The following is a 144,179-nucleotide window of genomic DNA, read 5'->3' on the forward strand; positions in this document are numbered from 1 at the left end:
GGGCCAAGCACCATATGTTCCTTCCCCAATCATGGTCAAGACCTAGAGTTCCATTCATGGTGCACAATACCTCCTTGGTGTCAAAGTATGACTTAGTGGCCTTAAGATACAATTGTGGTGCAAAAAAAATCCTAATGATCCTGAAGTATAACTCAATGGTCCTAAGACCTAATTATGGTGGTCAAAAACATTGAATGGTGCCCATACCACATTAGGAGGATATATCCCTTAGATAGAATCTTAGTGTGGTTAGAGGCCTTATTTATGGTCATGATGCCTAAAAAAATATGTGTAGTGCATAAGGTTCTTGTTTTCCTCCCTTGACCATGGTAAAGACATTAAGACTCATTCATGTCATGCAAAATGTACCAATTGTGTTCATATTCCTAGTTGATGGTCTTGTTCATGGACATAACTCAAGAAAGCTTTTTTTAATGCATAAGGAACTTATTTTCCTTGCCTAATCATGGTACAATTATCAACTCCCAAATGTGGTGTGAAAATCATTATATCCCACTTGAAGGCCAAAGATCACCTAGAAATGATCTATGGACAATAAATTTCCTATTTCATGCTCTTTAATCCAAATAAGCTTTGTATAGGGATTAATTCCCTTTTTTACCTCCTTAGGTCATAATACATGCCCTAACTTCCATATATGGTGTTGAAAACTTCATAATGGCACATATTGGTCAAAGATTCCTCTAAGAGGATCGATATGGATGCTTACGGCCAAGTTCATGGCCCTTAAGCATAAGAACATTTGCTTTGTGTGGAAGGCCTCTTTTTCCCTCTCCCATCCATTGTGAAACCCTAAGATCCATTATTATTATCCAAAGTATACTAATAACGCCCATATTCCTAGGGAAAGGCCTATTTCATTTCCAATGGTAAAATACTTAAGAGACATTACTAATGCACAAAATGTAGTAATGTTATGCAAAACCTAGTAATAATGAATGTTTGAGAGATATTCCTCCTTTGGCTATGGTAAAATCACTAAGATCCATTCCTAGTGTGTAAAGCCTCATAATGGTGCCCAATTAACCAATTATGGGACAATTATCGTTGATTTTCTTAGTCATCCATGCTAAAGATCTCGAGACCATTCCAAATTTGCAAATTCTATTAATGATGTGCATCTTTGTAATTAAAGGTTGGTAATTTCCCACAAAGTCCTCGTGTGGTGATCTTATATAAGTGTCTGTGGTTAGAGATTAAGGTTTATATGGTTACATATTGATTCTAATTAAAGGTTCCAAATGTTAAGGTGATTTTTTATTATAGAATATAAGGTCTAACCATTTTAAAGGAGTGTGCATTCATTGTGGAACATACCTCCATTAGTAACATGTATGCATTCCATAACACTTACATGTTGTTAGTATATAAGAACAAAAAGGTGGCACAAAGCACAACCTCAATCTCCCTGACAAAGATTGATAAAGGGATTTGTAAATAGTGGGCCTATGCCTTGTCCATTTCATCAACATGGGTCCTTTGCAATATTAAATTTAGTTCTTTGTGTAAATACAAAAATTGTCAATTCAATTGTTAGCTTGCAATCAATGATTCTATTAGAGTTTGACCTCATATTGCTTGCATGCCTTGATTTTTATGTGTTTCCAAATGGTGAGAATACTTAAGGATTTAGAAATGAAAATGTTTTGTTGTTTACATATTCTTCCAACCAAGCATTAATAATTATGCTATTGAGTACTATCAACTAACAAAAAAAATATATCAACAAATGAGTTAGTCCAAAATATAGTTGCTCACTATTATTTTTGTCTGTATAGCATTATCTCATTGCTTGAGGGATGACAATGATTATAGGTTTAGCTTCAAATAGTATATATATATATTTTGGTGTGTGTGTGTCTAAAATGTGGTACCCAAGAACCAAACATGATTTAAACCCAAGGGGAATTTTTATAGTGCACATTCTTCAACTTCTAGTACACATAGAAATGAAATTATATTCACATATCCTCTTACTGGCCTCATGTATGAGAAATAATTTCAATCACATATCCCATCAAATCCATCAAATTTATTTTCTATCCAAGGTAGAATTAATCCTATAAAAAATTATCCAAATCCATTCAATTAAGAAAGACAAACAATTTTTTGTCAATATATTAAAAACTAAGTAAAAAAGATCAATGTATTGAAGCTAAGAATATCACTTTCTTGAGCAATTCCCAAGTCAGATTTTAACTTCAATGGTAATCAATTTCATTGATTATTGGAATTAGTTCCCGTTAGCAATTTTGATTTGGTGTAGTATCCCAATAAACACATTAAAATAACAATTCCCTTACATAGTAATTTCCCTAAAACTATATAATCATATAGATCCATGAAATTGACTCAATTACACCATGATAAAGCTCATAATTAACACATATATTTCAAAATTTAATGGTGATTTTATTAGGCTTGAGATATAAATATAGAGGGGTGAGTTATGGATAAAATTGTGTACAGTTACTCAAAAACAATACAAAATTTTAAATGTACATAACTCAAATACATCTTCACTCATTGTGGATAGGCTCCTTAACTCCTTTTCCCACCATCCTTCAAGCAAGTTTCCCTCTTCAAGCTCTCACTTTTACCACCACCCTCTGATGTTCTCCTTGCATCTCTCTTGTTCCACCCATCATTTATTGTTTGCCTTTAGAAGGCCAACAATCACAATAGTTCATTTCCACATCCAAATTTTCCAAAAGGAATAAAGTAAAATGCTTATTACAAAAATTACGGAAGGTAAAGCAACCCATTTCTTATTACAATGCTTGACAAGGACACAATTTGGATCATACCTCCCCATTTATAGGTTTTTTTATCCCCAAAAGCTTTAACCTCTTCTGGTCTTCAATAAAAATGTAGTAAATATCAAAGAAAGGGTTCCCTTGTTGTAGGATGGAAGATTAGAGTTGAATAGGGGCTTCCTTTGACAAGATCTTGTTGTCCATCTCATGGCTATAAATGACATTTTCTTATTTCAATAGGTCATTGGACAACTACTATTCCTTGGGATGCAAGTACAAGAAACTTCTCTTTCCCCTTTACCTTGACTCTCTAAGATTTATTCTTGGTTTTTTAGTTCTTGGAATGGAGTTTTAGGTGAAGCCTCCAACATTTCGCCTCACAATGTCCAGTCAATTTACAATGCTAGAAATAGTTCTTACATGGGCTTCTTGGTCTTCTAGAGTGATATTAATTTTTGTCCTTATTATCCCTTTTCTTCTAATACAAACAAACAAAATATGTTATTTCATACATTTTTATTTGTAGCAATGGTTGCTAGCTTGGTTTCTTAGCCCCCCATGATTTGGAGAGAATTTAGATGGTAAAAACATCTGTTTGTTTCCCTCCTCGAGCCTATACAAAAAGAATTGAGTGGCTTAATATACAATCATTTTCCATATACCTTTTCCTCCAAGGGAATGACATATTTTCTAGTTAATCTTGCAAAGAAAAAACATGGTTTGAAATGAAATTGTTTTGGCTTGTTCTCCATTAAATCCTTGCCCTTCATGCTTGGGCCTCTATTGAGCTAAAATGGGGATCAAAATCCCTTGATAGCAAAAACGATGTGCTTCACTAGCTTGGAATTGATGCCTTTAGTATGGTTTTAAAAGTCACCAAAATTCTTTTAAGGATCTCAAAAGGTGAGTTTACCATGTGGTCAACATTTTCATAGTGTTGGCTTCCGTAGTGGCAATAGAAGGGGCTTAGCATCTTAAACAACTACTTCTATCCTCTTCAAGACCTATTCCTTTGGTTCCAAATCCAAGAATCTTTGAATAGTCACTTTTGTGAACTCCTCTTCTTGCCAATTATCTAGTTGAGTGAATTTCAACCCCAATTGTAAGAGCTAGAAGATACTTATCTCTAATTATACCCTCATGTTGATGAAGGAGTGTTGTTCCTTTTCAATATATTTTTCTAGCTCACCTTCTCTCTACCTCCAATACCAGCAATACTCGTTGACCTACCTATTGAAGTCTCTTAGATCTTCCAGCTTCTCCCTCTTTAAGGCTTTACTCATGGTAGTTGTTCAAGGTCTATAATGAAATTGCTATTATACCATATGATTCATAAATGGTGAGGCAATGTCCTATTCATTTATTAGCATATATCCTTAGTGGAATTAAATTTAGCTCTCTATGTAAACACAACAATTGATAATTTGGATTCTTAACCTATCGCTAATGATTGTATTTGAGGTTGACCTTATATTGCTTACATTCCTTACTTGTTATAAGTTTCTAAATGTTGAGAATGCTCAAAAAAAAATTAATAATGAAAATACATCATTTATACATACTCTCCCAACCAAACAACAAAAATTGTTTAATTAAAATTATTTATTAATATTTTTAAAAAATTAATAAATAATTTATTTTATTTAAAATTTATTTATTTAAAAAAAAAAAAAAATTTAAATAAATAAATTAATTAAAAATTAAAATTTGTTTTCTTTTATAAATTAAACTCAAATATAATTAAAACGTATTTTTATATTGTATATGATGGAACAATATTTTTTAAATCGATCCTGATGTCGACATTTTAAAAATTTATAAACTCAATAAAACAAAAGCCTCCTAGACATCTTGGTTTCTTGGTGACACATGATTCGTTTAAATAAGGGTTTTTTTTAATGAAACCTCTCAACTGAAAGGGAAGTGTTAGGTTGATGTCATTCTATTTCTATTTGCTGCATATCACTTTCTTCTTTATGGGTTTGTCATAGAACTAACAATTGCAACACAAAACTATAACTTTACATTACCTTCTGTGAGTGGCAATGGAACATGGTATAGATTTGATATACGCAACACATTATTGACTTAGTATAAACAAAATTATAAATTTATCTTTTTTAAATCGATGTTATTGACTAGGTATAAATATTGGTTAGATATAAACAACTCAGACATATTATTGTTATAAATAACTCATTATGCGTGAGATATTAAATGTGTGGTTTAATTTGTTCTCAAATTTTAACTTTATTAATATACACTTCACTTTTAATAGAAATAATATAATTTTTTTAAAAAATTATTAAAAATAACCATTAGTGGACATTCATTTAGCTAAATTGAATTCACTTGAAATCAGAGATCACATCTACATTTCACACCATTTGAGTTAGTGATAGAGCTATATTTTATATACAAATTATATATATATATATATATATATATATATATATATAAAAGTTAATTACTTTATTTTTTTATGGTTTATAATATTATTATGAATAATTTCCATGATGAAAATAGTTTTAAATTATTTAAATATTACTTTAATATGAAACTAATTACATTTAAAATTATTATATGGTTAGAATTAAATCACTAATAAATGATGTGTATTCATTTGCTATAATATTATAAGATCTCAAAAATGCAAACAAAAAAATGACATAGTGAAGAATTAAATATTGTCATATATTTATGATGTTAATAATGGTTTGAAGAGAACCAAAGTAAAGATCATTATTTAAATTTTTGACTTGTTAAATTTTATGTTATGATACTCAAAGAAATCCCAAGAAGTTTGGTTTATGGCATAAGACCCTTGGTATCCTCCCTTGGCCATGGTAGAGGCCCGAAGACCCATTCTTACTATGTAAAACATATGAAAGGCATCCATATTCCTAATCCAAACTCTTGTTTAGCTTAAAGCCCTTGTTTTCCTCCCCTTGCCATGGTACAAGCCCAAGCCCTAGCACTCATATTTGGTTCAAAAAACTTTGAAATGACACTCATATCCCAATGGAAGGTCAAAGATACCATAGGGATGATCTATGTGGTAATTTGAGGTCTTGTTCACTTCCCTTGAATTAGAGAAGCTTCATTTAGGGCCCAAGGTCCTTGTTTTCCTTCCCTAGATATGGTATATGTCCTAAGACCCATTTTTATTCTAAAAAATATTAATGGTGCGAATGATATTCCCACGATATTTCCTAGAGGTACTAAAACACCCCCTATAGAGGTCTTATGTGGTTGCTTGAGGACTACATCATGAAGCCTTATCTCAAGAAGATTAAAATAGGGGCCAAGCACAATATTTTCCTTCCCTAATCATGGTCAAGGCCTAGAATTCCATGCGTGGCGCACAAAATCTCCTAATGATGTCAATGTCTGATTCAATTGCCTTCAGACAAAATTCCAGTGCACAAAAACTTCTAATGATGTCAAACTTTAACTCCATGGTCCTAAGGACCAATTATGGTGGACAAAAACATTGAATGGTGCACATATCACACTTGGATGATAGATATATCTTAAAGAGAATATAGAGTGTAGTTAGAGGCTTTATTTATGGTCATAACACATAATTAATTTTGTTTACTACATAAGGTTCGTGTTTTCCTCCCTTGACCATGGTAAAGGCATTAAGACTCATTCATGTCATGCAAAACATGCTAATTGTGTTCATATTCCTAGTTGAAAGTATTTCCCATGGCCATTAAATTCAAGAAATCTTTCTTTAGTGCATAAGGCACATTCTTTCCTCCCGTAATCATGGTTCAAGTCTTCACTCCAAAATGTGGTGTGAAAAACATTATATCCCACTTGAAGGCCAAATATCACCTAGAGAGGATCTATGGACAATCAATTTCCTATTTCATGGTCCTTAAGCCCAAGAAGCTTTGTATAGGGATTAATGCCCTTTTTTACCTCCTTAGGTCATGGTGCATGCCCTAACCACCATACATGGTGTTTAAAACTTCATAATGGTGCATGTTGGTCAAATATACCTTTAAGAGGATCTATATGGCTGCTTAAGGCCAAGTTCATGGCCTTTGAGCATAACAAGTTGTTTTTTTTCGTGCAAGGCGCTTTATTTCCTCCCCCATCTATCATAAAAGCCCCAAGACCCATTGTTACTATCCAGAGCATACTATTAATGCTCATACTCCTAGGTAAAGTTCTTGTTCATTTCCATTGGTAAAGGACCTAAGAGATATTATTAATGTATAAAATGTAGTAATGTTGTGCAAAACCTAGTAATGGTAAATTTCTGAGAGCCACTCCCCCTTTGGCCATGGTAAAATCCCTGAGATTCATTCCTAGTGTGTAAAGCCTAGTAATGGTGCCCATATTCCTAATTATAAGACAATGATCCTTGCTTTCCTTAGGCATCCATGCTAAATACCGTAAGACCATTTCTAATTTGCAAACCCTATTAATGGTGTGCATCTTTGTAATTAAAGTTTGATCATTTCGCACAAATTCCTTGTGTGGTAATCTTATATAAGTGTTTGTGGCTAGATATTAAGGCTTATATCCTTACAAATTGATTTGGGTGAAAGATTCCAAGTGTTAAGGTGAATTTTTTTATGGAATATATAGTCTAATAATTTTAAAAGGAGTCTATGTGCATTGTGAAACATGTCTTCATTAGTAACATGTATGTATTACATAGTAATTACATGTTGTTAGTATATAGAAATAAAAAAAGTGGCACAAAGAACAACCTCAATTAATCTCACAAATATTGATAAGGGGATTTGTAAATAGTGGGCCTATCCCTTGTCATTTTCATCAACACATAACCTTTGAAATATCAAATTTATTTCTCTATGTAAACACAAAAATTGTTGAATTGGATTGTTAGCTTGCTATAAATTATTATATTTGAGTTTGACCTCATATTGCTTGCATGCCTTGCTTTTTATGGGATTCAAGATGGTGAGAATACTTAAGGAGCTAAGAATTAAAATGAATTGTTGTTTATATAATATCCCAACCAATATTTAATAAATATACTATGAAGTACTATCCACTAACAAAAAAAATATCAGCAAATGAATTAGTATAAAACGTTGTTTTTCACTGCTATTTTCACGTATATAGTATTATCTCATTTCTCGAGGAATGACAACGATCATAGGTTTAGCTTCAAATAATTTTTTTTGTGTGTGTAAAGTGCACTACCTAAGAACCAAACATGATTTCCGTCCATGATTTACTTACCACATATTGAAAGAGGAAGAGGGAAGCTTTAAAAAGTCACCCAATGGAAATTTTGTCTAGTTCACATTCTTCAACTTCTAGTACACATAGAAATGAAATTATATTCACACATACACTGGTTGGCCTCATATCTAAGAATTAATTGCAATCACATATCTCATCAAAGCTACCAAATTTATTTTCTATCCAAGGTAGAATTAATCCTACAAAAAATTACCTAGATCCATACCATCAAGAAAGACAAATAATTTTTTGCCAATTGATTATAAACTAAATAAAAAGTATAAATTTCTTGAAGCCAATGAATATCAATTTCTTGAGCAATGCCCACATCGTGTTTTAGCTTCAATGGTAATCAATTCCATGGATTATTGGAACTAGTTGCCATTAGCAATTTTGATCGGGTATAATATTCCATTAAACACATTAAAATAACAATTCCATTACAAAGTAATTGCACTAGAACTAAAACATCATAGAGAGCCATGAAATTGAAGCAATTACACCATGACAAAGCTCATAATTGACACATATATTTCAAATTTTAATGGTGATTTTATTAGGATTAAGAGATAATTATAGAGGGGTGATTTGTACACAAAATTTATGTATTGTTACTCACAAACAATACAAAATTGTAGATTGAAATGGATCAAAGACATCTTCACCCATTGTGGATAGGTTCTTTAACTCCTTTTTCCACCAGCCTTCAAGTAGGTTCCCTCTTCAAGTTTTCATTTTTGCCACCACACTCCCACATTCTCCTTACATCTCCATTGTTCATCTCATGAATGTAGCCTTCAAATGTTTTTTAAATGGCTTGCCTTTAGAAGGCCAACAATCACAATGATTCATTTCCACATGCAACTTTTCCAAAAGGAATAAAGTAAAATTCTTATTACAAATACTATAGAAGGTAAAGCAACAAAGTTCTTATTACAATGTTTGACAAGGATGCAATTTGTATCATAACCGATTTTCTTCACCATCTTGGAATTGATGCCTCTAGTATAGTTTTCAAATTCATCGAAAGTTTTTAAGGATCTCAAAGGGTGAGTTGATTGTGGTCAACTTTGTCATAGTGTTGGCTTCCATAGTGGTGATATAAGGGGCTTACTTAGTCTTCTGAAAAACTACTCGTATCCTCTTCAAGGCATATTTCTTTGCTTCAAAAGCCTAGTATCTTTGAATAATCGATTTGGTGAACTCCTCTTCTTTCCAATTGTCTAGCTAAGTGAATTTCAACCCAAATTGTAAGGGTTGAAATATGCTTATGTCTAATTTTACCCTCTTGGTGATGAGGGAGTCTTAGCCATTTTCAAGATCTTTTTCGAGCTCACCTTCTCTCTACCTCCAATACCAACAATCTCATTGGACCTACCTATTGAAGTCTCTCAACTCTTCCAACTTCTCCCCATTTAATTCTTTAATAATGGTAGTTTCTCAAGGTCTCTAATCAACTTGTCATTATAGCATATGATTCATAAATGGTTAGCCATTGGCCTATTCATTTATTTAGCATATATCCTTCGTGGAATTAAATTTAGTTATCTATGTAAACACAAAATTGTTAATTTGGTTTCTCAACCTTTTGCCAATGATTATATTTGAGCTTGACCTTATATTTCTTGCATTACTTGCATGTTATGGATTTCCAAATGGTGAGAATGCTCAAGTAACTACCAATGAAAATGCATTTTTCTATACATATTCTCTCAACCAAGAAATAAAATTATGTTGTGGACTACTATTAACTAACACAATAAATAACACAATAAATAATTGAATGCAAATTATATTTTCTCACTAACATTTGTCTCTATATAGTATTGTCTCATTACTTGAGGGATAATAGGGATTATAAGTACAAATTCTAATACTAAAATACCTTTTTGTTGTTTGTGTGTGCATGTAAAATACACTACACAAGAACCAACCATGATTTTCATTATGATTTACTAACCATGTATTCAAATAAGAAGAGATGGGTGGTTTATCAATTTTCCCAAGGAAACTTCTAAATGGTTTACATATTTCAACTTCAAATACACACATAGATGCAATTGGATTCATATATCCTCTTACTAGTGCTGGATCTGAAAACTAAGTGTATTCACTTATCTTTTCAAAGCCAACAAATTTGTTTTCTTTCCAATGTAGAATTAATATCGTACAAGGAAATCCAAATCTATGCTATTAAGCAAGACAAACACATCTTACAACAAATTAAAAAGTATATCAATACCTTGAAGCTAAGGAATATAATTTCTTGAACAATGCCCAAATCCACTTTCAACTTCAATGGAAATCAATTTCATCGACTGATAGGTTGATTTCCCATTAGAAATTTTTTTATTTGGGATAATAACCCATCAAACACACTAAACTAACATTTCCATTGTAGAACAATTACACTAGAACTAAACATTCATATAGAGCCATGAAATTGAAGAAACTACACCATGACAAAACTCACAATTAATTTTCAACAGTTAACGGGGATTTTAATAAGCTTTGGAGATATTTATAGAGGGGTGAGTTATACATATGTTTTGTGTATTTATACTCATTGATTATAAGAAATTATAGATGGACATGGCTCAAAGACACCTCCATCCATCGATCTTCAAAAAAGTTTCCCTCTTCAAGCTCTCATCTATGCTACTACCCTCCCAAACTCTCCTTGCATATCCCTTGTTCTTCTTTTCACTATAGGATTCATTTTTATAATGGGTTTCCTTTAGAAGGTCAACCATCATAATTTTTCATTTCCACTTCCAACTTTTCCAAGAAAGACAAAGTAAAATTCTTATTATAAATTTACAAGAGGTAAAACAACCAAGCACTTATTACAAAGTTTGATAACGATCCAATTTACATTATAAAGTCTAAATGTTAACAAACATGTACAAAAAAAATAGCAATTATAAATACGTTTTTTTTCTTGATATCAAGTTCATTCACATATTTCTTGTTTTCGATCCATATGAAAATGGGAACCATATGCAATTAGTTTATAAAGTATTAATGGAAAGTGCATCCTTGAGAAATGTCATTCAAGGAAGAGAGGAAAAATTGTTAGGTATAAATGATGGCTTTAATAGAGGCCACTCCAATTTCTATCAAAACATATGTTGCCATTATTTCTAGTACATCAGCATAAGAAAAGTTCATGAATTTAGTAGAAGCCAATCTAATTTTGACATTAAGATAAATTCCAATCCTTATTACATGAGGGGATATTTATTTTTGGGGAGGAAAATTGATATTTTTGGTTGGGTTTAATTATACCAGTGATAAAATTAGAGAAGAAATCATTGCACAACCTTCTAATGGAAAATTTCTCATGGAAGAACCTTTTGTTGAATAATTAAAAATTTTGGAAACTAGCCATGAGAATGTCCATTCTATGGCCAATTTTGGTTTTCATGATATTAAAGGGGTATGAATTCTTAGCGTAATCCACAATAGTAGAGAATAATATACATATGTATTGATATTGGATTTGGTTCCATGGGGGTGGTAAGTTGCATCTTTCTTCCCTAAGCCATATAAGGAAACTTGGAAATGGCTTTGAGGGAATAGAGACTAAATATAGCAATATTTTGAGTTCCATAAATTCATTAAAAAAAACTAGGTAAGGCCTACATGAGCATCCTATCCACATAATCCTAGTTCAGGTGTTTCAAAATTGGACCCTTGAATACAAAATTTACATCGTCTCTTACTAAGAGATACCCTACTTTTGGGAATCTTTGAATAAAGTATGTTTTCTTGCATATAATCATTGTAGATGGTCACCACTAGCTATAATCCAAAGGCAAAAGTCTAATGTATTGATCGTTCAATTATCCAAGTATCTTTTCTACTTTTATGGCAAGTTACAACTTAATTCCTAAATCCATTTGTTAGGGTCCAACCCTAACCCCCTTATTTATGTAATAGGGTCGAGTCATAGTTATAGTTAGTTAAAGAGTCAATAAAGCCCATATTAATAATTGTAAGTGGTTGACTCGCATTTAAAGAAAGGGACCACAATTAGTTGCAAACAGTTCATGTTATTAGATAGATGGTATTAAGAGAACCATGGTATTGACCCATGGTATTGCATGTATGAATCCTATATAAAAGATAGAGGCTCCCCATTAAGGAGCATTGTGTCTTATTTTGTAATCAAACCCTGCTCTATCAGAGGTTGCCCCCTCGAAGAGGCAAGTGAACATTGCTTTCATCTCTGAATAATAAAATACATGCTACTATTTCTCAATTTTTTTTTTGTGTTTTGGGTTGTATTTCTTCGTATATTTGGTCTTCTGGCATCTTCTCATAGGTCAAGAGCATAACAAGTGGTATCAGAGCACTTTCCAGGGCTAGTGGTGATCCAGATAGCTCTAGAGACACACACAGGACAAAGAGGGCTTATGAATGCTCAAAAATCAAAGTGTTTGGATTATGCTTAAACTAGGTTCATGTTAAAGATCTCATTGTCGTGATCACAGTGGTGTGGATGGTTCGTCAATCCGAGTCTGGATGAGGAAGATAGAGGCAATGAAAGTTGGGTTGACTTTTTGCTGACTAGGCAGGATTAACAAAGACACAATTTGAACTTTTCCGGCAACGGAATTCGGCCAACTTCGGCCACATTCCGGGTAAAATTGTCTCCTTGTTAAAAAGACTCCTTCGGCCTATGTTCGAGAAATTTCAAAATTACATTATTATATATAAAAAATAATAATAATAATAAATAAAGGAGGTGGTGAGCCAGCACCCCACGCCTCTCCACACCCCATCACATTAACATACGTGAGGCCTGCGGGGATTAAACCCGCCCGGACCACGTGGGCCAGCCCCCACTGGGCGGCCCCATGGAACAACCATACACCAATACCATTAATACAACCCACTTAAACAAACAATGAACCACCGCCTCAAGAAAGTAATGGAGTCAGTGGAGATGAGTTGGGCGGGCCGCCCAAGGTGGGCCCAACTTGACATTGTTTAAAAAAAAAATTGTTATATAAAAAGAGGAGGAGGCAAGGTTTGACCACCCGACCTCCTCCATATTAACCGGATCTGAAACCAACTCACCAAACGGCCTTATTGATTTATCCGCCCAACAAACTTATATAAACATTCATTTCACCAATGCGCCCAGGGAGATGGAGGAACCAGGAGTGGGCAAGGAAAATGAGGCAGAGTTAATTTTTAATTAATTTTTATGTAGGTGGAACCATGACTGAGCAAAATTTCCAAGAGGGTGAAATTTTCGCAGTGTTCAAATTTGACAAAATTTATGTCGATCTTACACCTGTCGGCGACAGAAACCCGATGGCGCAGTAGGTTTCCTGATCTGAGCAACCGATTTGTAGAGGACCCAGAGGAGGGAATCTTTGAGGAATCTAGGGGGAATATAAAAGATTCCTTGAGCCTCAAATTTTCATTTTCTCAGAATTCAGAAATTTGACAGTCAATTTTACACTATTCGACGCCACAAGTCTAATGGTGCATTTATATTTTCCATTTTCTCATTTCATTTTTCGGCCACTTTTCAATGTGGAGTGCAGGTGTCAGCATTCATGTGCGAGCAACCATTTCATGAGATTTGACGCTGTGAGACGATGGTCCAAACAGCTTCAGTGGCTTGATATCCTTTTCTTCAGATGGCCCCTAGATGTGAGGTATATGCAATATGTTCATGTACTTCTCTTTGCTATGCATTGTGCTGCACAGATCCATGTTTGATGTTTGATGTGGGATCTTGTTTCTTACTTGTTTTCATGATTCATGTTTGATGTAATACAGAATCATTTATGGGATGCACTTTTTGTCATGATCCGTCATGTTTTGTTTGAGATCCCTTTGTTGTATGTTGATGGAATACTCATGTTGTTGCCATGTATGATTGCACTGAAATGGCGGGATGTTCATCATGCATGTGTTTTATGTCATATTGATAGGAGTCTTTTGACCGAGAGTTCTCGTACTGGAACATCTCTTGGATCCACTCCTGCGTGAGGGAATTTTCCTTGTATGATAAAGACATCACCTCTTATGTACATCATCACTATTGACAACACTTAATGCAGTGGCTTACACCATCTTGACATCAGGGCCCGGAGACGTAGTTCCTCCTGGACGAATTCCATTATCAACGTCTTATGTTTTCATGTGTTGATGATTGACATCTTCCTCTTCTTGACAACATGCAGATGTATTCATTTATGTTCTTGACAGCATGCAGATGTATTCATTTATGTTCAAGCTTGTGTTTCAAAAATAATTGGGGTACTCGCCAGCAATGGTGGGGGAAAATTTGGAAATATTCTGTTGATTACCTACGGCAGCTTGTCGCTCTTGAACATCGACACTTTTTTGCTTCTCGCCGGGTTTGGGATATCCTCACTTCGTCATTGGCCTTTTGGGATTTGGGTTCTTCATTTTGCCTCATTCCATTCGATCCCTGCTATCTCTGCATGACCTTTGATCCCTTGGTACCAAAATGCTGCCGCATTCTAGAGTCGTGTTGCTGATATGTTCAAGAGCTTAATCCTTTTGCAGTTTGCACCCTTACATCCTCCTCTGATTCTCTATTTCATCCATCTTCATCTTGTTCCTTTGTCTCACGTCGTTGATGTGGGAAATATTATGGCCCTCCTGCAATGGATCACTTCCTGTCAACATCAACTCATTATCCAGGAAGTTGATCTAGAGACTCCTTTCAGGTACCTTGGAGCTTGCATGCCTCAATGGCAAGTTCTTCGCATTCGACAACAGGCTTGCATCATTGGTCTTCAATCAGGTGATTTCACAAGTGTTCAACTCCAGATCATTCTTCACACTTTGTGGATTGTACTAGCAGTACCTTGAGAACCATTGACATTATTGGTGGTCTCTCTCGCGCTTGTTAACGGTTCACATCATTGGCCAGTAATCAAGTGATTTTCTAGTATGCTCGACTTTGACACATTTATTCGCATACTAAAAATTGTACGATGGACAGGTCGGGATTCAAGACCCTAGGCTTAGATTACACAAGTCCAGGTTGCATGGATTATTTATACATGAATCTTTTGATTGGATGGCTGTGGCCATACCTGAGTCTTTCTGGATGGCTACGACCATACCTGTGTTTTCATATGGTCTTTTCGACTGGATGGTTGCGTCCATACCATAGACCAGTTCTATTTTTCTTTTGGATGGCTGTGCCTATACCTCAACTACGTGTACTTCTTTCACTATCAGAGATATCAGTTGTACTTGCGTTTGCAGGTTGTCCACGCTGGTGTTCTAATTCAGTTATGGTTTCGTAAAGTATTCCAACCCTCCCAGTCTCTCAGACTTCATGCTTTAAGGGGCATCTGTTACACAATATTTTGTCACCAACCCTGCGTCCCCTGATCCTGGATAGAGTCGGTCCCTGAATGACATCTTCTCTTTGTCACATACCAAAATATGTTCCAAATCTTCCATATTACTCAAGAAGATGGCCTAATCTCATTAATACTGAAGTTTACCCCTTTTACCCATGTTTCAAAATCGTCGCAGGTCATCAGTATCTTGCCTGCAATGATAGCCCAAAATGAACTAACGCCTTGCGATGTTGTCTCTAAGTCTCAGTGTTTGACCCGCGACGACCCAGATATGGCGAATTAGTTCAAATAGAATACTTCTGGGTGGTTCTGGAGCTATTTGTTAGGTCAAAGAAGTTCGCCTCTCCTCATTTGAGATGGTGGTTCCGCCTTTTGAGTAACCTCCCATGAAGATAAGCTTCCTCTCCCCTCATTTATGGAGGCTCCTCCTCTTATAAAAGCATCCTCCATGGCTATGATGCAGGAGTTAGCTAGTTCTTGGTTTGTTGGATTGATAGCTTACAGTTTGGATTGCTGATAACCTAGTAATATCTTGTGAGGTATGAGAATAGCCTTTCATGTTGTGGATTGATAGTGTGAAATGGTTTTGTAAGAAGGAAGCCTTGTTGTGATTGCCTTAGTTTCATACTTGTGCTTTTGGGTGAGAGAGAGTCATCAGTCTTTCTGGGAGACCTTTGAGAGTGAATGCTTATGGAGACATATTGATTGGACCCTTCAAGGAATCTTGCGACGTCAAGGCATGGTTGTAAGATTTACTATTGTTTATATTAATACAATCAATAGTTATTTCCTATATCATGTATGAAATGTATGTTGATAGCTTATGGTTCCTTGAATCTATAAGTAGATAGTTCGTTGTTGTGCTCTATTATATGTTTTGTCGTTTTCATATGTTGTTTAAGGTGAATCATTCATTAAGGATAAGAAAGCGATAGCTGAAGCAATGTGACGAAGACTTCATCAAACACCAGTATAAGGTAGGCCTCTTTAACGATAACTATTTAAGGAATTAGCTATTGTCTTTGTCTTGCTGTGACTAGACCCACTCTAGGGCTAGAGGGGTTGTCTCTGTCCGCAGAGAGAACATACCTGCATCACAAGGGTTGATATCATAATCCTATGCATTAAATTTAAGCAAAAACATGGAAAAGATTAAATAAATGAAATTCAGAAAACATGGAGTGCATTTTAAGGACATTTTATCTTAGACATCATAGGCACCATTTATCAAAACACGACATTGATGAATCCACAATTTTGAGATTATGTCCAGTAGCTACAATTACACGCATTCCATGAGGAAAGAAACACATGAATAAATAAACAAAAAGAGGATTACATACTACAAATTTCAACGTTTGGAATCACCATAACTTCTTTATTAATGTTCAAAAAAGAGCATACATCACCTAGTTCTTAAAACACTTGTAAAAATTTTAGGTTAGATCTGCCTCTGGAACAAAAAATTTAGAACCTCTTCTAAGGAGTCCCTCACACTCTTTTATAGTCCCAAAAAGGAGGACCTCTTACAAAATATTATTTCTTGAAAATATCATAACAACCTAATCATTTAATAACTCAAGCATGCTACTAGCACGATTGCCCTAATTATCACATAACAACCTTGATTCTATTCTTGAAACAAAATATTTACAAAAAATTAAAAATGACATGGACTGTCATGATTAGCATATCAAAATATCCTCATGGCCAAATGGTTCCATAGGAAGGGACCCCGACTTTATAATTCAGACTTGTGGCAGACTAATGAATTGGTCACATATTTTCCATACTATTGGATTAGGTATAGGAGTGCAAATGAATTTTTAAAAGGCTATCTTAAAATTGGTGAGCTCAGTGTAATTTGGTCTGTCAGAAAACAAAGTTTTTACCTACCAGAGTAGCTAGAAATACTTCTACAAAAACTTGACTATGGTCCTTCCTTTGAGGGTAGAAGTATTTTCATGAGAAGAATAAACCTTACTCTTGACTTCTACTAGAAGTTTTTGATATTGTTCTCATGAAAGTGAGTTCCATTGTAAATCCCAACAGTTGGGTAACCCTTCTCTAATTCTCTTATCAAAACTCAAGTCAAATGCAGCTACAGATTTTAATAAGTCACACAAATTCTCTGCATCTTTGCCTTTGGTTGTCTCTTTTTGAATCATATTAGAGACTTCAATAATAGTCCCTTTCACGTCGACAACGTCCATTGCCCTCAACTCATTGGATGATCTTTCATTGAGGTACATGACAAACTTCTTTATCGTCCTGACATTCTTACCATCTTCTTCTTTGGCTGAGAGGAGAAAGAACTTAGTCTCCTTGATTGCAATTTTTTTCTCTACAACTAGGGTCATATGCTCCCAAATGTTCTTTACTTTAGAAATAATTTCATCCCAAATTATATGCCTGACCTCGGTATGAGACATATTACCTTTCAACTTATTTTTCAGATCTTTGATCTCCTCATTTGCAGTCTCCATGTTTTTGTTAATTTCTCCACTTTTTTCCTAGTTGCCTCAAATTTCTTCTCCTTTTGCGTGAGCGCATGGTTGAATCAATTTGCATATTTTTGAGCTCGCCCTATGAAAATTGCAATTCAGTTAGAGCCTTGGCTAGTTATTTAGTGGGATTCTGTGGGTTTTCTGGAACAACTACTGCACAGATGTGGGATTGTATCCTCCATTGGAGTTCTTCTACTTATTGTTTGAGGATCATCACCTCACTGTTTTTATCTATTAGCTCCTTGGCAAAAATTTATTTTTCACTCTCTACCTGGGCCAACTCTTTGGACTGTACATGTTCAGACGTAAGCATTTTCAGCATGTGCCTCAATTCTTGGATTTTGGGTTGCGAACTATGAATGATGACTTCTACAATAGCTTTATCATTTGGGTTAACTCCTAATTTGATAATTAATTCTTTGAAGCTTTCATTCTTCAAGTGGAGGGCTCTAGAGTTGGCCTTGTATTGCTTTACTCTGGTGGTCATTTTTTCTATTTTTTTATCAACCTTACTGATAGTCAAGGGATTTTTGCTCAAATCAATGTAGAGAATTTCTCTAGCCTTCATGTGCCAATTTATTTTGTCCAAAAAATGAATACTAGCCATATCTAGTGACAGATCCATTGTCTTGAATTGTGATCTTGATGGGAGAGATTGTGCAAAAGGATGATATATGGAGAATTTCATCTGGTTTCTTTCTAGGTCCATATAATTTAGGAGACTGGTCTAATAAGAAATTGAATGTGTTGTTAGCTGCTGCTACGTTTCATCTTTGAATCTTTTAGTTCTCTCCTCTGTTCTTTGCATCTCTTCCCATTTAGGGTTTGTTTTTTATGTACTTCCCAAAGAGCCAAGGATTCCTACATATGTGGAGGTAGAAGTGGCAACTTGCTGAGAATATTCTAGGAGTATCTGGAAGCTTGTCTAGTCCAAATTCCTCTTGAGAAACCTGGTCTCAATTTCCTCATTGGTCTGATCCTGGATCTTATCATTCTTGCTATATGATGCCTCCTACATCTCTATGTCTCCAACTTCATCCATGCTTCTCTTTTAAGTCTTCTCCTTTGAATAAGGTGTTTCAATTTCCATTTCTATATTAATGGGCCAAGAATCCAAATTAGCCTTCCATTCAACTTCAGGTCTATACTCATGCTCATAAGGTGAAGCATTTATATCCCTTCTCCTCTTTGATATGACACCATGGGGATAATAATCACACAACTCTCCCATTTTTAAGCTCTTTCAACAAGTCTTCTACTTGATGAAGGGCTTGTATGGTGCTAACAATGAATGGACCTACCACCCTACCCAACTTAAACATGTAGCCCCTTTTGGCAGGAACAAAATGGATTTGATCAACATTTAGGATTTGTTTGATAAATTCTAAGGAAAATATTCTCATGGACATGAAAATAGGCGAGCAGTACGGGGAAGTTATGACCCATAGACTCTCATTTCAATCTAGTCCTTAAACAAGAACCAATCACCCACCTTGGTATCATCATGAAGTTGGAGGATTTTCTTTTGCTGGGGCAGGATTCTAGGAGGGGAAATGTCATTTATAATTTTGTAAGAAATGGACATATAAGTGGAGATAAATTGATAAAACCCCTCATTGTCAATATTTTTCTTCGGGGCACTATCCCAATCAAAAACATACTTTCTTTCTTTACTTATGAGAATTTGTGATACTAAGGCCCAAATACTGAAATTATTGTACATGAGTATATAGGAAAAGATAGGACAATAAAGAATAGTAAATGAAAATAAATAAACAAATAAATAAATTTAAAAAATTAAAAATAAAATAAAAATAAAATAAAATAAAATAATAATAATAATAAATAGATAAATAAATAAAATAAAAATAAAAATTGACAGGAAAATGGTTGAACTAGAATTTTATGGATTCTACAATAAATGAGGGTATGTCAAAGATGATGTCAAGTTGCATCATTGTGTGTAGGAACCCTATGGCGGATTTAGTAATATTAACATTTTCTTCTTCCCCAAAAAGCAAGGTGATAATGGTAAGAATAGGTTGTACAGTTTAAGAAAACATGGAAACATGGAATCTATCTACGATGGGGAGGGTTTGATTGTTGGGTGCTAAAATCAACTGGAGGAAGGCTTGTTGTTCTCCAGCTAAGAGCCCATTATAAGTGTAGAAGAGGGTAGCTTCTATAAACCTCTCAGGATTAGCAGATTTTGGGTACATGAGAGCCATTTGAATTAATTCTTTCTTGACTTCTAGAATCTTTTCTCCAGTGGGGAGCATGAAACAATTATTCTCTTTAACATATGAAGTTGGAAGCCAAGAAACAAATTCTAGAAAATAGTAGATTGTGGGAGCGATTTGGTGGTACAAACCTAACCCTATGACTCGAAATGGGTCTTCTATTTTTAGGTGACGGTCATACAGTCAAAACGAAGATCAGATAGGTGGTAGGCATAAAATAGGTCATGGATTTCAACCTTTGTGTCCATGAGAAGCTCAGTATGACTAGAGGGTTTCACCTCTCGGGTTTTGGGGGTTTTGGGCTCTGGATTTTTCATTTTAAGCATAACGGAGAATGATTAAGCAACAAAGAATTGTAGGTTACTTGGTGGTTGAAATCAATTGGATGTAGTGACGCTTGAAGAGCTCTGCACTGGTTGAAGGTATCAATGGGTTATGAACAGGGGAAGCAATGAGGAAACGCCATTTGGAATAAATATATTTAAACTCCAACGACTAACGGTTCAAGGTTTTATAGGTGGGAAACATGGTGGAATGATATGTGGGAGAGACAGGGGAGACACATAGGAGGGACACGTGGTTATACCAGGTCAAACAAGAGGTGAGAGGTAGGGGTTCGTAGCCTTGTAAAATCATACTTGATTTATGATGTTGATGTTGCATTGGCATGCTTTGGTGCCAAGTGTGGTCTCCATATTCCGGCGGGGTGACTGAACAAGGCCGGGAGTGGGGCTTGGCCCTCGCAAAGTTGATCCTCGTCGTTGATCAGCAAGGCTTGCCCGAACGACTTTGACCATTCTTGGGGCTAGCGTTGGCTTATATGTCATGCTAGTATCCCTTCTGAAATGATTCCGGGACCGAGTGACTTAAGGACCGATGATGATTTGCCCCATATTTTCTCGTCATTTAGTTGTTACATACATGATGTGGATGGTGCACCCATTGCATTTTTTTTTACCCCTTTCTCTTTTTCCTAGGTTCTTTACACTTGTACATGATCCAGGTGGATCTCCAAACACCAATGGCATGGAAAAGGCACAAAATTCAAAGTGGCAGAAAGACAATTAACTTGACATCAGATCAAAATGCTCATCGCCTTGATTCCAACGGTGCAAACGACACTCCAATCCGAGTCCGGATGAAGGAGATAGAGGCAGTCAAAGTTGGGTTGACTTTTTGTTGACTAGGCACGATTAACAAAGACACAATTTGAAATTTTCTGGCGGGCGGAATCTGGCCAAATCTGGCCAGATTTCGGGCGCAATTGTCGCTTGGTTAAAACAACTCCTTTAGCCAAAAATTTGAGTTTTCAAAAATGGCCCATTGTTTTATTTAATAAAAAAAAATTATAAAAAAAAGGGTGGCGGGCCACCAACCCCACCACCCCAAGAATACAATATATATATATATATATATATATATATATATATATATATCTATATATATGTATATATATATATATAGATATATATCTGTGGAGGGGCAGGCTTTATACCCCCGGCCCCTCCCATGGAACATTGGAAAATGGCGCGGGAAAGGTGGGCCAACCCTTGGGACGCGGACCCAACCTTCCACCCACTAACCTCTTTATTAATTAAAGAATGTTGCCATGTAAAAAAAAGAGGAGGCGAGGTTTGACCACCCGACCTCCTCCATATTAACCGGACCTTCAACCAACATGCCACAATGGAATTATTGTTAATTTTGCCACATTTTTATAATTTAAACACAGTTTATCAGTGTGCCTAGGCAGAGGAGGCAGTGCATGCAGTTCGAGGCAGAATTTTGCAGGAGCGCCAAATTTTCACTTTACCAGATTTTGAGAAATTTTATATGGTTTCAGCATTTCTCAACGCCATGAACGCAATGGCGCTATCTATTTCTCCATCAAAGTTCTGCATTTTTCAGCCATTTTTAGTATGGAGATATAAAACTCCTTTTTTGTAACTGATGCTTGTACTCTTCTTTCTCATGCCACTTAATGAATGAAGGCCTCACCATTGATCGAGCAGGACCTGGAGACGTAGTCCAAGTTGGACGAACTCCATTATCAAGTCTTGTTGTCTTCTTTCATGCTTTATGTGTTTCTCCTCTTCTCTCATGTGCACATTAAGTTTTCTATGTTAAGCTACAATTTATGCATTCAATTCTTTAACAAATCTATAAGCGAAAGATCTTGGATCAAGTGGTATCAAAGCAGGTCTTTTTAGATGTGAATTTCATGTTTGTATGCTAACAAGAAATAGGCTCTGAAGAGGTGAAGGGAAACTAAAGTCTTTCGATCCAAAGCAGGGTGTGCACGTCGAAGGAGAAACATGGCAGATGAAGAGGCTCGTCATGAAGAGGAGTGTAATTTCCTCAAAACCTTCTATACAATGGCAGCAAATGTTAGTCAATTGCTTTCAAGGCCAGCGAAAGCAGAAAGGATAAATCTAGAAGAACAAGGTTCAGTGCATGGACATGGTGGAGAATAACCACCTCCTTTTCCTTCCACGAGTGAAAGTTCTTCTTCCTCTCATCACCATCATCATAGAAATTCAAGGGATGCATCTAAGAAACCTTTCTTTAAATTAGATGTCAAATTTGATCTTCCCATGTTTAACGGTGAAAGTAATGCAAAAAAGCTTAATAACTGGATAAGGCAGATTGAAATCTACTGCAGGATTCAGTAGATCAAAGATGATGAGGCAAAGATTTAGTTGGCCTCCCTTCGGCTGAGTAGCACCACTCTCATCTGGTGGGAGAGAAAATTGCGAAGCAGTAAGAGTGTGGGTACTTTTCTTTCCTCATGGCCTAATTTCATTTATGTATTAAAGGAACAATTCTATCTCTTGGGTTATAAACAAAAAGCCTTAATGGATTGGCAATACTTAAGGCAAGGCAGATGTCAGGATGTTTAAAGCTTTACAGAGGAATTTAGAAAACAGACACTTAATTTGCGCATTGCACTTGACTCACCTGAAGTAGTAACTAAGTATATTGGATCATTACATAGTTACCATAGAGATTCATTATTATTGTTTGAACCAACTACTATTGACTCGGCCAGTGTAAAGGCCATCCATCTTGAGAACAGGGGAAAAAATGAAAGAGATGATCATTTCAAGAAACCACCTTTCAAACCTCCAAATGGCAAACCCAAAGTGAAAGGAAAAGGAAAGGAGAAGAGGACGACATCAACCAAGAAATATGAAGGAGAAAGACCTTATTGCACTCACTACAAAAAGGAAGGTCATGATGACGATCATTGTTGGAAACTGTACCCGGAAAAGAGACCAAAGAAGTATGGAGGAAAAGGCAAGCAGAAGACAGTGGCAATTGTGCAGCAAGACCTTGGATCCGATTTCGGAGATGAAGCATTGATCATAGCAGCAGGAACAAAAAGGTACTCTTACACCTCATGTTAATTCTGAATCACATGAAGGCACTAGTTCAATAGATGAGTCTCTTCCTAATGAATGAAAGATAATTGAACTATTTCATATTACAGTTATCATAAATCATAAAAAAGTGGAAACTCCATTTGATACCGGATCCCAAGCAAACTTAATTTTAGAGTCCTTGGTAAAGAAGCTAGGCTTGGAAACCAAACCACATCCAAAACCTTACCCACTTGGTTGGATACATGATAAAGCAAAACAGAATGTAACTAAGCAGTGTAAGGTTAAATTTGTGATCGCTTCTAAGTTAGTGGATGAGGTAAAACTTGATGTGATACCATTGGATATATGTGGCATGGTGTTAGGGAGTCCATATCTATATGATAGAAAGGCAATCTTCTTCCTTCATGAAAACAAATACCAAATCACAAAAGATGGGGTAGAATATATTGTAAGGGCTCATCAAACTAAAATCAATGCCAGCCTTGTAAGTGCATGACAAATGAAGAGGTTGGTGAATTCTAGCAAGGGTTGCATGCTTATGGTTATAAGGGAGAAAGATGCAGAATTATCGATGCTTCACAGGGTTGTGATCATGTGCATAGAAAGGAATTATGTGAATTAATTTCTAACTATGATGAGATGTTTCAGGAACCAAGGGGATTACCTCCAAAGAGGGAAATCCAACATGAGATCCATTTGCAGCATGACACTCCTTTACTAAATATTGGCATGTATAGGATGTCAACCATTGAGATGGAGGAGATAAAAAAGAAGTTGCAGGAACTATTGAACCAAGGGGTCATCAGGCCGAGCACTTATCCATGCAGCTCACCAATTTTCTTAGTGCCGAAGAAAGATGGCACATGGAGGGTGTGCGTGGATTATCAAGCACTAAACAAAATCATGGTGAAAAACTGTTACCCTCTTCCTCGCATTGATGACTTAGTAGATCAATTAAAGAATGTTATCTATTTCACCAAGTTGGATTTCCGTAATGGCTATCACCAAGTCCGAATTGCAGAGAAGGATGTGTGGAAAACCGCCTTCAAGACCAAACAAGGGTTGTTCTAATGGATGGTGATGCCATTCAGACTTTGCAACGCTCCAGCCACTTTCATGAGGGTCATGAATGATCTCTTTAGCCCTTTTATTGATGAATTTGTTCTTGTATATCTAGATGATATTTTATCTTTAGTAAAATTTGCAATGAACATGTATGCCATGTGAAGAAAGTGCTTGATGTATTAAAAGAAAAACTCTATGTAAAATTGTCAAAGTGGGAGTTTGGGGAAACCTCTTTGGTTTACCTAGGTCATATTGTTGGTCATGGTCAGTTAAAAATTGATCCTTCTAAAGTTGAAGCAATTGTAAATTGGCCTAAGCCTACTAGTGTAACCGAGGTTCGCAGATTTTTGGGTGCAGTACAGTATTGGAGGAGATTTATTGCCAATTTCTCTATTATTGTAGCACCTTTACATGCATTGACAAGTGTAAAGCAAGTCTTTCAATGGGGAGGAAAGAAACAGAAGTCCTTCGAAACATTGAAAGAAAATATCAGCACCGCACCGATCTTGGCCTTACCAAATCTCCAACAACCATTCTAGATCGAGATAGACACTAGTGGATATGCCATTGGATATGTACTGATGCAGCAAAAGAAGTCAATATGTTACCATTCAGAGAAGTTCTCTTAGGCTGTGATAAACTATCCCACTTATGACAAGGAGTTATATGCCTTGGTCCAGAGTGTGAAAAAGTGGAAACATTACCTGATCAGCAAGGAGACCATCATCCATACAGATCATTATCCCTTGCAGTATTTCCAGTCACAAACCAAGTTGCAGCAATCTCGTCATTTCATATGGATGGGTTTTATTCAACAGTTTCATCTGGTAATAAAGTATAAGAAGGGAACTAGCAACAAAGTGGCCGACATGCAATCTCGCCCTCCTATTTCTGCTTTTGTTATTTTGCATAATGCTTTGTTATCTTTTGAAAGTTATGTTGAAAAATATGCTAATGATGATGACTTTAAGGAGATTTATGCAAAACTAACCCATGGTTCACAGGTGGACATTATCACTTGCAAGGAAAACTATTGTATCACCTTGGAAAGTTATGCATACCCACAGGAGATGTAATCTGGGAGGCCCACACCTCCCTCGTGTCTGGTCATTTTGGTATTGAAAAAACTTTGTGTCATGTACAAAGATTTTGTTTTTGGCCTCATATGAAGAACCTTGTGACTCACTATGTAAAGGGATGTGTGGTGTGTTCTGTTTCAAAGCCCTCTAATAGAAAACTAGAGCTCTACATGCCACTCCCTATTCCGAGTCGTCCATGGGAAAGTGTGTCGATGGATTTTGTAGGAGGTTTGCCTTTGTCTAGAAAATGTCACAACTATTTGTATGTTGTCATTGACCGTTTTAGTAAGATGTGTACTTTAATGCCTTTTGAAAAGCAGATCACTATAGAGCAGACTGCTTATCTTTTCTTTCAGGATGTTTGGGTCCATTTTGGGTTGCCCACATCAATTGTGTTAGATAGGGACTCTCAATTTCTCAGAGAGTTTTGGACCAGCTTGTGGAAGATGATGGACACCAAGTTGAAAAGAAGCACGACATTTCATCCACAGACTGACGGACAGACAGAGGTTGTCAACCACACCATGGTACACTTGTTGTGAGGCTATTGTGGGAAACATCCTAAGTTGTGGGATGAGCATCTTCCATATGTGCAACATTCCTACAATCAAGCAGTACACTCATCTACGCATCGTTCACCATTTGAGACATGTTTTGGCTACCTGCCAAAAGACCCTTTTGATATGGTCTTTGGAAGGGAAGATGACTCCAGTGGACGTGATGATAGGGACAAAGCACAGTGATTCATTCAACGGATCTAGTTGATTCACCAAGTAGTACAGAAGCAGTTGGAGAAAAGTCAAGCTTGGTACAAGGCTCACATGACAAACGCCGAGTCGACCATCAATTTCAAGTGGGTGAAAAAGTGTGGTTCCATATCAAAAAGGAGAGAATGAAGGGAGAAGGGAAGAAGTTGCGACCAATCCGGTATGGTCCATTTACCATCTTGGACAAGATTGGAAACAATGCCTTCCGTCTCGATTTGTCGATATATATGCAAATGTACTCCGTAGTGGATGTGGAAAACTTAAAGCTGTATGAGCCACCATTGATTATGGACACCAAAGAGGTGGGAACAGTTCCTACAATTGATGACTTTTCACTAGAGTATCTCGATGAGTTACCTGAAGACATCATCCTTGACAGAAGAACCAGGACTTCATGACGGGGAGATGTGGAATACCTTCGCGTTGGTTTCAAGGGGATGTACTCTATCAGGGAAAAATGGTTGGAAAAAGAAAGAGTGAGGGAACAATTCCCTCACTTGCCAATTGAATAATAAAAATTTTGGCGGTCCAAAAGCTCCTCAATGGGGAGGATTGATCTAGGTGGATCCCCAAACACTAGTGGCATAGAAAAGGATCAAAATTCAAAGTGGCAGAAAGATGATTAACTTGACATCAGATCGAAGTGCTCATCACCCTAATTCCAATGGTGTAAACGACACTCCAATCCGAGTCCGGATGAAGGAGATAGAGGCAGTCAAAGTTGGGTTGACTTTTTGCTGACTAGGCAGGATTAACATAGACACAATTTGAAATTTTCCAGCGGACAGAATCCGGCCAACTCCAGCCGGATTCCAGTTGAAATTTTCACCTGGTTAAAATGACTCCTTTGGCCAAAAATCCGAGTTTTAAAAAATGGCCCATCATTTTATTTAATAAAAAAAATTATAAAAAAAAGGTGGCAGGCCACCAACCCCGCCACCCCAAAACTACAATATATGTGTGTGTGTGTGTGTGTGGAGGGGTGGGCCACTACCCCCATCCCCTCCCATAGAACATTGGAAAATGGTGCGGGAAAGGTGGGCCGACCCTTGGGGCGCAGACCCAACCTTCCACCCACTAACCTCTTTGTTAATTAAAGAATTTCGCCATGTAAAAAAAGGAGGAGGTGGGGTTTGACTACCCGACCTCCTCCATATTAATCAGACCTTCAACCAATGCACCACAATGGAATTCTTGTTAAGTCTGCCACATTTTTATTCTTTAAATGTAGTTTATCAGTGCGCCCAGGCAGAGGAGGCAGTGCATGTAGTTCGAGGCAGAATTTTGCAGGAGGGATGAATTTTCACTATGTCAGATTTTGACAAATTTTATATGGTTTCAGCATTTCTTGACACCACGAACGCAATGGCGATGTCCGTTTCTCCATCAGAGTTCTGCCTTTTTTGAGTATGGAGGTATAAAACTCCTTTTTTGTAACTAATGCTTGTACTCTTCTTTTTCATGCCACTTAATGAATGAAGGCTTCCCCATTGATCGAGCAAGGCCCGGAGACGTAGTCCAAGTCGGAAAAACTCCATTATCAAGTCTTGTTGTCTTCTTTCATGCTTTATGTGTTTCTCCTCTTCTCTCATGTGCACATTAAGTTTTCTATGTTAAGCTACAATTTATGCATGTAATTCTTTAACATATCTATAAGCGAAAGATCTTGGATCAGTACAAGGTTTCTCCATCACATTTTCTTTTGTCCGTTAAACTTGTAGACCAAAATCCTCTGCAAATCAACCATTCTAGGAGAACATATAGGTCACAACATAACCCATGAAAATATGAGAGCATAAACGAAAGACCCCACTAGTGAAGCTAACTAGTCCTATGCAAACCAGTTCACACACTGCAATTCAAATTTTCCAGAGTAGTAAAAGGTGCATAGCGAGAGATAGAGTTTTGTAGCCGAAGTCTCACACCCAAAAAACAAATAAATCCAACAACACCGTCAAGTGACAGAATGCAAAGAATATGAGCAGGTATGGCAGTCATGGACAATGGAGGAAAGGAGAACAATAGAGAGTTGAATTTAGCCTGCAGTAGTTAATGTCAGAATAGTAGGAAACATAGTAGAGTAAAGAAGAAGGGAGATGGGGTCTTGTGAGCAAGAGGTTGGGATTCCTATAGAAAGAGGAATAGGTGCACAAAGAGTGAGCACATAGTAAAGTAGAGGATAGGGAGTAACATGTAGTTCAACATTTAGAGGTGGATTGGGATCATGCAGTGGCCGCACAAGTGAGCGTGGGTTTCTGACTCCACATGTCTCGGTACGAGCCAAGTATTTGTGTTTGGGGGCTATTGGGACCAAGTGTAACTTAGGGTATATGTGGGGGAACTTGGGTTTAACTAGAGGTCAAATATTAATAACAATTAAGTGCACATGTAAAGGAAATGAAATTTAAATGCCATGAAATGTAAATTTTTTATAAAGGGAAAAGAAATTAGAATATTTATATTAAAAGATTCCTCTATCATTTTATAATAGTTTTTTTTGGAATTAGGGTTGGGGTGTGTTTGGGATTGGAGTATTCTCTCTTTTGGAGAGCTGCATATGAGCGTTTTGGGGGCAGTGAGAAGAGTTTGGGAGGCAACGCCGCCTCCTTGCCCCTATGGTAAGGAGGGCCTCAATATTATGTGAATTTTTTTCACGTTAATTAAGAATCCATATTTCCGTAGTAGCCTTGTGTTTTTGTAGTGTTTGTGATGAAGTATATTTTTATTTCTAGTTTTGATTTAGATGCAACAACAATTTTTTTTATTTGCAATAGTGGTGTGTTAGTTTGTTTTTCTATTTGTATATTTTCCTAAGTTAAATTTTTGCAATTGTCTCACTTGTATTTGCAACAACTTGTTTCATTTAAACTGTAGTTTAATTTACAATTGGTTGTATAGTTTTCGAGGTATAGATTTATGGAGTTATTTTTTTTTTGTTGGCCCTCCTCGCAAGAGGGTAAATTTTCTCCAACATCTATCAAGTGTCGAGAGGGATTAAATCTCTCGAGGTGCAAACCTTTCCTTAAGTTTTTCACTCAAAAAAGAGGTTTTCACCTCAGAGATTTGATCCTTCTCAATGGTTGATAGATCCAGATTTAAGATGGATGTAGGTTGGTATAAAATTTTGTTATCTACATTAAAATGTCCATCTTAACTCTAGATCTATCAAGTTTTGAGAGGGATCAAATCTCTCGAGGTGCAAATCTTTCCTCAAGTTTTGTCATGAGGCCATGATTCAAGATCATAAGGATAAAATTAGAAAGAAAAAAGAAGAATTAATAATTGATATAGTTAGATGCTCGCTTAATGGATGGATAGATTGGGTCCTTTCATATGACCATATGAAACATTCAAACCAATCTAGATCCATTTTAACTCTAGATTTATCAAGCACTGAGAGGGATCAAATTTCTTAAGGAGCAAACCTTTCTTCAAGTTTTGTACTCATAAAAGAGGTTTGCACCTCAATAGATTTGATCCCTCTTAGTGCTTGATAGATATGGAGTTAGGATGAATCTAAATTGGTATAAAATTGTGTTATTTATATTCAAATATTCTATTTCTGACTTAGACTAAAATAATTTTTAGTTATAAATATATTTTTTTCCAAATCCCATATGTCAATTTTATGTTGAGTGCGGAGCACATCTCCTTTTGTATTAAGTTGTAATATTAATAAAAAGATATTATTTTAAATGTGAATCTATAGTGACTAGTGAAGCAATCATAGATAGCCTTCTTTCTTAAAAACAAATGAAAATTGTTTTTAAAAAGATTAGCAATTTTTTACCCTTTTTGTTAATTTATATTTAGCCTTCTTACTTAAAAACAAATGAAAATTGTTTTAAAAAAGATTAGCAAATTTTTTAATTTTTTTTGTTAATTTATATTTCTGTGTATAAAGTAGAGAAAATTGATGTAAACTTATATTATTTAACATCAATATTAAAATCCTTTATTTAACATCATCATTATTATTATTGAATAGGGTTTGCAAAATTTTATTATTAGGTGGATGGTAGGGATTTAACATTCATAAAACTTTTTAGAATATTCTTAATAGTATACACAAATGAATGGTTGAGATTAAATGCTTTTTTTATGTTTGTTATGGATTATTATCCAATTTGGAGGACATCTCCTTTATATTAAGTTGTAATATTAATAAAAAAATATTATGTTAAATGTGAATCTATAGTGAGTAGTGAAACAATCATAAATGGGTTTCTTACTAAAAACAAATGAAAATTGTTATAAAAAAATTAACAATTTTTATTTTTATTTTTTTTGTGTGTATAAAGTAGAAAAAAATGATGTAAACTTATATTATTTAACATCAATATTAAAATCATTTATTTAACATCATCATTATTGTTGGATCTAAGACTTTTGTGATTCATAATGTAGAAATAAGTCTTTCAGATTAATCACATTGTTAGGATTTGGTGATTTGGTCAACCAATTAATGTGGTTCACCCTCAGGAGAAGGTGAGAAATACATTGATCAGAAGGAATAAATAGGAAGGCTGCAGCATTGCCCAGAGTTAGCCATTAAAAATTTGTTGTTGGTAAATCATTGCCCAAAGTTATCATCATTATTATTATTGAACAAGGTTTCCAAAATTTTAATTTAATTATCATAAATTTTTAGGTGGATGGTAGGGATTTAACATTCATAGAATATTCTAGAATATTCTTAGTAGTATACATAAATCAATGGCTAAAATTTATTTTCAAAGTAGTTAAGCCTTGTTTTCCCTTTTAATTAAATTCATTAATTAAAAATATTGCCATATATAAAAATGCAACATGAAATGAGTTATGATTTTTTTTTACATTTGGTATTGGTAAATCATAGTATTAGCTCATATTATTGTGACAAAGTAGATTTAGGAATTACGACTTTCCATAAAGTGAAGTGAATCTCCATGTCTTATATATAAATAAATTATTTTAAGTCATAATTTAGTTAATTTTTATGATTTTTTTAATTTTAGTCTTTTAAATATATATATTTATTATTATTACTGTAAATTAATACTATTACCCTCTTACACGTGTTTAATTTATATAATTACACCTATTAAAATAAAAATGGCATCTGTTGCTGAACTTTGCTAAAATGTTAAAAAAGCACTTATATCTGTTGCTGAACTTTGCTAAAATGTTAAAAAAGCACTTATATTTTATATTTTAGTATAAATAATCTACTGATCTTTTAGTATATTTTAGTATATAGACTCTATGCTTTTAAAACGAGTTTCTTGAATTTTCTGTATACATGAACCCCTCATTTTTTCATAGAGGAATCCAAACCGTTAAAGACGAGGTTTTTTTAGATGGAGATCATAAAAATGGGCTGCCAATCCAACCTCTCTTATTTATAGTAAACTCGATCGAACAGCTGAACTTTTGTGGAGCTGACATACGATCAGTAGGGAAGCTCAGATTTAATTTTCAGCAGCTGAAAATCGGAGATGAAGTGACTTCTCTCAATATGTTTAGCCAGTAGTCCATACCCTCACCAACCTGGAGATCGGAACTCCAGAGCTGATTGGTATTTATGGCTAAATCATTTGAATCCATGGCACCACTCATGTTAAGAAACCAATCAACTTCTGCGCCATAAAATTGCTGCATGGGAGAATCAACTCGCAGGTTCATTGAGCTATTTAAGCTCCCGCCGCTTATTATTATTTCTCCGTCACTGTCTGGCCTCGTGCCCTGTGAGGAACTCGACACCATTTCTGCTTCATCATCATGGTTAATTGCAGGCGCCCCTGCTGGGTCCTCGAAGTTATTTTGATCATTACCCATAAATATTTGCAGATCTCTTGATAAAGGCTGGCATTCAAGCTCGTCAAGGGTATTAATCAATGGACGACTCTGATCAATTCCCAGTTCTAAAGAATCAATACAGTGAGAACGAAGCACATCTAAAGTTGAATCAGCGCTGCTACTCTGATAATCTATAGCACTAGTGCACATGTTGTGGGAAGATGAGATTACGTCTTCTGAGAATTCTGGCAAAGCATAAACCGAATCACAGATCTCCCATGTCGATGGCGCTCTTCCATCCGAATTACAGAGTGTTTGCGAACGTAGAGGATTGAAACCGTGGTATGACATTTGTACTGTCGATGAATCCGCGGAAGACGAAGGCGCTGGCTTTGCGGTGACTGTAGCGGACTCGGCTTTCACACGTGCGAGACGCTTCTTCAAACGTGTGCTCCACACATTCTTGATTTCATTGTCTGTTCTTCCTGGCAGGTGCGAAGCAATAGTAGACCATCTGCATTATAACATGAGGAAAACATAATCAGCTAAGTGCAGGAATGTATATTTTGAGAAATGTAGATATTCATTGTCAGATTTTTCTTTCCTAATTATCAAAAATCTGCGATAATTTTGAGATATTCTCAAAATCTACATTTACATTAGCAAAATCTAAATAAAAACAAAAAACCAACCAGAATGACGGATGGAATTTTCTAAAATGTGCACTTAATTTAGAATTAGGCAAAAAAATTTAGAACTCACCTGTTACCTATGAGCTCATGCAATTTAATGATTTGATCTTCCTCTTCTGGACTAAAATTCCCTCTTTTGATGTCGGGTCTCAGGTAGTTCGTCCACCGCAGGCGACAACTCTTTCCACATCGCAGAAGCCCTGCAACATAAAACCGCCATAGTTAGATTTACAGGCCAATTTAATTCATTCACAAAATCCTGATCATATTCAACGCGAATAAATCCATGATACTGACCTGCTTCCTTGGGCAGTGCACGCCAGTTGCAGTGGCCATGTTTGTTAATGTAATCGACCAGTAGTTTATCCTCATCTGGAGTCCAGGGGCCTTTCTTTACTGCCATTTTATCACAGCAAGGAGCTCGACCCATGGCGTCCTAGTCTTGTGAAAGTAGAGAGGTATTACTAATAATGCTGGATGTGAAGCTGACTTGGTGCTTGAGTGTATCGTGATAGAGCCGTGGACAGTCCTGTTTTATAGCTGAGAGAAGGAAACCGCGTGGGCGGAATCGTTCAAGAAATTGAAATGTTCAACGAGAGGAAAGTTCCGAGAACCCGAAGGCCGTCATCGGAACTCGTGGCACAGCTTGCAAACAAGTCAATCTTTGACCACCGCTACACAACACGAGGGCTAGTTACGAAAGCGACTGGGGCATTGAAATGCGTTGAAGGGGACTCGGTCGTATCGTGGGAACCAATGAGCACTCCATGGCACTGTACTGAATATTACGTATGATATTTAATGTAGGCTTTTAGATTGATGAGTTTTGAAATATTTATAGCACGTGTTTATGATGTATTGAATCTCTTTTGATAGTAAAAGAGGTTTTGTTTACTTCATATATTTAAGGTTTTTGTTTATTTTATCTATTTGGATGTTTTTTTTTTTCCGAAGGTGGCAAAACCTATCAAACTCAGGTGTCAAACCAACAGTGAGGACAACCATCTCTGGCTGCTATTCGCGAATGTCGATTTGACTCTATTTGGATGTTATTTTATATAACACGATAATAACGTAAATATTTTCAAATATTATATTTATGTTATTAAAATTTTTAATATATTTATAAGATATGGTTTCTTTTTTTAAGATTTATTTTATAAATATTTAGTTAAAAAAAACACTAAAAGACTAGGATTTTATGTTGAATTGTATTGTAATTTTTTTTAATTTATATGGTTATTTTCATTTTTGTTTTGGGTTTATATTAATTAGTATTATTATTATTATTATTTTATTGAAGACTTGGCATACTTACATGTCATTTACATAATGGGTTGTAGAATGCGTGTCTCTTTGTCCAATAACCATTAAGTAGAAAATTTATATATTTATTAGGGGGTTCACACAGTGCATTATATTAGATATCATTTTGGGATTCAATTCACATATGACCATTTCCATGAGAGGTAAGTCATTCACATATGACCATTTCCATGAGAGGTAGTCATAACTGACTAATTTCTCATGATTTTTGAATAGTCCACTTAGCACTCATTGCATCGGGTGATGCTCACAGGGGTGAAGAAGTGGGATTGAAACTAGTGAAATGAATCACATAGTGTCAATCATCACTTCCGGGGCTTACACCCGGTAACCAGGACTTCCTGGGAGGTCACCCATCCCAGATCGCCTCTGGCTCAAGCACGCTTAACTGTGGAGTTTTCCCCACAATCAAGCCCACTTAGCTTGCTACCCCATTTGCAAAACCTTAGCAAGTATTGTGCCTCATGAACCATTCAACAAGAGATCCCTTCACTCTTTTTGAATTTAAGGTTTTGCAAATGGGGTAGCAAGCTAAGTGGGCTTGGTTGTGGGGAAAACTCCACAGTTAAGTGCGCTTGAGCCAGAGGCGATCTGGGATGGGTGACCTCCCGGGAAGTCCTGGTTACCGGGTGGTGATGATTGACGCTATGTGATTCATTTCACTAGTTTCAATCCCACTTCTTCACCCCTGTGAGCATCACCTGATGCAATGAGTGCTAAGTGGACTATTCAAAAATCATGAGAAACTTAACGTAGTTGAATCCCAAAATGATATCTAAGAAAATTTATAATTCAATTCAAATTTATAATTATAATGTAATTTGAATTTTTATATATAAGAATTTTAATAAAGAAGTATATATTTTGTATATATATATATATTTTTTAATTAATTTATTTGTTTAAAAATAAATTTATTTATTTTAAAATAATATAAATTTAAGATTTTAAAGGAAATTTATTTGGTAATTTTGTGAAAATGTAAAGTAAATGTGAATAGAAGGTCTCATGTTCAAATTTTGGGTTGCTTACTTGTGCTTATTTGTTGGAGGTAGCTCGGTTCACCTAGGGATTATATTGGTGGTTGTCCTATGTGAATCAATTAAAAAATTGCCTAGTTGCCAATTTCTCTCTACTATATATATATGATGATGATGATGATGATGATGATGATGATGATGGTGGTGGTGGTTAACGTCCACTGAGACCAAACTTTGGTCTATCGAACCTAAAGAAACGAATTATTTAGTTTGATTTAAGATTTTATTCCTATGCTCAAAAAGCTTGGAGAGAAGCTTCCCGAGCTCACTATAATTTTGACAACGTAAAAGGCTAGGAAGGTCAATATTGTAACAAAGATTTTGAAACTGATATCTAATGTGGTTGTACACGGGGCACTCTAAGAGGAAGTGATTTTCATCCTCGATGTTCGTATTCTCATAGAGATGGCAAAACCTTTCCATCCATGGTGTTTTAGGAACTGCCCAACGACATGTTTCACTATGGAGCTCATGAGAGTTCGTTCTAATATTGGCTATATTAATTTTCTTCTTTGAGATAGTTAAAACAAAGAGATTCTTTTGATCTTCTAGGGTGGGATTGATGACCTCCTTATAATATCTTAATTTTCTTTTAGCTGCTAAATCTTTCTCACACCACATTTTTTCTTTGAACTTAGAAGTAACAATATTATTAATGTTATTAATGTTTTGTAATGCAGCATTCTTGTCGATCTCCCAATGGTTTAACCAGGCCCTGGTGTCTTTATACCAACCTCGTTTGAGCCTTAGGTGGTTTTGGCTAGAATTTAAAGCTATCTTAGGAAGTCTATGGTCTCCTATGTTATTGAGTTTGTGCTTGTACAACAGAAGCCTATTCATAGCTAGGCTCTCAATAGGGGAAAGACCCACTTCTATAAGGAGAATAGGATAGGGTGTGTTGCTTTTAATTTTGAATTTATACATTATAAAACACTTCTGGATTTGCTCAATCTTTTTCCAAGATTCTCTAGAGATGCTACAACCCCAAACCTCACATCCATATAAGATAACCAGAGTGACTAAAGTTTCAAAGAGGAACTTCTTTCTATCCCACATTACGAGGTTTGCCATTTTACAATTATTTTCAAAACCAAAATAAGTTTTCCATCCCCCATTAATCCTTTTCTCAATGCTATAGTTCCAATTGAGCTTGTGATGAATATCGATTCCTAGGTACTTGTAGGAAGACACTTCCTCCAAGTTGCTATTGTCATACATAAAATTAGCGTAAGTGTCCTCCTTATATATATATATATTAAAGAATGAATTAATTAATTGAATTAAATTTTATTCAATATTTTTAAATTTAATATTTTTCTCAACTTTCAGAAGCAAATAGGCGTGTTCATTTTCAAATAGGGCTTCTGAAATTTTAATTTAATTATCAATGATTATTAAGTGGAACCCCTAAGGAATTATTCTTGAATATTTTTAATAATAGTCACATATCAAAGTTGATATTATCTCAGAAGTAGTTAACTTACACTATTTCTACCTTTTCAATTAAATTGACTAATTATTATTATTATTATTTTATGAACAAGTTTCATATTATGAAATGAGTTATACTTTTTTAAATATGTGGTATTGATAAGTTGAAATGAATTATGACTTTTAAGAAAAGTGTTATTCATAAGTTATAATATGGTAACAAAACCTCTTAAAAATATCCATAATAAAGTAGAGGAAATCTTCAAAGTTAAGCCCAAGTGAGGCATCTCAACTAGTGATGGTCGTGTGAGCAAGGATGTAGGTCCCCTGAGGTTTTGGGTTCAAGACCTCCCTAGCTGTACAATGTAACCATATGTAATATAGTATCAGCTTAAAAAAAAAACCTTCATAGTTAAAAATCTTACATATTTTTCAATGTATATATATGCTTAACTCTTCCCGAAGGGAGCTCACCACCCCACCGACTCTCTCAGTGATTAAGGTAGTGTGGCGTGGCACACCTTTGTCATGTGTATACATGTTTGACATAAATTAACTTAAATTCCCAAGATGGTTAAGTATCATAGTTGGATGATGGAGGAGGCACAAAGAAGGTGGGTCCAAATATCACGTTGTGGTTAGGACTCTAGCTTTGCATCCCTACAAATGAAATAGGCTTCTACTATTTTTGTGTCTGGTTGACTTTAACAAAATGGAGGGTGAATCCAGGGGACGAGGTGTGTCCTAGTAGTCAAGTTCATAGTATTCGAGGGCCATATTTAGGATTCTTGAGAGCTTGAGGTGAAGTTAAGACCTTTTAGTTGAAGACCATTTGGGATCTTGGCATAAGGGTTCCTCTACATTCACTACTGCATTTAGGCGCTGAAATTACAGAGTTGGTGTTGTTCTCCTATATAATTAATTACCAACACAACTCACTTATTACCCAACTTGGTTTCATTCCTTAGTTGTTATTGTTTCCGATCAGTGTAATAGGTATTCCTAGCTCTTTTTTGGAGAATTTATGAGTTTCATTATTCTATATCTATTCTTGGAAGTCGGGGTATTTTGGCTCTGTTTGTGGATGGTTTGTGGTCTTAGGGGTACGACCTAAGAGGGAAGCGACAAACCACAACTTGTCCAGGTCACCCTCTGCACTATGGTTGCAGTCTAGAGGATTCTGTGTCATTCTTCATGTGGGTTGAGGGTGTCCATACAATTATAGATACTACACTTAATCTAGTTGGGATTGAATTGAGTTAATTTAATTAGGACCTTTGGCTCTCCTTTCAAAATTCTGGATATTTCATTGCTTTGGGCTTACTCTTGGAACTCAAAGTCTTTCTATTTTACTTGTGGTGTTAGGTTTGTAGCATGAGTAGGAAGCGACAAGCCACTTTCTTGTTGGGCTGAATTCTACAACCAGGTTAATTTCTAGAGAGTTTTTTGTTTTATTGTTGGTGGGTCGCAGGCACCGAGTTACCTAGTTCTTAGGACCTAGCCCTGTGTCATCTTCGTACTTGTCTGAGTGGGTTGTTATTTAGGATTGGTTTAGTGTTTTGGATGACCTGATGAGTTCGACCCCTTCTACGCATCTATAGCCTCTTCGTCTCTAGGCCACATTATTCTTTGTTGCAGATTATAATTCCACACTAACATGGCAGAGTTAGGAGAGGGGCAGTGACCAGGGGCAATATAGAAGACACTAATTGGAGGATTTAGGAAAAGGTGAGGCTATGGATCCCAACCAAACCTATGCCCCTAGCATTCACAGTCTGCCCGTAACCAGGAAAACTTTTGAAGTTAGCTTAAGCACATCACTTTGCTTTTGGACCAACTTAGTAGAGATCGACACGATGACAAGACCACGATAATCTCCTTCATGAACAATATCCAAAGAAACTAGTGACATATGCAAGATAGATTAGCTAGCCTACAAAGGGGGCAATGACATCTATAGGAGAAATTAGACCACTTTGAATGAATATTATCCCACATGGAGAAACATGTGCATTGTGAGTTTAGGCCTCTGCCAACACTTGGTTCTTGACCAGAGAGTCCTACTCCGGTAACTTCTTTAGACTCATAATGGCTCTTGGTTGTATACTAATCATGAAGGTCTTATGGTTTTATATGCCCTATTGTTTCTGGTTAGCCAAGCTCTTTTGATAGTTTGTAATTTTTTTTGGTCATTACCTACTCGTTAATAAATTTGGTAAGAATAAAACTAATAAAATTTTGATAAACTCTAAACATTAATTTATAAATATATATAAAATAAAATTATAACTCGATTCCATGATGTTAAATATTTTAATATGTATCATAAATATAAATTTAATTTATATGAATACACCAACTTTTCATTTTATTATTTATAAATTTGACTCATGAAACCGACAACTGCACAAAAGTATAAATGGACTTTTTCTTTTGACCATGGCAATAGGACGGCGTATAGACTTGATAACACACCTCATCAATAATTATTGAGTAGCAATAAACCAAAAAAAATTACCTTTTCTTTTGAAGGTGGGATCTACACCTCGTATAGACAATTTATCATTGACCTAGTGTAAACAATTCATTATTGACTATGACTATATCTGTGGTTTAACCTATGGATATATTGAAATAGACAATTCATTGTTGACTAAGTTATATATATATATATATGAAATTGACTTGTAATACAATAAGTTATATTATTTTTTATAATAAATATATTAAACATATTTTTTTGACAAATAATTTAAACAAATAACCATTTTAAAGATCGGCCTGGAGTATGCCGTAAAACTGCTTCTGCTTGGCTAAGAGCTCGTCTTCCTCGGACGTAAGGAAACAGGTTAACGGCCCAAGACCCAGAGGCATCTGGCAGGAGTGAAAGCCTGCTCCCTTACAGACCACCAGCGGGTTATTACAGGTGGCGTGGTTTTCCTTGATAACGGTGATGAGTCAAATCGACATTCGCGGATAGCAGCCAGAGATAGTTGTCCTCACTGTTGGTTTGACACCTGAGTTTGATAGGTTTTGCCACCTTCGAAAAAAAATAACCATTTTAAAGATACATACTTGAATCCCTGTGAAATTATACAGTTGATGCATATTGAGCACCATTTGATAGTTATATTTGCACTGTATGATAATTTTATATTTTTGGTAAAGATGGCCGTTCTTCTTAATTTGTCTATCCAATTTCTAAAAGTATTAGTCTTTTGAATATATTGTCTCACGGATTTAAATATATATATGTGAACTTTTAAAAATATCTATGATTTTGTTATATTTACACTTTTACAGATATCGATTGGTTTTTTTTGGTACAAAACAAATGTTATATTAAAAAATATGGTTTAATTTTGAGTTATTTTAAATTATTTAAATTGTTTAAAATTTTGATTTGTTATTTTGTTTGAAGGGATATTTTATAGTTTTTTTTAAAGAGGTTTGTAATAAAGGGCTGTGAATCTTGGATTGGGTTTCCCTTTTGATTTTGTCATGGTTTTGAGAGTTTAATTCTCTTACCATGAAGTTTTTGTTTTTGTTTGGGTTAGGCTCTCAAATTTGTGTTTTTAATGGATTTAGTTAGAGGTTCTAGAGTATATTGAAGACTTTATAAGAAGTTTTATCAAAGTAGACAAGTAAAAGATTTTCAAAAGGTTTCGTATGTTTTTTCCACATATGTGTGGCAGTGGGTATCAATGAAGGTTTACCACAGAAAATCTTCCTAAAGTGGGAGGGTGGGGACTATATCTAGCCATTGGACTGCGAAAACACTTCCTTTAGGTGTAGAACTTTCCAACAACATGGGCACCTCCAAAATGCTTGTCCCTCTTCAAAAGGTGATTTTTGCGACTAAGAACCAAAAGAGAAGTTATCGTGGCTGGAGAGATTCGAAGGCCGCAACAGAGTCCAAGAATTCTATAGGTCAAAAGAAGAACAATTCCCAGAAATAGAAGACATATCCCAATAACTCAGCCTCTAAGGATCGTAGGCAGCCCCCAGTTGCATTAACACAACCCTTAGTAGAGGAAAATCTTTCAGCAAAGGACAATGAGAGAACTTCACTCATAATTGTACTTGTAATTTGTGGGAAAAAACACAACCATGAGTCTCATCATTCTGATAGCGAGAAATATTTTTTGAATTTTCCTGAACCGATTGCCATGGTACTTTCTCATTAAAAAAAAACGTTATCCTTCATTGTAATAGATGGCTCAGTAGGGTGGATGAATGTTGGTAGGAAAAAGGGTAACAAAGAAAAACCTATAAAACTAGGATTGTAGTACATATTCTTTGAAGTATCCAATTTTTTGATGTACACATGCTTCTCCGAAATTATATTTTCATTATGAAATAAAATATTTTTTTTATATAAGGATTTAAATAAAGTAATCTATATATATATATATATATATATATTAATTTAAATAAATTTATCTATTTTAAAATATTATAAGATTAAGTTTTCTCATGAAGTTTGTTTGGTAAGTTTGAGAAAATGTAAAGTAAACGTGAGTACAAGGTTTTATGTTCAAATCTTGAGTTGCTTACCTATGGCTACTTGTTGGAGGCAACTCAGTTCACCTATGGGGTATAGTGGTAGTGGTAGGAGTCCACCCTATATGTCATGCCCCTATCCTGGCGGTAGTTTTTCAACCGCACATAGGCAGGTGCGGCACCACCACCCACTTTCTTTTCACCAATACTTATGAGTACGGAATACGCCTAACTCATCAACACTTAGTTCTTTTCTTATATTTCTACTAAGTATTATAACGCAACTTAAATAAACATTTACACATTCATCACATCATCATATCATCATTCATATCCACAACGAAAATAGATTTTTCTTTAATGGGAGGGGCAGCTCCCCAAATATAGAGTATGCCCAATCAGTAATAACAGTTCAATATTTTTACAAGTATACAATATACAATTTCCCTTTGCTTGGAAACCTCAAATTTCCCTTCAGCAAAGCTTCACAAGTCACCATGCAACTTTCCTTCAAAACGCAGGTCAATTTCCCACCGTGTCAAGTTTCCCACCAGGTCGGGTAGCCCATCGGGTTGGGTCACCCACCTGTCCTGTCTGTGTACCCAACTCGGGTCAGGTTGCCCACTTGTCATGTCTGCATACCCAACTCAGGTCGGGTCGCCCAAGTTCGTTCACCCGTCAGGTCGTGTGCACGCATGTCATGTCCTCGCACCCACTCTACCACAGCGCCTCTGTCGGGTCATGTGCTCGTCTGTCTGGGTTGATGCGCCCACTCTATTGCAACTCGTCATTTGGGTTATGCGCCCGTCAACCTTTCAACGCACCCACCCATAACTCGCATGCCCGCTAGGTCATGTGCGCCCACCTATCTAGTTCATCGCACCCACTTGCACCCAATTCTACATGTCGGGTTGTGTGCACTTGCCGAGGCCATGTCAAAGCGCCCGCCCGCCTATGGTCTTTCAATTTTCCAGAATTTTGGTTGCGGTTGCTTCATCCCTTGGATCTGCCTTCTGTCTGCCTGTGCCTTCGCCCTTGCCTTATCCTTTCCTTGTTTGCTCGCCTTCCTTAGATGGATTGCTTTCTACACTTGGATGCTTGGATATGCCTTCTCTCCAAGTCACCTTCCTCTATATATACATGTGCCATGCGTATTTGAGGGGCTCGACCCTCCTCTGAGTTGACCACAATTCCATTGAATCACATCACTCATTCGGGTCGGTCCAACCGTATGTTGGCTCATCGCACGTCAGGCCAACCGTGTTGGCTCATCCGCACGTCAGCCCAACTACACATCGATCCAACCGTATAAACACTCCACGGTCGCCCATCCGCCCAACACTTAGCCGAATTCTCCTTTTTCGATTTTTCGACCTCTGTGTTGACTCGTCGTCATGTCAACTCATGGCCTTTAACCGATGTTGCTCACCGTCGCATAAAACCGAGCTTGTCTCCACACAACTCATCACATAAAACAGAGTTTGCCTTTGACTCGTCTCATTGCACATAACCGTGTCAACTCGTGGACCTAACACTATGTGAGGCAAGTACAAGATTTCCCAATGGCTAATTCCTTTGAATACAAAATAAAAAAATAAAAAAATAATTAAAAATTGTATACAATAAATCAATTAATCAAAAACTAATTTTTATTCAATATTTTTAAATGCATACTCTAATTAATAGAGAAATTGAGATTTTCCGAGGAATTTTATTATTATTTTTAACCAAAATCCAACACATAGTTTTAAAAACTTAAATTGAGATTTTTAAAATCTCCATAGTTAAATATATTTTACATAAATTTTAAATATGTATATGACTAACTCATATATTAAATCCTTTTATAATGAATAGTTAGTCTAGATCCATCAAGTGCCAAGAGAAATCAAATCTGGTTTCATTTTTAAATTTTGTTTCAAAAAATTTAATCCTCTTAAAATAGATCTAAACCAATTAAATAATAATAATAATAATAATTATTTATTATATTATATTTTTTTATTTTAATATAATTTCACTGAATCAAAATATTAAAAAAACCTTACAACCATTTTATTATTTATATGTTTCACTCTATTTATAGACTTCACTCATGAAACCAACGACTACGCAAAGTTATAAATTTACGTTTTCTTCAACGACTACGCAAAGTTATAAATTTACGTTTTCTTTTGACAGTAGGATTAGACTTGGTTTGCATCACTTATCATTGACCTAGTGTAAACACTTTATTATTGGCTATGACTATATCTCCGGTTTAATCTATGGATAGAAATTTGATATAGGCAAATTCATTATGACTAAGTTTTATATATAGATAACTTATTTTATGTATTGAGATAATATGAAATTGATTTTCAATGAAGTAATAACATTATATTCTTTTTATAATAGATATATCGAATTTACATTTTTTTATAAATAATTATTTTAAAAATATATATTTGAATAATTTAAATAAATAATTATATTAAAGATATATATTTGAATTAGTTTTAGGAGTAGTTTAATTAGTTATGGTTGTAAAAATTAGGTATTATGGGCAATTTAATCAGTTGTGATTGTGAAAATGAAGTGTTATGTGTGAGGAGGTTCAACCTGTTTCTTTTAAAAGGACATATGTAAGCAAAGGCATACCGTAAGCACCTAGATTGACTGTGTGTCATGGAAATTTGAGACTAACCCAATTATCAATTCCTCTATACAAAGAAAAAAAGATATATACTTGAATCTACTTGAAATTATAAATGAGATGCATATAAACCACCATTGAATAGTTGTATTTACACTTTATAATAACGTTATAAAGATTGACTCTTCTTTCTTAATTTGTCTATCCCATTTCAATTCCTAAAGAGTATTATAGTCTTTTGAGTATATTGTCTCCGGATATATATATATATATATATATATATATATATATATATATATATATATTATTACAACACTATTATGGGTATGATTGATTTTTTATTACGATTAATTAGAATAATTTTAAAATATTTTAATATTAGTTGCAATTTTAATCATTTATATTATTAAAGTAAAATAGCCAAAAAAAATTTAAAAATGTTATGGTATCTGTAAGGCCCTATCCTAGGGTCTTCCAACAGATCTATTTTCTTTGGAAATTAAATACAATAAGAGGCAATAATTTACTTTCTTACAAGACATTTAAACAATGAAAATTTACCATTTACATTCTAATCCTTATAACTTATAGTGAACATTTAATTTCAATAATCTACATGAGTAATTTATGCATGGAGGAATACCTGTACCAGTGGCTGGAGATGCCCTTAAGCTGCTGCTCTTGCTGAAACACTCCTCTCGACTACCGATTGGATTTACCTCCTAGCCAACTAGGAAATAATTCCTAGCCCAGGAAACCTCCACAAGTTCTCTAGCCCTCCAAGCCCAAGTCCAACCAGATGTAGTGTGTCCAAAATGAATAATCCAGACCAAGATAAACAATATTTCTTTCCTCTCAACTAACCCAAGAAACCTCCACAGGTTCCTTAGGTCTCCAAAATCACAACAATCCTAAAATCACAGCCAACCCCAAAATCAAAGCAAGACCCCACATGCCCTTTTCTCCCTTCCTCCTTCCCTTTTTATACCCTCCCTTTCTTTTCCACCTCAACCACCTTTCATTAATGTCATTACCTTCTCCTCCATCCTTACAGTTGACTTCTCTTCTCCCAAGTAAATCTAGGAGTATATTTGGAAATGTGATATGAATATAAAATTGGGAAATTAATGGGAGATGACCATGTCTTCTTCTAAGTAAATGTGAGAGTACATTTGAGAATGTAAGATGTAATTAAATGGAGAGGACCATGTCTTCTCCCTAGTAAATGTGAGAGTACATTTGGGGATGTGAGATGTAATTAACTGGAGAGGACCATGTCTTCTCCTAAGTAAATGTGAGAGTACATTTGGGAATGTGAGATGTAATTAAATGGAGAGGACCATGTCTTCTCCTAAGTAAATGTGAGAGTACATTTGGGAATGTGAGATGAATATATATATAATTTGAAATAATGGAAGGAGACCATATCCTACCTAAGATTCAATTTGAGAAGGCAAGTTGGGAATTTGAATAAAATATAAATAATGAATGTTATATTAGTAAATAAACTTATAGTTTTCAAAATGAAGGTATTCACTAATATTTCTCAATATTTTTAGGTAATGTAAACATTAATAAAATTTGCATGATAAGATTTAAGTGGGGCATTACATACACCCCTCCTTCAAAAAACTTCATCCCGAAGTTAGAATGAAAAGATACAAGGAGTTTGAAAGCATAGCAAACCAGAGAGTTATAGCGGTAAAATTTGATAAGTCAAACAATGACATTACTTCCCATCAAGAGTCTTCAACTGATCTAGATCCTCCTATCCATCCTAACCTACTCCCATTCTCACCCTATCCGTCCTTTGCTGCTTTATTAGTGGCAACGGCCATACTAACCACTGATAAAACCGACATGGTGGAAGCGTCGATTATATCGACCTAACTTCCCCAACAGACAACTGGCAATTGTCATCACACATCTAGGGGAGCATGTCCACCATTTCCCTCCCACGATTCCAGGTTTCGGAGGATACACGGTGGGAAATGCCTCCACCCCTCCTTCACAACTAGGGATAACGCCCTAACACGGACCACACTGCAGCGCTGGTTGGACTTGTCATTGAATAATCCAGTCAGGCAGTCTTGCCACCTATCATTTGCATTTTACTCATGTCATATGAGTGCATATCAAGTAGATACCAAATGTAATAGAACAATGTACATTATACCTTCCTCATGAGATGTCTCGACTTTCCCTCAATGGAAGAGTAGATCTCGGCTATCATATAGTTCTTTCCCCCTACGGGTTAGCTCTCATTCATGCATTTATATAACAACAAGATATATAATCCTCATGTTATTAAGTCTAGTATCCATGTGTCAATCTTGCAGTTCATACTGGAAATAAATCATAAATTCACTAAGTCATTCGTTTAAACCAATCATATCCACTTGAGCCATATATGAAACAAAATAATTCTGATAAGTCACGCACTAGATAATTCACCACTAAGTGAGTCATACATTTAGTCCAGACATCAACCATTTCCATCATCAATATCAAATCTATCAATTGATTTATATGAGTAGTTTCACGTGTCCAACCAAATGCATCAATATTACATAATGTTCATAAATAATAACATGGGTTGCAAAATAGAGCCTTAACATGGGTAGCTATCTTAGTCAAAATGGGCATCACAAATGCTCATGTGACAACCTTGTGAAACCCCTCGATAACAATTAGAGTTGAAACAAATTCCACTGTCCACCATGGAAAATAGCATTTGAACTCAGATATGCTATAAGGTGGTACCAAAACTAAAATATTGGCAAACAACTGATTAGTGCACTATCAATTCCACTAGAAGGTGCTAGTATAAGTTTCACGCATATAATTTTTTTAAAACCTTAGTGAATATAAAAGTCCCACTCTTCCAATTTGATGGTTTTTCATCTTCCAAACCAATTAGTAAATCTTGAAAATAAAGGACTCAAAACTTCAGAAACTGTTTCCAGCATGATTTTCATACTTTATTATTATTATTTTTTGTAAATTGAGAGAAATGTCCTCTAAATGTCAAAGGTTCAAATTTATTATATATTTAATCATTGTTTACTAGTACTAAAACAATTTCATGATATATATCGCAGCTCACAATATGACCAAACAAATGAGAAATAATTAAACGAATGGAATAATTGCCTTTTCCCTGCTACTATTAGTATTTCCCTTCTAAATGGCACTGCATCTCTAAAGATGCCTACTCCTTTCACAAGTGGCCAGTGACCACAAAAGTTGCGAAGAAAGTTGAGGGTCCTTTTATCCAAAACTAGAGACACATTATTTTTCACGGCATTTTTATTCAACACTAGAATAAGGGTAAAAGTGTATTCTAATATTTTCACTAGTTTTTTAATGACTAATTAAGTTTTCATTCTAAAATCCCAAATTCTCTACAAATTGATCTTCTCATTTAATTTAAGATCATTAAAAACAACTATCATAATAAGCCTTACACAAATCCATGGTATTCAATCTATGTTTTCACTAGAAAATTCCACCACCCGTAGAATAGTCATTAATGTGACATATAGGATATTTCAACACATCCTAATCTGAATTCCCATGCTTCATAGAGTATGCAATGAGACTAGAAAAGTCATGCAAAGGTTCAATTTACCAGTCATGTATGTTTACCTGACTAGATTGCTCTGGCTTTGGCACAACCTCAAATTATTGTGATAAATACAAGCAATAATATTGACACTTTGGGTTTAGGTAATGTTATCACAATAATGGTGATAATATCACAATAAGTATACCTAGTCTTAAGGCTTGGAAGGGAGAGAAATTTTGGCTATGGATTTGTCTTCATGTTAAAATGAATTTTTAAATATGTGCAAGGTAGTTTTAGTATCATTGTGTTGATGATCTTGATGAATTTGTATAAGCACAATGGAGAAAACCTTTCTCTAGGATGTCACCATGATATTGTGGGCTTTAAAAGTTTCCAAACAAAGTTGTGTTATATTTTCCATCTATCTGTGCAGGGAATCAAAGCACCACTGCTAAGGATCACATCCAATTCACACTCAATCCAATGCAATTGTAGGGGAAATCTCTTACTCTAAGCATTACTGTTATGGACTAACACTAACAATAGAGTTGATGCTTGGAGCTCAGAAAACATCTTAGGATAGAGGATGAGATGTTTCTTCATGTTGGAAAACTTTCATACCATGATGGCCTACATGTGAAGTAAAAGAAAATACATTCGAAATGAAAAGGGGCTTGGAGGAAATTGATTCTCTTACCTGTGTAACTGAAGAAGCAATGCCTCTTGAGTATGGTACTTGTCAATTTATTTTTCTAAATTAGTTGGACATGGTATTTGCTGATCAGATTTCTATGTTAATGGCATAAGATAGTGTAGCAGCTACCAACTTATTTTTGCTAGATTCTAATAGTTGTGATTGTTTTGTTGTGGCAGTAAATAGTAGGGGCAACGAGATTCCTGGGAGAGTGTTTTGTTATTACCAAAAGAGGGGTTCGAACAAAAAAAGGGGCTCGTTGCTATGTTGGTTTTCTTGCTGCCATTTTTTTTCTTTTGTTGTTTAGTACTTGATGGGAGAATAATCAATAGAGGAGAGGGAAGCTTAGAAAAAGGCAAGCCAAGAAGGAGAACTTTTGTGGTGTATGAAGGGAATTGCTAATAGCATCCTTGGTGATCATTACAAGAGTTAAGGGCTCTTCTTGCTAATGCATTAAAAGGATGAGAATCATTAAGTATATGGAGGGTGCTATGGAATTTCTCTGTTATTTTTGCGAGAACAGAGTCATCATGGTAGGCATTCCAATCTGCAACAGAGCCTCTAAATTTTTGGGAGAAATTCTCAAAACTTTTTTAGGCTAGAGACAGATAAAAAAAACTGCAGAAATGTTTGTTGAACATGTCAATATTTGTGACATTATAATCGTACATAAGGAAGAGCCAAATTCGTAGTAGAAGGGAGCATTACCAAAATCTGCATTAAAATTATTTCTAGCCAAGACAATAGCAGATTGTGTTTTTAACCAAAGCTCTAGTATAATGTGTCTTTTTCCCAATAGGTATTAGAAGCATGTTGAGAGCACTGTCAACTATAGCAGACTAATTGATTATTGGCAAATGCTATAGCGAGTTAGATTATTGATGCCAATTGAATCCTAAAATTGTAGCAGAACATGAATATTTCTATGAAGTCAAAATGTCTAGTTGAAGTTGGCAAGCCAACAAGAGCTAGGGTCGTGTCTATTCATTTTATATATTCCTATGCTTTATCAAACAAGATTATAATCCATGGTTCTCTAGTCCATTATCATTATCAACGTCTGTAAGGGAATAATACTTTATGTAAAGCTTAACAACCCTCAAATACTGAAATATGCTCGCTTATTTCCATCTCCATTGGAAACTTACCATAAGCATATATATAATCAAAGGAAACAGCTTCACAACCAAAGTGCTTGCAATATCTTTATAGCCCTAATCAAAAGCATTTTGTCAAGCAAGACAACAGCCATAGGAGAGCATATTCGTATGTCTTGTGTATTTCTAAAATGAATATCAAAGAGTCTACAGGTGAAAGTTTCTGAAAACTTTCCTTGAGACGATAAAATAAGACATTGAACAAATACGACCTCTAATGAATAGTCAAGATGCGACCCACATATTGATGGCATTTTTAGTTTCAGAAATAGCCAAGTGGATTTTGTCTTTTATTCATTATAGCATTCTTGTCTTATTTATTTTACATTCAGCTCCATAAAGGGTATGGTAGTCACCAGGGAAGACATTTTTTTTTTCAACCTCCCAATCTCCATCAATCTGATGAAAAATAACTGTAGTAAAAGGAATAACATAGTTTTAACACCAACAAACACAAATACAAACAAAATTGTGCTACTAAAGGGAAGAATGCTTGTTTGACTAAGACACACAAGATATCCTTTATCTTGTCAAGTGTCAACATATCTAACACAGAGTAACAAAATATTAAACAAATATCAACATTAGACACTAGAATATCTAGAATGCACTCGTGGTAAGAAAAATGTTGCAAAGCACAATGGTTCTCCCAGTTAATGATAGGATGATCAACATGATCGGAAATTTCCTGTAAAGTGGCTCATAAAAGTCCTGAAAATATCAGCCCTAAAGCATTGGTAATTCCATGAAAAAAATATTGAAGGAAACTAGATGGTAGCGACTCTGATAAGAAGAAACCACTTTTCATTGGCACGGAACTGAATGTCAGCCCTATATTGAGATGGAAGTGCGATTTATCGACAACCTGAAAGGTTTCCCCTTATTTTCGTGAATCCAGCCTAATTCACAACTTGAAGCATTGAACACACCCAGTGAAATATGGGGATTGATTTACTGCAATCGAGCACACACAACTAAAATCACAGTTGGAGGCATTAAGCATAGCGAACAAGACATAGGGACAGAAATGAAACATGACCTCAGATTTAAGTGCAACGTATGCACATTAAAATATACAAGGTGAAATTGTGGCTACCCCAATTCATATTCTGGCAAAATAAACATAGGCAACAAAATATAAACATCGAAACAAAGGCTGGAACAATCCACAGGTATATTAAAATACTGAAACTAAGGTCCATTTAGACACGATATCTGGCTTGTATATCATCGTTCCTACCATATATAGCTACCCGTGTATTTTCAATAGAACTTTCCATGTTAAACACTCTTCTAATTATGTGATTATGAACCTGCTTGGGTTGAACCTTCGCCCAGCTTAGATTTTAAGATAGGCAATGCGACACAGAACTTTCAATAAACACACCATGAGTAAATAGCATCACCTTTACAGGCCTGATGGTAACTGTAGTTTGTATGTTTGGTTGACCATCTAGAACCCATGAAATCTATGAAACATGTTATTCCTGCATCTTTTAACCTTATAGACACCTGAGTAATAATGCAGAGGAGCATGAAGACAAGGGATAATATATATTATTTAATGTGGCCAAGCGAATACTCTTATCGTTAAACATGTATCACAACAATGCAATGGCATATAGGGCGGGAGTATTACTTATCTTTTAACGTTGGATCTAGAAACTGAGATGGGGACTCTATTTTTTTCCACACAACTATAGACAAACTGTAGCTGGATTAATTGGAAATTGTCACCCTTGAGCCAGATTCCAGAGCATGAGAGAGGGGCTTACTTGTGGGATTCAGAAGAAAATCTTCTCCACCTTCAACTAAGTCTCTAGACTAAAACTACTCCTGCTCACTTCTAGTGTTATGAGTTTCAAAAACCTTTTACGTACTCTATCTGGAAAGTCTCTTTATGTTCAGATCTAATACGACAATTCTTCAGCTCACCCACATCGTTGGCAGGCGAAATCACTGACCAGAGTTCCCCTCTGAGCATGTTGTTCCCATTTTTCCAATTAAAACATAATATGTAAATAAATTCCTTAGCCACTGGAACTCCTAAATCGAAGGGTAAGGTCTATGCTTCCTTTTTAGACACCATAATTCAGGATTCTACCCTCACAGAAGATAAATCTTGTTTCCCCTTACCTGTCGAGATACTGTTGCCTCCCCAATTTACCATGCCTCCCCTTCCCTCTTGTCAGTTTGGCCCAAATCCTGTGATTTGATCCACATTACTCTATCTGTCTGCCTATCCCTTGATTTTTCTGTAGGTTTTGCCTTGTCATAATTGGTCTGCCTGCTAATCTTGCAAGCTAATCACTAATGTGCCACTTCGTCTCCTATCCTGGCTTGCCACCGGTCAGCCTCCATGGTTGCCATCAAGCTAATCAACTTTAGTTTGCCTAACCCATGAATGACTGTAGGATAGATCTATTGTTCAGTTACCAGTACTTACAGCATATAATTTGTAAGGATTTATCTTCTGAATAGAAAATACAGATCTCAGTCACACTAGATATGACAATCATCTATTTTTGAACAATGAAAGCAAGTTAGATCTGATAGCAAAAAAGGCAACTTGACACTAACCATTACAAATGAATAAAACAGATGCCCGAATAAAACTATAGTAAGGTCCAGAAGGCAGATTAATTAGAACAATCTTGAAGTTGCTTTGGACTGGATGCTGGTGAGATCTGATTAAGGGTCACTACAAACTGGTGGATAGCTTAACTTATACTTGATTAAAGTTTTTTGCGCTAACTCTGTTTAATGATTCTGTCAAAAAAATTAACACTCACTGAATTTCATTATTATACTTTGTCTACCTTCTTTGCTTAAAATACATGGTGACCAACTTCTAAACAAGGAAATTTCCAGGGTTTAGTGGAACTTAAGTTACAACATAATTTTAATCTCCTCACTTAAAATGACAAGGGAATGTGAGATGACCCTAAATTGAAGTTCTTGCAGTATCATCCATCTTCTTAACAACTTAATTTAATATACTTTGGCCAAAGATATTTTACATCTGCGATTCTACAGTCACCAAATATGATAAGTGGACATAAATCTATACAACTTCCTTGATGCAGGTCCCAAGTTTTATAGAAGTTGTGAGACGAATCAAAGTTCGGTTTAGTCAAATTCACTAGTGAATCAGCAAAGTATTAATCCATCCACCAAGGTACTCTGCGGTCTGCTCCACTCAAATGGCATGAGTTTCAAAAGGGTTGAGGCTGGGTGCAAATGCCAGGAAATAATGGCGTACTACTAGACAGTTACTTCTCGGACATGGAAAATAACGTAAAAGAGGTCTGATCTATGCGGAGCATGCCCTGAGGCCCAAGGGTATGTTTCTCAGGCTTTTAAGAAAATTGTATATATCCTTTAACAGAATCTCCTAAAAGAGCGGAGTGCAAATGTATGTTTGAAACAATAAGAAACTGAACTCGGCCCAATCTGTATATGAGGGAATATTGGCCCCAATACAACTAGCAGGAAAAACAGAATAAGAGGATAGGGAATAGCCATGCTACCCATGGTTTCTGATGCCGAAGAGACAATAGTGAAGTCCTCATTTCCTGGCTCTATAAGAGCACCATTTCCTGGAGACACCTTTTGGGCCTCTGAATCCAACCATCCTCTTTCGGTCTTCAAGACAAACCTGTAGCAGGCATTGGGTCTGCAACTGTGATTACACCATGAAAACAGGGACCCATAAACAACAGTCCCAAGCACAACACATTGTAATTCAACTTGGAATAAACTAGTTTCCTGTGTGGGCATTTCTTCATCCACCTGCACTTGAACCCCATTCGTAATTATAAGACCTCCTCTTCCAGCCTTTGCCCAAAATTTTGACTCGCATTATATTTTGTATCTCCAATGTAAACTCCAGCATGTTGTCTTGCTAAAGCCATGAGCCTCGCACCTTCATGGATTTGATGTGCCATTTCCGTTGTATCTGTATCTTTATCTGTTTCACAATCTTCATGGCGATAGATATTACTGACTGCATTGCTGTGGAGAAGTAGTTGATGATTGGTCATTAAATTACTGATGTCGCGATTAACATGAATAGGGTGGGTAGTATAATTAAAGGATCCTGGATGTTTGCATTGGCAATGGAGAGCAAGTAGTCTCAAAGCAACTCGTAAATCACAAGTACCCCCAAGGGCTGGAAAGGTTTTGGGACCTCGCCAGGTATTGGGAACGAAGCCTTCTTGTTTTATAAGGCTGAGAAGGTGGCATTCTCTGCTTTCTATGTGGCTTTTAAAGTCTGTATCCCTGCAATATTGTGTGCAGTAAATTACAGAGCCTATGCATTGGCCTTCGCATGGATGGACATGGTGCAGATACTGAGGATTTGAATTCTGGAGAGAAAATTGTAAAGGATGTTTCTGGTACAGATCCTCCCAGTTCCGTAAGTTCAAAACAACCATTAACTCCACATTTGGCTGAGTTTAATGCTGAATATGAAAGTTCAAAGGAAAACGACTCTGATGAAGACTGGGGTAAAAATGTGAAGGATGTGGATTACACCGACGATAATGAGAGCGAAGAAAATGCGAGCCTTGAAGAAGAATCGTTGGAATGAAAACACAAGAGAAGACCAAGAACTACCCAGAAGGGAGCATCCGACAAAAAAATGCTTCTGAAGAAAATGGGTGGCAACTCTCCTAGTAATCGATTAAAGTTAGAAAGCCCTGGCAACAAAACGAAAGTGGAAGTGGAAAATGCTTCTCACGGCCTGTAAGCCTCTTGGCTCAATGCAGGAGAATGCAAATGGCAGGAAATCTTGGAAGCAGGACGATGACAACAGTATCTGTGAAAAGCTGAAGTCTGTGACAGACTTGGTAAGTGGCAGTGGGATACCAATCACTCTGAGTGGAGAAGTTGCAGAGCGCTTTGGCTGTCGCATGACAAAGAAGCTGAAGTTCCTTTTTAAGTAAGCATTTTGTACAATTTTTTTTTTTTATTGGACTGAGATTCTATGGTCTAAATATTTTTTTAGGTCAACATAATTTTCTCTGCATTTCCTAAAACTTATGAAAGATGATAACCTTGGTTTGATGCTGGAGCGGCAGCTTAGTATTGATTTGTATACTAGATTCTTGTTTTTCTTTGTGTGGCATTTTGGGTGTAAGCTCTTATAATCAAACCAAATTAATCAAAGGGTAATAACTTGCCATGGGCACAAATTTAAAGGTAGGCATAGCTAAATGCTTGTAGTTTATCTGACATCAAGGCATGGTTGAACTGGTATTAGTACATTAATAATTTAATATTTGGTAAATCAGTAATATTTGTAGGCCTAATTTGCTTGTATGCCAAATTTAACTGGCCCACATGAGAAAGTGGTTGAAATTTGATAGCATGTCAACTTCCAGAAATGCCAATATCAGTTACAGAATTGCTTAAGCTAAAATTTTGTATCAAGTTATCAACAATTTCTATGAACATACTTACATGGTGAGAGATTGGTAGTATTAATGTATGACTTATTTAAATGTTATACTAAAGTAGTTGGCCAAGCTCAACATAGACCTCACATAGTTTAATGGATTTTGTGTAAGCATGGGGCTCAAATCTATATGCAAGGTCATCATTAATGGGAAGTATAAATTGTGGGTTTAATGGGCTTCGGTCCAGATTTTGAACCAAATCTCTGATACCATGTGTAAGGCCCTATCCTAGGGTCTTCTAACAGATCTATTTTCTATGGAAATTAAATACAATAAGAGGAAATCATTTAATTTCTTACAAGACATTTAAATAATGAAAATTTACCATTTACATTCTAATCCTTACAACTTATAGTGAACATTTCATTTCAATAATTTACATGAGTAATTTATGCATGGAGGAATACCTGTACCGGTGGCTGGAGATGCCTTTGAGTTGCTGCTCCTGCTGAAACGCTCCTCTCGACTACCGACTGAATTTACCTCCCAGCCAACTAGGAAATAATTCCTAGCCCAATAAACCTCCACAGGTTCCCTAGCCCAAGTCCAACCAGATGTAGTGTGTCCAAAATGAATAATCCAAACCAAGATAAACAATATTTCCCTCCTCTCAACTAACCCAAGAAACCTCCACAGGTTCCTTAGGTCTCCAAAATCACAACAATCCTAAAATCACAGCCAACCCCAAAATCAAAGCAAGACCCCACATGCCCTTTTCTTCCTTCTTCCTTCCCTTTTTATACCCTCCCTCTCTTCTCCACCTCAACCACCTCTCATTAATGTCATTAACTTCTCCTCCATCCTTACAGTTGACTTCTCTTCTCCCAAGTAAATTTGTGAGTACATTTGGAAATGTGATATGAATATAAAATTGAGAAATTAATGGGAGAGGACCATGTCTTCTCCCAAGTAAATCTGAGAGTACATTTGAGAATGTGAGATATATATATATATATATATATATATATATATAGAGAGAGAGAGAGAGAGAGAGAGAGAGAGAGAGAGGACCATGTCTTCTCCCAAGTAAATGTGAGAGTACATTTGGGAATGTGAGATGTAATTAAATGGAGATGAACATGTCTTCTCCCTATTAAATGTGAGAGTACATTTGGGAATGTGAGATGAATATATATATATATATATATATATATAATTTGAAATAATGGAAGGAGACCATATCCTACCTAGGATTCAATTTGAGAAGGCAAGCTGGGAATTTGAATAAAATAGAAATAATGAATGTTATATTAGTAAATAAATTTATAGTTTCCAAAATGAAGGTATTCACTAATATTTCTCAATATTTTCAGGTAATGTAAACATTAATAAAATTTTCATGATAATATTTAAGTGGGGCATTACAGTATCATACAATAATAAGATGATAAGAACCCAAAAAGAATTGGTAATTTCAAGAATTAAAATATTGTTACATTTTGAATTAAAAATGAGGAGAACATGGGCAAAGATCATCATTCAAATCTTTGATTTGTCAAATTTGTGTTTTGATGATGAAATAAATCCTAAATAGCTTTATTGATGGTGTAAGACCCTTAGTGTCCTCCATCCACCATGGTAGAGGCCTTAAGTCTCAACCTTATTATGCAAAGCTTGCGAAAGTTGTCAATATTCCCAATCTAAGGTCTCTTCCATGGCCATTGAGTCTGAGAAAACTTTGTTTAGGGCATAAATCCCTTATTTTCCTCCCTTTGCCATGGTAATCATAAATCTCTTGTTTTCATCCCCTCATCATGGTATAGGCCTTGACTATTACATGTGGTGCAAAAAAACTTATGATGACACCCATATCCTAGTTGAAGCCCCAAGATCCTGTAGGGATGATCTATGTGGTTGTATGAGGTATTATCCATGGCCCTTGAATTAGAGAATCTTTTTATAGGGCCTAAGACCCTTCTTTTCCTCCCCTAACCATGGAAAATGTCCTCAGTCCCATATTTTGTGTGAACATTTTTCTTAATGGTGTGTATAATCAAAACAGATGCCAAATATCACCTAAAGAGGATCTATGGACAATCAATTTCCTAGTCCATGGTCCCTAATACCTAGAATATTTGTATAGGTATTAACACCCATTTTTACCTCCTAACCATGGTATAACCCCTAACTTCCATACATGATCTTGAAAACCTCACAGTGGTACATGTTAATGAAATATCCCATTAGGAGTATCTATGATGAAGGTCAAGTTCATGGTCCTTGAGCATGAAAATCTTTGTTAACATGTGGTGCAAAAACTCTTCTAACAATACATCAATCCCAATTGAAGCCAAAATATTCCATAGGGATGATATAAATGGTTGTTTAAGGTCTTGTTCATCGCCCTTGAATTAGAGAATCTTTGTTGATGGCCTAAGGCCCTTCTTTCCCTCCACCAATGATGGAAAATGCCCTCACTCCCATATGTTGTGTGAAAAATCATGTTAATTGTGCCTATATCCCAATTAGACATTAAAGATCACCTAAAGGGGAATTACAAACAATCAATTTATTAGCCCATGGTCCTTAATCCCAAGAAGCTTTGTATAGGGATTAACACCCCTTTTACTTCCTAACCATGGTGTTAGTCTCCTATACCAATAGGGTTTCATTTTTCATGATTGACAGTGGAAATGCCAAAAATGTTCATCTTTGGTGATACAAAGGTTCCATCTTTTGTGAAAGAAGCAGACAGTTAAAAAATGTAAAGAGGGTATGCCTTAAAAGAATAATCAAAAGGCAAGAAAATGAATTGGTTAGAAAAAATAATTGAAATGAACCCCAAAGAGAGACCAGGAAAGTGGCCAACCAAAATGCCACTGCTATCTTGATGGATGACCCAACAGTTCAAGCTGGGCCATGCCATGTTTTAAATTGCCTGTTCTAGACTAGAGAATGAATACCTGTTCAAACAGTTCAAGCTTGACAGATGATTAGCTGGATAGAGAAAGGGAGGAGCCCAATTGCTTAATCTGGGCCCTTGGAAGACATAAGGGTAGATTTAGATAGGAGGGCAGCAAAAAGAAAAGAGGATTATCAGGGTTTGCAAGGCTAAGTGCACCCATCAAAAAGAAGAAAGAATGTTAGGTCTATTAGGCAGGGTAGGCAGTTGGAGGTTGCAGAAGCAAGATCTAACCACATGATATATGGAAAATCATATCTGATCTCACCAATAAGAGAAAGGCAAGAACAATGGTCTATATGGCAAAACTATCAAAGCATGTCTAACTTCCCTCATTTCCCTTCAAAGGATTTCTTACTAACATCCCCTTGAGGACTTTAGGATCTGCCTAAACAGTCCTCCCTGCACTTCTCCCTTGTGAAAGCCATTGCAAGTTGTGACCTTCTTCTTCAAAAGGAAGCCACATTTCTTGTGTAAAGTCATCACTTCACACTTCATCCATCTCTGGTTTCCCACTTCACCCCACATACCCATATTAACTTCTAACCCTATTATATAGCTCCCTAAGTACATCCCCACCCCTATTTCTTACAAAAACTATAGAAAATTCCCAAAAATATATTAAATATCCCACCCTTTTAGCATTATAGCTAAATAACATGTCATGGGAGACATTAGTCCATCTGGGACTATAGTCAACCCTTCCGAGTCCTTACCCCGGAATTAATCTAACCCCTGGTTAAATTAATAGCCTATACCTAAACCCCCATTCACCTAAACCCTTGCAAAATTGCCCCCTCAAAGTTAAAACCCAATGTTTTTAATGTTAAAGTGTTTAAACACTTTTCATTACACATTATGGCGCCATGGCCTGCGCTATTTCCAACCCCAAAACCTACCAAAACTAAGGTTTTTGAACCCGCGCCGTAAAATATCAATTAAATATTGGGCGGGTCCCGCTCCCAAACCTGCACACCATACAACAGGCCCCGCCAGCCGTTGATCTCCCGCCGCGCCTGATCCAACGGTGGGCGGGTGATATGGGCCACGGATATGCCGAACTTTAACGTCCGGGGGATGGGCGGTTTTGCCGCCGTACCCCCGCCACGTGTCGGCAGCCCGGGGTGTTCGGAGGCCTCCCCCCCGAAACCACCTTTCCCCAAAGGCGGTGCGGGGAAACCAGAAACCACCTCCCGCAAACCGGCCACCCCCATTACGTCAGCGCCCTCGTCACTGTGACGTCACGCCCGGGCCCCCGCCACTATCCCACGTCGCCCGCCACTCTGTCCTGACGCCCCCGCATTCTGCCACCGTGTCCCGCCACGCTGTCATCCCAGTCAGCATCCACGTCACTCGTCCGTACCCGGGGCCCGCTGATGACGTCATGCTGACGTCATCGCGGGAAAGCGCCAAAAGCGCATATGCGCCAAATTTGTTGTTAAAAAGCCCAAAAGTGACCGTTTTTTGTCATTTTCACAATACAAACGCGGCTGCGCTGTTCTGCTGGTCACCTCCAACTACCTCCAGATTCCAAAATTCGCTGCTTCGGACGCCGCCACCCGCCAATTCAACGACAGTCTTCGTCCTCCAAACAATTCGACCACCCTCGGCATTGGCTAATCCAGGTATTTGCCAAATTCAACCCGTTTTCCCGTGTTCTTCCCATTCTCTGCAAATTTTTCCACTGAATTGCCTAAAAACTCCTAAATTAATGGTGATTGTCCTGTAAATGTTGGCCTAAAAACAATCTAAACCACCCCCTGTTTAAGATAGCCACGCACCATACACAATTTCACCGTTGCACAATCGTTTTCGGGCTTAAATTCGACGTACTCTCACACCTGCCCGGCATTGTTCCCTTTTGCCGTGTTACCATTCAAGCTCTCAGTATAACTAATCTGCAGTCTTTTTCTCCTTTGCAATTACCCTCACTGTCTATAAATTCTGAGAGTTCACCAGAAGAAACTAAAGTTCTAATCAAATTCTTCAAGTTGTTCTTTTCAAAGGCAACTTTGGCTCCAGCTACACTCATTCTACCACTTCTCTTCTAAGCCTCATAAGCTATCATATTCGGCCTGTTATACTCAAAAACTGCATTCTAAAGTTCACACCTGAAAGTTCTCCAATGGCTACACCATCAGCTCTCAGTGTCACTCCTATGAATCCACCAAACAAGGAGCTTGAAGCCATGCCTCTTGCTGATAGAGATTACCTTATCCAAGATCTTGTGGGTGACAGGAACCACTTACAGACCTTCTGCCAATTGAGAAACAACTATCTGAGCAACAATGACACATATGGTATATGGGAGTCCAATCTGCCTTATTATTTCCTCCCATCTGTTAATATTTTTCCAGAAATCATCCGCTTATGTGCTGAGAACTATGATCCAACTCAGAGAACTGTTAAGTCTCCATCTGGGAGCATACTTTTCCACATTAATCCTGACTCCATCAACCAAATGCTCAATTTCAAGCAGACTCAGCTGTTGTTTCCCTTCTCCATGAACTATTTGCTGGATGCAGGCGCCAGACTCTCCAGTGCTGACATTGAAAAGGTCACCAAGACATTCATGAGGGCAGACCGCCAGCCTACAGGGCCACCTCCTTTCTTATATGTCCATTTCAATGATGTAGGCAAGCTCCTAGTTGATATGATCTCCTATGTGCTGGGCTTCAAAACCAGTGAGCACATTGATGAGACAGTGCTGGTATTATTAGCTGCATATAGTCCAGGCCAGCCCCCTGCCTACAAGTATAACTTTTCCAAGTTTATAGCCAATAAAATACATGACCAGCTTTTGAAAGTGGATAGGGAGGGAGTGTTTAAATATTCATCATATATCTACCACTTATTCATGTATTATCAATCTAAAGTCTTCCAATGCCCCATCAAGAAATTGGATTCTAGGGGTGAAAAGAGGTCTGTCATCTTTTGGTCATCAGTTTTCCACCAAGTTCAAGACTCTCCATATTCTTACTGTGAGTTTGTTGACCAGTTTGTCTACCCAGTCTCCTGCCTCTTGATGAGATCCCCTCCTCCTAGACTGTCATTTGAAATCCAAAAAACTTTGCAGCTGTCCAAGAGTTATAAAATAGGTGACTGGTACCTATATCAAAACCATACAGTCATCAGAATTTATGGCTGTGAGCTCTGTCCTTACAGGCTCCCAAGGTATGTGCCGATGAGATTGTTCGCCTTGGAATACTATAGGCAACTCATTAGTTCTGACCTCACCCACTTTCATAGTGCCAAAAAGAAAGCCCACCTCAAATTCAAAGACCATCTGGGCCCCTTTATCATGAATAAGAAAGAAGGTTGGCAAGAGGCTGATCAAATTCTCAGGGATAAATATAAATTAAAGAGAAGCTTCTGGTGGGTCCCTTATGACCCAGAAGGCTTCATCAGTGCTAGAAGAGTCAAATACAGGCTGCTAGGGTATGATCACTGTAAATATCCACAAATTGAGCAGTATGCCAACCAAGATGAATGGTTGCAAGGCACATTAGTTGAGGAATTAACTCAAGAAGAAATAATGGAGAAAAATGTCAAGGATTTAGAAAAAACTCTTGACTTAGATTCTGTGCAGCAGGTAACTTTCAAACAGCCACATCAAATTGGGGAAGGTACATCCACTGCTGCAACCGCACCAGCCACCCAGGGGCCATCTACATCAGCAACAGCTACAGAAAAGGGCAAGGGGATAATGGGTGCAGAAAAAGAAGTAGTCACAGAGAAGCCTGCCTCCTCAATTGGGCAGCAGCAAGAACAGACTCCTCCACTGCAAACAGAGGCACCAACAGTGCCTGCCTTACAGACCCCTGCACATGAGGAAAGAGGCAAAAAACGAGACCGAGAGGAGTCCACACCTGCTAGTGGATCCACTCAGGAACCCGAAGCCAAAAGGCAAAGGGTTGATTCTCCAGTTATAGAAGAAATCAGTGAAGAGATCCTTGGAAGCCCAAGGAAAGAAAAAGAAGACAGCCAACAAACAGCCACAAGCTCTTTTCAACAAGAGCAGGAAAGACAGCATGGCATGGAGGTGTCCTCCTCCACTCAGCAAAGCAAGAAGCCATCTAGTACCAAGGCCACCTTCAAAAAAATTAAGGCACAAAATGGGCTGCTAAGAGTGCAGCTATATGACCAATTTCTCAAGGTAACACCGGCCAAACAAGAAAGGCTGATGGTAGCATATGATATCAAAGAGGAAAAGATAATCCTCAGCCATTTTAAACCCAAAATACCGCAGCCTCACTCAGCTGCAGATTTTGTTAGAACAAAGTTGGAGGTCATGGCAAAAGACATTCACCCCATGGATCAGATAGAACTGCATAAGCAAAAAGGGGAAATGGTCTATGCCACATTGGTAGACAGGGCCACAATGGCCCATGAATTAAAAGAGTCTCTAAAGAACATCAACACTCAGCTTGACTTAGAGAGAATGTCCTCCACGGCCAAAGACAACAGAATCAAAACATTGGAGGACATTATTGTGGACATAGGACATGATCCTAAGGATCCTAAGGGTGTGAGGGCCCTCATGAAAAATAAAGATGATGACATTGCTGCATTGAAGAAGAGATTGAAATTGCTTCCTACTGAGCACCCTCAAACAGGATAATTGCAGAAAGAAAAGGAAGCTGAGGATCAATTGGATCTAATGATGAAACTGAACCTAAGAGTAATTGATATGGAAGGGGAGCTGGAGAAAGCACTCCAAGACAAACAGGGAGAATCAACCTCCCAACCTCCTCAAACTTCCCCAACTACTGTAGCAAGTACAGAGGCAGCAACAACCCCTTCAACGGCTACAACAACAATAGATGCTGCAGCAGCAACAACAACAACTCCTGAGGCTAGCATAAGCCTGGATGATTTGACCAAAGCTGTCAAAGAACTGGAACTTCAGGGGACAGAGATCAAACAAGCCAAAGAGAAATTGGCTGAGCTGGAAACTAAGTATGATAAATCCAAAATGATAGTAGCAGAGTAGACCAGAGAGATTAAGGCCCTAAAGGACAAAATAAAGGCCTTGAAAAGGAACTAAATTTAGAGAATACTCTAGCAGAGATAAAGAAGATTTTATGGACCCGGATTGACCACTCCATTACCGAACAATGGAAGTCAATCAAAACAGTGCATGAGCAGATGGAATTAATAGGCCAAGCACAAGTTGAAAGCCAGAAGGCCAAAGAAGCACTAGGGAATAAGCCTGAGCAGGCCAACAGAATGATACATTTCCTCAACAATCACACCAAGGAGGAGTTGGCAGCTGTTGGGTGAAACTATGTTCGTTTAGTTCCGTTGTAGTACTTACCCAACTATTTAATTTATCAATCCGAGGTCCGTAGACTTACGAGACACATGCACTATATATGCAGGACTGAAGTGGAACTAATCTAATCTAATCTAATCTAAATTACTGAAATCAAATTAAAGCATTGAAACACTAACTAGGAAAGCATGAAATTTCATAAAGGAAAATAAATACAACATGTGAAGAAGTGAATGGCAAACAACAGATATGAGCTCATGACAATAAAACTATGTTAAACTATATTACAATAACTAAATTACAAATCAAGAAAGAATCAAAGTTAATCTCCATTCTTTTTTATTCATTATTCACCCCAATGAGGAGAGAGCACTCTCTTATATACATGAAGAAGATAACCTTTCCATAATTACATATCAAATATTCTCTCAAGCACTCTCAACTAGTTTCCCATTATTACAAGATATCATCGCACAAATCTCTCAAACATGATCCCACAAATCTCTCACATATCTTGGATAAGATATGTCTCCATGATTTTCTCCTTAGGATAAGATATGCTTCCATGATTTTCTCGATATACCTCCATGATTTTCTCGATATGCCTCCATGATTTTCTCGATATGCCTCCATGATTTTCTCCGTAGAAAAAGGCTTGCATAATTATCTCCTTGATATGGTGGAGGAGATATTAATTCTTCACATATTTCCTACATCACAAAACTCACATATTCTTGAGATATATAAAAATATGTACATTTTCTAATAATTAATCATAAATTCACTTATAATACAAAAATGAATAAAATGGAAAATAAGAAGGTTAAACCCAAGTGTATGTAGGAAAGTGATATGATAACAGGTTAATGGAATGATGAAATGTAAGGAAAAAGGTGGATGAAAATATGACATTTCTGAGTCCCAACAGCAGCCCTAAACATCAGCAGCAGAACAGATGCTATTCTAACAGCTAAAAAAGTGCTGACCCTCAGAAATTTTGTACAGACTGTGGAAAGAAAATGTCAGGAAATGCAGGCTGAGGTAGATGACTACAAACTTAGAATGGGAGCATTGCAAGACAAATGATTGCCCAGCCTATTGACCGGCACATGAAGACTGCTCACCCGTGAGCAATATGCCACTAGGATGACAAATTTTATTGCAAATCAGATCACAACATCCACTAGCACTTCTGAAGAAGCAGGACCTCCATCAAGGCAGAGCCTCTATAATAAGCTAGAAAATTTATTCTACATTGAGCATGAAATTAATCACTTGTTTGAGGTCCCACCAAATTTTTACAGGTATACAGAGGCAGATGAAACTTTGATAAAAATATGAAGACACCAACTGCCCAAGGAAGATTGGTGGCAGGCAATGCTGCAAATTTTGCCTCAATAATCTCAGTTTAGTCTCTTTTAACTAGCTTCAGGTCAACCAAAGTCAAAAGCAACATGAAGACAGCAGGCAGGGCGGGTGAAAGTAATGACTCAACATAATACGGAAACAGCAAGCCAAAGAAAGGAAACGCGCAAATTTTGGGCAACACGGCTCCAGCCGACTCAATGGGTCACAAAAGTCAAAACTTTCTGACAATTTTGGACAGCTAATGCACTAAGCAGTTATTACATCATTTACTCTCTCAGCTGTAATTCCTCAGGGGTTGGCATAGAATTTATGAGCCATTAACTCATCAGCTAGATATTTTTGTATCTAAATTTTGTATATATACCTCCCCTTACAACATATTTGGGGTTGGTGATTTTCTCTCTGAGACACTATATTGTATATTTTTAGATTATCTAATACAAAGGCTGGAAAAGTTCACTATCTCTTCACTGTTTGATGTCTAAATGATGATCTGCATTCTGCTACAGAATTCCTGTGGTGTCTAATGGAACAATAAGTTATCCTGAACTATGTTTTGTCTTTTTATGTTTACTTAACTCATATACATGTTTCACTAGCCTAGCAATAGAGAAAAAGAATAGTACAGGAAATGTTTGGTTACACCCTGTGCTCAATCTCTGTTGTTAAATATGTTTTCTTCAGAATTAATCATAAACATGAATTCTTAATTGCTCATGTTTGTATTTGTTCTATCAATATGAATGTTATTCAGGAATTCTTAAATGCTCCTAAGTAATGTTTCCACTATTCCCCATATCAGTTTACTGAAAGATCCTTAGTTGCCTTTCACTCCCTGATTTCATCCCATCATATTACAGATTTGAAAAATTGTTCCATAGACACTTGTCTGGCTCTGTAGCATAACTTTTTCCTCAAAAGGACACTTCAAGCAATTAAACATCATGGACTCCATGCCCAATGGCCTAGATCATCATGAAAAAACATACCTGTTCTGACTGAAATCATCATCCCAGCAAATTCAAAACAAAACCTTGTGCAGCATAACTAGCCTAAAACCATATCAAAACAAAGTTAAATCAGAAAGAGAGAGCCCTCTCTGGCAGGTAGGCTAGGACCTGTGGCCAAAAGATTGGTTAGTGATTACCTCGGCCGTATTCCCTTAGGAGTCAAAGGGAACAACCTAAGTGATAACACATGGTATAACCCCTATCTTCTATACATGGTCTTGAAACCTCATAGTGGTAGATGCCAATGAAAGATCACATTAAGAGGATCTATATGTATGAATAAGTTCAAGTTCATGGTCCTTGAGCATCAAAAGATTTATTCACATGTGGTGTAAAAATCCTTCTAACAACACCCATATCCCATAAGGATGATCAATGTCATTGTTTGAGGTCATATTCATAGCCCTTGAATTAGAGAATATTTTTTTAGGGCATAAGGCCCTTAATCTATTCCTCCACTAACCATGGAAAATGTCTTCACACCCATACGTTGCGTGAAAAAGTCTATTAATGGTGCTTATATCCCAATTAGAGGTTAAATATCACCTAAAGAGGAATTACAAACAATCAATTTCCTAGTCCATGGTCCTTAATCCAAGAAACTTTGTATAGGGATTACCACCCCTTTTACCTCCTAACCATGGTATAACCCCTAACTTCCATACATGGTCTTGAAACCTCATAGTGGTAGATGCCAATGAGATATCCCATTAAGAGGATCTATATGTATGAATAATTTCAAGTTCATGGTCCTTGAGCATGAAAATATTTGTTCACATGTGGTGTAAAAATCCTTCTAACGACACCCATATCCCATAAGGATGATCAATGTCATTGTTTAAGGTCTTGTTCATCAACCTTGAAATAGATAATCATTTTTTAGGGCCTAAGGCCCTTCTTCCCCCCCAAACCATGGAAAATGTCCTCACTCCGATATGTTGTGTGAAAAAACCTCTTAACGATGCTTATATACCAATGAGAGGCTAAAGATTTCCTAAAGAGTATCTATCGACAATCAATTTTCTAGTTCACGATCCTTAATCCCAAGAAGCTTTGTATAGGGATAAACACCCTATTTTACCTCCTAACTATGATATAACCCCTAACTTCCATACGTGGTCTTGAAAACCTCATAGTGGTACATGTCAAGGAAATATCCCATTAAGATGATCTATATGTATGAATAAGGCCAAGTTCATGGTCCTTAAGCATGAGAAATTTAAGGTCTTGTTCATGGCCCATGAATTACATAATCTTTTTTTAAGGTCTAAGGCCCTTCTTTTCCTCCCCTAACCATGGAAATTTCCTCACTCCCATATGCTTTGTGAAAAAAGCTCTTAATGGTGCTTATATCCCATTCAAAGGCCAAAGACCACCTAAAGAGGATCTATGGTGTTTTCACCTAAAAAATGAGCACTAGCCATTTTCCACTTGATGATCGAAATACACCATGTAGGAAGGTTTTTACACATTAAAACCCACTTTCATCGTAGGAAATAATTTAGAAAACCACTTTGCCTAAATTATTTATGTTTTCGCACTTGAAAATAACTCAGAATTTCATTTAATTGATTTCATGTTATTTTCATGTTTACCTATTTTGTGAAAATAATTAAAAATATTTTCTCTGATCCATAGGAATAATTATATAAATCATTATTTATTTATTATTTCCTTAATCATCTAAGTTATCTCCCTTGAAATAATTATTAAGTCACTATTTAGTAATTATTTCTCAAGTAGCCTTTAAGTGTGAATTTTTAGAAAGTTTTCTGGGTTATTTTTCATTCTAATTTGTTTACAGTCCAATAGGGATTCATTGAAATCACAAGTTTGACTAGTGATCTCTTCACAATCGAAGTACCCCAGAGGTTTTTTAGGGTGTTGAATCCATATATGCAGTCAAAAAAATAGTTTAAACAATGCAAATCAATATTTGGTCACAATTTGTTTCACCAAATTTTGGTAAAAAATCTGCAAGAAACTCTAAAAAGTCACACTTAAAGACTACTCCATTATTTCTAACACATTTTGACCACATTACCTTGTAATAGTTAACTAAACCATTGTTTATTTATTATTCCTTAATCATTACACTTTTCTTCTACGAAATAATTACTAAACCACTATTTAGTAATTGTTTCTAACTTACCTTGATCATATCTCCTTCAACAAATTAATAAATCATATTTATTTATTAATTACTTTATCCATTTTTCTTAATTGACTCAATTAATCATTACTTTTTAAGTTAGTTTGACACTAAATATAGATTTTTGATCATTTCTTTAATATTTTCCTCTCCTAAATATAACAAGAGCCACGTGGTGGCAATGTCATTGGTTTTGCACATTGCCATGTTGCTTTTGTTTATTGTGCAAGAATGACTAACATTTCAAAAAAATCTAAAAAATATTTATTTAAAAAACACTTAATATAATATTCAATTTAATAAAAAATATTTAATTTTTTTAAAAAGAGGTTTGCATTATTATATAAGTTTAATATTATATGTTATTTACTTAATTGAATATTTATTTACTTTTGTTTATTCCCTAATTTTACACAATATAAATATAAATAGATGTGATTAAGTTGGAAAATGTTTTTATATTACTAATATTTTATAAATATATGCAACCAATATTTTAAGAAAGTTATGCTCTTTATATTTTATATATTATATAAATAAATTAATAATAAAAAATATTATATTTATAAATAATTTGGTTATAATTTGTATTGGTCAATGTTAAATTAATATTAATAGTAGTTATGAGACAACTTGAATCTTATAATCTTGATTTCGTAGGGACTAATAAATCAAGATATTTACACATTTACCTCCATACAATAAATTGATTATTAAAATCTACTAAATATACACACATAGTTGTATAAATAATACCAATTTTTATTTTTTCTTAATTTATAATTTAATCAATTTAATTTACATTTTACAATTTATTTATTTAAAATTCACATATTATATAATTAGTTAAATCATATTAAATGATTTAACATTAATATAATTATAATAGTGTAAAACATTAAAATAACCTCTTTTTTTTTTTTTCAATCTCCCTTATTGAAATTGAAATTGAGTTAAAATTATTATATTACTAAATAAGATGATAAATTTTACATTATCTTTACCATATTACTACACCAATTCAAATAATAAACGAATGGAATATCATACTCTACATTAATCACTGTATTAAGAACAAAATTAACAAAAACACACACATGCCATAATATTTAAATGGTACAAATGAATTATAAAACATATATTCTTTATAAAATATAAGAAAGTAAAATATATACTTTAAATACAATAAATCTAGCCCAACCATCAAGATAAAATATCCTATTTTTTTGAAAAATATGAAAACTATATTAGATATCATTTTTGGGATTCAACTGCGTTAAGTAAGTCATTCACGTATGACCATTTCCATGAGAGGTAGTCGTAACTGACTAATTTCTCATGATTTTTGAATAGTTCACTTAGCACTCATTGCATCGGGTGATGCTCACAGGGGTGAAGAAGTGGGATTGAAACTAGTGAAATGAATCACATAGCATCAAGCATCACTTCCGGGGCTTGCACCCGGTAACCAGGACTTCCCAGGAGGTCACCCATCCCAGAACTCCTCTGGCTCAAGCGCGCTTAACTGTGGAGTTTTCCCCACAATCAAGCCCACTTAGCTTGCTACCCCATTTGCAAAACCTTAGCAAGTATTGTGCCTCATGAACCATTCAAGTAGAGATCCCTTGACTCTTTTTGAATTTAAGTATGGGGGTTTACGCAGTGCATTATATTAGATATCATTTTTGGGATTCAACTGCGTTAAATAAGTCATTCACGTATGACCATTTCCATGAGAGGTAGTCGTAACCGACTAATTTCTCATGATTTTTGAATAGTTCACTTAGCACTCATTGCATCAGGTGATGCTCACAGGGGTGAAGAAGTGGGATTGAAACTAGTGAAATGAATCACATAGCATCAATCATCACTTCCGGGGTTTGCACCCGGTAACCAGGACTTCCCAGGAGGTCACCCATCCCAGAACTCCTCTGGCTCAAGCGCGCTTAACTGTGGAGTTTTCCCCACAATCAAGCCCACTTAGCTTGCTAGCCCATTTGCAAAACCTTAGCAAGTATTGTGCCTCATGAACCATTCAAATAGAGATCCCTTGACTCTTTTTGAATTTAAGTATGGGGGTTTACGCAGTGCATTATATTAGATATCATTTTTGGGATTCAACTGCGTTAAGTAAGTCATTCACGTATGACCATTTCCATGAGAGGTAGTCGTAACTGACTAATTTCTCATGATTTTTGAATAGTTCACTTAGCACTCATTGCATCGGGTGATGCTCACAGGGGTGAAGAAGTGGGATTGAAACTAGTGAAATGAATCACATAGCATCAATCATCACTTCCGGGGCTTGCACCCGGTAACCAGGACTTCCCAGGAGGTCACCCATCCCAGAACTCCTCTGGCTCAAGCACGCTTAACTATGGAGTTTTCCCCACAATCAAGCCTACTTAGCTTGCTACCCCATTTGCAAAACCTTAGCAAGTATTGTGCCTCATGAACCATTCAAGTAGAGATCCCTTGACTCTTTTTGAATTTAAGTATGGAGGTTTACGCAGTGCATTATATTAGATATCATTTTTGGGATTCAACTGCGTTAAATAAGTCATTCACGTATGACCATTTCCATGAGAGGTAGTCGTAACTGACTAATTTCTCATGATTTTTGAATAGTTCACTTAGCACTCATTGCATCGGGTGATGCTCACAGGGGTGAAGAAGTGGGATTGAAACTAGTGAAATGAATCACATAGCATCAATCATCACTTCCAGGGCTTGCACCCGGTAACCGGGACTTCCCAGGAGGTCACCCATCCCAGAACTCCTCTGGCTCAAGCGCGCTTAACTGTGGAGTTTTCCCCACAATCAAGCCCACTTAGCTTGCTACCCCATTTGCAAAACCTTAGCAAGTATTGTGCCTCATGAACCATTCAAGTAGAGATCCCTTGACTCTTTTTGAATTTAAGTATGGGGGTTTACGCAGTGCATTATATTAGATATCATTTTTGGGATTCAACTGCGTTAAGTAAGTCATTCACGTATGACCATTTCCATGAGAGGTAGTCATAACTGACTAATTTCTCATGATTTTTGAATAGTTCACTTAGCACTCATTGCATCGGGTGATGCTCACAGGGGTGAAGAAGTGGGATTGAAACTAGTGAAATGAATCACATAGCATCAATCATCACTTCCGGGGCTTGCACCCGGTAACCAGGACTTCCCAGGAGGTCACCCATCCCAGAACTTCTCTGGCTCAAGCGCGCTTAACTGTGGAGTTTTCCCCACAATCAAGCCCACTTAGCTTGCTACCCCATTTGCAAAACCTTAGCAAGTATTGTGCCTCATGAACCATTCAAGTAGAGATCCCTTGACTCTTTTTGAATTTAAGTATGGGGGTTTACGCAGTGCATTATATTAGATATCATTTTTGGGATTCAACTGCGTTAAGTAAGTCATTCACGTATGACCATTTCCATGAGAGGTAGTCGTAACTGACTAATTTCTCATGATTTTTGAATAGTTCACTTAGCACTCATTGCATCGGGTGATGCTCACAGGGGTGAAGAAGTGGGATTGAAACTAGTGAAATGAATCACATAGCATCAATCATCACTTCCGCGGCTTGCACCCGGTAACCAGGACTTCCCAGGAGGTCACCCATCCTAGAACTCCTTTGGCTCAAGCGCGCTTAACTGTGGAGTTTTCCCCACAATCAAGCCCACTTAGCTTGCTACCCCATTTGCAAAACCTTAGCAAGTATTGTGCCTCATGAACCATTCAAGTAGAGATCCCTTGACTCTTTTTGAATTTAAGTATGGGGGTTTACGCAGTGCATTATATTAGATATCATTTTTGGGATTCAACTGCGTTAAGTAAGTCATTCACGTATGACCATTTCCATGAGAGGTAGTCATAACTGACTAATTTCTCATGATTTTTGAATAGTTCACTTAGCACTCATTGCATCGGGTGATGCTCACAGGGGTGAAGAAGTGGGATTGAAACTAGTGAAATGAATCACATAGCATCAATCATCACTTCCGGGGCTTGCACCCGGTAACCAGGATAAGTATGGGGGTTTACGCAGTGCATTATATTAGATATCATTTTTGCGATTCAACTGCGTTAAGTAAGTCATTCACGTATGACCATTTCCATGAGAGGTAGTCGTAACTGACTAATTTCTCATGATTTTTGAATAGTTCACTTAGCACTCATTGCATCGAGTGATGCTCACAGGGGTGAAGAAGTGGGATTGAAACTAGTGAAATGAATCACATAGCATCAATCATCACTTCCAGGGCTTGCACCCGGTAACCAGGACTTCCCAGGAGGTCACCCATCCCAGAACTCCTCTGGCTCAAGCGCGCTTAACTGTGGAGTTTTCCCCACAATCAAGCCCACTTAGCTTGCTACCCCATTTGCAAAACCTTAGCAAGTATTGTGCCTCATGAACCATTCAAGTAGAGATCCCTTGACTCTTTTTGAATTTAAGTATGGGGGTTTACGCAGTGCATTATATTAGATATCATTTTTGGGATTCAACTGCGTTAAGTAAGTCATTCACGTATGACCATTTCCATGAGAGGTAGTCATAACTGACTAATTTCTCATGATTTTTGAATAGTTCACTTAGCACTCATTGCATCAGGTGATGCTCACAGGGGTGAAGAAGTGGGATTGAAACTAGTGAAATGAATCACATAGCATCAATCATCACTTCCGGGGCTTGCGCTCGGTAACCAGGACTTCCGAGGAGGTCACCCATCCCAGAACTCCTCTGGCTCAAGCGCGCTTAATATGAAAACTGAAATTTTAAATAAAACTTCACATTAAAGCCATAAAACTATTCATATTTGGAAAAATCGGATTTGCATTTTCTCAGGTGCCACATGGTTACATATCAATGCATTTTAAAAAATAGAAAGAAAAATGTTAATAAAATTATGTAACTTATAAAATTGCACAACAAAATGAATTGATGAAAAATTATAAATTTGTAGAACTGAATGAACTGATGAAAAATTATGAATTTGTGCAACAACATGAATTGATGAAAAATTATGAGTATACAAAATGTCATTTTAAACATGAACAAAGGCCGATAGGCATTTGTTATGCCGAAGGATATAAACATGTAATTTTTTATAAGATATTATGCATACCACACTAGCCACATTTTTAGTGGAAATAGAATAGTAAAAGCAAATAAATGTTCTCAAATCATATTGCATACTTGATCTTGGGTAATTTCATTAAATGATTTCACAAAATCGACGAACCACAACGACGTATAATAATACATTTACCTAGAACATGGGTTCAATAAACACTACTGCATCGTAAATAATCCATGGGTTCAATAAACACCACTGACTCATAGATAATTTAGGAATATGAAATGAAAACCACTGCTAGAAGCGCTGATGCAAACAAGACCTAATTCAATTTGAGGAGGAGGAGGAGCGCAGTGGCGTTGGAAAGTGAGGTGTGCTTGCTTTTTTTTTTTTTTTTGTTTATTTTGGTCTACTTGGGCTGCAAATTCAACCAGGGAGAGTGGAATCACAACACCATTGAATATGGATATGAATGTTAGGCGAAAAATGGTTTAAGTGGAGATGTATTTCTCACATTACATATGGTGCATTAATCTAGCTTCTTGACTTGCTTGGTATATTTTTTATAGTTTTACTTGTTATTACCGGTCTTTTTCTCGACTTAGTGGATACAGGGTCTACATTCTCCAGTTTTTTGGGATTGCTAATATGCCAGGCACCTTTCTGGAGCATATTATATCCCTCGTTTTATCTGAATCTTCCCAGATTCTGATGATTTTTCTTATTGCATCCTACATTATTTTCTGCATCATTAAAACCCACTTTCCGGTTGGACATTGGCGGACTGATGCCAAATTGGAATGACCTCTTTTCACTGAACTGGCCTCATATTACACAACAGGAGGGTAATTAATATACTCTCTGGAATAGGTGGACAGACTCTTTCATTATTACTAGACCCTGCAAGGAGTTTGGTTTCTGTGTATGTAACAGGTGGTGGTTTATGTGGGGATGTTGTTGTTGCTGCTGCTATGAGGAATGCATATGACATCAACTTTTTAATGACGAAATGCTGATACAACTGGATGCCCATGCTCGTTTGGTTTTAACAGGATTATAGTTATTGGAAATTGTTTCAGCCATCAATCAAATTCCCCAACTTCAGTTGGACCTCATAACATTGGCTCCCTATTCTCTGAATAGTTTCAATGGTTTTATACGCGGTATTTTTTCATAGAAAACCGACCTCACTAATCCACTGGTTTTTCTTGTTTAAATTTCTATTGGTAGGGGGAAGTTTTAAGTGATTTGATTTGGGTCCGCATCACAATTCTATTTTGCTGACAGAACTGTCTCGGGCATGATTTCAAATTGAATATGTGGTGCAGCTGCAGGTGTTATATACTTTCTTTTAAATAACCTTTTTTATTTGGTTTACTCTATTGGGGTACAATGGGTCGGTGTCATACCTCGATTTTTGTATTGCGGGTATTTTATTTATGATACAGTAGATTTTCTGGACACTGTTGTAATCCCAAAACATTCTCTTTTGGGATCTGTTGTTGGTTTTGCTGGTTTAAGTGTCCTTACTACCTGAAGATCCTTTATTGCTATTTATAACCATACATGCCAGTTCTTAATTGCTATTTATGATAATAGTTGTGTCGGACCTGACATCTTATTGAACACTCATTCTGGATGGACCCTTTCGAATCAGACACGTCGGAACAAGAAGCTTTCATCAAGGCCAGATTGGAGGTTGAGTCTAAGTATCCACATGGCATGGGATCTGAATGGGTGGGTGGGCCAGCACAACCGCACACATGGTGCCCGAAAATGACTCCTCTAGGGAGGCTAGGTGGAGAACATGCAACAACCGGTGTACAAGTGCAAGGTTGGGAGGCTGGTCATTGATGTAGCAAGAACAAACAACATGCCATTGATATTGCCACCCCGACCCCTATGCTATGTTTTGGTTACGATGTGCTTATTGACAGAGTTTCCAGACTGAGGAAAAGGGCGCTGGTGGGTAAATGGTATTTCTCTCTGTGATCCAAGTGAGGGAGAGATGCAGGATTGGATAGCTTCGAAGTGGAAATCGTTGTTGGGGTATATGCCAACGGTGGTGAGACTGATGGGGGGTTGGTACAACTTCCACTTTTTCAGTGAAGAGGATTTGCAAATAATTAAAAAGAATTTGTGGATAAAGGGGCACAGCTTCTTAGCATTGCATGCATGGTACATGGGGTTTAATCCCCTGAAGGAGACGCCCAAAAACAAGTTTATCTGGGTAAAACTACCAGGCTTACCTATTGAATTTTGGACTATGCAAGTTCTGACGGATATTGGTAATGCTATTGGTCAATGTGTATACGTTGATCCATAGTGTTTGGGGGCCAAAGATAAGCGAATTGCTTGGATATTGATCGAGAAAGACTATTGTGGTAGCTTTCTAGATCATATTGAGATTAAGTGGGAGGACACACAATTACAACAACGACTGGACTTTTGGGGCATTCCTTTCCGGTGTCTTATATGCCACCACATGGGCCACCTTATGGCACAATGTTTGTGCAAAAGGAGTGGAAAGCGCATGTACCTCAAAAGAAAGAGAGGTGATGAACTATTCAAAGGTGGCGGTATGCTGGACTCCCAGAAAGTTGGATGTGATAGGGCTCCTATTCCGGAAATGGCTATGCATCTCACAGGTATTTCACATATCACTACTACTACTCTTGTTGGGCATTCTCCTCCATTAATTTGCGCTGAATTTGTCCAATCTTCCTCTTGGACTTTAGAGGACTATGGCTCTTTGGAAATGGGGAAGAGCTCCCTACCTCTATTAGTTAACATTCCCCTTATATCTCACCCTGAGTCTCCCCATACCTCCACTTTTCCAGTTCATAGTCTTTCATGTTACCTTCCACGTCTCACATTACCTATATCCCCTCCCCTAAACGTCACCCTACTACCATCACAGTTCCACCTTGCATTGATCGACCCATCTCTCCCATTTCACCTGTTGCCTCGCCCACCAACTCAGTTGACAGTGACCTGGAGTTTCTTTTGCAGTGGAAGACTTTGGACTTGCACACTCTCACCATTCACAAGCCATCTAGATCCACATCCCCTGTCATTAGCTCGACATCAGCCATAAATATTATGGTTTGATGGAAGAATAACCGAGACACTCGACATTTCCAGGGACGACCCCGGAATATCCCTTTTGAATCTTTCGACTCCCGTTCTTTGACAGATGTCCCCATTGCATCTTCATCCTCTCCACGGGCCCTTAGAGTAAAGCAGCCCATAACCAGTGTCCCATGAACTACATCCTGTCAATGAACATTCAAGGATTGGGGCCGTCCCAAAAGTATTTGGCCTTAAGAGAGCTTTTCTTTTCGACCCATCCTTTCATTATTCTACTGCAAGAGACTATGCATTCAACAAGCCAGGTTATAAAATATTTTAGGAAAATGTTACCTGACTGGTATATGGCAACTTCTGATGCGGACGACCTGTCTGGGGGATTTGTTGCATTATGGGACCCTCGATGGGTCAAGATGAAGGCATATTCATGCTTTGTTGGTATCCTCTTGGCGGGTAATATAAGAGGTTTGCCTGACCGAATTCACATTTTGAACATCTATGCTCCATATAGGGATAGAGGTTTATTCTGGAAGAAGCTGGAGGATTCTTAGATATTTGAATTATCCTCTCTGATCATGGTGGGGGATATGAACTGTACAATTGATGTGGATGAGGTATGGGGAGGTAATGGAAGAACAAACCCAGTATTTTCCCAGATAAAAGATATCATTATCGATTATAATTTCATTGATATTCGTCCTTGTAAGTCCGGGCTGACCTGGGACAATGGGAGATCGGGCAACGACTATGTCGCCAAAAGACTGGATCGATTTTTTCTCCAGGAACAAGTTGTTGAGAGGCTTGGTTTTGTCCTATCGGACATTGTCGACAATTTTATATCTGATAACCATTCTATTACTCTTGGCTGGTGTCGGGGGGATGTACGCATCAGAATGCCTTTCAAATTCAATCGGGTATGGTTGGCATACCCCGAATTTGATAAACTGGTGAAGGAACACTGGAAAAGGAACACATCAACTTCCTCTTCCCATATGATTCGTATGCTGCATAACCTCCGTGCCCTAAAAAATGTGGTTAAAAGCTGGGAGCGCAAACATATCACATTACAAAAAATTGAATTGATTGAGATATCAGAGGCTCTATCATCTCTTCGACCTTAGTTGTTAACACAACATCTATTCGGGGTGGTTCGAGATAAAATACACTTACTGGAATAGAAGAGGAAGCAGATCTTACAACACAGGGAGGCGATATGGCGCCTTAAGAGCAGGGCTATATGGATACGAGAAGGCGAAAAAAACACGAAAATCTTCCATAGATTTGCTAACCATAGAAGGAAAATCAATTCTATATGGGAAATTGTCGATGAAGTGGGAAATAAACATATGACACAACAAGGGATTTGTAGAGAGGCGATCTTGCATTTTTGAGAAGGCCTATAGCCGTAGGGAACATGAGAACGCAGAAGACCAAATTTGGGGGATAGAGGAGTATTCGCATATGTTCAAGGAGGAAGAAAACAACAATTTATGCAAGGAGGTTTCAGAGGTAGAAATTTGGGGGGTTCTAAAAACCATGAAGTGTGATAAGAGTCCTGGCCCGGATGGCTGGACAGTTGAACTATTCTCTCATTTCTTCGACATCTTCAAGGGTGATCTCGTAAATATGGTACAGGAATCGCGAGAGAGTGTCTATATTCATCCACACATCAACTCTACATACATAGCTCTGATTCCAAAGAAGGACAAATCAATTTATTTATCAGATTATCAGCCCATTTCTTTATGTAACCTTATCTATAAGATTATATCAAAAATGATTGCCAACAAGATAAAGGACATACTATCAAAGCACATTTCTCTAGAACAATATGGTTTTTTACAACACTGACAGATTCATGATGCGGTGGCAATCGCACAAGAATGCATACATTCTATACATGGAAAAAAATTAAACGCAACCATCATGAAAGTGGACCTTCAGAAGGCATATGATTTCCTCGACTGGGGGTATTTGAGGATGATCCTCCATAAAATAGGAATACAGATCAAAGGCACAGAGTGGATAATGGAGTGTGTCACAAATGTTTGATATGTTGTTGTGATCAATGGATACCCAACTAGATTCCTTGGTGATGGTAGGGGGCTCAAGTAGGGGTGCTCCCTCTCACCACTGTTGTTCATATTGGTGATGGACAACCTTAGCTTGAAGATTAAAAAGGTGGTTGAGAATGAAGATTTCGGGGCACTGAGTTTGGGTAGGGATATCAAAATCTCACACAACTTCTTTGTGGACGACATATTGATCATGGGTTTGATTAAGCGTGTCGACTGGTATGTACTATCACAAATCTTTAAAAGATTTGAGAGGGCATCGGGGCTCATTATGAATGTACTCAAATCTTCCATTCTATATGGCTCCTGCAACATGGATGACATTGCTGCTATACAAAATATGTTTGGGATTGAGGTTCTCGCTCTGGAAGGTGTTATAAAATATTTGAGTTTTCATATCAAACTTGGTATATATTGAAATCAGGACTGGATGTCGCTGATAGATAAATTCTATAAAAGGATTACAGGCTGGGAATTTAGATGCCTCTCCCTCGGAGGACGAATTACACTCACACATGTTTCTATTACTCAATTGGGAGTATATTGGGCTCATTTATACCATCTACCTAAGGCTATTCTACAGAAACTGAATCGTCTCATGGCACAGTTTATTTGGTCGGGGATGACGTGCTCCCACAAATACCATCTGGCCAGACTGGAGTTGATTACCTTGCCTAAGCGCATGGGTGGTTGGGGTATATTAAACCTGAAGCTATTTGGATGGGATCTTCTGATGAAAACACTGTGGAGGGAAATATTTAGCGCTGGCATATGGGGTTGTATTGTCAGGAAAAAATACTTAAAGAACCAAACTTTTACTGTGTGGATGCGCAGTGGTAATATCGGGGTCTCTGTGGGCTCAGCTATTTGGTGAAGTTTATGTAAAATTAAGAACTTTTTCTTAAGGAGCTTGTGCTGGCGTTTGGGAATGGGACACCATATTATTATGGGACTGGATCATATTATGGGTATCAATACACATCATATGCCTTCCGTGGAGTTGATACAGAAACTAAATAGGAGGGGTATTTTTTTTTTTTTTCTGGAATCAAGTGATACAAGAATGGTATGGTCATATACCAATCTGGAAAAAATGCTAGAGATCTAGGACTGATGGAACAACTGGCACAAGAATGGGAACATGTCAAGAAGATTATGAAATTGACTGGTATTTGTTGGGATGCGAAGGGTGATCAAATTACATGGAATGGGAAGATGAAGGTTGGAGGAGTGATGGTGGCAGATGCATATAATGCCCAATGTAGACAAGAGACACAATCTAATGAGGTATGTTGGTTTTACAATTTTTGGAAAACCAAGATGCCTATCAAAACAACAACTTTTATTTTGCTTGTATGGCATCATAAGAATCTTATATGGGGGAACCTACAAAAGAGGAATTGGCAGGGACCAACATATTGTGTACTTTGTAGAAATTTCGGCGAAGATAATACACATATGTTCCTAACCTGTCCTGTCACCAGTATGATTTGGGAACATATTGTTGCATATGTGGGTTTCCCCTACATATGTTTTGATAATATTGAGAACGGTTTGATTTGGTGGAGCAATAAAAAACCAGCTTGGTGTACGATCCCCCTTTCTATTTTATGGGAGATATGGAACAAACACTACATAATTATTTTTGAAAATGCCCTGGGGGATGTTATACAGATGTTGGACAATATTAAACAATGGTATATGATTGGCAGTTTATAGGATAGTGGTAAAAAGAAAACAGTAGAGAAGAGCTATGGTCCTGCGATTACTTATCCGACTGGTTTTTTTGATAGGACAAAACAAAGATGCATATGTGGATGTGAATTTTAGATCAAAATTTCAGAGGTATTGGAATACTGTGTGGAATGGGGAGCTAGTAGAGGCTCGAACATGAAGGTAAAAGTGATTTCCTTATGGGGATTATTATGGTTCACTACTTTGCTCAACATTCTGAGTATTCATATATATGGAGACTCCAAGACCACTATTGAGCACATTCATGGTAAAATCAAAATTAAACAACCTATGTTGAATGGATGGGCATGCCAAATAGAGCACTTTTGGCATACTTTAAAGGACTCAACTCTACAGACCAAAATGCAGATTGTATGTCAAAGAGGGGCTTACTGGATGAACTAGATGACATGCATGTTGAGATCATGAAGGATGAACACAAAGTGGAGGTTGGTTTGCTTCCTTTTCCCGAATAAATCAACTTCTAATGCAAGGAATCAGTCATACATTTTATGTTGTTTTTTTGTATACTTGTTGTAATTTTGTGAATACTTACAAGATGATATACGACAAGATTTATTGAATGCACAGGATATGTTTACCTTTCTAATGACACGTAGAAGCTGTTTATCTTTTTCTGCCAATGTGGTGCAAATAATCCTGTACAAAGATGCTCTAGGATGGGATACTATATAAAATGACACAACATATGTCTGGTTTACATTTTGCTGTTACCGACAACTATGAATGTAATATGAAGATGACATATACTTGGGTTGCTAATGACTCTAGTTTATTTTACATAAACAGTGATCATGATGGGATGCATCAGATCGAACATATGCACTGTATTTTCGTTCCACTATATTAATACAGTTGCTTTTTTCTTACTGAAAAAAGACCTAATTCAATTTTGGAAAAAATAAATTAGCCAACGTAGGCCAAATAAGAAATTATTATTATTTAAAAAATGGATTAAAATCTATTAATGGATTAATTTAACAAAATTCTAAATTAACCACTTTCGATAATCAATCGACGGAGCATTTCTCCAACAGGAGTAGCTGAAAATCCAAAAATTAATAATGAAAATGCGGTCGCTTGTTTATTCGCAACTTGATTCTAATGTTGTACCACAGTTGTTGGATCTGAACTTTCTGTTTCACTGCTAACTAGTTTGCCATCAACTTACACTGGGTGATGACTTTGGCGGTTTTCAGGCTGTCGATTTTTAGACGAATGTGCTCGTCCATCTCGACTTACAACGACACACTTTCCTTGGTTTCCATGCAAAGAAGCCTCCATAAATTGACACCAAGACACCATGTAGATTGTTTATATGAAAATTAACTCCAACCTCTTGTCACTTTTCATTCGTATAAGCTACCAGGTGTAGTTTAGATAGGTTCCAATCATAAATGGCATACCCTGCACTCTTTGTAGATTTTTCCTAAATTAAAATGTCGAGACCTTGGAAAGTGGCCTAGCCAGGAGTTTTCCATTTTCATGCTTGACAATGGTAGGGATTGGACCACTATGAGACGAAAAACTATTGCCTTATAGTATTCACCTCCATAACCTCCAACAAGGCCTTAGAGGGAATCACTTAACAATGGAACTACGTGGGTCAAGAGTCAATGTAATTTTTACAAAACCTATCCCATGCCTTTAATGATGTATAGAGAGGAATTGGCAAGCCCATATTTTGGCAGATGGGGACATTGGTGTATAGGGAGGAATTGGCAAGCCCATATTTTGGCAGATGGGGACACTGGTTTGGTAGCAGGTTCCTGCTCTAATCTCACTGAATCGAAGAATTTTACCTCACAAGCCTAGTCGTTGGTTGTTGAGAATTTCTTCCAAAATCATCACAGTGTACCCAAAGCCTACGTAGATAATTCCTCTGTGCTCTTAAACATTCTGAGCATATGTCACCAAGCCACAGGAAACCGAAGGTCTAATATCTTGGTAGTGGATTTCTTTTAGGTGAAATTTATCATTTCATTTTTCCAATTTACATAGACTAATCTTCATCTTTGGTGGGTTTTGTGACATACACAAAGAGGTTAAATTTTATTGATCCATGTTAAAATTGGATTGTTGCAGTTACATCTATTTCTATTTCTGATCATTGTTCTATTTTAGTTTTCATAGCTATGGCCCTAAAGTGAAAGTGGATTTGTTTTTTTCAATTTACATAGACCCTAATCTTCAACCTTGGTTTTATGTCATTCAAAGGTTAAATTTTATTAATCCATGTTAAACTCAGATTGTTGTGTTCACATCAATTTATGATAGTTATTCAATTTTTTTTTGTTCTTGGAATAACCATTGTGTGTGTAGCTATGGCCATTACCCACAATAAATAAAATGAGCATGGGATGGAAATGGACTACAGGGTAATGGAGGCCACCGGTGTCATTGAATCAGTGTGTTGCATGATGTGTATCTGGACATCTGCATTTCAACTCTCTTATCACATCCAGAAAGCTTGCTACTATTGTTATGAAGGTGATCTTATACATGCTCAAAAGTCTCTTTGCAAATTTAGGCTTTGAGATCTTTGGCTGACCACCGACTTCTTCAGCTCCCTCCTAGCCGAATGCAATCGAACACAATCATGGGAAAAGATGGGAGGGGAATTATAGGACCATCACTGAAGCAATAAGTTTCACTATCAGTAAAATTACAGGAAGATACACAATATATGCAAAAGAAAGAATCTACGATGAGAGGGTGAAGGTTTCCGAAATTGGTATAATGCTCGTTGGGGACAGGAAGGATGTCGTAATCGTTACAAGAATAATTTATGGAGTTTTTCTTAAATCTATCTCTAATTTCAATATGTTCAGTTATATTTATTTTCATATGCCGCTATTTACATAAATTAAGTAAATTTAACGAACTCTCAGACATTTTTATTTTTTCACGTCTTTGTGGTCAATTTGATCGAGGTGGATATTGTTTTCCATCTGCCTATTCCACCTAGATCTCTAGTCGGTTTCATTAGTTTCCTTGATTATAGCATCATTTACTACTTTTAGTAGTTTTTCAGGTCTTGAACTTCCAGTGTTGTTTTGATTTGAGGTTTACCAACAAGCCCACACACCACAAATCCTATAGTACTTGGAGAGATATTTCTAATGAGGTATCATACGCACCAAATAGAGATCATATGACCAGGTTGCAATCCTGGGAGGTTGGCTGCCCAACTAACCCCAACAAGGCCCACAATCTCTTGGCATTCCATCACCTAGGGTTAGTTTTTTGGTTATTTAGGGTTTTCATTTGTTGTTCAATAATAAAAAGGGCCTTGAGCCTCATTGTAACACAGTTTAGAGGAATGTAGCCGCTACGTCTCTTCTCATAGATAAGTTACCATCGCCCGAGCTAGTTTATTTATATTTTGTATGTAAGCATATTTCAATTCTCTGATGCTAATGAAATGAAGTATTATTTCTGCTGCATCTCTATGTTTATGTTTATAACTGTGTTGTATTACATTCCTCCATAAGTCTGGATCACAATTTTGCATGAGCTTCGTTAAGATTTGTTTGGAATCCGAGTTGTGTAAACTACAGAAATTGAATATTTTGATTTTTTTTAAAATGTTGCATCTATTTTATACATTCAAAATACATTTTTTGAGGAAATTCAAAATACATTTTTTCAAGAATTTCATTCAATATTTTTTGGAATCTTAGTTGTGTAATTTTCAGAAATTGAGTATTTCATAAGTATGGAATCTCTCCATAAGTTTTAGGTGCAAAAATTGCTCTTACCCAATTCGTGCAAGAAGACATCATTGCTACATTGAAAGTCAACCCGAAGTCTATGCAAAAAGTGACCCTAATCCACCACTACCCAGAAAGTCGATCACAAGACTCGCAAACAACCATGCAGGAATGAGCCTCAACTCCAGATACAGAGAGAAACGATGCAACAACAATGCAGGAATGAACCTCAACTCCAGATATAGAGAGAAACGATGCAACAACAGTGTAGGAACGAGCCTCATATCCAACTATACGATGCACTCAAATTCTCTTTCTTTTGAATTAAAGTAGAGACAACACAAATAATTTACCGAGCTTAAAATAATGGCCAAGGGTGGTTCCAGGCAGTTTCTAGGGTGAGACACCTTTCTTTGCAAATTTCACCGAAGTCTTGTAGACCTTTAGAGATCCAAAACAATGTTTGCAAACAAAAATAATGTAACTACAGTTAATATCCACTTTGGTAGTGGTTTTTCAATTTAGCTCAAGTTTTTGGAGAATTTTATTCACATTAACACCAGAAACTACCTCTTCATTAAAGCATGGTATTTTAAACCTAATCATATGCCACGTCAAGCCATTAAACAATGTTGTTTATAAGTTATAGTATCTTGTTTTGGCCACATAATTGCTTATGCAAATGATACAACTCCATATACTTCGCTTCATCTAACCGGCCAAGCATTAAAGAATAAGCTCTATGAAATTTGATGTGATCACTGAGCTACATATTACAACCATAGCAAGGAATTCCCATTAACTAAAATACACATCAAAACAATGAGGGGTGGGACAATGGTGACATCACACCTTGGGCTTTGGATCCTTGGTGGTGGTGGCAAGCCGACATCAACACCATACAAAACCCCAAATTATAATATTCATAATAGAAATCGAAGAAATGTTTTTGTACATTTGCCAAATTAATGGGAAAATCTCATCGCTATATGTCACTTACCAGTGACATAATAAATACTCTAATGGTTAGATATTGATTTGGACTAATAATATTTTATTATTTGACTATATATAGATATATCCTAGAATTTTATTCTAAATAGAGAGGTTTCTCCATCACTACTAACACATGATTGTTATCATCGTTGTCACTTCGATCTCATAACTCTCGATATATACACATTGAGTTCAACCATTCTTCTTGTTTTTCCTTTTGAAATTAGAAGAGAGAGAAAGCACACACCTAAAGCGTAGGGACACAGAAGGACCCTCCCACGAAGGTGGAAATTAGAGACTCAAGTCTATGTAATATTCCACATGTGAGTAATAATAAAGTTAAATTTATTTCCATTGGGTTCTTTCTTACAATTTTTAGCATATGTTTTCAGATTTTATGAACTCTTTTGGAGATTTGTATGATAAAATTTTTGTAGATATGAAAGTTTTGTTAAGATTGTATGGTTTTGCAACATCTTTTCTTTTTCTTTTTTGTTGTTAGGTGGATTTGTCACCAGCCATAAAAAGTATATTTTTCGCACATCTGCTCATAAATTTACTTGTTAGGTCCCTATAATACTAGTATAGCCTCCCTATTGTTATTGTTAGTGTAGCCCCCTTTTTGTTATTGTTGTGCCCATGTAGCCCCCATATTTTTATTGTTGTGCCCCATAGAATCCCACTATTGTTATTGTTGTGCCCTTACATTATTATTGTTATGTAGGCTCTAATTATATTGTGACCCCTTAGACTCCTATATATACCAAGGAGGTCTTGTCATTTGTATCATTCAAGAATTATTCATTTATGTGATGTAAGGAAGTTTCCCCCTCAAAGAGGCTAATTTTCAAGTTGTCGATCTATCTTTTCTTCTGTTTTGTGATTTGGTTGCATAACATTTGGTATCAGAGCTTTGGATTCTATGGTTTCACTGCTTCAAACAAGTCATCTTGTAATTTTTGTTATAACGCATATTTTACGAGGCTTCCACGATGAAATTTCGACCACATGGAGCCAAAATCTTTGTGAACAACATGTAAAAAAGTTAAATCTTGGTTTGCTAAATTTTCTGAGATATGGTCCAAAGACATGCTCCAAAATTCAGTCTAAAACAAGTGACCTAGGGAAAATCATCATAAATTTATTTTAAAGAATCAGAGTTGAATTCCATAAAAAGTAGCTGAAATTATATGGGATTTAGTTTCTCATGTATCAATTTCAGGGCTGAAGGTTAAAATAATGACACATGGAATCTCCTACAGTTCTTTATACTAAACTAGTCCATAATCAGTTCATCCTGGGAGATTTGGCATAACTTTATCTTGAAGAATCCAATCTTGATCTAACTTGTGGCATTGGAAAGAAAACTTAGAAGGCTCATACAGATAGAATTTCAGACCTTTGGAGGCAAAAATTACAGAGATATAATGGCTTTAATATCAAACTCCAAAAATAAAAATAAAAGGTGTGCATTTTTTAAATTTGGATAAGTTTTCTTTGAAATATTAGTTTGAAGTAATTCAAAGGTAATATTAAATCATAGATATCATTATTTGGTTCCAATATGCCTTGAAACAAAAAAATGTATACTCCTAGTAAGCAACTAGAAATCTCTACTATGACACATGAAGAAGAGGAAGAAATGAAACATGATAGATCAAAATTACGAGACCAAGTGAAACAAATTTTGCTCTCACAAAGAGCAACAAAAAATGAATTAGAAGCGATGATGAATTTTAAGATGGATGCTTTATAACAAAAATTAAAAGTACATATGGAAGGTTTTAAGGGTGGTTTAAAATCAAATATGGAAGGTTTGACAATGTTCTTGCAAGAAATACTTCCAAATGGTGACAAGGTATTCAATGAAACTCATGATGGAACAAAAGGAATGTTAATCATGATTTTAGAAACTCTTTGGGTTGAAGACCAACCACATTCCAAAGATCAGTATGTGGAAGTTTGATGGCAAGGATTTGGTAACATGGATACTATAGATGGAGAAATATTTTGATCTACATGATGTGCAACACATACAAAAGGTAAACATTGCATCTTTATATTTAGAACCCAATCAATTTGTATGGTATCAATTGCTTTGTTCTTGTAAACTACTTGTCACTTGGTCAATTTTTATGGAGGAAATGATGACATATTATGAGGATACAAATAACAACACCTTCTTTAGCCAATTGATACATCTCAAAAAAAAATGTTCAATGGCAGAGCACATTGGGGACTTACAAAAAATGAATATCAAGTTAATCGATATTCTATAGGAGCATAGGAATGATGTATTCATAAAGAATTTAAAGGATAACATCCAACATGGGGTTTGTCTTTTGGAACCTAATTCATTGGATATGACATTCAAAGTGGCAAGAAAGATTGAAAGGAAAATTATAGCAACATGGAAGTCTACCACTCACAACTATAAATATGGAAGTGTTTTTTCTCCTAGCCTCCCACAACCTACAAGGTTGACACCACAATAACTAGAGGAAAAAGGAGAAAAATGGCTTTTTTACAGTTATGATAACAAATACACTAAGGGTCATAAGTGTGTTGAGAATAAATTATTTTATATATATTGTGAAGAGGAGGAAGAAAAGGAAAAAGAAGCATCAAAATAAGAGAATATACACCAAGAACCAACCATAGAGAAAGAAGAAATGAATTTGACCATACATTGTAATGCATTGGAAGGAATTACCACTCCTCAAACTGTCAAGGTAGAAGGATATATCAAGAATAAAAACTTAAAGATGTTGATTGATTCGGGTAGTACCCATAATTTTATTCATTGTAAGATAGACAAGGAATTGAATTGCTTTCTATATCCAACACCAGACTGTCAAGTGATGGTTGCAAATGGAGGAACTATAAATTTATCTGGAAAGTGAAATAATATGAAGATAACCATGGGAGGATATGTATTTAGTAGTCCAATGCTTTCCATTCCAATGGGTGCTGATGATGTTGTACAAGGAGTTGAATGGTTACAATCTTTGGGGACAATAGCTTATAATTTTCAAGAATTTTCCTTGAATTTTTTCTGGTAAGTAAAGGAAATTGAATTAAGGGTTATTGTAGGGAAACTAGGGAAGATAATCAACTCTAATGGCATGAAAAATATTTTGAAGAAATAAAAATGGGGTGTAATTTCACAATTATTGTCACTAGAGGTTCAAACATCAAAATCATCTATTTCTCCACATCTCCAAAAAGTATTTGACAATCATTCTAAGGTATTTGATACTCTCAAATTCCTCCCACATATTTTTGATTATGATCCTTCTATTCATTTGATTCCGGGAAGTGTTCCTCCAAACATCAGGCATTATAGATATCCTTATGCCCAAAATAGTGAAATTGAACGTATGGTTGCGAAAATGTTAGAGTCTGGTATAATTCAACCTAGCCAAAGTTCTTTCTCTGCTCCAGTAATATTAGTGCACAAGAAGGTTGGATAATGTTAGGCCCCTATACTACTAGTGTAACCCCTTATTGTTATTAGTACAACCCACTTATTATATTGATGTACCCATGTAGTGCCCATATTGTTACTATTGTGCCCCATAGAAGCCCACTATTGTTATTATTGTGCCCTTAGATTATTATTCTTATGTCGGCTCTGATTATGTTATGACCCCTTAGACTCCTATATAGAGAAAAGAGGTCTTTTCATTTGTATCATCGAAGAATTGTTCATTTATGTAATGTAAAGGAGGTTGCCCCCTCGAAGAGGCTGAATTCTAAGGCGTTGATCTATCTTTTCTATCTTTTCTTGAGCTGGTTTCATAACATTTGGTATCAGAGCTTTGGATTCTAGGGTTTCGCTACTCTAAACAGGTCATCGTGGCATTTTTGCTATAACTTTTTTTTCTGCAACATTTCAGAAGTTGAAAAAAAAAACCATTTGAGAAGAAATCACGCTGAACCTCGGGTCCGAATTTCAGAGCTTTTCGCGCTACATTTGTGGAAATATGATCCGCGGAAGTTAGTCTTTTTGCAGACTCTTGAATTACATTCCAAACAGGTGACCTGGGGAAAATCGTCATAACTTTCTCTCTGAGAATTGGATTGAAATTTCGTAAGAAGGTACAGAAAGAGGACGGACTATAGTTTCTCGTATATCTTTTTTAGATCCAAAGGTTGATACAGTGACTCATGGCACGTCATACAAGTTAGCTCTACTGAACTAGTCCATAATCAGGTCATCTTGGGAGATTGTGCATAACTCTTCCTTGGAGAATCCAAATTGGATCAGACTGGTGGCATTGGAAAGAGGACACAGAGGGCTACTACAGGTCGAAATTTCAGAACTTAAAGATCTGAAAGTACAGAGTTACAATTGTTTCAAGATCAAGCTCCTAAAATCAAGAAAAAGCAAGATGAGGAAGTTTGATGGCAAGGATCTGGTAAATTGGATACTTCAGATGGAGCAATATTTTGATCTACATGGTGTACAACTATTACAAAAGTTATGTATTGCATCTTCATATTTAGAACCAGATCAATTTTTATGGTATGAAGGGCTTTGTTCTCGTAAACAACTTGTTACGTGGTCAATTTTCACGGAGGAAATGATAGCACATTATGAGGATACAAAGAGCAACACCTTCTTTAGAGAAACACCACAACAATTGGAAAGAGTAAAAGCACTTTGTGACATATTGGAAAGCAAAATTATGGAAACTAGGAAGCATACCCCTCACAACTATAAAGATGAAAGTGTTGTTTCTCCTAGCCTTCCACAACCTACAAGGGTTACACCACAACAATTCGAAGAAAAAAAGAGAAAAAGGGCTTTGTTACAATTGTGATAGCAAATGCACTAAAGGTCATAAGTGTACTGAGAAGAAATTATTTTACATAGAATATGAAGAGGAGGAAGAAAAGGATCATGAAACATCAAAGGAAGAAGATATATGGCAGGACCCCACCCCAGAGAAAGAAGAAATGAATCAGATGATATCTTGTAAAGCATTGGCAGGAATTACCACTCCTCAAACTCTCAAGATAAAAGGACATATCAAGAAGAAAAAGGTGCAAGAAGTGAAAGATCACATCGAGAAAGAAGAAATGAATCCAACCATATCTTGTAATTCATTGGTCAAAATTACCACTCCTCAAACTATCAAGATAGAAGGACATATCAAGGAGAAAAATGTTCAAGAAGTGAAAGATCACATCGAGCGTCAAGAAATGAATCCGACCATATCTTGTAAAGGATTGGAAGAAATTACCACTCCTCAAACTCTAGAGATAGAAGGACATATCAAGAAGAAAAAGGTTCAAGCAATGAAAGATCACATCGAGCATCAACAACAAGTTCTCCAACTTTTAAAGGATAACACCACTTCGGTGCAAAATCAAACGAAACAATAGGTAGATCAACATTGTAGTGAAAAATGTTTTGATGTAGGTGATTGGGTATTTTTACTGCTACATCTCAACCAAGCTATTTATGAGAAGGAAATGTTGGCAATACTACATGCACTTAAAAAATGGCGACCTTACCAAATGGGAAGACTCTTCAAGGATGAGGATGTGGAAGCATTGTTTTGTGCTATTTCTATTATCCAACCGGATTGGATAAACAAAGCAAGGGATGAATGGAAGAAGGACGACCACTTATTCAAAAGTTGCAAAAGATCCCAATTCAAACAATATTTCCAGAAATTGAAGAGGAAGGAAAAATCATATTGGAACCTAGAGCAGTCACAGAAACAAGAACCCGACAGCTACAAAATCAATCAATTTCAGAGTATCTCATCAAGTGGAAGAACTTACCCACTGAAGATTCCACATGGGGAGGACAAGAATTTTATACAGAAGCATCAAGAACTACTCAAGCGTTGAGGACAACGCTTTTTGAAGGAGAGGGGCATGTTAGGCCCCTATACTACTAGTGTAACCCCTTATTTTTATTAGTACAACCCACTTATTATATTGATGTACCAATGTAGTGCCTATATTGTTACTATTGTGCCCCATAGAAGCCCACTATTGTTATTATTGTGCCCTTAGATTATTATTCTTATGTCGGCTCTGATTATGTTATGACCCCTTAGACTCCTTTATATAGAAAAGAGGTCTTTTCATTTGTATCATCGAAGAATTGTTCATTTATGTAATGTAAAGGAGGTTGCCCCCTCGAAGAGGCTGAATTCTAAGGCATTGATCTATCTTTTCTATCTTTTCTTGAGCTGGTTTCATAACATTTGGTATCAGAGCTTTGGATTCTAGGGTTTCGCTACTCTAAACAGGTCATCGTGGCATTTTTGCTATAACTTTTTTTTCTGCAACGTTTCAGAAGTTGAAAAAAAAAACCATTTGAGAAGAAATCAGGCTGAACCTCGGGTCCGAATTTCAGAGCTTTTTGCGCTACATTTGTGGAGATATGATCCGCGGAAGTTAGTCTTTTTGCAGACTCTTGAATTACATTGCAAACAGGTGACCTGGGGAAAATCGTCATAACTTTCTCTCTAAGAATTGGATTGAAATTTCGTAAGAAGGTACAGAAAGAGGACGGACTATAGTTTCTCGTATATCTTTTTTAGATCCAAAGGTTGATACAGTGACTCGTGGCACATCATACAAGTTAGCTCTACTGAACTAGTCTATAATCAGGTCATCTTGGGAGATTGTGCATAACTCTTCCTTGGAGAATCCAAATTGGATCAGACTGGTGGCATTGGAAAGAGGACATAGAGGGCTACTACAGGTCGAAATTTCAGAACTTAAAGATCTGAAAGTACAGAGTTACAATTTTTTCAAGATCAAGCTCCTAAAATCAAGAAAAAGCAAGATGAGGAAGTTTGATGGCAAGGATCTGGTAAATTGGATACTTCAGATGGAGCAATATTTTGATCTACATGGTGTACAAATATTACAAAAGTTATGTATTGCATCTTCATATTTAGAACCAGATCAATTTTTATGGTATGAAGGGCTTTGTTCTCGTAAACAACTTGTTACGTGGTCAATTTTCACGGAGGAAATGATAGCACATTATGAGGATACAAAGAGCAACACCTTCTTTAGAGCAACACCACAACAATTGGAAAGAGTAAAAGCACTTTGTGACATATTGGAAAGCAAAATTATGGAAACTAGGAAGCATACCCCTCACAACTATAAAGATGAAAGTGTTGTTTCTCCTAGCCTTCCACAACCTACAAGGGTTACACCACAACAATTCGAAGAAAAAAAGAGAAAAAGGGCTTTGTTACAATTGTGATAGCAAATGCACTAAAGGTCATAAGTGTACTGAGAAGAAATTATTTTACATAGAATATGAAGAGGAGGAAGAAAAGGATCATGAAACATCAAAGGAAGAAGATATACGGCAGGACCCCACCCCAGAGAAAGAAGAAATGAATCAGATGATATCTTGTAAAGCATTGGAAGGAATTACCACTCCTCAAACTCTCAAGATAAAAGGACATATCAAGAAGAAAAAGGTGCAAGAAGTGAAAGATCACATCGAGAAAGAAGAAATGAATCCAACCATATCTTGTAATTCATTGGTCAAAATTACCACTCCTCAAACTATCAAGATAGAAGGACATATCAAGAAGAAAAATGTTCAAGAAGTGAAAGATCACATCGAGCATCAAGAAATGAATCCGACCATATCTTGTAAAGGATTGGAAGAAATTACCACTCCTCAAACTCTAGAGATAGAAGGACATATCAAGAAGAAAAATGTTCAAGCAATGAAAGATCACATCGAGCATCAACAACAAGTTCTCCAAGTTTTAAAGGATAACACCACTTCGGTGCAAAATCAAACGAAACAACAGGTAGATCAACATTGTAGTGAAAAATGTTTTGATGTAGGTGATTGGGTATTTTTACTGCTACATCTCAACCAAGCTATTTATGAGAAGGAAATGTTGGCAATACTACATGCACTTAAAAAATGGCGACCTTACCAAATGGGAAGACTCTTCAAGGATGAGGATGTGGAAGCATTGTTTTGTGCTATTTATATTATCCAACCGGATTGGATAAACAAAGCAAGGGATGAATTGAAGAAGGACGAAGAAGTACGACCACTTATTCAAAAGTTGCAAAAGATCCCAATTCAAACAATATTTCTAGAAATTGAAGAGGAAGGAAAAATCATATTGGAACCTAGAGCAGTCACAGAAACAAGAACCCGACAGCTACAAAATCAATCAATTTCAGAGTATCTCATCAAGTGGAAGAACTTACCCACTGAAGATTCCACATGGGGAGGACAAGAATTTTATACAGAAGCATCAATAACTACTCAAGCGTTGAGGACAACGCTTTTTGAAGGAGAGGGGCATGTTAGGCCCCTATACTACTAGTGTAACCCCTTATTGTTATTAGTACAACCCACTTATTATATTGATGTACCCATGTAGTGCCCATATTGTTACTATTGTGCCCCATAGAAGCCCACTATTGTTATTATTGTGCCCTTAGATTATTATTCTTATGTCGGCTCTGATTATGTTATGACCCCTTAGACTCCTATATATAGAAAAGAGGTCTTTTCATTTGTATCATAGAAGAATTGTTCATTTATGTAATGTAAAGGAGGTTGCCCCCTCGAAGAGGCTGAATTCTAAGGCGTTGATCTATCTTTTCTATCTTTTCTTGAGCTGGTTTCATAACAGATAATGGCGTATGTATATCGATTATAGGGAGCTCAACAAACTCATTATTAAATATAATTTTCTCATTCCTATCATTTATGAATTGTTGGATAAATTACGTGAAGCATTTTACCTAACCAAGTTGGATCTTTGTTCAAGATATCATCAAATTAGAATGAAGAATTAAGACATTCTGAAAACAACATTCAAAACTCATAAAGGTCATTATGAATATTTGGTCATGTCTTTTGGCCTTAATAATGCACCTTCCACATTTCAAGGTTTTATGAATTCCATTTTCAAACCCTTCCTTAGAATTTTTTTGTTAGTATTTTTTGATGATATATAAATCTACAATGAATCTTGGAAGGATCATGTTCAACATTTTGATAGGGTGCTCAAACTATTGGAGGAGAAGCAAATATATGCAAAATCCTCCAAATGTTTTTTCTAGAGTAAATGAGGTGGAGTATTTGGGTCATATTGTATATCATGAGGGTATTAAGGCAGACCCTAACAAAATTAAAGTCACAAAGGAATGGAAAATTCCTACAACCCTAAAGCATCTTCGAGGATTTCTCAGGTTGGCAGGTTATTATCACAAGTTTGTTAAGAATTATGGGAGAATAACAATACCTCTAACAACATTACTAAATAAAGATGAATTTTCTTGGACTCTAGAAGCAACTAAGACCTTTTCACATCTTAAAGAGGAAATGTGCCAAGAACCGGTCATAGCTACTCCAGACGTCACAAAAAACTTTATTGTGGAATGTGATACCTCAGGAAATGGAATTGGTGTTTTTTTAATGCAATAAGGAATATCCATTTCTTTTGAAAGTCATACAATAAAGGGAAGTATTTTCACAAACCTATTTACAAGAAGGAAATGTTGGAAATACTACATGCACTAAACAAATGGAATCTTTACCTAATGGGAAGACACTTCAAGGTAAAAACATATCATGATAGTATTAAATACTTTTTGGAACAAAGATTATCTTTAGAAGAGAAAAAAATGGGTCAAAAAGATGTTGGGTTATGACTTTGAAATCATCTACAATAAAGGGAAGAAAAATGTTGTTGCAAATGCACTCTCAAGAAAGGATAAGGATGTGGAAGCATTACTCTGTGCCATTTATATTATCCAACCTAATTGGAAAATTGTAGCAAGGGATGAATGGAAGAATGAAGAAGAGGTATGGAAACTCATTTAAAAGTTGTAGCAATATTCTAATACATCTAATACAATTATCTAGAAAAATGATTCATTATGGTACAAAGATAACTTACATGTATGTAAGAATTCTCAACTCAAACAAAAGATTCTTTTGGAAATGTGCACCTCCCCCTTAGGAGGGCACTTAGGATTTTTAAAATCTTGCCACAGGGTTAAGAAGGATATTTTTTTGCATGGCCTTAAATATGATATTAAGAATTTTGTGGAATAATGTTTTATTTTCCAACAAAATAAAGTTGAGACAATCAAGACCCCCGGTTTGTTACAACCTTTAGCCATTCCAAGTCAACGTTGGGAGGATGTCTCAATGGATTTTATCACAGGTTTACCCAAGTTCGAAGGGAACAATGTCATCATGGTGGTAGTTGAAATACTTATCAATTATGCACAATTTTGTGCATTATCCCATCCTCTTAAAGCCAGTACAATTGCTATTGCATTTATGGAAACAATGCAAAAGCTACGTGTAAACCCAAAGATTAATGTAAGTGAAAAAGGTCTCATTTTCACTAGAAATTTTTGGACGGAATTACTTTCTTGTCTTTGTACTAAATTGGCTCATAACTCATCTTATCATCCTCAATCTAATGAGAAAACTAAGACAATGAACGAATTTCAGAATTTAGGCTTCTACGATTTGAAATTGGTTGAAGATTATTTTAAGGATTCATCGCATTAGATTTGAGAAATCTCGATGTTTTGAACTAGCTAGTGTGGTTCATCTTCAGGAAGAAAAATGAATGTGAAGAAAAGTGACCATGCTGGGAAGAAATAAATATAAATTTGAAAGGAAAGGAAAAAGAGGCGACAAGAGGAAAAACCATAAAATTTTAAGTAATATTATTTTGATGTCTAAGATGAGCGTTGGATTAATAATAGGGACAAATGTATTGATTAATTTTGGTTAATATTAATTATAATTTAAAATTAAAGTAGTGTTTTATTAAAATAATGAATGTAAATAGAATTAATATAATGAATGAAAAGAATTGATTAGTATAACTAATTTTATATAAATATTAATAACTAAATAAGATATATATATATATATATATATATATATATATATATATATTCAATAATTATTTATACTATTTTTTAGTTAATATAATTATGATAATAATTTAAGAGGAGCATAAATTTTAAAATACTTTTAAGAGAATTGATTTGATAATGAATATATATATATATATATATATATATATATATATATATATATATATATATATATATATATATATATATATATATATATATTGATTGGAGAATAATGATATGAATTTTGAATATATAGTAAGAATTATTAATTAATAGTGTGTGAGAGAGAAGCCCCAAGGGATAACTTAGTTGGTCGAGTTCATGTTGCTAAGTATTTCACCTATCGAGAGGTCATGGGGTCAAATCTCCTCGACACCCTTGGGGTTAGGCCTTTCTAGTTTGGAAGACGGGTAGATCCCTTCGGGTTTATCTACATGGATTTTTTAGTGGATGTAGCGACCACACTACATCCGTGAACCACTTTGAAAAAATATACAAGGGATAGCTCAGTAGGTCGAGTTCCTGTTGCTAAGTACCTCGCTTATCGGGAGGTCACATGGTTAAATCCCCTTGACGCCCTTGGGGTCAGGCCTTGCTATTTTTGTCGAAGGGTAGATCCCTTCGGGTTGAACTACTTGGATTTTTCCGCAGATGTAGCAGTCACCCAGTATCCATGAACCACCCTTTAAAAAAATTGTGTGTGTGTGTGTGTGTGAGAGAGAGAGAGAGAGAGATCCGTAAGGATAATAATTAAAGATGGAAATATTTACAATTTACAAAGAAGGAAGTATTAGGAAGGGATGGTTCTAGCGGTGAGAGTTGGAATCCATTTTTCACTAATTTTCCACCCATTATCTCTATTTAGGTTACTAGGATGCTTACCAATTTCAATAACTTCCCTTTATTTCTTGAGGTGGTAATGGTCAATATTAGCCAAGATACTAGCACTTTCAATGCAAATGTGATGATTTGTATTTAAGGAGTGTCATGTAAGGATATCTTTATTGCTTTGTATCTGATAGACAAATACAATGGGTGAAGTGGTTACCTATGGACGAATGTTGTAATAACACTTCCTTCCATACTACAACTAAAATGACCATACTTATGGTACTTTATGGATATCATCCACCGTCCATCATATCATCTTTAAGAGAAAATTATAAGGTTCAAGCAATGGAATATCAAATCAAGCATAAAAAACAAGCTCTCCAACTCTTAAAGGATAACTTCACTCTGGCACATAATCGAATGAAACAACAAGCAGATCAACATCATAGGGAAAGAATTTTTGACGTAGGTGACTAGGTATTTTTACAACTACAACCATAAAAACAAATGTCCCTCAAGAAATTGAAGAAGGATAATAATTATCACCCAAGTACTATGGTCCTTACAAGGTGTTGCAAAAGATTGGTACTATGGCATACAAATTGGAGCTACTTGCATCTTCCCGAGTACACCCAGTTTTCCATGTTTCATGTTTAAAGAAGGCTATCGATGACAAGCTCCAAGTTCAAACAATATTACCAAAACATGACAAAGAAGGAAAAATCATATTGGAGCATAAAGCATCCATAGAAACAAAACTCGGACAACTACATAATCAATCAATTTCAGGATACCTCATTAAGTGGAAGAACTTACCCACTGAAGGTTCCACATGGGAGGATGAGAATTTTATACAGAAGCATCCAAAACTACTCAAGCGTCAAGGACAACATCGTTTTTGAAGGAGAGGGGCATGTTAGTTCCATATAACACTAGTGTAGCCTCCCTATAGTTATTGTTAGTGTAGTCACCTTATTGTTATTGGTGTGCCCGTGTAGCCCCTATATCGTTATTTTTGTACCCCATAGAAGCCCATTATTGTTATTGTTGTGCCCTTACATTATTATTGTTATGTAGGCTATGATTATATTGCGACCCCTTAGACTCCTGTATATACCAAGTATGTCTTGTCATTTGTATTATCCAAGAATTTTTCATTTATGTGATGTAAAGGAGGTTTCCCCCTCAAAGAGGCTAATTTTCAAGTAATTAAACTATATTTTCTTTTGTTTTATGATCTGGTTGCATAACATTACTCCTAACACATGGAAAATAAATTTCATACTTCATGGTCCTTAATCCAGGGAATCCTTTTATAGTAATTAATGCCCCTTCTTACCTCCTAACCATGGTACAAACACTAAATTCCATAGATGGTATTGAAAACCTCATAGTGGTACATGCCAATAAAATATTCCATTAAGAGGATCTATATGTATGTTTAAGTTCACCTTCATGGCCCTTGAGCCTGAGAATCTTTCTTTTGGTTGCAATTTTTCCTCCCTTATCCATGGTAGTGGTCCCAAAACCCATTATTAGGGTTATTAGAGTGAGAGGATAAGGGTTGACATGGACAAATAGTGATCAAAAGAGAGGATAAGAATTACATGACCATGTCAAAACAAATAAAGAATGTCTAGATTCATCCCCTCTAGCTTGTTTAATTAACTATAAATAAAGTCTCCATTATAATGAATAGAAAGCAGGTACATGCCACTAAATTAAATAAAGATCTTAACCTTGGGATAAATATACCAATAGTGAATACTAACTATGAGTATATGTAAGTGGAGGAGTCTCATATTTGAGGACTTAAATATGCTACAACTTCTATAAGAACCATATTATAATGAAATTCCAACGCTTTCCGACATGCTATTGCATGTTTTTCCATATCTAATTGCATGTATATTTGTGTAGGATAGTGTAGTTTGGGACATTTTTTGGTTTATGTTTATAGGTGTAGGTTTGGAGAGTTGAAGGCAAGATCTTTGGAGAACCCTACCAACCAAGAATAAGCTAGGATTATCCTCTAGAATAAGGTCTATACCTATAGCTCCTTTCCTTCCATTTTCTGCAAGCATATGTGCATAAGTTAATGGGTGTTAAGTAAGTGGATAACCACTATTTTTCATAGGAAAATGGGTAGGCATATGGAATATAATCTTTAGTAAAAAAGATGAAATATAAGAAAACAAACTACAACTTGCTTCCCTGAGTCGTACGAGGACACATGAAATTTTTTCCCTAAAGGCATAGAAACTAAATTGAGAAATGTTTTTGAGTTACACAAATTCATTTGAAAAAATTAGGATAACGCTTACATGAGAATCCTATCCATATACTTCTAGGTGGGGTTATGAAAATTTGAACCTTGAATATGAACTTTGTGTTGTCTTTTACAAATGAAAACTTTGGGAATATTTGAATAATTAATTTTTCTAGAATACTCATAGGAGATGGGAAACCATATCTATGATCCATTTTCACAAGCCCAATGTATTATTGGTTTAGTGATATAGGTGTCACTTTTGTTTTTTTTGCAAGTTGCAACTTGATTGTTAGAGCCATTCAAGGACACATGGTGAATTGGTCCCAAGGCCATAAAAACCAAGGTTGAGTAGAATTTTTTAGTGATATAAGTAATTACAACTATGTTGAGCAAGACCTATGTGTGCACACCATCTAATACATTCCTAGGGTAGAGTTTTCTAATTTTGACCTTGATATGCAAAATTCACTTTCTTCTTTCTAAATTTAAATGAACCAATAAATGCTTACATTTTAAGTTCTTCATGCCTCTTGATTTCATCCTAATTGATAGATATCACATATGATATTGACCACCCTATGTAATTAAAGCTAATTGAAACCCACCAACAATTTTGTAATGTCCCTTTTTCTAGACATTGAAAAAGGAGAGTATCTCATTAGGTTACAAATTAAAGTTAATTATAGGCTATGGGAGAAAAATAAATATTGTAAGTCACTTTAATAAAAGAAGAAAAAGGTTCATGGTATTTGGATGACCCATGGTATTTACCCATGTTATTATAATAGTCCATGGCTATTAAAGAAGATGATAACTCACTCCTTTGGCATGCATTCGAATTATTGTTGTGTTATTGCTGAGTTGAGCTCTTAGAGCTTGTCTAGGTGAGAGGTCACATTATGTAGTGGGCTAGTTTCGGTGATCATTAGTCCACCCTAAATGATCTAATGAAGAGGGGTTTTAGTATTGATATACCTTGGTCACTCAATGTGGAGGGATAAAATCAAGTCTTCTCATTGGGCTTAACATGGAGATTGTGAGGAGAGGTCAATCATATCTCTCATAGGAGCATAACATTGGAGGGGCTATTTTAAAATATTCAGATATTTGCTAGTGTTTTTATCAGGTTATTAGAACCATATTTGGCATGTATTTCTAGATCTAAATTTAATATAAGAAGGTTGATTTTTGTTGCATATGTCTCATGTTTTTTTTGAGTTTTTTCATTTATAGGTTTTCATATTGCCAAAATTTACTTGTTGTGCCAATAATTTAATGATCTAAATTGTGCAATTTGATGGGGTTTAAATAGATAAATTTATGGTGTAATTTTTTGAAGAAAAATTCCAAAAGAAATTGTTAAATTATTTTTACGGATATTACTGTGGTATTAGAGTTGGTTTTCCTACCAACCTGAAGGTTTTTATTTGAGGAATGTTGCAGCAGTATCATGCTAGGGATTAAGTCAGGCACATAAACTAAAATTTGTAGGGTTGAGTTTATTTATAGCAATCAAATTTATTTTGTTGGACCAAATTTATCTTACTGGGTAGAATTTATCTTATTCCTAGAAATTTATTCTGCTAGGTCAAATTCATTCTGTTGAGTTGAATTTATCTTGTTGGACCAAGTTCATTTTACTAGGACAAATATATCTTGTTGGGAGAAATTTATTTTACTGGGTCGAATTTATTCTGTTGGGTCGAATTTATCTTGCTGGGCCAAATTCATTTTGTTGGGATGAATTTATATTACTGGGAAAAAATTGTTTTATAGTGCTACATTTATTTTGTTGGGCTAAACTTCTCTTGCTCGGCCAAATTTATTTTGTTGGTCCGAATTTATCTTGTTGGGCCAAATTAATTATGTTGGACTGAGTTATTTCCAGGGGGCAAGTTTGTTTTCAAGGGTCAAGATAAAAAAAAAAAAAATGTGCGAGATGAATTTTTTATTTGTTGGACCGAGCTAACATTTCGGGAAAGCAATTTTACTATGTTCTATCTTGGAATTTCATGTTAATATTCCTTTAAAAAATTCCTTTAGTAAATAATGTTGGAGTTTTATCATTTTAATTTCTAGGTTGCATATTGTTTTAATTGATGGTGATTTTCGTTGTGAAAATTTTGAATGAATTTTTATACTGTTTTTCAAGAAAAATTTATGTCATAGAATTTCTGAAACAAAACCCTTCAATTTTGGGAGGGATTTTCTAGTGGTCGTTAGCATATTTAGTAGTAATGGAAAGGGGAAACTATAGTATCCCTTGAAATTACTAATGAGGAATTTGAAATTTTGTAAGTTTATTCGCACATGGATTATAGGTGGAAATAGGTATTAGAAGGCTTCACAAATGCCATAAATAACTTGGTGAAAATGACCCAACTCAAAAATACATCTTTGGGAAGTCACATTTTTATGGAGCAAAAAACAAGACGAATCAATAAACCCTTCTCCAAAGGGGTCCATATTACTCTTAAGAAAAAATAAATAAGGGATTTAAAAAAGGAAGTGGAAGTAGCAAAAATGGCTATTTTTACTTGGATCATATTTATAGTTTATGAAGACAGGGGATGTACTCTCTAAATTGGAGGAGTTAGACATGTGCTTGTCCAAAGTAACATAACTTGATTGGAGGATATAAGTTGGGAAATGAAACCATCAATGCTTTCATTGATCTAGCACAGGTTTATGGAACAAATAATTGAGGTTAAATGTTTCTTTTTACAAACTAAATAGAATGAAAACCAACTCAAACACTTAGAGAGTGTCAAAATAATCAATTGTAGTGATGACATAATGCCTTAGAAGACACATAGTAAATAAAAACCACTCAAATAGACCACCTTACTTGAGATATCTAGAAGGTAGACACTCCTATTGATTAATTAAAATAATAAATGATTTTAGTTCCTTTGAGTAATTTCACCTATTATACTCAAAGTAAATAATATAAGGTAACTTGCACTCTTTCTCAGGTTGGCGATAACCTTACCTACTTGAGCTATGCAAATTCCAATTTACCTTTCCATAAATTCACACGCACTGCTCATTGACATAACAAAGGTAACTTATAATTACCTACTAAAGTTATGCAGAGTTGGATTCACCTACCTAAGATATACATGTGAAGGTTATGAAAAGTCAACCTACTAAGGTACTTCTCCAAACGTAGAGTCCTAAAATATCAATATAAAACCTGATTAATCTCCATTGAATGAAGAAAGAAAAAGGCAACCATCTATTTGTTGTATTAATAATGAGATATATATAGCAAGTTGGATTTCACTACTAATGACCTATTTCAACTAACGACCTATCTGATAGGGCCTCCAGCTTGACAACCAGTGGATAATGGTCATGAGTTCTCTATAACTCAAATATTGTGTAATCTTTAGTAGAACTGGAATTTAATCGAACTAGGAACATATTGTATCAAAAATATTTCAAATGTTTCAGTCCAAGGTAAGTTATATTTAATTCTCTTCTTGTCATGTCTTTAAATCAATTATATTAAGCTAAAATAGAATTCAAGTTCAACATAAATCACTAGCCTCAATGCACGAGGGGTCATAAAACAATCATAAATTCTCTCTGGACAAAATAAGCTATGAGATGTATAATTTTAGAGAAAATAACCTCATCCCTAGGTATAACATTGACTCCAATGGCATATCATCGTATGATCCATCAAATTTCTTGTGCCTGGTGTGCCTTAAGCTATATGGTGACTCCCGATTCTAAACATTTCTCAAAACTAGTTTGACCCATTTATTAAATAAATACATAGCAATAGGGATATCATGGTCGTATATTTGGAGCCAAAGAAAAAAAACAAGTAAAATGGAATCAGGAGAAAATTTTCATGGCAACAAGAGAGTTTTCTCTTTACCTTTACTCAGAATTTGATTCCTTAAAGAAGCTTTACAAATGGCTTTATCCATTCGTTGATGTTGTTACTGAAGTGATTCCTTATTGCCCCGCAACTATAACATTAAGTGACTAAGTTGGGGACTACCACTTACCACCCAACCATAGGTTGGGTTGCACAGTAAGATTTCTTACAACCCAATCACCCCCATGCCAAATTCCAAAGACTAGAGGGGAACTTTCTCACTATTTCCTCTAAGTTATCATTCTTAGTTTCTTCTCCTAGATTGTACCTCCAACTACCTCTAGATAATTGACGAGAGGCTTTCTCTTCCACCAAAAACATCCCAATCCTCCCTTCTCTCTTATTCATGTTTGCCTTTCTTTTGTCCCTCCTGAGTCATGCTCTTGGTCGTTATTCTTGTCTAGCTGGAATATCTCTCCAACTAGTAAATTTATGCCACCTACCTAATTATAGTCAGATATTGTTTGTCGTTTGCTATTGTTTTGTTTTAGAATGTGGCCAAATCACCCCAACATGCCTCTAGCAACTCATGGATTTCTCTGTGAATGGCCATGTCAATATATATATATTTGTTATCTTGCATGTTGTAGAAAAGGTGTATGTGTTTCCTTGTCCTTACATCCCCAGGAATCTTAAATAGAATAGTCCCCTGCCTACTACCTATCAAGCTCCATGGCTATGAGAAAACCAAAAAGGAAAACCCAAGCAATTTTCCACCTTAGGTCTGGAATCTGTGTCCCAAATTCAATCCCTTTTATTTAATTATATTTACAATGCTTAAATAAGTGGGAAATGTAACTAGGGTTATTAAATGTGGGTTGATCACTGATGTGCAAGGTTTCTCATTACCCACATTTCTAGTCCCTTGCAATTTTGAACTCAATGTGTTTCAAAACTTTCTTATGTACCTCTAAAGAGGGTTGTTGCACATCTCACCTCCTTCTCTCGTTGAAAGTAATTTTAGAGCATATTTTTGTTGTTTCCCTCTCAGGTGTTTTAACTTCTCCTCAATATTAAAAAACTTAACAACATACCTTGCATTCTTGATCCTCCACTCTTCAAGCTCACTCTCCTTCTTCAATATTTTTCCCCTTAGCCTCTTGAGTTTTTACTTCATTTCTAAGAGGCCTCCTACAAGCTCCTATAAATCTGCAACTTCTTTGTACCTTTTCAGCTCAACCATATGATCTTGTGTGTCACTAATTTTATAATCCTTATGTGTAGATGATGAGGATCTTGCTTCACCAACTCCTCGTTCTACTCATTCCTCATCAACTAACATGTTTTCTTTTTAGGGTATGGAATTGACCTCATGCTCCATGGTTTCACCTATTCTTTTGTCCTTATCATTCTTTGATAACAAGAAATATTTTCCAATTCCTTATCAATGACTAGTTGTCCTCCCTTCCTACTGTGATGGATAATTTTGCTTCCCCTTTGGCTCTTACCGTTGTTGGAATAACATGTGACCTATAACCCCAATGAATTTAGCTCTCTTTTAGTTAGCTTTCTTTTGAACCATTTAAGGTTAAGCTCAATCAATATTCCTGAGAGTTCATGAGCAGCAGGTGAAACAACCTGCTCTTTCTTGTAAATAACCAACACCATTGATTGTATCTGCTTGCAAATGACATCATCAACACTTAAAATAAAAGACAAAATATTTTTCATGTTATATTTTACAATGCCTGGATGATATTCTTTGATGTTGGTGAAGAAATAATGGAATATTTGGAAAATTAAATTACTACAATCTATATTGATCATAATGGCACACATTCTTGTTTTGGCCACCATATCCAAGATCTTGAGTTTCTTACCAAAGGTAAGGTCCTCCTTGGAAGCTCTCCACAATTAGTTGTAACACCCTTCTTAGAATGTCATCGTCATAGGGGGAAGAAGAGAAGTTATCCTTATGATCTCATAGAAGGAAGAAGCAATTGCAAGTGTTACCTCCTTACAAGTCCTGATGGAAAATCTAGAAACATTCTTGGGATAAAGAATAATTTTGGATCATTATAGATGGAAAGGGGCTAAGATAAAAAAAAAATGTGGATTAAGAAAAGATTATGAGGATGAGACATAAATGCTCTTGCATTTCATTGGTATGGTGATTACAAATGAAATTATACCTCCTTAGCAAGATGTAAATACTTCTCAAAAGGTTTTGGATATAATGCATAAGACATCTCTAATAAAAACCAAGTCATCCATTTGAGAAATTGTATAGTTTGAAGGTTGTAAGAGGTGATTTAATCACATATTATCTTACCAAATTCCAAAGCATGATATATGGATTTATTGTAGTGTGTGAAAAGACAAGAGTGTTAGCCCCTCTTGTAGTAGAGGATTTTGATCAAGATTGAAGACATTACCCAAACATGTTGCACTAGTAATATGATGGCTACTTCCATCGGGATTGATTTGCTTATTTGGTTATGGGAAGCGTCTAGAAATATTTTCAAAACAACTTAACACATTGATGATGGAGTACAACTTTTTCCTTTTAATTAAATCCCTAATCAATGTTTTGTTTGAAGGTATAGGGAACACCCTATGATGAATATTATCTACAACAATATCCCAAGCAATCTCCTAGACTCTTGCCTCCATTCTATATAGATGTACCATTTTGATATTTTCCTATATCAACAAAAGTTGCTAACATTAACACCACATATAATAGTGAGCACAAAATTTTATATCTATGTAAAAGTATTTTTGCACTCAATTGTGCTTGTTGTAATTAGTGAAGGGTTGTTAAAACAACAATGATGCTAGTGTTAGAATTGTATTCAAATATGAAAATGGCGATAACCATGTTGTACAAGATGAAATATACTTTAGACTACCATTAGGAAAATCTGCACATAAAGTACTTTGTTTCGATCTAGCACCTATACAAGATGAATTCCCCCTGGGTTGCCTAATACTATGCAAATAATTGCAGTGGTGCATAAACTCGTGGCTTCACTAAAACCAAATTTATCTTCATCACTTGTAGATTCCTCTAGCTCATTAACACTATTTGCATGATGTATTTTCTCTCTTTTGAGTACATAGTTATTTTTAACTTCACTATTGAGTTTGTATTAGAGAATGAAATATTTCTCCTAACATTATCATTTCAACTATGCTATGCAATGATCTTTGATGATTCAACATAATCCTCTTCTCCATTATAGCCTTAACAATTCCTGAATATTACATTAATAAAGAAATCTCAAATTTTAGATCATTCAAGCTATGAACTAGGCTCTTGACTTCATCCAAAGAGTCCCCAAAGATGACCTGCATGCTCATCATCACTTTTTAATCTCTTATTTGTGGAATTTTTAAGTTCCAAGAGCCACTTCTTTTGATCCTCTTCATAGAATTGAATATATTTAGGGAAAAATATAGCTTCAGGATATTCTTTACCATAAGTTTCCCATAAGCCTATATGTTTGTTAATGAGGGATGACAAGCCCATACTTTCTGTATAAAGGCCTTCCATTACTAAGCTTCCCCACACAAGACCAAAATTTGGATCTTAGACATTGTCATGAACTGAACATGATAATTGCCACCAAAGTGACTGAAGAGCGTTGTTGCAAATGGAAAATAAACACGCTAACAAAGATCTAAACTGTAAATTGGAAAACTTACAACTTAAACTACAAATATGAGATTTTTGGACTGATTGAAAAATTGATTTTCCTAAATAGAAAATTGAACATTATCAGTGGAAGGAATAATGTTAATAGAAGGAAAATAGACTCAAATATATGCATTTTAATATTTCAAATTTCGTGAGGAGGTATTATGCAACTCAGGCCCATGTTATCGAAGGTCGTATATATGCTCGTCTTGGCCCAGCTTAGTCCACTAAGAAAACTTGTTAATATATATATATATATATATATATATATATATATATATATATATATATCTGTAAATTGGATCCCATGCTCATAATTTCACATTGAGAGTTTATCTGCATGATAACCACCTCTCATATTAGGTTAGATAAGAGGGTTTGTTACAAGTGGTATCAGAGTGAGGTTACACTAGTAGGGATTGTATGGGCTCAGAGATATAGATGATAGCGTGAAAATTTTCAAGAAAATTGTTGTATGCTACTCTTATGTGGTCATCTATATTTCTCATATTTACTCTCATTGTCTTTAACCAATACATTATGGACAAGGATATGTTCAAATGGTCATTTCCCATGAGTCTCACCAGGATTCACATGGCTTCTACTTAACATTGATTCTTGCTATTGTATGAGCCTTCAAGCTTGTTGAACTCATAGAAATGACTAGAGAAATGTATATTTATTTTATAAATACCTATTGGATCTCTGTATTCTTTGAGTCTCTGGTTTTTAAATTCTACCTATGTTTTTCCCTCAGTATTGTTTACTTGTATGCCAGAAGTCCTTATTGACTCCTTGAGAAATAGCTTAGTTGTAGGGATGCAACATGCAATGTAGTGCATTACTTGGAAACCTTTAACTCTCAAATGATGCTAAACATATCTCACCTTGAAATCCTTTAAGGTAATGCTAGGTCTACTGAAAATATGCTACAAAATAAACTCACCAATTTCTCCAACCTCAACAACTACGTTTTCTTATTAGGCTGTGATATGTAATTGAAATGTTTATTCTGAAAATAATATGATATTCATTTGCATCATACTATTCCAAGAAGATTAATCAACCATAAAAAGAAGATAGAAAAAAAATAATTTTGATATCTTGAAATAGAAAAATATCTAAGCAATAGATCTTCTCGGAGAAGAGCATCCAAAAATCCAAAAATTTTGTAGTCCAAATCAATTTATCATTTTTTGAGGAACATCTGTGTATATGAAAAATTAACCATCCCTAATGTGTTTCTTTATTTATCTACCGACACTCATATAGAGTTTTGACTTGTAAAACTTTTGTATCTAATGCTTTTCCATTAGCATAGGACATATATTCCCATTTCATATTTTTATTTAGGGGTAAAGTTTACTCGAAAAAATTATTTGAAAATATTGCCCACGACTCTTTCAATATCATATTATTTGAAATTATTTCTATCCTATAATGCTACTCCACTCTCCTTTAGTATAGTTTATCATGAAAGATACTTTTTTGTGCATCTTTATGAGGTTGACACTCATGGTTTTCTCAAACCTGGGTACCTTTTCTTTGGTTTATATCTACAAGGCTCATTTACATTGTGGTAACAGACACAAATAAAATATGTTCTCTAGCCATAGGTATCTTGTATTGGTTACAAAATGAAGAAACACTAACTGGGCATCTTGAATGATTGGTGCCTTTAAGCATGCAAATGGAAATAAATATTATACTTCTACAGACATAACACAAACCATGATTAATTACTAATCCATGTTTTTCTTGTTTTTCTATAAACACTAAACAATAAAGAATTCTCCTACTCTATTTCATGCATGTTTTCGTTTTTGTAATTGAAAATGCTACAAAGTATGCCATCAAATTCATTTTAGAATATATGACTAGCATTCATTCATCTCTATATGCAAATAAGATATACAGTTAGGGAAAGTCAACATCCCTACAATTGTTTTCATCAAAATGTAGGCAGACGTTTTTAGATAGTCATTTGAGATCGCGAGTATAACTAATGGGGAAAATGGCCAATACATTTATTGAATTGAGACCTTGTTCCTTCACTATAAGAACAACATTGATCATCATGTATGATAATACCATAAACAGTTTGGGATGATTTTGAAACTTGTGCGATTTTGTAACATTTGGTTATAATTTTCTTGCACTGAGATTATGTTCTATGATTACATGTAATGTTAATTACAAAATTCACACTTGTCAAATAGGAAATGGTGATACAAACTTATATGTACATATTTAGTTCAAATCATACTAAGTTACCCTCACCCTATTTAAAAAGGTTAAAATTCATTAATGATGGAGAAACAAGTCAATGTAATGTTGTTGCATGATGGGTCCTTGTGGGTGCCCATCAGAGTACTTTGTAGATGTAAGTGCCACCTCAAAGGGAAGTTATGAATTGAGTTACAAGTATTAACCTTCTCAATAAACTCATCCAAGCTTCTTTTATATAAATTTCAAAGTCTGTAAGGGGGTTATTTACATCCAGTAACAACATTTTTAAGGGTTTGACATATTGGTTGCTATATTTTTTGGTTATATCGTATGTGATTCCAGAATTTTTGAAGAGAATAAAAACTTTTCATCTTGTTGACTCTATCAATGATGGCTAATACATTGCCATTTCTTCATTTCATCTTTAGAAAATATTCTTAGAAACCCATAGGATTGTTTTCCTGGTGCTTTGAAGGAAGACAAAGTGGAGTGTATAATCCCTACTACCAATTGTTGGCTTTGAAACAATATATAGTAAATAACCATGTAAAAATATCATTGCATTGTCTTGCACTTGTAGCCAACTTATGCACCTTTGTAAATTAGATAAGGTATTTTTGTTATGAAACCAGCTCACAAAAATATAGAAAAGATAGATCAACGCCTTAGAATTCAGCCTCTTTGAGGGGGCAACCTCTTTTACATTACATAAATGAACAACTCTTGGATGATTCAAATGAAAAAAGCTCCTTTCTATATATAGGAGTCTAAGGAGTCACAATATAACCCAGCCAACCTAACGATAATAATATAAAGCCACAAAAATAACAATAGAGAGATTCTATGGGGCACAGTAATAACAATATAGGGACAAATAGGGGCACACAAATATTAATAAGGGATACAACTACAATAGTAATGGGGTAATCACTAGTATTATAGGGACCTAACATGCCCCTCTCCTTCAAAAAAGTGTTGTCCTCAATGCTTGAGTAGTTCTAGATGCTTCTGTATAAAATTCTCATCCTCCCATGTGGAATCTTTAGTAGATAAGTTCTTCCACTTGATGAGATACTTCGAAATTGATCGATTTCATAGTTGTCGAGTTCTTGTTTCTGTGACTGCTTTCGGTTCCAATATAATTTTTCCTTCCTCATCAAGTTCTAGCAATATTGTTTGAACTGGGAGCTTGTCGCCTATAACCTTCTTTAAACATGAAACATGGAAAACTGGGTGCACTCAAGAAGCTTCAGGAAGTTCCAATTTGTATGCCATAGTACCAATCTTTTGCAACACCTTCTACGGACCATAATACTTTGGTGATAATTTACTTCCTTCTTAGCTTGCTTGAGGGACATTTTTTTATATGGTTGTAGTCGTAGGAATACCCAATCACCTACATCAAAACTTCTTTCAATGCGATGTTGATCTTCTTGTTGTTTCATTCTATTTTGTGCCAACACGAGGTTATCCTTTAAGAGTTGGAGGACTTGTTGTTGATGTTCGATGTGATGTTCCACTGCTTGAACCTTAGAATTTTCTCGTAAATATGATGTGATGGATGGTGGTTGATATCCATAAAGTGCCATAAATGGGGTCGTTTTTGTTGTTGTATGGAAGGAAGTGTTATACCACCATTCGGCCAGAGGCAACCATTTGACCCATTGTGTTTGTTTATCAGATACAAAGCAACGAATATATCCTTCCAAACATTTGTTTACTATCTCAGTTTTCCCATCAGATTGAGAATGATAAGATGAGCTATGAGCTAACTGAGTACCAAGACAAGAAAATAATTCTATCCAAAAATTTCCAGTGAAAATGGGATCTCTGTCACTTAAATTAATCTTTGCGTTTCCATGTAGCTTTTGAATTGTTTCCATAAATGCAGTAGAAACTGTACTGGCTTTAAATGGATGTGATAATGCAAAAAAGTGTGCATACTTGGTAAGTCTGTCAACTACCACCATGATGACACTCTTTCCCTTAGACTTGGGTAAACCTGTGATAAAATCCATTGAAACCTCCTCCCAACATTGGCTTGGAATGGATAAAGGTTGTAATAGACCCGGGGTCTTAATTGTTTCAACTTTATTTTGCTGGCAAACTAAAAATTCCGCCACAAACTTTTGAATATCCGATTGAAGGTCGTCCCAAAAAAATTCCTTCTTAACCATGTGGTAAGTTTTTAAAAATCCTGAGTGCCCTCCTAAGGGAGAAGTGTGCAATTCCATAAGAATCTTTTGTTTGAGTTGGAAATTCTTATAGAGGTATAAGCGATCTTTGTACCATAACGAATCATTTTTCCAACTAAATGTATCAGATGTATAGGAATCTTGTTGTAACTTTCGAATAAGTTCCCACGCTTCTTCACCATTCTTCCATTCCTCCCTTGCTTCATTTATCCAATCTGGTTGGATAATAGAAATGGCGCACAACAATGCTTCCACATCCTCATCCTTCCTTGAGAGTGCATCTGCCACCACATTTTACTTCCCTTTTTTGTAGATGATTTCAAAGTCATAACCCAAAATCTTTGTGACCCACTTTTGTTGCTCTTCATAGGATAATCTCTATTCTAAAAAGTATTTAAGGCTATCATGATCCATTTTTACCTTGAAGTGTCTTCCCATTAGGTAGGGTCGCCATTTCTTAAGCGCATGTAGTATTGCCAACATTTCCTTCTCATAAATAGCTTTGTGTAAAAACTTTCCCTTGATTGGATGACTTTCAAAAGCAATGGGTCTTTCATCTTGCATTAAAACAACACCAATTCCATTTCCTAAAGCATCACATTCCATAATAAAGGTTTTTGTGAAGTCTGGTGTAGCTAAGACCGGTGCTTGGCACATTGACTCTTTAAGATGTTCGAAGGCCTTTGTTGCTTCTAGAGTCCATGAAAATGCATCTTTTTTCAATAATGTTGTTAGAGGTGTTGCTATTCTCCCATAATTCTTAACAAACTTGTGAAAATACCCTGTCAACCCGAGAAATCCTCGTAGATGCTTTATGGATGTGGGGATTTTCCATTCCTTAATGGCTTTAATTTTGCTAGGGCCTACCTTAACTCCTTCATGAGATACAATATGACCTAGATATTCCACCTCTTGTACTCCAAAGAAACATTTGGATGTTTTTGCATATAATTATTTCTCCTCCAATAGTTGTAGCACCCTGTCAACATGTTCAACATGATCCTTCCAAGACTTGCTATAGATTAGTATATCATCAAAAAATACTAACACAAATTTTCTAAGGAAGGGTTTGAAAATGGAATTCATCAAACCTTGAAATGTTGAAGGTGCATTGGTAAGGCCAAAAGGCATGACCAAAATTTCATAATGACCCTCATGAGTTCTAAATGCTGTTTTCAGAATGTCTTCAGTCTTCATTCTTATTTGATGATATCCTGAACGAAGATCCAACTTGGTGAAGTAAATTGATCCATGCAATTGATCCAGTAATTCATCAATGACGGGAATGGGAAACTTATCTTTAATAGTGAGCTTGTTGATCTCCCTATAATCCAGACACATGCACCATGATCCATCCTTCTTGTGCACCAATACTAATGGAGCAGAGAAAGAACTTTGACTAGGTTGAATTATACCAGCCTCTAGCATTTCTACAACCATACGTTCAATTTCACTCTTTTGGGCATAGGGATATCTATACGGCCTGAGGTTTGGAGGAACACTTCCTGGAATCAGATGAATAGCATGATCATGATCACGAATAGGTGGGAGACCTTTGGGGGTCTCAAATACCTTGGAATGATTGTCCAAGACTTTTTGGAGATCTGGAGAAATAGATGATTCCATTGTGGAAAAATCTAGCGAACATAAATTGTGCAATTACACCTCTTTGTTCCTTTTTTAGAAGCTTGGTCATATTGTTAGAGCTGATTATCTTTCCCGGTTTCCCTGCAATACCCCTTAATTCAACTTCCTTTCCTTCTACAAAAAATTTCATGAAAAGTTCTTGAAAATTAAAAACTATTGTACCCAAGGGTTGTAGCCATTGGACTCCTAGTACAACATCATCACCTCCCATTGGAATGGAAAGCATTGGGCTAGTCAATACATATTCTCCCATGGATAGCTTGATATTATGGCAAATTCTAGAGCAATTTATTGTTCCTCCATTTGCAACCATCACTTGACACTCTGGTGCTGGAAATAGGAAGCAATTCAATTCTTTGGCTACCTTACAATGAATAAAATTGTGGGTACTTCCTGAATCAATCAACACTATTACCTTTTTCTTCTTGATTTTTCCTTCTATCTTGATGGTTTGAGGAGTGGTAATTCTAGCCAATTCATTACAAGGTATGGTCGGATTTATTTCTTCTTTATCTAGGATTTGTTCCTAGAGTATATCCTCTTCTTTTAACCTTTCTTACTCCTTTTTTTCTTCCTCTTCACAATCTATGTAGAATAATTTCTTCTCAGCACACTTATGACCTTTAGTGTATTTTCTATCACAACTGTAACAAGGCCCTTTTGCTCTTTTTTCTTCCCATTGTTGTGGTGTCAACCTTATAGGTTGTGGAAGACTAGGGGAAACAACACTTCCATCTTTATAGTTGTGAGTGTTATGCTTCCTGGTTGCCATATTTTTGTTTTCTATTTTTCTTGCTGATCCAAATCAGATCCATAAACGACTGTCATAGAACCACGACTGTATCGGGACGAAACAAATCCTTGAAGAATCCAAAACAGCAATCAAGAACACCCTGAACTAGTGGCCATGGCAGCCGACGTGGAACGACGAGGACCTCGTTCAAAGTGCGCTAACTGAGGCCCATGGAGACTACGCAGGAGGTCGATGTAGCCCCTGGGAGCCCCAGAACAGGAAAAGGAGCTAATTTTCAATGCGTGATTAGCGGCCTAACACTAATCACGCATCGCTGGGAAAATAGGGCCAAAATGGAGGGGCCTTAAGCCCTTGGTCACGTTGGGAGCCGGAAAACCTTGGGCAGAGAAACGAAAAGCGCCAACGTACGAAGGTGGGACCCATGACCTAGAAACCGATGGTTTTGATCGGGGCGCCCTTGAGTAGTAAGAGGTTTTGGAGGAGAGCGAAGCGATCCCACTCAGCGATCAACGCGTGGCAGCGAAGGTGAGAGAAAAACTGTCGTGATCGCACGTTATCGGTCGAGCAAGTCAACCATGCTCGACGTGCGTATGATGTTGGATCGAGAGGAGCCCAGATCGGACGGCTGAGATTGCGCCTAATAGAAAGAAGCGGAATCGACAGGGAATTAAGTCGCAATTTAAGGGGATTTGGAATCCGTTGACCGCCATGGTGGAGAAAAAACGTATCCACGACATAACCGAAGAAACGAATCGACGAACAGGCTGGCGTTGTTCCGATGGAGACACGTGGCTACTTCTCGAGCGTTCATGCTGACACCGAATAGGGAACTCCCAGCACACAGGCGGAAGGAGAATCGACGCAGGCAGGAGAGGAATTAAACAAGCATGGAGATTGAATGGCTAAAGCCATGAACAGAGACAGTCGAAGAGAGAGAGAGAGAGAGAGAGAGAGAGAGAGAGAGAGAGAGAGAAGATTCCAAGCGACCAAGAGAGACAGTGAATAATGAACCCTGAGAGGAGGACTGAGCACAGAGAGCAGTAAAGCCAAGAAGAGGAGACAGAGGGCCGAGCTGACCACAGGTAGCATCGGGCACCAAAGAGCTTGAAGAATCAAGCCTTCCCATAGAGGAATCTGTCAGGATTGAGCATCACAGTTGGCTCTTTCCACTGTAGACCGAGGGTCACAGAGCTGGTAGGAAGAACAAGAGTTTGTGAACTCCGAGTGGCTTGGGGAATCCAAGAACCACCCTGCCAAGCAAAATTTTCTTTAGGAGAACTCATATTGAGTCCTTGCATTGTAATTTCTCTGCTGAAATACACAATAAAACAAGGCCACCACTGAAGCTGGACTGGAGACATAGCCCTAGAGAATAGGGTGAACTCCTTATTAAAAACTGCTTGTGTCTTTGTGTTGCTTACTGTATTTCTCTGTTGTCTTTCCATTTATTTTCTATGTATTGGCAATCTGATCGATCCGTTGTTTCAATAACACAGAACACACACACCAGCACATGGGTCTGTAATACCTTTTTGTTTAATAAATCTTCAACTGAGGTCACTCATAGGGTGATTATCAGATCAAGTGGTATCAGAGCTCTAGGCTGTAAGGTTAGACAAGCTTGTGTTGGTTTAGCTATGAATGCTCACTAGATCAAAGCTCAAATTAGGAGAAGGAGAGTTGGTGGAAACTAATCCTGAAATTGGGAGAGTCTATTCTCGGAAGACAATGTCAGAAGAAGGTTCTATAGGGCCAGACCCTCAATTCATAGAAAGTTTCCTAGCTATAAAGTCTATGGTAGAAGAAATTCATAGGGACTTTAGAAAGCATAAGGTTGAAGATTCATCAGGCTCTAAGCAAGATAAAGAAGAAGATGAATTTCATTCCCATGACCATTCCAAAGGAAAGGGGAAAGAAGAAAGCTTCTCTACACCTCCTAGTAGCCCGTGCATAACAAGAAGGCATCTTTAATTAAGTTAGATGTTAAATTTGATTTGCCTATATATGATGGAGAGCTAAATGCTAAAAAGTTGGACAATTGGATTAGACAAATTGATGTGTATTGCAGAGTACAAAATATAGACTCAGACAAGAGTAAGATTTAGCTGGAAAGCCTTTGCCTAGGGGGCATTGCCTTTGTTTGGTGGGAAGGAAGAACCCAAGCTGATATGAGGAAGCATGGTAAGACCATCTCTGTCTGGAGTGAATTTGTTACTGCAATCAAAAAGCAGTTCTATCCATTGGCCTACATGCAACAAGCCATGATGAGTTGGCAAACTCTTCGGCAGTTGAAAGGGCAAAGTGTACAAGGGTATACTCAAGAGTTCAGAAAGAGAGCATTGATGTTGGGTATTTCATTAGACTCACCAGAAACTCTTTTGAAGTACATTGGTGGTCTACACAGCTATATGAGGCATACCATCCTCATGTTTAATCCCACTAGTATAGATGAGGTATCTGTACAAGCTACTCATCTAGAAGCTAGAGGAAATAATGGAAGTCCAGAAGTTGGGGGACCATCCCAACCCACTGTAAGAAAGAGCAAGGAGAAAAGAAAACAGAAGTGGAAAGAAAGGAAGGCTAACACTGCACAGAAAGGCAAAGCTTCATGCACTCACTGTAAAAAGGAGGGGCATCATGACGAGCACTGTTGGATTCTGCATCCAAAGCTGAGACCTAAGAACTCTGAAGGCAAGAAGAAGAAGATTGCTGCAACTATTCAGAAAGATTTGGGGTCAGACTCGGGAGATGAAATAATAATTGCAGCCATAGGTATAAAAGGTAAGAATTCTGAAGCATCTACTAGTAATTCTGCTCAATCTGTTATTGACGAAGAACATGAGAGAAAAAGGCTTGAGCTTTTCCATATTCGAGTTGTTTCCAAAAATCAAAAGATTGATACTTTTTTTGATAGTGGCTCACAAGTAAATCTAATTTCTGAATCAATTGTAAAGAAATTGGGATTAGCAACTACACCTCATAGGAAGCCATACCCATTAGGATGGTTGAATGATAAAGCACAACTACAAGTGACTAGACAGTGCAAACTCAAGTTTTCTTTTGGGTCAGCATTTGTAGATGAGGTTGAGTTAGATGTAATTCCTTTGGATATATGTGGAATTGTTTTAGGAAGTCCTTACTTGTATGATAGGAAGGCTATTTTCTATAAAGCTGAGAACAAGTATCTACTTGTTAAAGATGGAATCGAATACTTTATAAGAGCTCATAAGCTCAAAAATAATTATATTCTCATAAACTCAGGACATATGAAAAGAATGATAAATTCATGCAAACAGTTCTTACTGATGGTTGTAAAGGAAAAGAAAACTGATAAAACCAATGTATTTGAGGGTTGTAATTGTGATCAGCAAGCTGATATAGAAAAGATTGTTTCGGAGTATGATGTCTTGTTTCAAGAACCTCAAGGTCTACCACCCAAAAAGGGAATAGTACATGATATTATTTTGCAGCAAGATGTTCCTTTGCCTAACATTGGGATGTACAGGTTATCGGCTTTAGAGAATGTTGAAATCAAGAAGCAGGTGCAGGAGTTTCTCGAGAAAGGGTTCATTAGGCCTAGCACATCACCATGTGGGTCACCAATCGTTTTGGTGAGAAAGAAAGATGGCTCATGGAGAATGTGCATTGATTACCAAGCACTAAATAAGATAACAATAAAAAATCATTATCCCCTTCCTCGCATAGATGATCTTTTAGATCAACTGAAGGAAGTTATTTATTTCACCAAGCTGGATTTGCATAGTGGATACCATCAGGTCAGAGTTGCAGAGCAAGATGCATAGAAGACTGCTTTCAAAACAAAGCAGGATTGTATGAATGGCTGGTTATGCCTTTTGGGTTGACCAATGCCCCTACTACTTTCATGAGATTAATGAATGATGTACTAAGACCTTTTCTTGATGATTTTGTTATTGTGTATCTCGATGACATTCTGATTTTTAGTAAAATGAGGGAAGAACATTTAAAGCATGGTAAGCAGACATTAGATGTTTTTAAAAGAGAAAAACTTTATGCTAAACTCTCCAAATGTGAATTTGGCAAAACCTCTCTAAATTATTTGGGTCATATAGTAGGGGGAGGTGAATTGAAAATAGATCCCTCTAAGGTGGCAGTCATTGTAAACTAGCCTAAACCCAAGTCTGCCACAGAAGTGAGAAGCTTCTTAGGAGCAGCACAATATTGGAGGAAGTTCATTTCAAATTTTTCCTCAATTGCAGCTTCCTTACATGCTTTGACAGGATTGAATAAGGTGTTTCAATGGGGAGGCACACAACAGAAAGCCTTCGACACCTTGAAAGAAAAAATTAGTACAACACCTGTACTAGCACTGCCAGATCTACAAAGACCATTTGAGATCCAAATTGATGCCAGTGACTATGCCATGGGAGTAGTGTTGACACAGCACGATAAACCCATATGTTATCATTCTGAGACTTTTAATCCTGCAGTAGTAAATTATCCTACATATGATAAGGAATTGTATGCATTAGCTCAGAGTGTGAAAAAGTGGAAAGATTACTTAATGGGCAAAGAAACAGTAATACATACTGATCATCAACCACTTCAATATCTACACTCCCAAACTAAGTTGCAACAGTCAAGACATTATAGATGGATGTATTTTCTACAACAGTGTCATTTAGTCATCAGATATAAAAAGGGCATACTTAACAAGGTTGCAGACATGTTATCTAGACCCATTATAAATGCATCTACCATACTTAAGCATAATTCTATGCTACATGAAAGCTACATAGAACAGTATGCTCAAGACATGGACTTTAAAGATGTATACGCAACTTTGAGTCAAGGCAAAAGAGTAGAAGAATTGGACTATCATGCGAAGGACCGACTCTTATATCATTGTGGGAAACTATGCATTCCACAAACTGAGAGAGAAAAGATAATTAGGGAAGCACACACTTCTCTGATATCAGGTCACTTTGGGGTAAGTAAAATAGTTGCACAGCTGCAAAGGTTCTGTTATTGGCCAAGAATGAGTGAGACAGTTTCTAGATACGTAAAGGGATGTGCTATGTGTGCTAAAAGCAAGCCCAGCAATAGAAAACTAGGCTTATACACTCCATTTCCAGTTCCTTCTCACCCTTGGGAAAGCATTTCCATGGAATTTTTTGGAGTACTGCCTAAATCTAGGAAATGTCATGATTATCTATATGTTGTTGTGGATAGGTTCAACAAAATGTTTATTTTGATACCTTATAGTAAATAGATTACAGCTGAACAAACTGCAAAATTATTCTTTGAACATGTATGGGTTCATTTTGGATTACCCACTTCTATTATATCTAATCGAGACACCCATTTGTGGGAAAGTTTTGGTCCAGTCTGTGGGAACTAATGGACACCAAATTAAAGAAAAGCACAACTTTTCATCCACAAACAGATGGCCAGACAGAAGTAGTTAACAGGACAGTGATCCAGTTACTGAGAGGATATTGCAACAAACACCCTAAGCTTTGGGATGAACACTTTTGTTATGTACAACATGCTTACAATAGAGCCAAACACTCTTCTACCCAGAGATCTCCTTTCGAGACCTGCTTTGGTTTCATACCAAGGTCTCCCTTGGATTTTTTCTTTGGTAAAGATGCCATGGTTGATAGACACAATGATGTGAACAGGGCAACTAGGTTCATTAAACAGATCCAGGAGATCCACCAGGAAGTATAGGAACAGCTAGAAAAGAGCGAGGCCAAGTACAAGGCTAGGCATGATAAGCATCGGATGGAGCATAGTTTCCAAGTTAGAGACCCAGTCTGGCTGTATATTAGAAAGGACGGGATGCAAGGTGAAGGTAAGAAGCTAAAACCTATCAAGTATGGACCCTTCAGGATACTTGAGAAGATTGGTGAAAATGCTTTTCGCCTTGATCTGCCAGCTTACATGCACATCTACTTAGTCTTGAACGCTGGTTGCTTGAGGTTGTTTGAACCTTCAATGATTGAGGACCCTGAAGAGAAAAGTCAATTGCCTTTTGTTGATGACCTGCTACCTGAATTTCTTAATGAGTTGCAGGAAAATATAGTGCTGGCCAGGAAGGTAAGGATGACGCACAGTGGACAGGTGGAATACCTCAGGATTGGGCTTAAAGGTTCGAAGCCGAGTAGTGCAAAGTGGATTGAGATTGGACAAGTGAGACAACAGTTTCCTCACTTAGTCGATGCTTGAAGAAAACCAACTTTTGGTGGTCCAAAAGCTTTTCAGTAGGGAGGTCGTGATCCAAATCAGATCCATAAATGACTGTCATAGAACCATGACTGTATTGGGATGAAACAAATCCTTGAAGAATCAAAAACAACAATCGAGAACACCCTGAACCAGTGGCCATGGCAGCTAGCATGGAACGACGAGGACCTCAGTCAAAGTGCGCTGACTCAGGTGCATGGAGACTGCGCAGGAGGTCAATGTAGCCCCTAGGAGCCCCGGAACAGGACAAGGAGCTGATTTTCGATGTGCGCATCGCTGGGCAAACAGGGTCGAAATGGAGGGGCCTTAAGCCCTTGGTCACATTGGGAGCCGGAGAACCGCGGGCGGAGAAACGAAAATCGCTAACGTACGAAGGTGGGACCCACGACCTGGAAACTGATAGTTTTGATCAAGGCTCCCTTGAGCAATAAGAGGTTTTGGAGGAGAGCGGAGCGATCCCACTCAACGATCAACACGTGGCAGTGGAGGTGAGAGAAAAACCACCATGATCGCGCATTATCGGTCGAGCAAGTCAACCGCGCTCGACGTGCATATGACGTTGGATTGGGAGGAGCCCAGATTGGACGGCTGAGATTGCGCTCGATAGAAAGAAGCAGAATCGACAGGGAATTAAGTCGTGATTTAAGGGGATTTGGAATCCGTTGACTGCCATGGTGGAGAAAGAACGTATCCACAACATAACTGAAGAAACAAATCGACGAACAGGCTAGCATTGTTCCGATGGAGACACGTGGCTACTTCCCAAGCATTCATGCTGACGCCGAACAGTGAACTCCCAGCACACAGTTGGAAGGAGAATCGACGCAGGTAGGAGAGGAACGGAATAGGCATGGAGATCGAATGGCTAAAGCCATGAACAGAGACAGTCAGAGAGAGAGAGAGAGATAGAGAGAAGAGTCCAAGCGACCAAGAGAGATAGTGAACAGTGAACCCTGAGAGGAGCACTGAGCACAGAGAGTAGTAAAGCCAAGTAGAGGAGACAGAGGGCCGAGCTGACCACAGGTAGCATCGGGCCCCAGAGAGCTTGAAGAATCAAGCCTTCCCATAGAGGAATCTGTCAGGATTGAGCATCACAGTTGGCTCTTTCCACTATAGACTGAGGGTCACAGAGCTGGTAAGAAGAACAAGAGTCTGTGAACTCCGAGTGGCTTAGGGAATCCAAGAACCACCCTTCCAAGCAAAATTTGCTTAAGGAGAACTCATATTCAGTCATTGCATTGTAATTTCTCTATTGAAAGACACAATAAAACAAGGCCACCACTGAAGCTGGACCGGAAACGTAGCCCTGGAGAATAGGGTGAACTCCTTATTAAAAACTACTCATGTCTTTGTGTTGCTTACTATATTTCTCTGATGTCTTTCCATTTATTTTTTGTGTATTGGCAATTTGATCGATCCATTGTTTCAATAACACAAAACACACACACCAGCACATGGGTCTGTAATACCTTTTTGTTTAATAAATCTTCAACTGAGGTCACTCATAGGGTGATTATCAGATCACTTGCTACCCTGAATGCATTCTCTAATGAATCAGGTTCCCAAAGGCCTACATCATGTTGGATATTATCCTTGAAAGTACCTATGAACACATCAATCCTATGCTCCTCTGGAATATTTTTTACCCTTATGTTCAATTTTTGGAACTCCTCAATGTGCTCCATTATTGAACCCTTTTGTTTGAGACTTATCAATTGGCTAAAAAAAGTGTTGCTATTTGTATCCTCATAATGTGCGGTCAATTCTTCCGTAAAAATTGCCCAAGTGATAATTTTTTTACGAGAGCAAAGCCATTGATATCATACAAACTGATTTGGTTCCAAATATAAATTTGCAATACATACCTTTTGTGTGTTTTGCACATTATTGAGATTGAAAAATTGCTCCATCTGTAATATCCATGTTGCGGGATCCTTCCCATCAAACTTCCTCATATTGATTTTTGGAATATGGTGGGTCTTCGATCCAAAATTAGAGTCTATGAAATCATGATTAAAATTTCTTTTGTTCGCATCATGAGTTTCCTTTACTACCCCTTCACCATTAGTAAGTATTTCTTGTAGAAAATTTGTCAAATCTGTCTTCAAATCTGCCATGCCTATCGTCAAATTTGTCTTCAAATCTATCTTCAAATCATCCATCTTAGCTTCCACACCATTCATCTTAGCTTCCATGCCCTTTATCTTAGATTCCATGCCATTTATCTTAGCTTCTGTTAGCTTTTGTGAGAGTGACATTTGTTGCACTTGGTATTGTAATTTTGATATATCATGTAGCATTTCTTCCTCTTCTTCATGAGTCATGCTAGAGCTTTCAGGTTGCTTACTAGGTGTTTGCATTTTCTTTCCTCGGGGCATCAGTTACCGATAATAGTGCTCTACTATGCCCTTTGAATTCCTTCAAAATAATTTTTCAAACCAAGCTTAAGCAAAAATTTTAAAAAATCTACACACCTTTTTTCACTTTTTAGGAGCTCAATATTGCCTCTGATGTATCTCTGTAGTTTCGGATCATCCAGTTCTAAAATTGCAGTATATAGTAGCCCTCTGTGTCCTCTTTCCAATGCCACCAGTCTGATCCAAATTGGATTTTCCAAGGAAGAGTTATGCCAAATCTCCCACAATGACCTGATTATAGACTAGTTCAGTAGAGCGAAATTGTACGACGTGCCACGTGTCCTTGTTTCGACCTTTGGCTCTAAAAAATATATACAAGAAACCAAAGTCCATCCTATTTTTGTACCTTCTTATGAAATTTCACTCTGATGCTTAGAGAGAAATTTATGATTATTTTCCCCAAGTCACCTGTTTGGAATGTAATTCAGGAGTCTGCAAAAAGACCAACTTCCTCAGATCATATCTCTGTAAATGTAGTGTGAAAAGCTCTGAAATTCGGACCCAAAGTTCAGTGCGATTTTGTCTCGAATGGGTCTTTTTTCCACTTCTGAAACATCACAGAAAAAAAAAAGATTATAGCGAAAATTCCACGATGACCTATTTGGAGCAGCGAAACCCTAGAATCCAAAGCTTTGATACCAAATGTTATGAAACTAGCTCACAAAAAGTTAGAAAAGATAGATCAATGCCTTAGAATTCAGCCTCTTTAATGGGTAAACCTCCTTTACATTACATAAATGAACAATTCTTGGATGATTCAAATGACAAAACCTCCTTTCTATATATAGGAGTCTAAGGAGTCACAATATAACCCAGCCGACCTAACAATAATAATATAAAGCCACAAAAATAACAATAGAGGGATTCTATGGGGCACAACAATAACAATATGGGGACAAATAGGGGCACAACAATATTAATAAGGGATACAACTACAATAGTAATGGGGTAATCACTAGTATTATAGGGACCTAACAATTTTTCTTTCCAAAATGTCAAGTAATTTTGGAGCTATGAGCTCCTCAGAAATTTTATTCAGATTTCTTGTTTGGTGTGGGTGCATATGATAGTATATGGCTAAAAATCATATTTGAGATTTTTTCAACAGAAAATCACTTGTCATATATGGCCATGGCTTGCCCTAAATTTTAATATGCATGATCCCTTAGCTTGAACATTAGTAATACAATTACGGGTTAGAGCATGAAAACATAAAATATGTAAAACTTCCAATTTGGAGTTTTAGGAAAAGTAAGAAATGTTATCAAAGACTTCAAAATAGGATGTTTTTAAGAGAACTATCAAATACATAAATTGGTCAGTAAATAGCATTAATTTTATGGGAATTTTTATCCCTTGTTTCCAGTAGATGGAACCAAAAATTATTGCTGAAATGAAAGTGAAATATAAAGCAGTTAATACATAACCACGACTTCACCAATATGCCCAATATTTCATCCATAGATAGGTTGCAAGTTTCCTCCAAGCATGTTGTGCAAACTGAGTTGAAAAATGAAGGTATTTTGCATTTGCAGCTGGAGTACTTGGCTCCTTCACTAAGTATTCATTTTTCCTACAAGAACAAGAATTTATCAATACTATCATAGAACCACACTTTTGCAGAGGTCAAAAGTGGTCAATAAATCAGAAATACATTGATTTCTTCCCTACTTACTGATATAGGTTTGAGATTTTGTATATATGAGCAAGGTGTATGCCAATACGTTTTTCTATAGTGCTTTATATTACAAGGAAAATGTATTTCTTTAGGGAATATGTTGTGTTATTATCATCCAAAGATTTCAATGGTTTTGGATATTTTTGCTTAGTTTGATACACATTTTAGTAACAGAGAAATTTGTTCACTCCAAATACCTTTGTGTAAATTCTCTTGGCCCCATAAAAATATCTTCAACTAATATTTACATATTCTTGAAGGAAATACTTTTCTTGAAGATTCTCACTTGAGAGTGCCTAAAGGTATTGTGGTGGAGTTTTTTTATGAATGTGAAAATTAAAAATGTGATGGATGCTAATGTAATCTGTGGTGTTCTAACTAAATCTATAAGGTTGTAAGGGCTATAGTAAGAAGGTTGAATCTTGCTAAGTGTTTAAACAATTGGCTTTAAATGGCGATTTTGGCAAGGAGGTTGATTATGATTACCCTATTAGCATGGAATTAACATTTGCAAATGTAGGATAATAGCTATGACCAATGTACACATGTTCTCCTAAATTTGAAAGAAAACTTAAGTAGACTTTATCTTTGGTTTGCAATATCCTATAGATGCATGAACAACTATAGGGAAACATGTTGATATATATACATACATACATACATATATAGCTATGACCAATGTACACATGTTCTCCTAAATTTGAAAGAAAAATTAAGTAGACTTTATCTTTGGTTTGCAATATCCTATGGATGTATGAACAACTATAGGGCAACATGTTGAGTTTACATGCATAGGGAAAGACCTAGTGATAGAGACAAGGAAAGGAAGTTGATTTTGTTACACATGTATGCATGGTATGATGGTAGAGAGTGCCATGAATGCCAGACTTAAGGAAACGGAGTCACGTTTTGGGACTCTTTTACTTGATGATTGATGTGATATGATTTTGAAATTTATTTGTGCGATTTGATTTATGGACATGCATGGCCATGTTGTTTTTGTGTGCGGTTTTCCTATATGATTGTGATTGTGGATTTTATTTTTCTTTTGCAATGTTGCCTTTGATTTTTCCTCTTGTATTTCCTGTTGATTTCATAATTGCCCCTTGATTTACATACTTATGGGCCTTGGGGCAAGAGGGTTGGGTGATAGGAGAGCCACATATTTATGAGGAAGAGGTAATGTATGGTTTGCATAGATAAGAACATGTTGAGGAAAAGGTAACATGGAACACCATGAGGCAACTTGGAATGAACATGGTAACAAACATATGAAAAATAAAGGGTAAGTGGAATGTGATATGAAAACTAAGTAGTTGGTTGAGTCCATAGAAATGATGGACAACAAAATGGTAAAATGGGTTTATCTTAACCCTAAATTTATTTGCAATATTGTATACATGATTATGCTGACATGAAAATTCTATGTTGATTGATAGCTTTTGTTAGGAGTCATTCTCATGGAAGAATGATGCTCTATAGCCACTTAATGAAAATATGGATGTACACAGTACAATGAGGAAAAACACGCAGGTGGACTAAGTGCTTTGGATTCTTGTTGTGTATCAGGCGAAGCTCGAACATGGTTCCCAATTTCTTTATTGATTTTAGGGCGGAGGTATAATCTTTTGGATTCCCTTGTCCCTTGTGTATATGTGCATGTGTCGTACATGTGTAAATGCATATACGTTGTATCGTGTCATATGTGCATTTGTGATATGTGTATGTGGCATCATGTTATGTGTACATGGTATGGTGCCACACGTATATGTATATGTGTCTATTACTTGTTTGAGCTCATGTACTATGTATTGTTTCTGGGTGGAGGTAGGATATCCTCTAAAGTCCTAATATTTCTGTAAATAGAAAACTACCTGGTTCGATAGTGCCCATAGTCGCAAATGGGCTTATCCAACATGACTATGGGGTCAGTATCTAGGCAGTTAACCTAGAGAGCACCTGAAGCCCTGGAGAAACATGACTGTTGAGTTTTTACCTTGGCGAATAGTCTGGACAGTACCTAGAGCCTTGGAGCAGCCACTTTGAATCGACACTTTGATCGTGGAGGATATGTTATCATTTGGTTGATTTCTAGGATAGGAAATCGACCCCATGTGTGTACGAGAAAAGAAGAAGCCATGAAATCAAGGTAAGTACCAATGCTTTAATGATATTTTAAAATTTTAAATTATGAGCATGATTTGTGATTGCTTGGATATTTTTTTTTTGAGCTAACCCGATGATATGTTCTAGTATATGATAATTTGATTTATGCACTAACTTGGTTTGTTATAGGAATTATGGAAATTTCTGAGTTCACTGCAAACATAGAATGCTAATGGGATCTGTATGTATATGATGCAAGAATAGACGTGATATTTCTCACTTCAAATGAGAAAAGTTGGCCACAAGGTGGAACAATAACAGTGTGCAAAAGCCAAATATTTTAGGGACAAAACCATTTTGGGACACCAACACCAATGGCGCCAACTGATTTCCATAAGCATGCGATGACCAGTTGATAGTATTAAGGAAGGGATATGCCTTGGTTTTGAGACCCCTTTGATGCAAGGAAGCATGGAAGGGGGTTGACCAGATTTCCTGAGGGACAAGGGAACATAGAAGGGATGGTTAGAAAGTAAATTTTTTTTTTGGTCATTATCGTAGTTGGTTGGAATCAGAAGCACATTGAGGATGTTCTCAGAAACAATGAGCCAAAAAATTTGCACTAAAGGAATAAGGAGCGCAGAGCAGTAGTGCTAAAAATTGGAGGCAGGTAGCACTCCAAAGAAAGGGAGTGGATCCAAGTTGTATTGAGTACATTAAGAAAAAAAAGACTACAAAATGGGTCACTGGGAGATAGTTGAATTAATGAGTAATGTTTACCGAGTGGTTGGTTAAGCCATTGTCCATATGAGATATGTTGTAAAAGCTAAAGTGAGTTGTATATATGTGAAGCTCCATGTGTCAACATTGTTGGTCCTTTAATTATTCATTTTTATATTGTATATGGTCATTGAACATCGAGGATTGTGTTCCCCCAAGGGTGAGGGGTTTGTAATAGCCCCAGTTACATTTCCCGCTTATCTAAGAATTTTAAATTTAATTAAATAAAAGGGGCTAAGTTGGGGACACATATTGCAAAGCTGATGTGGAAAAAGACTTGGGATTTCCTTTTTTATTTTGTCACAACCATGGAGGTTGATAGGTAGTAGGCAGAGGACTGGTCTATTTAAGTTTCCAACATGGATGTAAGGAAAAGGACACACACACACACAACTTTGCTACAACATGTAAGATAAATATAACTATAACTATAACTATGACTGCAACTATAACTACAACTATATATATATATATATCTATATATCTATATATATATATATATATATATATATATATATATATATATATATATATATATATATATGGTCATTCACAATAACATACATAAAAAAAAAATGATTACAAGGAGGTAGGTGGCATAAATTTGTTAGTTGGAGAGAAATTGTGGCCAAACAGGAATAACTGCTAGGAACATGATTATGGAGGAAGATAAGAAAGGTAGACATGAATAAGAGAGAGAGGGGGGATTGGGATGCATATGGTGGAGAAAGAGGCAGGCTACAATGAAGTAGAGAAGTATGTCTCTAGTCAAGTATCTGGAGTTAGTTGGATGTACAACGTAGGAGAAGAAACTAAGAACAAGAACCAAGAGGAAATAATGATCAAGTTATCCTCTAGGCTTTGTAATCTAACACGGGGGTGACTGGGATGCAAGAAATATTACAATGCAACCCAATCTATGGTTGGGCGGTAAGTGGCAGTCCCCAACTTAATTGCTCAGTCTTATAGTTGTGTGGGAGTAAGGAATCACTTAATTAACAACATCAATGGATGAAGAAAGTCACCTGCAAAGTTTCTTTAGGGAATAAAATTCTCAGAAAAGGAAAGGATAAAACTCTCTTGTTTCCATTTTAATTTGTTTTTTTTTTCATTTGGATTCAAAAACATGGTCACGATAGCCCCATTTCTATGTATATGTGCGTTATTTAATAAATGGGTCAAATTGGTTTTGAGAAATTTTCGGAATGGGGAGTCACCATATAGTTGAAGGCACACAAGGCCTAAGGACTCTCATGGATTATATGTCGATATGCCAATGGCGTCAACATTATACTTGGGAACAAGGTTATTTTCTCTAAAATTCTACATCCTACAATTTATTTTTTCTAGAGAGATTTGCTAGCTATTTTACTACCCTTCATAGGTCGAGGCTAGTGATTTATGTCAAACTTGAATTATATTTTGGTTTAGTATAATTACTATAAAAGACATGACAAGAAGGGAATTAAATATAATTTACCCTGGAATGAAGCATTTGAAATAACCATGATACAATCTATTCCTAGTTCAATTAAATTCTAGTTCTACAAAAGATTATAAAATATTTGAGCTATAGCAAACGCATGGTCATTCTCTATTGGTTGTCAAGTTGGAAGCCCTATCAGATAGGTCATTAGTTGAAATAGGTCGTTTTTAGGGGAATTCATCTCACTATATATATCTCATTATCAATCCAACAAACAGGGGGATGCCTTTGCCTTTCTTCATTTAATGGAGATTAATCAGGTTCTATATTGATCATTCGAGACTTTATGATTGGAACAGTACCTTACCAGGTTAAATTTTCATAACCTTCACATGTATAACTTACATAGGTGAATCCACCTCTGCATAGCTCGAGTAGGTAATTATAAGCTACCTTTGTTATGTCACTTAGCAGTGCATGCGAATTTCTGGAATGGTAAATTGACATTTGCATAACTGAAGTAGGTAAGGTTATCGCTAACTTGACCAAGAGCACAAGTGACCTTACATTCACTACTTTCAGTATAATAGGTGAAAGTACTCGCAGGAACTGGAAGCATTTCTTCCTTCAACTAATCAATAGGAGTGTTTACCTTCTAGCTAGCTTAAGCAAGGTGGTGGATTTGAGTGGTTTTTATCTGCTATGTGATTTTCAAGGCATTTTGTCATCACTAACGTTGAATTTTTTGACCTTTTCTAAGTATTTGAGTTGGTTTTCATTCTATTTTGTTCATAAAAAGAAATATTTAACCTCAATGATGGAAAAAATAGAAACATTATTGGGATAGAGAACAATTTTGGAGCATTATAGATGGAAAGGGGTTAAGACCAAAAAAACACGTGGATGAAGAAAATATTATGAGGATGAGGCGTAAATTCTCTTGTAATTCATTAGTATGGTGATCACAAATGAAGTTATACCTGCTTAGCAAGATGTAGAGACTTCTCAAAAGGTTTCAGATACAAATAAGAAAACAACTCTAATCAAACCAAGTTATCCATTTGAGAAATTGTATTGTTTGAAGGTTGTTAGAGGTGATTTAATCACATATTACCTTACTAAGTGCCAAAACATGAGAGATTGATTTATTGTAGTGGGTGAAAAGATAAGACTGTTACCCCCTCTTTTAGCAGAGGATTTTGATTAAGATTGAAGACCTTTCCAAAATAGGTTGCACTAACAATATGATGCCTATTACCATGGGGATTGATGCCCTTATTTGATTATGGGAAGCGTTTGAATGTCTTGGAAAAACAACTTAAACATTGATGAAAAACTTTGAGTTTTTCCTTTGAATTTAATCCCAAAACAATGTTGTGTTTGAAGGTATAAGAAACACCCTCTGATGAATATGATTTGCAGCAATACTTCAAGAAATCTCCCAAACTCTTTCCTCCATTATATATATATGTACCATTTTTAGATTCTCCTATATCAACAAAAGATGATAGAATCAACACCACACATAATAGTGAGCACAAAATTTGAGATCTATGCACAAGTATTTGTGCACTCAATTATGCTTGTTACGAATCAGTGAAGGGTTGTTAAAAACAACAATGATGACAGTGTTAGAATTGTATTCAAATATGAAAATGTCGATGAACATGTTCTACATGATGACATACACTTTGGACTACCATTAGGATAGAATGCACATAAATTCTTTTGTTCTGATCTAGCAACTATACAAGATGAATGCCCCTTGGGTTGACTAATACTATGCAGATAGTTGCAGTGGTGCATAAACTTGTGGCTTCACGGAAACCAAATTTATGTTCATGACTTGTAGATTCCTCTAGGTCATTGACGTTATTTTCATGATTTCTCTTCATTGAGTACAAAGTTAGTTTTAACTTCACTATTGAGCTTGTATTAGATAATGCACCATTTCTCCTAAAATTATCATTTCCATTGTGCTACACAATGATCTTTGATGATTCAACATAATCCTTTTCACCATAATCTGCTTCTCAAATTCTGCATCATTCAAGCTATGAACTAGGGCCTTGACTTCATCCTGAGAGTCCCCAAATATGACTTGCATGCTCATCATCACTTTTTAAACCCTCCTCCATGGAATTTTCTGGTTCCAAGAGCCACTTCTTCTAATCGACTTCGTAGAATTGAATATATTCAGAGAAAAAAATAGCTTCAAGAGGTTCTTTACTATAAGTTTCCCATAAGCCTGTACATTCATTAATGAGGGCTCACAAGCCCATACTTTATGTATAAAGGCCTTCCATTACTAAACTTCCCCACATAAGACCAAGGTTGGATCTTAGACATTGTCATGTACTAGACATGATATTTGTCACTAAAGTGACTAAAGAGTGTTGTTAAAAATGGAAATGAAACATGCTAACCAAAATATGAACTGAAAATTGGAAAACTTACAGATTAAACTACAAATATGAGATTTCTGGACTGATTGAAAAATTTGTTTTCCTAAACAGAAAATTGAACATTATGAGTGGATGGAACAATGCGAATAGAAGGAAAATAGACTCAAATTTATGCATTTTAATATTTCAAACTTTCATGAGGAGGTATGTTCCAACTCAGTCCCATGTTATCGAAGGTTGTATATATGCTCCTCTTGACCTAGTTTAGTCCAATAAGGAAACTTGTTAATTTTTATTTATATTGGATCCCATTCTCATAATTTCACATTAAGAGTTTATCTACATGATAACCAACTCTCTTATCAAGTCAGATAAGAAGGTGTGTTACACCACATAAGGAGAAGGTGATGGATGGATGGTACAAAGAAGTAGGAATCCAATCTTGAGGGTTATTGGAACATGCTAGTAAGTATATTGTGCTGCAAACTTGGAAGTCAAAGCTATGACATAGTGGAATCTTAGTTATAATTAGAGTAGCACAACATCAACATGGTGGTTTGTTTTAGACATTATTGGTGACTAGTAGGAAGGTTACTCTCTGGTAAGTCATGTACTTCATAGATTTTATGGTGAAAATTAACATCTGTTATGACAGAGAACCCCAATAGTTACACTGTAGGAGATTATGAATTGGTACCCTATCAAATGAGAAACTTATGGGAGATTACTTCTAGCCAGTGGTATAATGCAATTGGTGTGTTCAAACATTGGAGATGCTTCATTCCCTATTTGGTAGTGGGATCTAGGAATTGGTCCTAACATATAGATTTAGGATTCCATCTCACTGATGCAACAAAGATTCTTTAGATTCTTTTGAGATTATATATCGAGGTTAGAATTTCTTGGGGTCAAGCATTTTCAGGAAGGGAGGACTATAATGTCCCCTTTTCCAGACATTGGTAAAGGAGAGTATCTCATTAGCCTGGGTTACAAATGAAAATTAATTATGGGCTATGGAAGAATTAATTAATTAAAAGTGAAAAAAAGAAAAAAGAATATCATGAGTCACTTTAATAAAAGAAGAAAAATACCCATCGTATTCGAATGACCTATGGTATTTACCCATGGTATTCTAATAGTCTGTAACTATTAAAGGAGATGAGAGCTCACTCGTTTTTCATACATTGGAATTATTATTTGTTGTTGTTGAGTCAAGATGTTAGAGCTTGTGTAGTTGAGAGCACACATTACGTAGACTCGATTGCTTTTGGTGGTCAGTGATTCACCCTAGCTGATTTAGTGAGGAAGGGTTTCAGTGTTAAGAGATATACCCTAACCACTCAAAGGCGGGATCAAATCAAATTTGCTCATTGGGCTTAACATGGCAATTGTGAGGAGAGGTCAATCAGATCCCTTGCAAGGACTAAGGTTGGAGGAGCTATTGCCATTCATTTAGATATTTGCTAGTGATTTTATTAGATTCATAGAACTATATTTGACATGTATTTCTAGATCCAAATTTAATATAATAAGGTTGATATTTGTTACATGTATCATGTTTATTTTGAGTTGTGTTGTTTACTTATTGTGCTACTAATTTAATCATGTAAATTGTGCAATTTAATTGGATTTAAATATATAAATTTATAGTGTATTTTTTTTTTTAATTCTTAAAAAAAAAATTATTTTTGGACATATTACACAATTCGAACCTAACCATTTAATTTCACCCAATGTCAAAGACCCATGTGCTAATCCTAATTACATTGTTTCTCTAAACCATGTATTAATGCACTTTGTCACAATGTGCATATGAACCAGATGTACGTTGTAAATACTCTAGGGTTGCATGAGCGAGAGTTTAGGGTTAAGAAATGTCTCACTTGATTGAGAAACCATTTTGCAATATAACTTAAAGTTATAATAAACAAAGACATGATATTTGTGAATAATCTAAAATTTTTAGAGGGAAAAATCGATACATAGAAACGTCAACGAACTTTAGGTACAAATTCATGATCCACACATGTGGAAAAAAAAGATGGTGTCCAATCTAGTTTTGTCTATTGAAGCCTCATGAGTAATTAGTAAAAAAAAAAATGTCCAATCTAGTTTTGATTATTGAAGCCTCGTGAGTCGTCATAATTTTTTTTATAATGCTTTAGTCTTGAAAGATCTTACCGTAATTCTTGAAAATCAAAGTTCCAATATGGATAGTGTAATTACAACCAAATCATAATTAAAAGAGATCTTTATTAGTCCCTGTCATCTGGCATTCGGTAGGGACTATTGTAATCGATCCAGTGCGAGATAGCATTAGTTTCACATTTTATCACTGTGTTATACGCTGCTTATTACAAAGTTTTCAAACGCTCGATTATCGCGCTGTGCCGGATAACCAAAGCATGAAAACCATTCATAAAATATATTACCTTATAGAATTCAACCAAGATAAAGAAAAATACTTATAACCAGGATGAAAAAAAATACTATCTAATTAATTATTGAGTAATTTTCTTAATTAAATAAACAAGATTTAAATATCACTTGCAGTTTTTTTTTATTTGATTGCAGAAAGTGACATGTTGCGTATAAAATCTTAAAATGTGTTACTTAAATTTGATGTAACTTAAAGTAAGTTTGAAATGTTAAATAAATTTTTTTTTTCCCAAAGATTATAAAAAATCATTTTTATTGAATTTTTATTATTAATACTATTAAGGGTTAGAAAAATATTATATATGACAAAGAAAGGTAAGACATATAATATGTGGAAAAACACAAACACCTAAAATCAAAGAGGAAAAGCTAGTCTTTCTTTTCTGTTATTTAGCAAAATGAAGAGACACCCGCTGTAATATTCTTTGTTTTCTCTCATAGTCTCACCTTTCTGTTTTTCGCTTTGAGAATACACATATATCCCACAACCTCAATACAATACCCTCATACAAAGAGAGGGATTTCCTTTTAGGGCAAAAAACCCTAAACTAAACATAAATTCTACCTTCAGATCATCTGCCTAATGAACGGCCAGATTGACTAGAAATTACTATATTTTTACAAGGCAATTTTACATATGTTTTTAGCTTGGGGGCACTGCCCTCGAAACCCTGCCTAATGAACGGCCAGATTGACTAGAAATTACTATATTTTTACAAGGCAATTTTACATATGTTTTTAGCTTGGGGGCACTGCCCTCGAAACCCTGCCTAATGAACGGCCAGATTGACTAGAAATTACTATATTTTTACAAGGCAATTTTACATATGTTTTTAGCTTGGGGGCACTGCCCTCGAAACCCCTACTGAAACATGGAGGGGTGTACAAAAACTTCTAAATTAAGATGATAATTATACTCCACACCCAACATTAATAACATCATAATATCCATTATAGTTAAAAACATTACAATAAAACCACACTTTTATGTAACAGAGAAAATAATTATCCAAATGGAAAAACCATACTTTTAATGCCATTAAAAAAAAATGTAATTGTCGAACATATATTTTCACAAACCACCGTATGCAATTTGTAATATAAATGGTCATCTAACTCATATAAAAAAAATATAAAAGATTTGAGATTAAGCTTCCTATTTTTACAAAATTTGTAAAACATGTTCATGAGGTCAATACTAGAATCTAATAAAAAAAATTAAACATGTTCCATGAGGAGAATATTAAAATCTAATAGAAATAATTAAATATTAGTATCTAATAGAAATGAATAATTATTAGTGTGTACTACATAGAAGACTTAAGGAAAAAAACTAGACAAAGTAAAAAGACAAATTATTAGTGTGTACTACATAGAAGACTTAAGGAAAAAAACAAGACAAAGTAAAAAGACAAAAGATGAGGAGGATGCCAATGAAAAACATTATATAAAACAAAAATATTGAGAACATCACCACAAATATATTTATTAAAATTGTCACATCATATCTGAATACATATTAACCATGATATCCAAAATATAAAATGAAACGGTCATAGCTAAAATACAAAATAATTACTGATTAACCCACCGCCTTCACTATTGTCAATACTACAGGCTGGATATAGCAGCCCCACCATCCTTACTGTTGCCACAGGCATCTCAAAAAGTTAAAAAAAATGCCTCTTTATACTTAGAACCAAAGTTGACTACGCTTAGGATTTTTGTGCCCTCCCAGAGATTGTAATATTTCAGGCACAGCTGGCAAATTATTTTGTTAATCGTTGAGCTGGCCAATTATTTTGTCATATGTGCAAAGGGTTAAATTAATGCATTATAGCCGCATATTTATCTATTGCCGTTGAAAAGGTTAAAATAATTTATAGCATGGGACGACGGTAAGATTAAACAAAAAAAATGAGCGAGTTTATTATGATGATAATAATTTAATTCCATGTTGTTTGTTTTTTTGTTTTTTAATAATAAAATTATTAATTATAATTAAATTAATATATATTTATTTTAATTTTGAATTTATTGAGTGTTAAGATGGATTAAATTTATGTAAATCTATTTTATAATGAAAAGAGATCTGATTTTTTTTAGTGTTTGGTATGAATCTACTAAGTGTTAAGACGCATTAAATCTATGCAAATCTCTTTTAACTTGAAAAGAGATTTGATCCCTCTTAGTACTTGGTAGATCTAGAGTTAAGATGGTCTAGGCTAGTAAATACTATTAGATCATAGAAGATTAATTTAACATAAATAAATCTAAAAACCCTTTAATAATAATATAATTTTAAATTTACTATTATTATTTATTTGGAAAGAAAGAAACCCATAATATTTGGACTTTTTTACATTTGGTTGATGATAAACCGGTTAACCATGATCTTGGATTATGGTCCTAACCCCAAGAGAATCAAAGAAAATTAAACCCTGGTTAACAAAAATTAACAACAATATCAAAAAACTTCATTTGTAACTCTAAATCACTTACCTGACCTGAATAAAAAAAAATTAAACCCTGGTTAACAACAATTAACAACAATATCAAAAAACTTCATCTGTTCATTTGTAACTCTAAATCAGTTACCTGACCTTTAAAATTAACTTAATATTAGTTATATATCAAAAGAAATAACGTAAAATTTTGAAAAAAAGATTTGAGATTTAATTATATAATTAAAAAAAATAATAATAAATAATCAAATTGTAATATTAAAATTATAAATTTAGTTAATTGATAGTTGGATTGAAACACGATTTAGACTTGATATAGAGTACTTATTTTTGATGGGGTATAAATGACTTAATTGGATGTGTTGTTTAAAGTATGGGTATAGATTTTGTCTAGCTAACTTATTATTAATTAGGTATGGCTTAGAGTATAGGTATAAACTTGGTGTAGAAAACTTATTATGGATGAGGTATAAACAACTCATTATTATTATCAAAATGTTTCATTCCCTTTGTTTTCAAATTTTATATTTATGAACATCCATGGAAACTTTTGAAAAGATAATATATTTTGTATTTCTTTCCAATATATCTAATAATATAATAAATATATTTTCTTAACAAACCGACCACTTCAAAGATGGAGTAGATATTCACTTGGTGAAATTAATATATATCGAATTCATAACGACCAAGTGCCTTTGGTTTAAAACTCTTAGAATGAAAGGCTTAGATTTACCATTCCCGTTAATAGATATTTATTTAATGTCAAGATATCACTTATGAAATCCATTTATTTTAAAAGGAAAATATATCTCTATTAATTTTTACATTTACGAATTTTAGTGGTGAATAATGAAAAATAAAATATATATTTATATTTAAAAATATAAATTTTATTAATAAAATATTAGTTAAAATTATTACAAGAAGCAAATAAATAATTCTTCAGCATGTTAAAAAATAAAAATTATAAAAGTAAAATGATGATGATGATGATGGTGGTTAACGTCCGCTGAGACCAAATTGGTTTATCGGGCCTATAATTTTCTTAGTTTCTAATTCTCTGGCTCCTCGTCTTTCTTGGTGAGATTGATGTTGTAGCTTTCTTTTTTTTCTCTACGGTCTTCCAACTTTCTTTATCTTGCATCTCTTTCATTTCTTTTGATTCTTGGGACATTGGTGTTTTAGCTTCGTGATCCACTGTGTTCGTCTTTTTGAAGATAGTCGGAGAAGAAGTTTGGTCTAGGAGATCTGCATCACTATTAAGTGAAGATTTATTTTGTGCGGTATTCGAGTCCTCATAATTGTTGATGCTTGAGGGGTTGTCGAGTTCACTCTTTTGTTGTTGGGCGGGGCTTTCCCCCTGCTTGTCTTGAAAGATGTTTCTCTCTTGCCCGATTTCTTGTGATTCAGAGTTTTCTCAAGAGTATTCCTCTTTGATGACAGTGTAGTGTTCTCTTTGTGCTCCTTCCCACCATGTAGATCTGTGGTGATTTTTTCTAGCATAATTTTTCTGGGAGGCTTTTGGGCAATTTTTGGCTAGGTGGCCTGTCTCAAAGCAGGATCAACACCTGAAGAGGACACTTTCATAATCGAGTTTCTGATTCCACACATAGTCTTTACTTGTTAGATGTATTTCAGCTGGGAATCCGGCACTGAAGTCCATTTCCACACAGATGCGTGCATAGGTGGTTCTGGCATATTCCTCTGTTTCTGGGCACCTGCAGTAAAATTTTCCAATTGCATTTCCAATGGCTTTTAGCGAAGAGAAATTCCAGAGATGCAAGGGTAGGTTTGGCAGTCTCACCCAAACTGGTGCTGAGGTTATGACTGTTGTTGAGGGATCGAAAGATGGGTTCCATGGCCTCATGAATAGGCCTGATTTTTCCCAAAACCAAGGGCCAGAATCTAGAATACATTGTCTGCTTTCAGGGTTTTCAAAATCTACTATAAAGAAACCCTTAGCACATGGATATATATTAATTGCATCAGGGATTAGAGGCTTCCATACCTCCGAGATCCAATTGTGTAGAGCTATTAGCCGCGGCCAAAAAACATTAAATATATGATAGTTTAAATAGAAACTATTACATATATTTGAATTAGATATAATTTAATAATTTAAAATTACAAAAATAAAATAAACAACAAAAATGGTTTTCCTTATTCATCCCATATTCCTTATTCTCCCATATTAGAGTACCAAGATGGAATTAAATGTAACCTTTCTTTTAAACAATCATCCTGCAAAGTACACGCTGTATTTATAGAAAGAAAAGATAAAAATTAGTAATGGTATCAAAATAAAATAGAATTTAATAAAAATTGATAAAAGCAAGTAGCCTAAAACTAAAGTAATGTTAATTTTTAATTTGTAATTTAATGTTAAAAGAAATGTTGTTTACTTTTATCTATTAGGAATATTCTTTCCCACCTTATAATTAAATTATGAAAAATAAGTTTATTGATGTTATGTTAGTTATTTTGTTAATAGGTCGAATAAAATGAACTTTGTTGTAAACAAAGTTGTATAGCTAGTGTTTCTTGCCGCTTAGTTTAATTTAGCTACTAATTGATTTTATATTCCTATGATGTAGTTAGTTTTGGTTAAATGTAATTAGTCCAAAAATTGGTCAAAAGTAATGTAGCTGTTATATTGCTTTCTTTCCAAGATGTTATATAACAATTTCTCTTTTTTCTTTTAATGTGCCATCTAGAGAGCCAATTGGTTCAAGAACTTTAGTGCTTCTCATGGGTGGCATTGGGAAAGATACAATGTAAGTCTTTTCTCTTTTTACAACTTTTTGTATGGTGGTGTTCATGTGGGTTGGAATTTGGATTTCTCTTTACCCATCTAACAATTTTTTTGACATTTTAGGTCTTTATGTTACCAGTCATCAAACATTATGTTTAAAATTTTTCCCCTTCAAGATTGATGTGTTGAAAATAAATTAACCCTTCAACAATAAGTGTTTGATTAAAAAATTGTCTCCTAATAACATAGTTATATTAAGAAATTTAATTTCTTGTAATGGAAAAAACAAAATAACCATAAAAGACAAATGATTTATATATATAACATTGAACTCAAAATCATATCAAACTCACTCTAATAAGAATCCATATTCCATTTAATTAGCTTATATTTTAAACAAAAAGATTTACTTAAAAATTCATATCAATATCCCATTGAACTTTTTAAGCAAAAAAATTATCTAAATATCACAAATAAATGTTTTGGATGTAGACTTTTACACATTTTAAAGTAGTAACAAGTCACATCAATACTTTTATACCTTTATAGATACAAAGTGCCCATTTCACCTATAATTACATTATTTTTGGAATCAATGTTTCTTTTAAAACAAAATGCTATTTAAAAAAATACTAATGATGAAAAGCAGAGAACAAGGTTGGATATTTAGACATATAAAAAAATCAAACATGTCTCGTTTTCTTGAATCTAAGAATACAACTTAACTAGAAATTACACATTAAAGAATATTAAGTTAAAATACTAATGATGAAAAGTGGAGAACAAGGTTGGATGTTTAGGCATCTAAAATAATCAAACATGTCTCCTTGTCATGAATCTAATAATACAACTTAACTAGAAGGTGCACATTAAAGAATATTCAGTTAAATTGTTTCCGTCAGACGTAATTAGCGGCGCAGAAATTTAAAATTTGTATGTAGATTTACTATCACCAATTTCTTAAAAGTTACTGAAAAATCTGTTGAGGAAAATCAATCAATAAGCCTAAAACAAACAAATCCTAACTGCTTATAATGTCGTTGCCATTGTGATATGAAAAATCGGATTTTGTCAAAAATAAGAAATTATCAAAATTCAAAACATATACAATAATTAAAAAAACTCAAAAAAATTATATATACATCATTTCAATTCCTAAACGGCTTAACAATGAAGTAGAAAAACTGCATATCATATACAAAACATTGTGCTTCTACTCCAGGAAAAAATAATTTCCACGATATCGTATAGATAAAGAACATGTTTGGCCAACTACAGTCCATGAGAATTGTTATGAAGAGAATGGGTTTGGCTTTACTGTCTACAATCTCTACTAACCCCCACGGATATCGCGCGCTCTTCTCTGTGAGTCAGGATACAGAAAATGGGTGTCTTTGCATGTGTGGGTTTGTTACACTATTCCTTTATTTAGGAGTTACATATTTGCTCATTACATTATTAATTTAATATCTCTAATCAATAATACACTATTCCTTTATGTAGGAGTTACATATTTGCTCATTACATCATAATTAATGAAGGGTACTTTGGAAACTAATCTTATTACAAAATTAATAAAATAATTGTGGAAACTAATTTTAATATATTAAAAATATATTTACATGTGATTATCAAAATGGATAAAAGATACTTAGAAAACCAATGTTATATAAGCTACTTAGAAAACCAATCTTATCGTAAAAACAAAAATACATTTGCAATAGAGTTTAGAATATATAAAGGGCGTCGAACAATATCAAATATTAGAAAATTTTAATATAAATTAAAAAACCATGGACTGGGTAAGTATAAAAATAACACGTGACTACAACTTGATATGCACAACTTCTCAACCTTTGATTCAAGCAGAGTTCACTAGAATTAAACTCGGCATTACCTAACTTCCAAGCCAGTGATGAAGCATCGACGTTAGATGGAGGAGCTACCATAGGAGTCTGAGATGTTATAGAAGAAGATGTGGTAGCAATGGAATGCGATAACCCAAATCCAGATCCAGACCTAGAATTGGTGGAATTGGAGTTTTGGGAAACATGAGACCTCACAAAAGTGGGCTTTGTGGGAATTGGTAGCGTCACAGAATGAGATGAAAGCATCAAATTTAATGTGGACATTTGTGGACGCAGTGACGGGTCGACTTGCGTACACAAAAAAACAATGTGAATCCCTCTGCATGCTTGCTCCTCATCACATCTTTCAATTATAGATGGATCAATTATCTATAGAATATCTTCTCGTTTGTATGTCCACGCCTACGTAATCACAATGTATCGTTATTTTGATGAGATTAGCCCAAATTTAATTTGATTCTAAACTCAATAGATACGGACTTCATATGAAATCAGTGAACCCCCTAAAATCTATCTTCACAAAATGCTCTATAGATGAATAAATAACAAAGCCTGGATAAAACCAGTATCTCACCCATCCTAAAAGCATCTCCATCGTTGCTGACTACAAATTATAGTTCTTATTCTTTCTTCTAGTCATAATTTCCAGGAGAAGCACCCCAAAGCTATAAACATTAGCTTTTGCATATAATTTCCCTTGTAGAGCATACTCTGGTGCCATATACCCACTACAAATTAGAATGGAAAAGATTATATAGTGAAGGAAAATTTAGAAATTGAGGAATGAAAAATTGAATGGTAAATGCAAATGAAAACCTAGTCCTTGATTCTAGAAAATAAAAGATTGATCGACGATGTAAATGGGCAAGAAAAAATTAAGATGGCACTACAAGAGGGACATTCATCTTGAAATCAAAATGAGAAAAGTAAAACATCTGCATCCATAATTGTTAATAGGCAAGAGTAATGATTGCCTTATAATCTTATTACGTTCCAACAACTCTTTTACTTATGTGTGTCTCGTCTTCAAGAAAACGTTTTGCTAATCAAAAATCTGAAATTTTAGGATTTAGTTGTTCATCCAACAAAATATTGATTTCTTTGATATCTCGATGAATAATCCGCAGTTGAGAATCCTGGTGAAGAAGCTTTGCAAGGTTGGTAAGAAGCAACCTGCAAGGTCATTGAACCAAGACATAAGTAAAGGGTATTCAAACCCCAAGAGTTCCAATTTAACGTCGAGGCATGCAGGGAATAAATGTGTTCAAAAACAAAACTAAAACACCGATAGAACTTACCTCCAGAGAGGGGTTGGATGACATGTCGAACTGGAAGGAGATTCCATAGCATTGCATCAACTAACGAGTTCAAGGTAGTTGTGGTGGATTGCCCCGAACACACTCATAATCTGTTGGGGGATCAGTCAAGAAAGTCAATACAAGGTTAAAAGGATTTCAAAAAAAATATCCGGAAAAAATTAGCGTATAGGTAAATATACTGTAGCCACTATAGACTTGGAAGTGAATCCATATATGCGTGAGAAAATTCTGAATGCTAGAAACTCGGTGATGGATTTTCATTAGGAGTTGTTGTAGGACGAACAGAGCACGGTAGTGAAGCCACCAAGCTCAAAGAGGAGTGACAACTACGTCATCTTGTCCAATAGTCCAAGGCGGAGAAGGTTAGGGTTTGGTAAAACAACCCTCACCGTTAAGTTTTGGCACAATACCCAACGGGTCACATGTGCCCATGTGACGAGGCTATACGTGGCATTGACATAAAGGATCATGTAAAACCCAAGGTCAGGAGTACTCTGTCTACATTGAATATGAACTTAAATAAATTGATATATCACCGTATAGCGAATGAAAAGCAGGGCATATGAACTGATTGAGTCCTGTATTGGTGCATTAATCTGTCAATGTATGAACGACGACCATATTCTCCACCATTGCACAGTACCCAACAAGTCACATGTGCCCATGTGACGAGGTTATATGTGGCATTGGCAGAAAGGATCATGTCAAACCCAAGGTCAGGAGCACTCTATCTACATTGAATATGAGCTTAAAAAAATGGATATATCACTGTATACCAAATGAAAAGTAGGGCATATGAATTGATTGAGTTCTGTATTGGTGCATTAATCTGTCAACGTATGAACGGAGGCCATATTATCATTACAAAATAAGACCTTGAACAATTTAACTAACCAGAATGTAGAAAAAATAGATTAAAAAATAAAAAATAAAAATTCTCAAATGTAAACATTAGATAACCTCGTTTACTTTTTGGTCAATTTAGATTTAATGCCAAAATCAATGCATTTTGAATGTGTTATTACCCTGTTATGACAGGGAATAATAAGTCTATATTATTATAACAAACAATAGATGGTTAGATTAAATTCTAATGAGGAAAAACATATATAAAGAGGTAAAGTAGACTAGCATGTTGATAGCAAAAAAAGAAAACAAAAAATAGACAACAGGTGATGGGGAAGCACACTTTTCTTATTATTCCAATAGGTGAGGCCTTTGGGCCTTGAATGGGATACAACAAAGAGGACAAAATAGAATAATTAGTTCTATTTCAAGCTCCTAAGGGAAGTTCCTTTACCAATTCTTGTATATGTCCTCTCTCATCACCAAGAAGGTAACCAAGCTTTCAAGAATGGTGAAATCTAAGATTTCATATAAAGAAACACAAACCAATCGATGTTTCAAAAGCTTATGGACTTAGTAGAAACTTTGGCAACATAATTGTGCTCTTCCTTCCTTTGTCCAAATGGTCTTTAATGGCTTCCATTTATAGACCCAATTGATATCTCAATAGATCTATGTCATAGGACGAATATAAATCACTCCAATTGTGATTCCCCATGCATGATCAGACCTTAGATCTACTAATGGAATCTTCATTAATGACCTTGGGATATGAATTGGCTTAGTGTGAACTTATGGGTTGAATTTTGATGGGATATTAACATTTATTGTTGGCTTATGGAGGCTTAACCGAGGTTCAGAGTTATTTAGCCAAACAAATCCCTACACTACTGGCCCTTTCAGCATCAGCACGCGAAGTGTGGACTGAAGTCTCACCCGAAGCAGTATGGGGGGATGTTGGAACCAAGTTTCCGCACCCTTGAGATGTCTGCGATGTTGGTTTAGTCCAACTAGACCTTCCTTTGCATCGGTTGCTTCACGCACTGTTCCAACCATCAGTACCCTCGTGAAGTGTCGCAATCATCTTTCGTGTAGCCCTAACCAGGGGCTAAGATGCTTTCGCGTTGCTATGGCAGTGAACTGCACTATTTCCCAAACTACGCCAAGTATCTTACTTATCTTATTAACATGTCTTGATTATCTTCGCGTACACAGATATTCTAACTTACATTCACTTAACAATTAAAGTTATATATATTCGTGCATCATATAAACAATAGAAGTGCAATTCATACCCAATATATTCGATGCATAAAATAGGAAATAAATATGCGGAAATGATAGGAAACTTCTCTTTATTAATACTTCCAATTGTTACAGAGTCGACTTTCCCTACGCACTCAGCTGCAGGGGTCTGCGCACTCAGCTGCGGACTACTATTCCTCTGCACACTCAGTTGCAGAGCCTCTTCCTACTCTACGACCCAAAACTAGACTTTACTCCACAGATATGACTCAATTCTTCATCATTGCTTGATTAGCTACCTTAACTACTTAGAGCCTCGCTCTATTTATACAATCCCATGGTCCGCGGACCATGGGTAGATCTTCTACAACTGACATTACATTATCAAAATTAAGGGCAGACAACCCTATGACTCTTTAACAAACTACGCGCTTCGCACCCACAAAATGTGGAGTCTTTATATTGGAATTACAAGATTGACCAAAACTTGGGCTCTAAGCCCCAAAACTTCCCTTGGGGGATCCCGTGCCCAATAGGTCCCCAACACAAACATCATGACTCGCCCTCAAGTCACTCTATAGGTGTAGATATCTTTTCACAAAGACCTCCCAACTCTGATTGGATCGCTACAAGTTCGGCAACACACTGAGCGACTGCCTGCTAGAATTCCTCTACGTGCTATTCAGTGACCGTTGTGGCTGAACTACTGCCCTGAATCCTTTCTTGTGTTGCTTGCATCTGCATGAGCTTTGCTTCAATGGAGGCTGTAATGGTATAAGCCACAACGATCCACAACTGTAGGCACGCTTTCAAAACTCCTTCCTTATTTCAGGTAGCATCCACCTGCTCCTTAAGCGCATTTACCTGCTGCATCCTAGCGAGCCTCTGTGTAAGGGCAATCATCTGCGCGGTCCCTTTTACCTTGTCATATATTTGCTGCAGCTCGTGCGCCTCTGTCTCCAAACTCTCTATGTTCGATTCCTCCTATAGGGTGGTGAGGACCTCGGATGACTACTTGAACAACTTCATGTAGTCTGTCAATGTACTATTAACCACCGCTATTGTTGTTGTGATCACAGTGGTGCGTTGTTCCTTAACCTCTGGCAGAGTTGAAGGTTGCGCCTTCAACTGCAGTTCTGTTATTTGAAGGTTCAACTCTAGTTGAACCTTGGCCATTTTTGCTTTGGCATCGTGCATCCCTGTTGCTAACTTTCAGACATGCACCTCCACCGGTTCCTCTGCTTCGATGGCCAACTCTGGGACCATTTGGTAGGCTTCCTCTACCACCTGCACTATCTTTCTGTTTTGCTCCACGACCTCATTGCGCTGTAGGCCCAACTGCTCAATGTTGATGCAATGCTCACTCATTACTTGCAGCACGCAACTCTCCCTTGCCCGTAGTTCTGCAGTGACTCCATCTTATAAAATATAGAGCATCTCATGAGGGAATGCAACCATGTTTAACCCGATCCCTTTCAACCCACTGACCATAGGCCTATTAGCCTCATTTTCTGTAATAAGTGATCCTTCTGGCAGCACTATTATTTTCGTCATCCGGGCGCGCAACATTTCCTCGGCCGTCAATGTCTCGACTGCGAGGCTGGTAGACACTATGCCAGCCTATGGGGTGTGCACTTGCAACTCCTGTATCTGTGTTTGGAGAGCCCCCAAAACCATCTGGTGTTGCTCCTCAAACCGTTGGAGGGCCTCCGTGGTG

At 36.0% G+C, this 144,179-nt stretch overlaps 1 protein-coding gene across 1 annotated transcript; it reads right to left on the reverse strand.

Annotated features, from left to right (window-relative positions):
• Positions 1-31,766: 31,766 nt before the first annotated feature.
• Positions 31,767-33,317, reverse strand: LOC149227896 (uncharacterized). Its single transcript, XM_089375599.1, has 3 exons — positions 33,185-33,317; positions 32,958-33,087; positions 31,767-32,709 (listed from the first exon to the last, which is right to left on the reverse strand). The coding sequence occupies exons 1-3, from the start codon at positions 33,315-33,317 to the stop codon at positions 31,875-31,877; spliced, it is 1,098 nt and encodes a 365-aa protein (XP_089231725.1). The 3' UTR covers positions 31,767-31,874.
• Positions 33,318-144,179: the final 110,862 nt, after the last annotated feature.

The sequence above is a fragment of the Pinus tabuliformis genome, chromosome J, assembly GCF_031772625.1.
Source record: "Pinus tabuliformis cultivar Carrire ecotype Pingquan chromosome J, CPIR1, whole genome shotgun sequence".
Taxonomy (NCBI): domain Eukaryota; kingdom Viridiplantae; phylum Streptophyta; class Pinopsida; order Pinales; family Pinaceae; genus Pinus; species Pinus tabuliformis.

Excerpts from the sequence above, each read along its gene's own strand:
- LOC149227896 (XM_089375599.1), bottom strand. The coding sequence starts at position 33,317 with ATGGGTCGAGCTCCTTGCTGTGATAAAATGGCAGTAAAGAAAGGCCCC. Across the intron at positions 33,088-33,184 it reads TGCACTGCCCAAGGAAGCAG|GGCTTCTGCGATGTGGAAAG; the intron begins GTCAGTATCATG and ends TTTATGTTGCAG. Across the intron at positions 32,710-32,957 it reads CATGAGCTCATAGGTAACAG|ATGGTCTACTATTGCTTCGC; the intron begins GTGAGTTCTAAA and ends GTTATAATGCAG.